Source organism: Siniperca chuatsi, linkage group LG12 (genome assembly GCF_020085105.1).
Source record: "Siniperca chuatsi isolate FFG_IHB_CAS linkage group LG12, ASM2008510v1, whole genome shotgun sequence".
In the NCBI taxonomy this organism is placed as follows: domain Eukaryota; kingdom Metazoa; phylum Chordata; class Actinopteri; order Centrarchiformes; family Sinipercidae; genus Siniperca; species Siniperca chuatsi.
The window spans coordinates 27,734,048-27,878,226 of NC_058053.1; the positions used below are offsets into that span (position 1 = coordinate 27,734,048).

Here is a 144,179-nt window from a genome sequence, read left to right on the forward strand (position 1 = left end):
TATTACTAATGATTTCTAATTATTATTCCCTAATTACCAGATAAAGGTAAGTCCGATTCTCGCTCTGGTTCGGTTTCTGTCAACTCCTGAGAAAAATATCTGGCTCAACTTTCTTCACCAGCTGGTTGATGACTTTGTCTGCGACTTGGTGCTGAAGGTAGTGTGCAGAGGGAGATTGATTGCTTGAAACGGAGTTGATAAGAGCGCAGACACTGAACCATCCAGTAAAGCTGCAGGCTTTATAAAGCCAAAACACTCAGCTGAAAGACACTACAAGGCTCATATAGAGCTGATGTGACCTGCAGAGATCTCTCTTTCACTTCAAACATAGTCATCTGATCCTTAAGCCCTACTCACATGTATATAAACAGTAGAAATATAAACAGTAAAACAAGTAGAGACTAATGCACAAGAAAAATAGAAATGATAAAAGTAAAACAAGAAAAGCAATGAAACAGATAAAAGCAATGATGTTAGAAAGTGAAAGAAAGAGAGATCAAAAACAGAAAGGTGGAGAAAAGATCCAGGTGTGGCCACACACAACTCTGTCCCCTAAAAATGATGTTTATATGCTGCTAAATGGTTTTGTCCAAATACATTTTGTGGGCCACAGACCTGGATCAGGTTCACCTGAGACATTTCTTTCCAGTCCACGAAGTGTAACGTTCTTGCACCGCCCAGAAGGTGAGCGTACGCTGGACTACGACACCAGAGACCAGGGTTCATTTACTTGCATCTTACATGTGGTTTGGTTTGGGGGGGGGGAGCACAATGCAAATTCCACATAGAATTTTAAAATAATGATAATGTAATGGTAGTGGTAATATCAATATTAATACAATAATAATAATAGGACAGATCGGGATCAGAGACAATATCATTTGGACCTTCTTCCAAACATCATGATATGCAGGGGTGTAGTAACAGTAGATGTTATTTGTTCCTGTAAGAAAAGGGAGATGTTGAAGAATCAGATAGCAGATCGGTTTAATTAACGTTTTAATGAGTCAGAGGCAAAAATAACTTAGAATTGAAGAAAAGAGAAACAACACACTGAGCTGAAGTCTTAATTAGTGCTGAACAATGGTGATGCGTTCACTTACTGTGGTATACTAAAGTGCTGTTAAACGGTGATTGCGATGAAGTCTAAGGAGCTGGTTGTGGATCTACGGAGGGCCAAGGCACCAGTGACCCCGGTTTCCATCCAGGGGGTCAGTGTGGACATTGTAGAGGACTACAAGTACCTGGGAGTACACATGGACAATAAACTGGACTGGGCTAAGAACACTCAAGCTGTTTACAGGAAGGGCCAGCGCCGCCTCTATTTCCTGAGGAGGCTGAGGTCCTTCAACATCTGCCGGACAATGCTGAGGATGTTTTATGAGTCTGTGGTGGCCGGTGCTATCCTGTATGCTGTTGCATGCTGGGGCAGCAGGCTGAGGGTAGCGGACTGAGGGCAGCAGGCTGAGGGCAGCAGGCTGAGGGCAGCAGGCTGAGGGTAGCGGACGCCAACAGACTCAACAAACTGATCCGTAAGGCCGGTGGCATTGTGGGGGTGGAGCTGGACTCTCTGGCGTGCAATATACTTAAATTCCCTATTTATTGATATTGATATTTATTCATACCTCTACTACTGCTGTGCAATATCCTCTGTCTCATTATAAATAAGCTGCACTTAACTTGGCAGTTCATGCACTATTACTTTATACCGTATTATTATCATCAACCAGTAAACCCACTTTGTACTTCACACTTATTATATTTTATACTTATACCCACTTGGTTTTTATTTATTTTCTGACCTGTATTATAGTGTATTATATTTTTTTGCTTAGTGCTTCTATTCCTGTGTGCATTGACGTGATAGTGAGCTGCTGTAACAAAAGAGTTTCCCCTCGGAGATCAATAAAGTATTTCTGCTTCTGATTCGGATTGTGGTTAGAAAAAAATGATAAACTAGATAGTCTGCTGATTTGAATCGTTCAGTTCAAAGATTCGTACTTTCAAAGTGATCCGTACTTTCCACTTCTAGCTGTAGGAGTCTAGAGTTGGCTGTGAGAGGGTTTTTAAATACTGTGCATTAACAATTTAACAATATGTACATTCAATTATTTACATTAAACGATAGACTTTGGTTGACATGAGGCATCCATGTTTGTTTGGTTTTCAGGTACTTCCATATTATTAAGCCCCAAGTCGAATATACGAAATTGCCGCTTTCAGTCGTAATTACGACCTCGAAGTTTACGTGAACTCTATTTACAAGTCGGAAATTCGCAATAACGATAACTCTGGTATGACGTGAACACGGCACAGAGCCATTTAATAGGACAAACTACACAACTTAAATAAACCTTGTGTTCTGTTATGTATGTAACCTGATTACATTAACATGAACTGAAACACTGCACTGAAGTTAATGACTTGAAACACAATGAAAACCCTCAGGTATTATTGGGAAACACGGCTCAGTGAAAAGGGAGGGAAGTAGCCTTTTTACAAGGTAAACTAGTGAAAGTGAAAAAGACAGTAAAGGATGGATGAAGAGATACAGTACCTGCTGCAATACAAATGAAGGTAAAGAAGCAGAGGAGTGTGACAGCAGAAAAAAGAGAGAAGGTGATTCAGTAGAGCTGCTGCAAGTCTGCCAGAAAGTAATTCTGCTTAATCTGCCTCACCTACTGCTGAGGGAAACAAACTGCCTGAAGAGCTTAGAAAGCAAAGACAGAGTGTGCGGAGAAAAGTGGGAGAGAGGAATAAATGAAACAGCTGAGGATGGAGATCAAAGAGGAAGCAGAGAGGTACAGACTTAGAGGGATGAAGAGGTGAGACAGAGAGGACAGGAGAGGTGACTGAGAAAGGGGGAGAATGAGGACAAAGTAGGGATGGATGGAGAGAGGAAACAGGAGAGAAAGGTAGATGAAGAGACGGGGAGTGGGAGGTTTAAAGCACATTTTCTGTTCAGTTTTCATGACAAGCATGAAAGTCTTAAAGCTCGCGCAGCTTTCTCTCCTTGCTTACTCTGCCTTAGACAGAGTGGGCTAGAAATAATAAATAAAATGTGTATTACTTTTAACTTTTGTATTAGATTAACAAAGATCAAATGACTGCATGTAAGTACAGGGGGCAGCACCGCTGCACACTACCTGACCAGCTGGTGAACATAGTGGAGCATTTAGCAGCTAAAACAGTTGTATTTCTCCGCAGTTGTTGAAGACTAAAACAAAGTTAGAAGGTTTATTCTTCAGTTGGTGAGGATGTCACCAAGTTTGGACGAATGAACGGTGACAGATCTCAGATCCTTTAGTACACAGAACATACCTGTCAACCTGCCATGAGCATGTGTGAGCAGCGATGTCCATCTGTCGGTGGCCAGAGAGAGTCTTACCCTCCAGTGTGGTCTCTATATGGTGTCATACAGCTGCACCATGTGTCTTGAGATTGTGGTGCAACGTGGAATTTTCTATCATGGCTCCAGTTCTGTCATTACCCTGAAAAGCTTCTCCCGAAACACCGCCGATGGGCCGCATACCCTTGTATAGGAATCTGCCATCTTATGGCACGTTTACGAGCCTCTGGTGAAAAGCAGGCAGTGAAGTTGTACAGTCGATGTCGCTCCGCTGGTTTCTGGGGCCTCTGCTGCCTCACGTGGGCTGCAGCGAGAAGCTGAGTCCTCAGATTTGTTGTCGTTGCAGAGTAAGGCAGCTGCTAACTTTGTACAGACATTCATGGTCTTCAGAGGATGACTAAATACCTGCAAAACTACGTTCCCATCAGTCCCAGCTGCATTTTAGCATGTCAGCATGTTAACACACTAAAGTAAGATGGTGAACATGGTAAACATTATACCTGCTTAACATTAGTATGTTAGCATTGTCATTGTGAGCATGTGAGCATGTTAGCATGTTAGCGTGGCTGCAGATGCTTTCCTTGTTTAACAACATCTTGGTAGAATTCCTAGACTTATGTAACTTTGGGAATTTGGGAGATGCACAAAATACTTCTTTCTTTTCTCTACAGTGAAATTGCCCCAGTCGTGACTTCTGCCTCCTCTCATTGCTGAGCTGTTATTGAACGCTTAATGTAAAAGTCGGGGTATTTAGTGAAAAAGCTTAATTTAGTTGAATTTTTGCCACAAAACTTGGCATGTTCCACTAAGGCTCACGCAGCTGCACTCTCCAATGAAAATAATGGCATGCGCAGAATGAGCTCTGTGGTTCTCTATGAGCACAAGCTCACCTCTGTCTCTTTTCTCCCCCCTCTCCACCCCTGACTCACCCAGCCAGCAGGTATGAGTCAGCCGGCCACATGTGGAAGCACCTCGCTGATGGCAACAACATCCCCGTACAGCCTTTGGCCGCGCAGGTCCGTGTAGAGCTGCTTCCTCTGAGTGCAGACGTGACAGATATAGAGAAAACCGTGAGTTCTCACTTCAGCATTCAACAGAAAAAAATCTCCTCTGGCTCAGAATTGTGTGTTTTTGTGCAATTCAAACTCCTTAATAGCGCTGCGCAAAAAACTTTTTCATCATTGTTGCTTCCTCACCTTCTTCCACTTACCCGTCTTCTCCTGTACCAAACAAGGTGCACTGCTCGTGATCACAATGGAAACTAACCACACAAATTACTGTAACTATTGTTCAGTACTATTGATTTTGTACTGGAAAATCCACTTCAACTCACATGCTGCTGATACCAAATATTGCAGATGACACTTGTTTCATTTCAGCGCTTTGTTACCAACTCAGGATGGACTCACGTTGGAGATGTGTCTCTTCACGTAAACTCTGAGCTGTTCTTCAGTGAGTGTGGATAAGAGAAGGTCTGTGTGCTGTTTCCTTCCTGTTTCTCTTAACTCTTGCCATTTTTCAGTAAATGCTGATAACTAGTGGGGGATATTTCAGCAGGCTGATAGTCATGAGATTTATTGTCAGTGCACTATCTGTGCGTTCACACTGTGAGCAGCACAGCCAACACAAATCACGAATGAACACTCACTTCCTGCAGAGCAGAACAGCCAGGGGAATTAGTCTGTGTGAGCATTTTCAACAAGCGTAGAGGGCGAGAAGCCACGAGTTATCTGCATTAATGAAGTGACAGTCTAATCTGCTCCATCATATCCAAACTGATGTGACTGTCAGCAGCAGTTCTGCACAAAATAAGCAAGTAAAGAGCAACCGTGACACGCCTCGTAGTTTTGGGGGTAGGTGTCATTCTGTCCTCTAGACCCCAAATGTTTATGTTGTAATGGACGCTATAAAATGGGACCAGGATCAATAGATCTAAGTCTGGTCCTAAGAAGATTAAGCCGACATCCAGACTGTTTCACAAAGATACAGCATCTGTATCACTGGAGCGACCAACCGCTGTCGGACTGAAGATTTCGCCTTTGCCTGTTGCTCTTTTGTACGTGCAGCTGTTTTATTAAAAAGGGGGCACTGGTGACCATGAAGACGAACCGAACCGTTAAAGTGCAGCTGTTTTATTCCCCTTCTCGTTGTGAGTGTTGAGTTTAATGAGAAACTCAAGAAAATATGAGTTTTACATTAATAAGATAATACTTAGGTAGTTCCACTGAGACCTTTTTTAAATGAACATACTGTACAAAAGTCTGCTTTCCCAGGATTGGGGTGTGCATGGTACAGAAAGGTAGGTATAAGTTACATTTTTCGGAACCAGAAGTGCTTAAGTTGGATTTGTAAGCTTTCACAATGAATCACTGTTAAAATCTTCAAAGCTCAATTGTGTAATTAAATTGTGTATTAAAAAGCAAAAGAAGCCAACAGATGGACTTTGAACTAATCCATTATGTAATCTTATTTATCCCGAGGGATTCGCTACACTGATACTAGCTTCTTCCAGTGTAGTGGATTAGTTACCATGTGTCGGGAAACTATTGTACTTTCCCACGCTGATGCTGCAGGGACAGGGGTCAGGTTCAGCCGTGGGGTCAGAGGTCAGGTTCAGCCGTGGGGTCAGGTTCAGCCGTGAGGTCAGGTTCAGCCGTGGGGTCAGGGGTCAGGTTCAGCCGTGAGGTCAGGTTCAGCCGTGGGGACAGGGGTCAGGTTCAGCCGTGGGGTCAGGTTCAGCCGTGGGGACAGGGGTCAGGTTCAGCCGTGGGGTCAGGTTCAGCCGTGGGGACAGGGGTCAGGTTCAGCCGTGGGGTCAGGTTCAGCCGTGGGGACAGGGGTCAGGTTCAGCCGTGGGGACAGGGGTCAGGTTCAGCCGTGGGGTCAGGTTCAGCCGTGGGGACAGGGGTCAGGTTCAGCCGTGGGGTCAGGGGTCAGGTTCAGCCGTGGGGTCAGGTTCAGCTGTGGGGACAGGGGTCAGGTTCAGCCGTGAGGTCAGGTTCAGCCGTGAGGTCAGGTTCAGCCGTGGGGTCAGGTGTCAGGTTCAGTCGTGGGGTCAGGTTCAGCCGTGGGGACAGGGGTCAGGTTCAGCCGTGGGGTCAGGTTCAGCCGTGGGGACAGGGGTCAGGTCCAGTCGTGGGGTCAGGTTCAGCCGTAGGGACAGGGGTCAGGTTCAGCCGTGGGGTCAGGTTCAGCTGTGCCAGTCTACGGTCACTGATGTCTGTCACTCCGACACTTGTACAGAGTGAAATCTCTTCACAACTATTGGATGCATTTCCGTGACATTTGTTTACCGACGTTCGTGGTCCACAGAGAATAAATGAAACCTAATGACTGACTGCTTTACAGCTTCTGTGTTCAGCGGGATAGAAATTAGACTCTTTGAAGTGCTGAAGTGGTTTGAACTGCAGGGAATCTCTACATCATTTTAATCAACATCTGAGTCTCAAATGTTTTTCAGCGAGGCAGAAAATGAGTCGTGAGTGTTTCCCCGAGATCCTAAAGTCGTTAATACACACCAGAGCTCTTGCCAGAAGTGGAACGAGGAAGAAGGAACTGAACCCCTTTTTGGCCCGCTGACTGATTTACTGGCCACATCCTGACACACGGGATAGTCCCTGTGGGACCAATAACAGCTCACAGCTGACACACATCTGTCCATGTCTGCCTTGCAACACATGTACTGTATTTCCGTGTGCTCGCCAACCTGATTTAAATGCATATGTTCTTTGTCCACAGACTAAAGCTCAGATCTGTCATCCGTTCTGCATCACAGACTCAAACACGATGCGGTGACTTATCCTTCAGGCTCTTCGGACTTTTTGTTTGTTTGCTGCGACAGTGACAAAGTTACTGTCCTGCTGTGCTCGAGATGAGCAGATTCATACAAAACTGGATGGAAATATTGCTAAACAAGTCCACAGCCAGTGGCTCTGGTGGCGCTACTGTGAGCTAAATGCTAACATCAGCATGCTAACATATTGATGTTCAGCAGGTATAATGTTTACCATCTTCACCATCTTAGTTTAGCATGTTAGCAACATTTGCTAATTAGTAGTAAACAAAGTACAGCTGAGGCCGATATTTGGTCATAAACCAAAGAATTAGACAAATTCTAATCTGGACCTGATGATGGCGCTAGAGGAAAAGTTAATCACCAGTTATTACAGTTCATCCTGAGGGGAACATTAATGTCTGAACCAAATTTTACAGCAATTCATTCAATAAAAACATTTCAGTGGTCAAACTTGCACAAGTAACACAAGATGAAAACTTACTCGGTGATCAGTCTGAACGAACCTTTGGAGTAGAGCTGTTATGTAACTGCAGCATCTTTCAAATTCTTTTTCATGGCAGAAGCTTTTGTTGCAAACATAATGAGGCAGAAGTGACGCCGTCTGTTTCAGCCAGCTCATTCTGCAGCGTACACATCCTGACTTTCACCACAGTCAGTATAAACGTTGATGCCATTCCTTAAACCTCTTTAAACCTTTTTAAAGAGTCCCATTCCCAAGAGTCTGTTTCTAGAACAGAAATCGTTGATATACAGTGTGACCTTTGTTTGGAGACTCGGCTAATTTCCATTTTTATCTCTGAGACTTTCATTTGGTGCTCATTGATTTTTTTTAATTTGTCTCATTTAGTATTCATTGTGGTTTAACTTGCTCACGCAGACACCTTATCAATATGCCGACCTAATTACAACACCCAATATAACCACCCAGGCACAAATCTAATTATGAAATATGTGTAGCTTAAAGGAGGAAGACAGAGGAACGGGAGTGAACTAAAGTCCAGCTTCTCTCTCGACCACAAAGAAACAATAAGAGTTCAAGTGTTCCTCCATCGCACTAAATTTCCTCTGTGGCTTCATTTCATTTCTGCTTAAATTAAATTATCTGCACACAAAGTAATAGAGAGATGATTACTGATAAGAAACATGATGGTCAATGAGGGGGATGTGATGAGGAGTAATGTACTGATATACTGCTACATTTTGGCTCCAAATAACAGGAGGTCAAAAGACAGATGACTTTCTCAACAATGAAGTTGGGATAAATAAACAAAACTGCTCCAGCTCAGACCACGAGGCGTTTCGACCACAGAAAGCATTCAATACAATTTATGAGGTCGAAGACCAACAAGCTGCTGTGTAAACTTAAAGAAACAAAGACGTATTTTAAGGATTCCCAAAAGGAAGAAGAGGTATTTCTCCTGCACCGGGTTTTCTGCACAGCGCTTCAATACTTCAATAATGCAAGTAATAAATCAAAGCATCTGTATGTGACAACACTCAAAACGAAGGTGCAGCTGTACAAAAAGCCCCATAACACCTCTCTGATTGGTCGCATTAAAACCAGCGTCTGATCCTGAACGTGACGAACATTTCAGCAAAAGCTATAACACTCGAAACTGCTTTACTAGTAAAAAATAAATACAAATTTGCATTGAAGTCAAGCTGAACGAGCAGCTCTTGTCAGAACTGAATTTAATTATAAGTTTGGGGTTTTTTTTGTAGTTTAGTTTAAAATTTCAAGGCGCTCAAATTTCAAGGTAAGACAACTTTATATTTTTTATAGTGCATGAGTATTTTACAGTGTACTGTAGAGCGCTGTCTCAGCAGAGGAAACTGCATTTCTCTTATGAGTCTCAGTGTTTGTCTCAGTGTGTCCAAATCAGTTCTTTGACCCCGGTGTACCAGGGGCTCAGGAAAAACGGTCTCTTTCTTTGATCCATGCCTTCGTCGGGTTCCCTTCCTGTGGACCTGCTCAGGTGCGTTTTGTGACCGTGAGTCTGAGCCGAGTGGATAACTGTCATATAAAGGCCGTGTCAGGGACGCTGGCAGTGACGTGCGGCAGCATTACCAAGGACTTACGTGGTGTCAGCTCGGTATTAACAGTTCCTGCTGCAAGACTGTTGACTCATCTCCTCGCTGCGACTGAGTGTGTTTGCACATTTGTGTCTGCGTGTGTGAGGAAATAAGTTTGTTCTTCTGGGTATTTCCTCTGCCTACATTAGGTTTACATCTGCACTCAGGAGTTTATCAGGAGTGTGTTACTGAAGCCTCACACACACACACACACGTGTATCAGCGGAGACAAACAGTGTAGAAATACCCACATTTTTTCAAAATACTAATTAACTACATCTCTTAAAAGACAACAGTGTCAAATATTTAATTTCATCTCATTTCATGTTCTGTTGCTTTTCGTGCGACTGGGCTCCAAGCTCCAAGACGTTGTTTCCCTTCATTATGTCACACAGTACAACTGCTGACAGTTTGCGCGTGAGGAAGGGCGTCTGCGTGAAACGCGTGGACACACCAGGATTTCATCTTTTTAAAATGGGAAATCAACCCATTCCAATGACAGCAGCGCGATCAGAGGGTTCAGCTTTGACAGCCGAATGTTCCCTCTTCATTAACTTTATCGGACAAAATGCCAAAGTAAACGGAACAGTAGAGAGAGAAACAGTGACTGAGCTGTCTCACGTGAACGAGCGAATATCATTTAATCGAAGAACTGTCGTCCTGATGAATTTGGGGTTTTGGTTTTGAGGATTCAGGCCCCATGTGTACTCGCTGCAGCTGAGCACTGCATCATTTCTGTTCTCACCTTTACTAAAAGTCAATAGTAGACGCAAACATTCATCAAAGGACACTTGTCAGAATCGAACCGAGGCCCGGTGGCTGCGTTTTTAACTATCAAGCATAAAAGTTATTTATATGCATTTCAGCCAGGACTCCAGGAAACCTGCAGAGCTAAATGATCTTGTAAACAAGGTTTAGTGCAGGACACAGTGTCACTGTTGGTATTTTGGACCGTTTTTTCGAGTGACTCATGACTTGGCACTTATGCCACATTTTTACTGCAGTTTAGTTTTAACTGGAGAATTACACCACCATTCAAATATCGAAGTATCTTTGGGTGTATTTGTAATGTGAGGCAGCTTATTGATACTGCTAAATTATGTTAATGTTTTCGTCCGTCTCTCTCTGCCTCACACACACACACACACACACACACTTCATTAAGTTGTCTTGAGCTGATGTGTTCAGATGATGTAAAGCTTGGATGGGTTTCTATCAAGCGTTCATTCTCCAGCATTTATGAGAACTCATTAAACGAACTTTAAAAGGTGTTTAAAAGAGGCAGATACACTGCAACCATTCAGCAGCAGAGGAAACTTCATGAAAAAAAGCGCAAATAGAATAAAAATGTTAGGTAAATATTCCCAAACTGTTTTTCTGCCGCTGTGCTCAAACCTCAATCAGATCGCGGCGGACGACGCTAACTGGCCAAATACAGAGCAACACATACATAATGTACACACTGCCCAGGTATAAACGAGTGTGTCGTGTGTCTGTGTGGGTTCAGACGAATGTGTTCCCGTCACTGAGGTAAGTGTGCCGTCAGCATTCAGCTGACTGACAGCTTTAATTGGCTGAGACTTCAGGCAGCACTGAAGGAAATAACGTGAACGCACACTTTGCACATATATGCATATCAAAAAAAAAAAGAATGCGTCGGCTGATGAAAATGCAGCCGAGAAGCCAAAGATGAGAAATGGAGTTACACTGAGGAACTCAACTCATGTCAAGGTCAAGGTAAGACTGACTGAGTCTTAAATCATCACGTTAGAACTTCTTTAACCTCCACTGATCGATATGTTTGATAGAACCAGAATCAGAAATACTTTATTGATCCCCGAGGGGAAACTCTTTCATTACAGCTGCTCGCCTTTACGTCAGTGCACACAGGAAGAGAAGCACTGAGCAAAAAATATAATACACTATAATACAGGTCAGATAAATTAAGTACAAGTGGGTATAAGTGTAAATTAAAATAAGTGTAAAGTACAGAGTGGGTTTACCGGTTGATGATAAGTATGTACGGTATAATAATACAATGTAATAATACAAGTAGTAAATAACAGTGCATGATATTAAGATCATAATGAGACGGAGGATGTTGCACAGGAGTAGTAGAAGTATGAATAAATATCAATAAATAGGGAATTTTAAACTGAAAAGAGTACATTGCACAGCAGTATTAACACAGAATATTGCACAATTATGTCAAGTATTGCAGAGATGTTAATGATCAATGTCCAGTTTAACGACTTAGAGATGTCCCAATCACGTTTTTGAGTCCAATCTGATAATTAAAATTGACCTAAACGTTGATTGAATATGTATCTGGCAAGCTGCTGAATCTGACACACCTTATTTTCCACGAGCTACTTGATCCAAATACTGAAGGTCCAGATTCAAAACTATTATGCCGATCAGCTGAAATTATTGATCCGATATAAACGACAGTGTAACTGAGAGAATGTGACTTTGATCCACTGGAGAGCAGACGTCTCACTCTGCTGCTGTTGGTGGAGCTACAGAAACACTCAGTATACTCACTCGTGATTGTACGGCGGAGCTTCTTCTGTCAAACGCAGTAAAGAAGCACAGTAGGGTAAAGAGAGTGAATACTGGACTTGACACAAACCCTCCAATGGGTGATAAATGTTGCTCTGTGTCAGCTGGATGTGTCAGTAGCTAACTGTTTGCTAACATGTCAGCCGAAACAGAAGTAGCGTATTAAATTTGCTTCCATATGAATAATCAATGAATACAACCATAAACAGTCACATAACAAAATATTCTCTTCTACTCCACTATTCAGGGCGGCTGTGACTTGGAGGTAGAGCGGGTCGTCCACTAATCTGAAGGTCGGCGGTTCGATCCCGGCTTCCCCCAGCCCGCATGTCGAAGTGTCCTCGGGCAAGACACTGAACCCCAAACTGCTCCCGAGGGCTGTGTGTGTGTGTGTGTGTGTGTGTGTGTGAATGACATGTGGTGTGAAGTGCTGTGATGGTCAGAAACGCGCTATATACAAATACAGTCCATTTACCATCTCTTTGAGAAATCAATAACTAAAATATCCACAACACTAGAGAAGATTACATAATGGATTAGTTAAAATTACATCTGTTAGCTCCTTTTGTTTTTAAATACACAATTGAGCTTTGAAGATTTCAACAGTGATTCAGTGTGAAAGGTTACAAATCCAACTTAAGCCTTTCTGGTTCCAAAATATGCAACTTAAGCCTTTCGAAGTTTTTAGCCACGCTAGCGGTTAGTTCACCACTTTGGTCCAGACTGAAATCTCTTCCAACTGCTGGATGGATTGCTATGCAGTTTTACCCAGACATACACGTTCCCCTCGGGATGAATCCTAATGACTTTGGTGATCCTCTGACTTCTCCTCTGGTGTCACCATGAGGTTGACATTTTGGATTTTCAGTCAAATGTCTCGACAATTACTGGATGTTTCGCTATTAAATGTTGTACCTGCAAAACTAATGACATCCCCATCAGCCTCTGCTGTACTTTGTGTTTCAGAATCAGAAATACTTTATTGATCCCCGAGGGGAAACTCTTTGTTACAGCAGCTCACTGTCACGTCAGTGCACACAGGAAGAGAAGTACTAAGCAAAAAAATATATATATATATAAATAAAGAAATATTTTAATCCTTATATTTACACGTTATTTTCCACTCATTCACCCCTTCACACGCAGGGTGCTGATGAGAGAAATTTAGGGTTCACTTCCACATGTGGACAGGAGGAAGTGGGGATCGAACCGCCAACCCACGGACGACCCACTTTACCTCCTGAGCCACAGCCGCCCTGCCCGGTACACACACACACACACAAATCATGTTTTTCCATCCCCGTATGTCTCCGAGGAAGTCACAATATAAAAGCCTCGTCATACAGCATTGATTGGTGATGCATTTTATGCTGCAAAAATAATTTAGATTCAGATTGTGTCATAAAATCCAGAAACATTTACGCTGCAAAAGCAATTTCCCACTGCAGGTTGTCGGTGTGATGTTGAGGAAATGAACAGCTCCTAATGGAAAAAGTCTCCCGCCCGGTGTGTTACCGACTTCAATGTATCTTTAGGCATGCTGCTGGTTAACAACAGCACGCACAGACACAATATGGTGTCGCGGTGTGGGGACTGAAGTGACTGTTGGTCTGTGTAATCTGTGTACAGAAATGATTCATCACCAAACAGAGCTAAACCTTTCAGATGGTGGAAGGAGTGAAGAAGAAAGAATTCCCAGTTCATTGAAAAATACTTTTGTTCCCACTGTAGCTGACGGATGCCTCCTTTATCAGGCCGCGTTGTGCCTCAGTTACATAACGTTACCAGTTTATCAGGTGCACCTAAGTAATGCAGTCTAATACAACAGTCCTGCGATAAATCCTCCTTCATGGAGGTTATAATGTTCAGTTTTAGATTGAACTGTATTAGAGACGTGTTGATTCAACTGTATGATCATTCTGGAGGATGTGTTTGTGCTTACATTTTATTGCGTTATGCAGAGAGGTGTTTCTGTTATTTAGTCTGTCCTGATATTGATGTATGAATATAAACATTGCCAGTAAATGGTGATGAATGCCGTGTGATTGGTTGCAACATGCATATTTAGGTTCTAAAGTTTTGTTTGTGTTTGTTTACTTGTCGTTTTGAGGACTTTATATTTGTATTTAACAACATCCTTTGAACACATTTCAATACAACACAATACTCCCAACTGTTTATGGTAAATATCCTAAAGTATCACAATTAATTTGTCTGATTTTATGTTGATAGTTAGAAATACTTTCAGACACAAAAGCTGAGATACTGTAATATTCTGCGCCTAATAATGAAAACACATCACTGAAATACATACTGTATATCTGGTGAAAAACCCCCCTGATATCTGCACAATGTCAGCTTCTCAGGAACCAAGAAAAACACAGCTTTCAGTTTACATTTCTCACTTTATCCGTTGAGGCTTTGAAAGAACGTTATGAGCCAGAGGGCTGAAGGATTCCTCCAACGATGAAAGCATGTAATCCTTCAGATGAAGTCAAAACATGAAAATCAACAAAATTAGAGTCATGAGTTTTTCACTCCGGGGCATGAACTATTTAAAAAAGATCCTACCTGCTATCTGCTTGTCCTTTTTCTTGTCTTACCTGACTATCCTCTCTCTCTCTCTCTCATGTAAACACACCTCTCTCATCCAGCTCGCAAAACTACAGAATATTTAAGAAACACTAAACTAAAAAGTGCATCTACTGTGTGTTTCATTGTGTGCACATATAGTGTGTGTGTGTGTCTATTTGTGGAGCATTTTGTTGTTTGTGTGTGAAGGATAACAGACAAACAGCTGCTGTCTCTTCTTCATCGCTCTTGTCCCCTTTATCTCCTCTCCCTCCTGCTGACTCTAGATATTTATCTCTGCTGTCCATCTACTGCTAAATTATTTCCATCCCCTTTCACTCCTGCTTATCTCTGTTTCCTTCTTCACTTAATGTTACAAAGGCAGGTCAGCGTGCGTGCTGGCTATTCTCAATGCTTATCTTTTACAATCTCTTGGATGAGACATTCTTCCCATCCATACATAATATTGCCAGACTACACAATCATTTTTATTTAAAGTTACAATCCTTTTCTTTAATTAAAACCCGTTACTTAAGGTTTCAGCATATCAGATGACTGAATGGTCAATGAGTCCTCCTCCTGCCAGAAAGTTTGAATCTAAGTTTTCAATGTTAGCCTAATAAGCTCACAAGCTGGTAAAATATGCCAGTGTCAGCTGTCGTTTCAGCCGACAAAAGTTAAGGTCACTGACCAGAAATGAGAATCTGCTTTTATCTACGTTTGTCTGAAATCAGACCCTCTGTTTTAAAAATTACAAAGAATTTTAAAAGGTCCAGTGTGCAGGATTTAGTGGCATCCAGCGGTGAAATTGCAGTTTGCAACCATTTGAATACCGCTCGCCTCGCCCTCCCCTTCCAAGCGTGAAGGAGAAACTACGGTGGCCGCGAAACTCGCGAACAGCCCTATCTAGAGCCGGTGTTTGGTTTGTCCGTTCTGGGCTACTGTAGAAACATGGCGGTGCAACATGGCGGCCTCCGTGGAAGGGGACCCGCTCCCTCTGGAGATATAAACGGCTTATTCTAAGGTAACGAAAACACAGCGGTTCTTATTTTCAGGTGATTAAACACTAATGAAAACACACTTATATTCCATATCTGCCAACAACTACTTCTAAATGTTAAATATCGGAACTTTAAGTAGTAAATCTGCCACTTATCATTAGCCAAGTTTAGCATGTAATGCAAATTATAGCCAAATTTCCAGAAAATCTGCAAAGGAAAAAAATTAATGAATGCTTGTTTCCATCCACTGCTGCTGTGTGAACACGAGCTCATTGGCTGATGGAGATAAACAGCTGGTGGAGCTTATTCTCCAGTTGCTGCCATTAAAGCATCGCAGAAGAAGAGGACACAGCGAGATGACGTCATTAAAAGAGCTCCACTTGAAGCTCAGACGATGGGAAACCATGTGGGAAACATCAGAAATACTTCATTGATCCCCGAGGGGAAACTCTTTCGTTACAGCTGCTCACTATCATGTCAGTGCACACAGGAATAGAAGCACTAAGCAAATCTAAATATAATACAGGTCAGGAAATAAATTAAGTACAAAGTGGATATAAGTATAAAAGCTAAAATAAGTGTAAAGTACAAAGTGGATTTACCGGTTGATGATAAGTATGTACGGTATAATAATACAATGTAATAATATAAGTAATAAGTAATAGTGCAGTAATGAGTTCTGTCAAGTTAAGTGTAACTTATTAAGATGATTATGAGACGGAGGATATTGCACAGCAGTAACTGAAACGAGTATATTGCAATATCGGAGTATTAAACACAGAATATTGCACAATTATTCAAGTATTGCAGAGATGTTAATGATCAATGTCCAGTTTAGTGACTTCGGGTCATACAGACTGACACTTAGAGGGAGGAGTTAAAGAGTCTGATGGCCACAGGCAGGAGTGACTTCCTGTGGCGCTCTGTGGTGCATTGTGGGGGGATGAGTCTTCCGCTGAAGGCGCTCCTTTGTTTGACCAGCACGTCGTGGAGCGGGTGGGAGACGCTGTCCAAGATGGCGTGTAGTTTACCCAGCATCCTCCTCTCTGACACCACCGCCAGAGAGTCCAGCTCCACCCCCACAATGTCACCGGCCTTACGGATCAGTTTGTTGAGTCTGTTGGCGTCCGCTGCCCTCAGCCTGCCCTCAGCCTGCTGCCCTCAGCCTGCTGCCCCAGCATGCAACAGCATACAGGACAGCACTGGCCACCACAGACTCATAAAACATCTTCAGCATTGTCCGGCAGATGTTGAAGGACCTCAGCCTCCTCAGGAAACAGAGGCGGCTCTGGCCCTTCCTGTAAACAGCCTGAGTGTTCTTGGCCCAGTCCAGTTTATTGTCCATGTGTACTCCCAGGTATTTGTAGTCCTCTACCATGTCCACACTGACCCCCTGGATGGAAACCGGGGTCACTGGTGCCTCGGCCCTTCGTAGGTCTACAACCAGCTCCTTAGACTTTGTGGCATTGAGCTGCAGATGGTTCTGCTCACACCATGAAACAAAGTTCCCCACCACAGCCCGGTACTCCGTCTCATCACCACCGCTGATACATCCCACCACAGCAGAGTCATCAGAAAACTTCTGAAGGCACACAGTGCTGTGGTCTGCCAGTCAGGTAGTCCACAATCCAGGATGATGGAAACATGACGTTTCAGTTACTTTCATGTGTTAATGTGAGGAAGGTTACAGCCTCCTCATTGCTCCACACACATCTGATGTTTTCAGCTCTTCATGTACATAATTTATTCACTAAGTCTGTTTCCGTTGCAATTTCTTCTTCTTCTATTTCAACTTTTTTCCAAATTTCACACATTTCCACTTTGATCTGTTTGTTTTTGCAAAAATTCAAAGTGCACGTAAAACAGGTGGATGGGAACACACCAAACTCCATATGTGCCGTGTGAGAATGGAAAGCATTGGAACAGTCACTAAGGGCGGGGCTTATCGAACAGTCAATTCATGATCGCAAAGAGACACTGAACATGCAAAACAGAGACAGGCAGAAAACAAATAAGAAAATGGAAAAAGACGGAGTTAGAGAGAGGCTGACAGACAGTCAGCTAGAACGAGAACAAGATTCAGTAAATGATGGAGAGTGTGAGAGACAATGGAGACTCAGCGAGTGAACGAGGGAGACGATAATTACCCTCCTGACTGAGAGGGAGCATCAGGCAGAGACAGAGAGAGGATGAGTCAAAGAGAGTCAGACCATTTGGTTCATTCAGTCTGAGTCACACTGGACACTTAATGCCCCTCATGTAGATTTAAACTGAAAAATCTTAATTCTTCAGCAGAATATGAAGCAGTTTCGGGATTAATGTCAAGATTTGTATTCATAAAGACAAAAAAAATATATAAATGTTACCGTAATGTTCAAATTATCATGGTAACTAAAGAAACTGCTGTGATTTCTCAGTATACGGTAAATTGGGCTTCGTATCAAATGAAAAACTCATTCAGCTCCAGGTCCTTCCTATAAAACACAGTCAACTAATCACTAGTCGTCATGTAACCAGCAGTTGCGTATCGTCAAGCAGGTAACACAAGAACACAGGGGATTGGACCCAAACGCAGACACATTGGCAGATCAGGAGCAGTTCAATGATTTATTGGGAAAACAAAAAGCTTACAGACTTACTGAGGCAGACAGAGATCAAATTCAAAAGGCAGTCCAAACAGGTAAACATAAATCAATAAGGGAGCAGGCAGAAAATCTAAGGGACACAGTAAATATTGGCGAAGAGCTGGAACACTTGACACACAACTGACGAAGACGAACTGACACTAAACAAAGTAAAATACCTGGACTAAATACACTGAGGTAGGGGAGACAACGAGACACAGGTGCAATTAATCAAGGCGGGGCCAACAATCTAAACTGAAGGCAAAGCAAACAAAGACAGGAAGTAAAACCACACAAGGAGAGGAGAACACTACAAAATGAAACAGGAAACAGGACAAAACTCCAAACTATGACATGAACTGATATGGATTACTGGCATGTTACATTTTTACCCACATGAGTACACCGACAAAATGAATACAATGTGATACAAAATAAAGAATGTAGTTTATTTCAAACATGAACAGTATGACAAACTATAATAACTAGAAACTATTTCTAAATGTCTACTTTGTCATTATTTCCAGTGTTATTTTCTTTAACAACACAGAAATGCATAAGTATAAGTAAAAAAACAAAAAGCAAAAAGAAATGGCAAATTGAACAGTACGTCAGAGAACACACATAACACCCATTAAGTGTGAGTGAGTCAGAGAGGGAAAGAAAATGAGCCAGACAAAGCGAGAGAGAGAGGGGAAATGTTTTATTATCTTCTTCATTATGATTTTCCTTGATCTGTTTGTGCTTCATTGAAGAGCTGTCTGATGACGGCCTTTTATTTCAGCAGTTGTTCTGGAGCGTAAAACTGCTTTACCTTCACCTGAGGGGAAATGAAAGGAAAATGTCAGCAGAGCCAAGAAATTACATGATTTAAACATCAGACAGTTTGTAGCTGAAACAACAGCAGTTGTCACTGGCTAATGTGGTCAAATACAAAGCAGACGCAGCACACTGGCACTGATTCTCCAGTCACCATTAGATGGAGCAGTAACGCCTTCATTACAGTCAGTTACACAAAGAAATAAAGGCCAGTTGCTAATAACGCTGTGGTAGGGGTCATATGGTAAATTCAGAATAACTTTTCCACAGCACTAATTCTATCAGAGCAACAACAGAGTCATGTCATACTCAGCTGCTCTTTTTAACATTTACATTCACAGAGATATATAATGCTCTGACACAGGACACCCAGGAACTCTGGAAAGTTTTGATAAATGGTGGCAATCATTATTTTTTGATGCAAAGATCACCAGGTAAACAGTAGAAATACAGAATTCACATTACAAATTAATCTACCAGGAATGTGCGCTTGCATGTATTTGATTGGCCACCACAGCGCCTTGTTAGCGCCAAAGTTAGCCCCGGTAACTGCACGTGGCCATCCTGAGGTCCCGTCCTCACAGTGAAGCTGCAGGGTTCACACACTCTGCAACTCTGAACAAAACCAGCTGATTCTTAAGCAACAGTGGCTAACGTTAGCAAGCCAGCTACGAACACAGAGCATATACTGCAGGCAGAGGTAGAGGCTAGCTGAAAGTTAATATCTGCACTACTTGTTACTGAAAAAGTAATCAAAATACTGCAATGCAGTGGCCCGTGGGCCAAATCCGGCCCTCCAACAAAAATATTTAGCCCCTGACCAAAGATGAAGTTTTCCCTTTCATAGTTTACATAAAAGCTTTTTCATCATTTTTTTTCATAAATCACAAAACTGGAGATAACAATGTTAATAAGAGGCTCATTTAAATCCCAATACATATTTCGTCATATATCTAATACTGCCCCAACGTGAAGAGACGCATGCAAACAACATAAACTGGGTCTCGTTCTGCGCCAGGCTATTTGAGCAGTGCATGGCGCTGAATTAATTACGCAGATTAATAATGAAATCCACTTCATTTAAATGAAATGGATTATTTTGTTGCTGCCTCACACGTCGTTTGTTAAAGCGCTGTGTAATTATGTTCAGAAAAGTGCCATACAAATAAAGTTATTCGTTTATACGTCCTGGTAGTCACATGTAGCGACAATAGACCTACGTGCAACTACCAGGACGAAGATACCCTCTTGATCTGGCTAACGCAGAGTGCTGAAGCCTCATCTTGGCTTCTTTGGAAAGCATAAATCACCCCATTGTGTGGCTTATTCCAAGTGTCTTGAGTACGGCCAGAATGGTCCCATAGCGTCCCCTTGTGGCAGATGGCGAACAAAAACACCCACTACAGCTGCGGCTCGTATCAACTGTAGTTCAGTCAGAGACACGTCAAGGAATTGACCATTTATAGGCGGAAAAGGCTCTGCTGTTTGTTTCTCAAAGAATCTGAGCAGCGACAAGGATTCTGCAGAGAGAGCTAATCCCACAACAATTACATCAACTATAAAATACCATGTAAGGAGGAGGTCGGGGGCGGGGAAGGCAGCTGCAGCAGCAAACGGCACTGTGGTCAAGTGAGTCAGAGTAGCAGAGATGAAGTGACTGTCTGCTATACACCTGCACCAATATGATTGGACGTTACTAACCACACAGCAGTGAATGAGCCAATGATTGTGAAGCATATTGCAAATACCTGGTGCCGATCAGCTGTGCCTTCAGTCTTGTGCCTGAACTAATGCTGTGCTTCATTTGCAGAGGGTGTTTCCCTGCTGTTGGCCACAGGGAGCAGTGATGAGGCTTTGAGTTGCTGCACTCAAAAACTTACTTTGAAAAGACACACGAAATGTGAGATTAGTGTTTTCAAACAGCATGTTTCAGTTTTACAGGGGAAAAAGCTTCAAGGAGGGGGACTAAGTGATTGTTGTACACCACCAGGGTAACTCCCCCATCTCTGATAAAGAGCAGCACACATCACTTCCCAAAGCCTTTCAATTGGAAGCCTCTGGGACTGTACCCCATGCCCCAAACAGGGCTAATATGACATGTGAGTATTGTATTAAAGCTGCATTAACTGATTTTTTGGCCACTTGGGGGCATCAGAAACAAGCTGTAAACAAAACACTAACATATTGTCAGTGATTTGTTGAACTCGTGATCAAACAGCTGCTTATTTCCGCCTCCAGCAGCTACAGAGCGACATGACGCCTCATCAGGAGGCGTGTCAGAGTCACATGACGCTTCGTCAGGAGGCGTGTCAGAGCGACATGATGCCTCATCAGGAGGCGTGTCAGAGTCACATGACGCTTCATCAGGAGGCGTGTCAGAGTCACATGACGCTTCGTCAGGAGGCGTGTCAGAGCGACATGACGCCTCGTCAGGAGGCGTGTCAGAGTCACATGACGCTTCGTCAGGAGGCGTGTCAGAGCGACATGACGCCTCGTCAGGAGGCGTGTCAGAGTCACATGACGCCGTCAGGAGGCGTGTCAGAGTCACATGACGCCGTCAGGAGGCGTGTCAGAGCGACATGACGCCTCATCAGGAGGCGTGTCAGAGTCACATGACGCCGTCAGGAGGCGTGTCAGAGTCACATGGCATGCCGTCAGGAGGCGTGTCAGAGCGACATGACGCCTCATCAGGAGGCGTGTCAGAGTCACATGACGCTTCGTCAGGAGGCGTGTCAGAGTCACGTGACGCTTCGTCAGGAGGCGTGTCTGTGTCTCCTGATGGACGTCAGTCCGGTCTTCTCTCCGTCAGCTCTGTGTTTGGTCTCCAGCAGCTGCTGAGGGAAACATCTGGCTCTTTAGCTGCTAGATGCTCCGCTATGTTCAGCAGCTGCTCTCTGACTGACTGGCTGCTGTTTGCTGCTCAGCAGCTCGTGTTCAGCGGCTTTTTCTGAAAACGACGCCATGAGAGCGCTGAGAGGGAACCAGAACAGTAAAGCTGCAGGGAAACCGAAACAATGAGCTGAAAGATGCAATAAGCCTCTGTTGAGCTGAGGGAACTGCAGAGTCAGTGATCATTCTCTGAATCACTGCGAGCCCTTTCACATTACACAGAGTCATTTGATCCATTGTTAATATGAAATCTGAACCTAACCTTTCATAAGCGGAAGACTCATTAGAGGATTTGGTAGAAGAGACGGAGAGAACAGTTGGCTCAGGTACTGGAAAGAGAAGGAGAGTGAGAGATATCAGGAGTAGCACATATGCATAAAGTATGTTTCCATCCATCTGTTTTAATGCACGTTTGCAGCTTGTGCTTTACTGGAAATTTGAAAAACACCTGAAATATCATAAAAACGTTTTTACACTTGGCAGACGTGGAAAAGTTGGTGTATCGTTAAAAACTAAATGCGAAACTTTAAATGAAAACTTAGTGATGAATTAAAGATGACGTACATGAAGCACGTGACTGAAACGTCACTCAAGCTTCCACTGAAGAGGCAAAAACATGAGATCTGCGTGGAGCGATGAGGAGTGTGTAACCTTCCTCACATTAAGTCGCAACCTTCCCGTCTGCAGCTGGCCTCATCAACAAGGCCCAGGACCAACACTGACAGGACTCTTATTCCCTCCCGTAGACACGACGTGTTACATTAACGTAGAGTCTCCACACCTGACTCGATGCGTCACGTTAACGAATGTCTTTTCTCACATTGCACATATTCTTTATACTTCATACTGTGAACTTTTGCACATTCCTGCACAAACTGTACAGCTCTTTTTCATATTTTCTTTTTATTGTAAACGTTTCTACAGGTTCCTTGTATGTGAAAGCTTACTTGGCAATAAACCTGATTCTGATTAACACATGAAACTAACAGAAACGCCATGTTTCCCACATGTTTCCCATCGTCTGAGCTTCCACTGGAGCTCTTTTAATGACGTCATCTCGCTGTGTCCTCTTCTTCTGCGACGCTTTAATGGCAGCGACCACCAGCTGTTTATCTCCATCAACCATTGAACTCATATTCACACAGCAGCAGTGGAACGTGCAGTAATTAGCATTTTCTTTTGCAGATTTTATGGAAACTCACAGAGAGAAAGAGAGAGAGAGAGAGAGGTTGTAAGTCTCCAATTATTATTATTATTACTATTATCTTACTTATCTGTGTATATTTTAATAGCACATTTCTTTTGTTTCTGAATATGTTTTTATTCCACACTTGCTTTGGCAATGTTGATGTCTGTTTCCCATGCCAATAAAGCCCATTGAATTGAGAGAGAGAGAGAGAGAGAGAGAGAGAGAGAGAGAGAGAGAGAGAGAGAGAGAGCAGTTGACTTAAGGAGTGAGGAAAACCAGAGAGAACAGGACTTACAGATTTAGCAAAAGAGAGAAAAGGATGCAATAAATGGGAAAGAGAATGAGAGACACTTAAGATAGAGAGAGAGCCAATACGGTACGAGGGAGAGAGACCCTGGGAAGAGAGAGAGAGGACAGGAGATCAAAGTGAGAGAGCTGCAGAGAGAGAGAGAGGCTCAATGTGAGAAGCAGCGTGAGGAGAGTGAAAGCAGAAAATCATTCAGCTCCTGATCGTCACTGAAGACGACTCAACAACTTACAGACACTCTGGAAACCTGAAATCCACATGAGACCTCGATCTTCTGTCTGCTGATGGTTCACAGAGGAACTGCACATCTCTTCTTCTATTTGTTTGCTTTTAGGAAAGTGGCATAAGAGACGTGAAAATCTTCCAAGGGGAAAAATGGTTTTAAAAAAACTGAAGATTTATGAAGCTGAAGGAATACTGAACCAGGTCTGCGTTGGTTTGTGGAGGATTTGGAGAGGGACTGACATTTTCCACTGAGGGCTTATGCAAGGAGGAGGAGGAGGAGGAGGAGGAAAAATTGAAGGAATATTTAAGATCTCTGGAGGGCTGACACTGTTTTTGGAGAACACAGAGGGATGTTTTTACTCTGAGTCAGGACTTTCTTATCGCCAAACTGACGTGAGTGTGTGTGTGTGTGTTTGAGGAGAAAGTTAGTGAGGTGTCTTTGGTTAACACACACACACACACACGTTAAACATCATCATGTTCATCATCACTCTCTGTCGGCTGCCGACACACTCTCACAGGTGCGGGGATGAGTCGAGACAAGAGGGCAAGGATTTCACACACACACACACACACACACACAGTAATTACATCTGTGCAGGTATGTAGTTTAGAACAAACCCACCTGTCCACAGGATACCTCTTAACTCTGCAAATTCACAACTAATGTCAAGAAAATCTGCATCAAACTGATGTAAGGTTTGTGTTAATACAGTCCTTTAAGGATGAAAATGCAAAGATTTGTGTTTTTTCCTTCTATTCTTGGCTGTTTGCATCATGACAATCAAAGACAAAGGTCAGACTTCATCTGTCTGAAAACAAAGACTTGGAGGAGATGAAATTCTGATTTGTAAGATCCAAGACTTCAGAGGGATCTAATATTTTTACCATGAGTGCAGCTTTGACAAGCCCAGACTTCAAGGATGAGAAACCTGCAAGTGTGTCCTCCATCGCAGCTTCAAATGGATTCTATAATCAGAAGATGAGAAGATTTTTTTTTTAATGACTGAAAGCATGTGAGTCGAAATCATTCCGATCTTTCGAGTAGAGTTGAACTGGAACACTTCTTTTTGTCTGTTTTTCCAGTGAGAGGGGCTGCACACAGTGACGGTATCAACCAAGCGATTTAATTTTTATCCATTCAGCATTGTCCTTTGAGGTTGAACAGCTGCTCTTTTTGTTGCGCTGAATGCAGCAGTCTGCTATTTTTGTTTCCCCGTGTGGAGAAGATCATCATCTGTTGATGCTTTGACAGACAATTCGAGGCTTGACAGTTTCCTCTGAGATGATGGAGTAAATAACTGACGCCGCATATTGAATTACAATTCATTACTCAAGTGATAAATGGTGTTAGATCTGTGGTATTCACCTGGGGACGGAAATGGAAAGCGAGTAAATGATGAGTAGACTTCCCTCTTTCTTACTCTGCTCTGACCCATTTTCCAGGCAGCAGTCCTGAGGCGTCTCTGTCTCTGGCTGTGACGGCGTTACCGAGCTGACACCATGAACCTGCGTAGTAGAAACGTGTCACAGTTGATCTCCAACACTGTCAGAGCCATTACCACTCTGGAGTCCAACACCTGGCCTCCACGTGGATTTGAGGAGATCACCCTCCCGATCGGTAACGTGACGAACCCGGGGTGTCACAGGAATGACGCGGTCCGTAACGGCATTGATGCACAGTTAGGGAACTGGTCTTACCGTAACATCGGAGGAGTGCACGGCGAGGAGGGCGGCAGGATTTACGGGTCTCAGTGTCCTCCCCAAGAGATGGCGGTGGAGAAGAACTGGGCGGCGCTGCTGATTTTAGTCGTCATCGCCGTCACGGTCATGGGCAACATCCTGGTGATCCTGGCGGTCTCCCTGGAGAAGAAGCTGCAGAACGCCACTAACTATTTCTTGATGTCACTGGCAGTCGCCGACATGCTCCTGGGCATCTTGGTCATGCCGGTTTCCATGGTGACCATTCTCTACGGTAAGCATTGAGTGACACTGATATTGGGCTTCAAGTTGACATTTGGTGTGTTGCTGACTCGAGTCCAGCAGGCACACAGTTTTTTTTCCCATGTGTGTGAGTTGTTACTGCAACCTGCCTGTTTAAGGCTTCAGTCCCTCTGCAGAAGGAAGTGGCCCACATCTAGTTTCACTGACAGCATGAAGAAAAGAAGTCCCGTTAAATCTGACACTGTGGGTCACTCTCAGGGCTGGTGTTTGGATCACATGTTTGAACGTGTGCGTGACTGTGTGCCGGCGGTCTGGGGCAGATGGAGAGCAGCAGTGATGGAGTTGTTGGGTGTTGTTGTTGACAGTGATGTGTTTATTTGGAGTGCAGCTACGGAGATGAAAGGGGGCCGCAGGACAGTGTGGCTGCGATATCAAGCATTCAAATTCACTTTAACTCGAAAAAATGTCTGTATGTAAAAGGAAACGAAAGAAGCAGTCATGGCAGGAAAAGAGCTCCAGATTAACCTGTTAGGGAGACCCTGGGCCCGCATTGACCACCCAACCCAGCACCTACCACCCTGCTGGGAGTGTGTGTGCACCCTGTCGCCTCCTAGTTCCCTTTACATACAGTGCACACAGCAGACTACACATGGCAGCTTCGTTAGTTAGACCAACAAGTCCTCCTGTGCTGGAATAAACACTGCCCGCGTGTCATTTTGTGATCATTTGATCAAACACTGCTTCGTTTAGGATGTGAGCACAATGTAAACCGAAATAACGATCGATGATTTGGTTCAAGTGTCATCGCGTGGAAACTGGTGGTCATATATGAAAAAGTAAGCAAGTCGACCTCAAGGGAGAATTATTTTGTCAGACTACTTTTCCCGAAGTCAGGACTGAACTTTCTCTACAAGACATGACCACAAAATCAGCTAATAATGCAGGACCCCTGTCCCGGCAACCAGGGCCTCAGGGCAACAATGTGCCATGTGGGTAAAACATTTCCTGCACTCTGCCTTTGCATAAGAAATACAAAGTACAATATATATATACACACCCTTTATTTAACCAGGTAATCTCTTTGAGATCAAGATCTCTTTTGCAAAACAGTACTGAGTACAGCAGAGAGGAAGGAAAACAAACAGAACCAGACAAACAGCATCAGAGACAGTCACAGACGTCACGAATTAGATTCAAAGTTAAAAGTTTAAAATCCTCTGTAATTCATTCAGTTTATAAAAGGTGCACAGAAGTGGAAGGCAGTCTGTCCAAGTTCAGTGTTTACCCGAGGGGTAAGTGGAGTTAAACCGGCCTGAGATCTGCTCTTGGGGGGCGGTGGTTTTAGAGAAGTGATATGCTGAAGCACCGACCAACAGGCTGACGTTGGCTTCCCTAAAACAAGGCCGCCAGCACGGCTTCGCTCTGTGACTGAACCTGCTGTCAGGCTCCTGCTGGCTCAGGTGGCTGCTGATTTACACTCCTCTCGGTCGGCTGAGGCAGCTCAGGACGCTGAATGTTTCCTCTGCTCTCCGTCATTTTCTCTGTTTATCAGTCTGCCACTGTCCCACCACACACACACACACACACACACACCTTCCACCGTCCTTCACTGTTGCCCATTTCCAGCTGACGCTCACTTTTTTTGCCTCTCTTCGCTCTGTGTCGCTGTAAATGTCACGAGCCGCTGCTCACATAAGGAGCTTTAAGCCCTAAGTAGCAAATTCATTTGCATGAGAACGAGCGCCGTAAATTAGTCAGAGGGAAGAGTGCTTCCAAAAGAACGACCTCCAGTGATTATTACTCGCCTTCCCCATCTTTAATGAGAAGACAAAAGAAGTCATTAGCCACGCCGACGCCAAACATAAACACACACACTGCAATTATTTTCTCATGTTGTTACATGGCTGCGGTGTTCCACATTCGTTTACTGACTCAGAGAGCAGGAGGGCATAAAGATAACATCACAGCAGCGGAGTGATCTTATAAAGTGAGATGGCAAATTGATGTCAAAAAGAAGATTAGGTTGTGAATGGCTATTAACGAGGTCACAGATTAGTTTGTGGTTGATGCCGTGGCTGAGTTTGTGAATATTAGATTATTAATGGGGTCGTTAATGAGGTCAGGGGCGCTCATACGTGAAATAATAGGTGAGGTCGCAGGTGATCATTTCAGTAATGTGATCATACATTAGACTAGCTGAGACGATGCGCGACAATATAATTTGAATAAGATTAACGAGGTTATATGAGCAGTAAGACAAGTAACTGCAAATTCCATCGATGTAACACTAAAGGACTAGCGCCCTCTAGCAGCAGAAAGTGTAAACTAGCCTCAGCCAGACGAGCTCTGCCGCACTTTCTCTCTGCAAAGGTACGACTGGACTGGACAGGGAAGTTTGATCACCTCATTTTGGATGAAATTCTAGATAAATTAGAGATAATTTTGTCAAATGTTCTTGTCAAGTTAACTAAGACTCCCAAGGTGCATTTCAGCATGAAACATCCAATCACAGAGCTATGTGCGCCGCTAACGGCGCCGCAGAAGCTAAAGATTACGCTGCAGATGATGAATTCACTGTCAGATTCTGGGTCAGTTTTGGATCAGTTCAGCAACTGTGACGCCATGTTTTCCCCTCAACTGCAACGATGAAGAGTTCATTCCCGCTCTGATTCACACAGCAGCTGAGGCTCATGGGTATTGTAGTATGTAGAGCCATCTGCACAAACCTGTAGGATCGCTGAACACTGAGAATATCATTTCAAGAAAGATTTGAAGGTAAACTATTTTTCCTCGCTGTAAATTTAAAATGTTTCTTCTGATGATATCCTCAGCGTTCCTCTACACAGAAACATGGGACTCTCCCGGATCAGGTGACACCTATAGGTGTCGTTCATTTAAGCTGCAGACTGTAAAATCAGTTTTCTTATTTAGCTTCTGCCAGCCATTAGCGGCGCACACAGCTCTGTAATTGGACGTTTTTACCGAAATGCACCTTGGGAGTCGCAGTTAACTTCTCACCATGTGTTTTTATGTAGACAGGCTGGTACCTGTGACTTTTTATTTATTAAAGAACCAGATATCAGAATACACCACTGTTCCACGCATCAACTCTCCAGAAAAGCAACCATTTTATCAAATTTGCTGGATCTGCACCTTGACTGCTGCTTCTGTCTGTAAGACGCGCTCGGTGAGTGCTGTGTTTTACATTTAACGTACGTGAGGAACGTGAGGTGGAGATGTGGTTTTACGGTTACAAATGAGTCAAAGAAATTAGATTCCAGGCTCAGCGGATAGTTGCTGTAAACAATAAATAGATTCACAAGGTTACTCATAAAATAAAGATAACCACAGGATGTTTTCAATACTTTTCTTCTTGTCATTTTCCATGGAAACGACACGCTCTGGTTTAAAAGTCAGTATGTTTTCAGAATCAGAATCAGAAAATCAGAAACTCTTTGTTACAGCAGCTCGCCTTTACGTCAGTGCACACAGGAGAAAGTACTAGCAAAAAATATAATACAATACACTATAAAACAGGTCAGAAAATAAATTAAGTATCAGGTGGGTATAAGTATAAGATAAAATAAGTGTGAAGTACCAAGTGGGTTTACCGAATGTAATAATATAAGTAATAAGCAGTGGTGCATGTACTGTCAAGTTAAGTGTAGCTTATTGAGATGATTAAGATATTGCACAGCAGTAATGGAGGTAAATAATATCAATATCAATAAATAGGAAAAACTAACATGGGAAAACTAAATATTGCACAGCAGTATTAAACAGAATATTGCACAGTTATTCAAGTATTGCAGAGATGTTAATGATCAGTGTCCAGTTTAGTGACTTCGGGTCATACAGACTGACACTTAGAGGGAGGAGTTAAAGAGTCTGATGGCCGCAGGCAGGAATGACTTCCTGTGGCGCTCTGTGGTGCATTGTGGGAGGATGAGTCTTCCGCTGAAGGTGCCGGTAAGGTTTCATCATTGAGCGGTAAGAGTTTATATTTTTGAATACTCACATTAAGAGCTGCACTTTAGATTCTATTCCATAGTGTCACAGAAACAACACGAGTCATGACCAGTCAAGTGTAGCTGTTAAAGGCTGTGAAACAGAAAGAGAGGATACCTGCTGATGGAAGCGGAGGCTAAGGGCCCTGTCATCAACGCTGCGACACAGAGGCCTTTGGAAACTCTTCCTTTTACCTGTGATGCGTCATATTTTTCTTGAGTGCCCAAGAAAACATTTTCTGTTTACCTTTTTTGTATCGCCACGCTAACAACTTCACGGATGGAAACGCTGTCTGTTGGTCGCTTCGCCACTTTGGTCCAGACTGAAATATCTCAACAACTAGGCGACTGTATCTGATGAAATGTCATGAAATGTTGTCCAGACATTCATGCTCTGGTGATCCTCTGACTTTTCCTGTAGCGCCATCATCAGGTCAAAGTTTTTACTTATCCAGTGGAATATCTCAATATCTAATTTAAGATTGTGACAACATTTGGTACAGACATTCACGGCTCTCAGATGATGCGTGTAATGTATCTGAATAACTTCAGTGATCCTCTGACTTTTCATCTGTCGTCAGCGTCAGGTCAGAATCTAAATGGGTCCGATACTTTGGTTTATACCTGCAGAGACATTTCCCATCAGCCTCAGCTGTACTTTGGCTAATTAGCAGCATTAAACACAATGTTAGCATACTAACATGCTAAACTAAGATAGTGATCATGGTAAACATTATACCTGCTCCTTGTCATTGTGAACATGTTGCCATTCTTAGCATTTAGCTCAAAGCACCACTGTGTCTAAGTAAAGCCTCACGGAGCTGCTAGCTTCACTCTTGTTTTTGCTAGAGGCTAATTTACAAATATCCAACATGAAAAAGATTTCTCTTGTCAAACAACGACCCCAGACACCGACGTCTGTCATCACTATAACTCTGACTTTGGAACACATTATGAGCTGTTGTTGTTTTCAGGGTTGTTCTCTGGTGAGTCACTGTTATGGAAGTACAGTCATATATCTGATGTGAGGGGGCTTACTGAGTGTGTCAAATACATATCGGCTCACCAGCTAAATGCGGAGAAGCTTTGTCTGATGCGTTTGTCTTGTCTGGCCTCTTTGGCAGGTGGCCCAGCGATGATTTAGAGATCCAGTTCTATTCTACAAATCTATTTGGCTAAAACAAACATTTCAAGTGCCTTGGAGAATTTGGCATTAACCTAGCATTGTGGCTGTGTGAGGACACTGTGGACAAATAGCTTGTTTCCTGTCTATTACACATGAAAATACAGAAGGCAAATACCTTTCCTACTGTGCAGTGTGGGTTTGCTTCTCCTCGTCCCGGCCTTGTTTTTGTCATGCGTTCCCCGGGGACGAGCTGTCAAAATAAACTTGACAGACTGACGCGCTTTCTCACCTTACACAATCCTCCCGACACTCCTTCCACTGCTTGAAAGAGCTTGAATAACTTTCACTTCACTTGACTATAATTTGCACCCATGATAGTTGAAGATGTACAGTTAAGGGCATCACCTACCATGAAATGATTGCCACTGGCTCCTTGTAACAGATGGTCCCTGCTTATTTTGGAGATTTCTTTGGAGAAAGTCATTTCCCCCAAAGAGATCGACTGCTTTTTGAAATACAACTGTTCAGTTTAAGATGAAGGCAAACTGCAGCATGTTAGACTGTGACCAGGTCAGCGTACAGCAGATTTAGATGCAAGCAGACTTTTGCAGTTTATCACCTTTGTTATTGGCAGAGCTGCATGGAAGCAGAAACAATCTCACTAAATTTACTGCAGTGTGAAACGTTTAGGAACCAAAGAACTGGCAGAATCCTTTACAGAGAAACTTACACTACAGGGGTTTTGGGCCGATTCACCCCTCCTGACAATCAGAGGCGAAATCTGGTCTGGGACCTTGGTTGGTACTGATGTTCAGCCAAGATTATCTGGTAATGTGAGGGATTTACAGATCCAGTCTTAAACCTCCCGACCTGCTCCAGACTACTTCCCACATGAAGCTGCTCACAGCAGATCTGTGGATTATCTTCAGTAACCGGGTCCTGATTTCTGGAAAGAGACGTTGCTGCTGAGTTTTTCAAATGTATTTTTTTGGCGCTTTGAGCTCCACTAGTCCCGTTATATTCAGACGTCTCTACGGCCGATATCTCCAAACCTCTGCAGCTCGCACCGAAACTATCCAGCTGGATAAACGGCTCTACAGGTGAGAGGAGACACGTGTACTTTTGATTCTGGGGTGAACTGTCCCTTTAAAACTGTAGTCTGAGCCCAGCATTAGCTAATTGGCAAACCTGAATTGTTAACAGGGAACTCACAAATAGAAAAGGTGGTGATGTAATTCTTTATTTATTGTGTTGGAAGGTCAGCAGGATTGCTAAAATATAATTGTCCAAAAGCCTCATGTGCGTTGGTTTAAAATCACTGTTTTTTTTCTTCCATTTTGCTCTGTATGTCTATGAAAAACAGTCAAAAACACTGTTGCCAACAGCAACAAATACAGTACAAATGAAAAGAGATAGATATGCCAAGATGCCACACAACTAGCACAGAGGGACAGAGTGACCTAGCTGGGCCTTGTCGTCAAACACTTGGTCTCTTAAAGAACACGTTCACAGTTTTTCAGGTCTGTCCTGAAAGGTCGGGTGCTCATGTGAACATTAAACAGTTATTGCTCGCTGTAATCATTCCTCCTGTTCATACTGGACATTAAAAGATCTCTTCCTAACGCATCCAATGTAAGTGATGGGGGACAAAATGTACAGTCCTCGTTCTGTGCACAAATGTCCTCCATACATCTCCATCTTATGATGCTTCAACAGTCTGATTTAGTCAAATCAAGTGAGTTTCTTCCAGAGTTACAGTCTTTTTAGCACACAGTTCCCTCTGAGTGTTGAGCAGCGGTGGGGGGGTTAGCAACACTATCTGGGAGAAACAGAAAGAGGGAACTGTACTAACAAGATCGGAAGATACCCCCCAGATTTGTCTAGCTCAGATTAACTTCAGATCAGAGCGAGGACTGTAGACCTTTAATCTAAAATCACCTCAATTACAGCAACAAAGAGCAGCTGCAGCAAATTACAAACGCTTTGTAAAGTGACTTCACGGGAGCAGACCACAGAGCCAGTGATGATGTGACATTCGTATTTTTCAAATGAGAAACACGACAGAAGTGTAATTACATTTTCAGGCCATACAGATGTCACATGGTTGCCTCGTACTTGAACTTGTGTTTTTCAGCAGCGTGGGTGAGGAGTATAGCTAGCCTCTTGTTGATGAGTCTGCGCTGCTGCAGGGAGCAGCTACATGTTTCACCAAAAGGTCTCGCCTCGGCAGTCCTTACAGCTTTGGGGAAGCTCTCGAGACGGTCTGTCTTTCAGCCGTGGTAGCAGCGTGTCGGCCTGTCTGTCCACCACTTTGGTCCAGACTGAAATGTCTCCACGACCATGGGATGGACTGCCATGAAATTTTGTACAGTAATTTGATTTCTCCAGCAGTAATCTAGATGTGTCGATCAGGTTATTCCTAATCCTTTAAAAAGGATTACAACATTCTTAATTATTCTTAGTCTTAATTCTTAAATCCCATTTGCTGTTTACTGTTTCTGCCATCAGATTACTGCCGAAGGTGTGAAATAAACAGGTGGCCACATCTAAAACACTACATGTATAATTGCAGAGTAAGTTTTTTTTGTCTTCCGAGACCTTCAGTCTGACGTCACTTTACATCACACAGCTCCAGTCAGCCTGCGTTGGTTTATATCTTGAGATGTCGGCTGCAGGAGAATACAAACACCTTAAGTGGTCTGAGTGACCTGACGCGAGTGTATCTGTTTGATGCGCACTTGCCAAACCTCTTCACACACTCAACCTCCCAAATGGAAGCAGAGTTTGCTTTTAGCATAAAGTAAATTGTGCTCTTTCCACTCAGGACGGGGCTTTTGTAATTCAGTTGCTCAGTAATCTCGATCCTTTGGTCACTACAGGCAACGGTGAAAAACAGAGGACCTGTGGGAACAGAGTATTCCAGTCTGAGCTCAGTGGACGCTTGCCGAGTCCCCCGGTTTGCCAGCTCTGATCTCTGTTCCTGTTTGGGTTCCACCTCTGCTCTTTGAAGGCACAGAAATAACTTAATGTCTTATTGATTTTCCTGAATATTGGGTTGAAATACTCATTTTCTCCTTCCTCTCCACGGTATTGATGTGTGCAGCCGGTTGATTCTCTTTCCTCTCTTTTACTTTGAAGACTTTAACCCCACCACATATCCACCACTCCGGCCTTCTTTTCCCTTTCTCCCTTGTTGTTAGCTTTCCTCTCAGAGGGCGTATGACAGAAAGAAAACAAACACTTCTGTTTCAGAGCCCTTGGGTTTTGTCCTCTTTCTGTGGACGGGCAGCTGTGCAGGATGAGATTTACTTAAAAGATTAGGCTCTGTTTCTTCTTTAGATTCCTCTGCGATTCGCTCTCAAACCAAATCCACATCTCTTCAGTTTTATGAGCTGGCTTTAAATCCTGTGCTTGTCAAGTTATTCAGAAACAAATAATCTCATGTGAAGCCCAAAAACAGGAAATCTGTTTTTATTTACTCTCTAGATCTGTTTGTAGGAGCTCATTGTCACCTGAGATCACCTGTCAGTCAAATGCTGTCACATCTTTGGGTTTTCCATTGTGGCCTTTGCTGCTCATACTAGGAGTGTAATAATACACGATTCTGATAGATACATTGATTATCAGGGGCAGAGTGGGTCTCCTACGGAAGCCCTGAGAGGCAAGTGAGAAAACTAAAGTTCGACGGGGTAGTAGTCTTCAGCCTCTTGTGGCCGAAATTAGTATTACAACAACAAACACCTTTTTTCTCCACCTGTTTCACAGATGAAAACGAACATTTAAGGAACTTAGAACGATTATCCTGGTAAAAACCTTTTTTTTTCACCTGTTCTTAAGTCATAAACACAGCTGCTTCCTCCTGCCTCATCATCATCATCATCATCAGGGCTCACTCTGCTGTGGCTGCATTAAAAAAACATTAAAAATACACACAAATAAAATGAAACCCTGTGTGCTGAGCGGGGATTTTGAGTTTGATATGACATGTTATGGGCAGACTGAGGGAAAGTCATCACCTGGGTAATTGTCACCCCAGGAAATACACTCAGTTGCCATGGAAATCTGGCCAGCAGTTGTTGAGATATTTGTACTTTACTTTCGGTGTTGATTCAGCTTTATGATCATTCTGGAGGATGCAGTTTCTGTTATTTAGCCTACCCTCGCTGATATAAACGGGGTGGACAAAATAATAGAAACACCTGACAGTCTAATGAACGGTACCGACCGGGATTTTTCCACTGCGCCACTGTTCAATGTAATCGTGTTGATCCGCGGTACATACAGTATTTTTTTCCAATGCAGAGCTTACCTGTGTTTCAGTCATGTGTTGGAAGGTACAAAATATGTGGACACCGCTGTATACTTTAGCTCTCGGTTTGGACAAGGCCTCTTAGTCCCTTTCTGGTTTCAACATGTCCCCGTGCACAAAGCGGCTCCGTAATGAAAGGGTTTTTCCCAGTTTGTTGTGGAAGACTGGCCTGCACAGAGGCCTGACCTCAACCCCATCCAGCACCTTTGGGACGAACCGGAACACCGACTGAGAGCCGGACCTGATCGCCCACATCAGTGTCGGACCTCTCTGATGCTCTTGTTACGTTATATTTATTTGGCAGATGCTTTCAAGTGCATTCAAAATTAAAAAAGGAACAAGAGCTGAATGTAATCAAGGATGGGAAGCGCAAGCCTCCCAAAAAAAAAACAGCTACGTTTGTTGGAGAACTGCATCGCAAGTTCTTTTTCTTTCTGCTTTTGTTGTTGCTGTGTGGAGGTGCAGTCTGAGGAGGTGGGTTTTCAGCCTACAGTGAAAGATGTGCAGTGACTCTGCTGTCCTAGGACAGAGAGGAGCCTTGACCGAGATGAGGACCAGCGGGTCCTCAGAGTGACAGGACAACCGATCGTCCCGAGGCAGAGGAGTGCGTTGGCGGCAATGGCCGGAGTGTAGGATCTGACCATGGAGGAAGGAACAAGCAGTTCCTTTCACTGAACCGTAGGCCAGCAAACAGAGTCTTGAACTGAATGTGAGCTGCAACAGGGAGCCAGTGTTGTGGTCTGAATGGGAGCAAATCCCTGCAGCCAGGTTCCAAAATCTGGTGGAAAGAAAGAAACCAGAAGAGTAAAGGCTGTTAGAGCAGCACATTGACGCCCATTATTTATTTATATTATTATTTATAATATTCACTTTCAGTGTAGTGCACCAAAACGATGTGAAAGTAGTAGTGACATGTCTTTATCTCAACCACCTGATAAATGAGGATCATGACTGTTGTATATTACTGGGTCAAATAATACCATATATGAAATTGTGACGAATCCAAACTTTACTGCACAAAGTTTACAGCCCAAAATACTCTGCAGCTGTTCTGCTTCTAATGCAACAGGAGCTTTCTCCTAGGTGCAGTCGACTGGGTCAGGGTTTTACTAGGCAGTTGGTTGTAGGTGCAGCTTCTGACGTGAAAGTTGCTAGTTTGGGAAAAAATGTGGGTGAAAAGAACTTAAGATCTGTTAAGATCTGCTGTTAAGTTGCAACACAATCAGTAAACTTTATTTGTTGAGCCAAGAGAAAATCAAAGCAGCTTGTAATATAATCTGGTGTCATTTCACACAGCAGCTAACTGTTCCCTGTTTTCCCTCCTGACTGTGTGATATTATCGGTTGTACTATGTCTGTAGTCTAATGTTTTTGCTAACTCCAGTGTTTTACCCTTCAATAAAGTCATTAATTCAAGCAGTGAACTGCCTCATCAGGAAACGTATAAAAATAGAGCAGAAGTCATTACGCCAGAGCTGTTTGGTACAGAACCTGACGAGATGAAAGTACAGCGACTGAAATAGCAGCTGTACACCCTGTAAGAACAGCTGGGCTCCGCACAGCGCCGACACCCACATTCACACATAAACAGTCCCCGAGACTAAAAATGTCTCACTCCTAAACAAACCAGTCCAAAGTCCCGTTAGAGCCCTCTAGATGCTGCGATGCTCATTACACGCCACAATAGTGACAAAGCGTAGTTTAGCCTTCAGGTGGCGCTACAGAACAGGACATGGGGTCGTTAAAAGCACAAGAGTTCATCCTGTGAAAAGCAGTAATATGCTCAGTAGATTATATTTTACAGAGTTGTATGTAAAGTTTCCACTTTGGCCTGACGCTGGAAAGAGTTCGTCTTCTGGGGAGCATGAATGGGTTCAGTGAACCTCCCGACTCTCTGACTGCTGGATTTTGATATTTCTTGTGTACCAGTGGACATTTTGGCCTGATGATGGTGTAAGAGACATTTCAGCAAAGAGATATTTGTACTTTATTTGTTTAATATTCCTTTCAGTGTAATCCACCCCTTCAAATAACAAAATCATACAATTTCTATTTTTTGCACGTTTTATTTTCATGGTTTTGTGCTTGTAATCTGAGCTAATTTATAACTAATGATTTCTTTTCATTATGGGTTAATCAGCTGATTATTTTCTCCGTTAATTTACTGATTGTTCGGTTGGTAGAAAAGTAGAAATTTTATCACATGCATCGGCACATCCCGGCTGCTGATACTGCTTCTGCCTGAATACTGCGCTGTGGCCGGCATTCTGGATAGAGGGGGTTATGTGTGTTTGTTGTTCAGATTGCTTGGCTGCCTGTGACTAACTTGTGATTCTGGCTTGTATAAGTGAAACCGACTCGAGCTGACTCTGGATGCTGTTGGACCGACAGACTGCAGGGCAGCTATAGATGATCACATGATGAAGTGATTGTGGAACAGGTGAAGTCACGACAGAGACAAAATGGCAGAACAAGGTTAAATAGATCAAACATGGCTGAGTAAATTCTGTTTCACGTTACTCTGGGGTCCATTTCCTTTAGAGCTAAGGCCCTCTAACAGGCTTTTGACACGGTTTAGGCTTTAATAATCTGAGCTTGCATTTTACCCTGAGAAATAGGGCGGGTGTAACACGTCTTATACAACAGTGAAAAACTCCTCAGACGCTGGCTTTGCGGTCGCCTTGATGAGGCAGTCGCCCTAAGCAAAAATAACCTCTAATTCCTCTCTTGATAGAAGAAGGGATGAGGAAGGGATGTGGGCAGAAAGTGAGTGAAAGAGGCGAGATAGAGAGTACCAAGTGGAAAATAGCCAGTGTTGTGCTCATCCATTTGTGCTCAACTGCATGAGATAGAGGAGATTTTCCTTTTTGTGTGCCTCTGAGCTGCAGAGCGACGCACCAAACAGCCTGAACAAAAACAGAGATGCAGCAGCAGCAGCAGGCGTTCAAGTCTTCCTCCTCTCTCGCATGACCAGACGGAACAAACTGAAACAGATGCAAACAAAAGGGCAGAGCCATTATCGGGCTCTGCTGGCCAGATGTGAGACAGCAGGGCAAAAGGTCAAGAAGTGAACAGAAAATGCCAAAATAGGGGGGGGGGCAACAGGCAGGTTAGCAGATGAACACCAGAGAGAAGAGAGAGATGAGATGAGTGCAGCTCTGAAGTCACTACATATAAAATACAACAGCTAACATGTTATATAGGCCTAATGAACTGTATTTAAATATGTTGGAAGAAGAAAAGCAGATTCACAAGTACATTTACTCAAGTACAGTTTGAGGTACTTGTACTTCACTTGAGTATTTCCATTTTATGCTACTTCATACTTCAGAGGGAAGTATTGTTCTTTTTACTCCACTAAATTTATTTAACAGATTTGTGTATCAGAACTTTTTCTTCTCCCATCAATCATCTCACGATCCCTCAGATTTATTTGGTGACCCTTTGGAGGGGCCCGACCCCTAGGTTGGGAACCGCTGGACTGAACTAGCTAACTGTATATAAAGCAGTTAAAACTAGCTAACCGCTGAAGGGGCTCCTTTGTTTGACCAGCACGTCATGGAGCGGGTGGGAGACGCTGTCCAAGATGGCGTGTAGTTTACCCAGCGTCCTCCTCTCTGACACCACCGCCAGAGAGTCCAGCTCCACCCCCACAATGTCACCGGCCTTACGGATCAGTTTGTTGAGTCTGTTAGCGTCCGCTACCCTCAGCCTGCTGCCCTCAGCCTGCTGCCCTCAACCTGCTGCCCTCAGCCTGCTGCCCCAGCATACAGGACAGCACTGGCCACCACAGACTCATAAAACATCCTCAGCATTGTCCGGCAGATGTTGAAGGACCTCAGCCTCCTCAGGAAACAGAGGCGGCTCTGGCCCTTCCTGTAAACAGCCTGAGTGTTCTTGGTCCAGTCCAGTTTATTGTCCATGTGTACTCCCAGGTACTTGTAGTCCTCTACCATGTCCACACTGACCCCCTGGATGGAAATCGGGGTCAGTGGTGCCTTGGCCCTCCGTAGATCCACAACCATCCCTGTACTCCGACTCATATTGCAAGCTACAGTAATGTAAAAACACAAACTTTCTCATCGATAGAAACTTTTCTACTTAGCCCTGAGAGCAACATATAATTAATGTTGAATAATTAGGGCTTATGATTACACACTGCTTTGGCACGCTGTAATTTGGATCGGGCACATTTGGTTCACTCTCAGCGGAGCAAACTCACTTTTCCAAGTCCGCTGAAGACGGCCCCGAAGCTCATCAGCTACGTCCTCACATGTGCAGCCGTCTAAACGGTGTTTTATCACTTATCTATGAGTGAGTGCGTTTAAATGTGTGCAGACATTTCGAGTGAACTGGGTGTATTTATGTTCCTCCATTTTTCCTTCTCTCAGCTTACTGAACCCTGTGTTGTGTTTAATGCACCCATCCTCACGCTGCCATATTTCTACTTTGCCATTTTACAGATTTCAGTTATATTGCTCTCTGCTGCCCAGTCTGTGCTTCCCTGATGGTTTGGTTTTGGGTTTTTGGCTTTAGTTTCGGCCCCTCAGCTCCTCTTTGGCTTCACTTCTCTTCTGTTCCAATAAATATCTACGTTATTGTTATAATTACCGCCGCTGCTGCTGTTATTCTTCTAATTATGATGAAAAGAAAAGCTGCTGATGAACGATGACATCCTTTCTTTCAGTGTCTTAACGACCTCTGCACCTCTTTGTCTTCTATACCTTCTTGCTTTTCTTTGTGCATAAATGAATACAAGTTTATTTCATTACTGGCGATTAACTGAGCAGTTATGGTTACTTTGCCTGAAAAAAGCTGAGGTCATACTGTTTCCTTTTAATTGGTCCTCATTAATGAGCTAAGTGTATTATGTAATTGTATTCAGTGCGTATATAATATCTCCATGCCCATATACTGCGGGAACTGTTCATTACTGGTTTCATAATGTTGCATTCGATATCTCGGAGCTGATGGTTGCTTAACTTGATGTTGGAGCATGTTGGCACTGTTTACAGTGACAGAAGACAAAGAGCTGAGAGAGGCAGCTGAAGAAACAGCTTCTTTACAAAGCTGCCTTCAAAACAGCAACCAGCGACTCATTAAGACTGAAACATGCAGCAAACAGTTCCTACTTTTCCCATAAACACACATTTCGTCTAATTGAGCTACAGTGTCTGTACGCGTCTCCGTCTCGGAGGGGAAGTGCTTTTGTCTCACTGGAAAAAAAAATCTCTTTTTTTAAACAAACAAATTAATCAACCAGAAGGAAGCAAACAAAATCTAATCAAATGAAAAGCACGGGACTGTGTGCTCGTGCAGTCATGAGGAGCAGAATAGTTTTTGAGCGTGGCTGGCACGTTTGCTTAAAGCATTAAGGAAGGAAACATCGTACAGGTGTGAATCCTAAAACCACTTTATTCTCATCTCTTCTTTCTTTTCCCATCACTTGTTTTGTCCAAAAACATCGTCAGCGTTGGGGCTAAAATAAATCTTTATATACTTATATTGCTGGTGATGTATAATTGTACATTTATCTGCTTTACACCTAATTTAAATTACTCATTTCAAGGAGTAAAATGCAAATGCTGAGATGTAATTCCTGTGATTTTGGACAGTTTAATCTGACACTTTCTGATCCTCATCAAATCCCCCTTTTCATGAATCTTCTAAGCTTGTTAAACTCACCAAAAGGCTTTGAAGGACCACTAAGAAGCCAAATATCAGAATTAATATGTTGAACTATTTAGTGTTTTTTTTGTGGAATTTGTTTTAAATGATGCTCCCCCACAGCAGATCAAGACTGGACGGGTTTTCAGGTTCACAATAAGCTCTTTTATTGAGTTAAGATGTGTTTATGACCAGACATGTTTTAAACCCCTCTGCCCTCTGTAACCAGTAACTAGAGGAATCAGATGAAAGACTCATCCACAACATAAATCTGCGTTGGCCCGAGCAAATCCGCAGACTACCAGTGATATAGTGGCGGGTTATAATGTCTGCGCTGTACACCAGCATGAAGGGGATTGGACATCACCAGCCGCGCAGCTGTGAATGAGCCAATGATTGTGACGTATATTAGAAACAGCTGATGCCAATCAGCCAATACAAGCACGGCTTCAGTGCTCTGCCTGAAGTAACGCTACGCTTCATTCATGAAACGACTAAAATGTGACTAAAACTAATTTACATTTTTGTCAAAAGACACGTTCGGCCGGACAGAGGCCCCGGGGCAGAACCAGAACCTGCTGCAGGGATTATAGATCCCATCTGGCCTCGGGATCCCGCAGAGGGAGCAGCTTATCCTGCCGCCACTGTGAGCTGGATTTGAAACTATTCAGTGTCAGAGAAGGGAAACAACCGGGATCCTATGGGAACTTTATCGTCAGGTTTCGCTGGGCAGCTCCACGAGTGTAAATCAGAGCGCTGCTTCAATGCATGATCAGCTCTGTAGCGCTGTAGCTGGAGTTCAGCCTTGAGAGTTCTCTCCAAACAGGTTTCAGTGTAATGAAACAGGATGATCACTCAGCGTGTTTGGTTTGAAGGTTTGAACCTTTGTTTTCTGCGTGTGTGCTCTGTCTGATCTCACGGTGCGTTCACTGCCGAACCTTTTCATGTGCTAAACAGATTCCCTCCCGGCTTACTGAACGTCTGTTTACATCTCTTCTGTTTTGCTCCGCACTGTTCTAGAGCAAAGACAATTACGTCGGCCATGATGAGAGTTCCCTGCAGCTCTGCACACACTCAAACAGAAACACACACGGTCTGATACACACTGGAAGGCAGACGAGGAGGAAGAAGGAGAGTAAAGGGCGGGGTCCTGCCGGTTCAGTTACATGTTCTATCGGGAGCATATCTATGTTAACCCTGACCCTAGAGCTGGGGAGCATAGACCCTGGGAACATAAGAATGACCCCATTTTATTTTATCTGGTTAGCTTGCAAGCTAGTTAGCTAGTGGACTGGATTTTGTTGACAGCAAAGCAAGGCAAGTTTGTTTTTATAGCACAGTTCATGAACCAAGGCAGTTTAACTCAAAATAAACAGCACTTCACAGAAAACAAAGTATCAAAAAATGTAATTGTAATTAATATTAATTGCAATTAATCATATGTAAAAAAAAAAAAAATGAAAATACTAATATTCTAAATATACTAATTTAAAACAAATTGTATGATATAGCAAAGGGGGTTCAATATTTGCAGAAGCTAAGGTTATGTTAACATTGCACTGGCTATTCAGTCATTTGCACGCCTGTAATTTCCCCGCTCTCCCCAGGTGTTACTTCTAACCCCAAACACCTGTTTGGTTGGTGCAACAGTAACTAAGTGGACCTGTTATATATTTGTGCATCGCTGGTCCTGAAGTTTGTCAGCTCTGGCACAACTGAAAAGTGTTTTGGTTAACCTGACAGATGCAAAAATGGCAACCTCATGGTGGCACTAGAGGAAAAGTCAGAAGATCACCAAAGAAATTACAATTCATCCTGAGTGGAACATGAATGAACCAAATTTCATCCAATAAAAACACTCTCAAACCTCTCCATCTCCTTGTCAAACTGTTCTTCACAAAAATCAGTTTGTAAATGAGGTGACGGGCGCCCACAGACGGCAAAAACACCACAGAAAAGGAAGAGTCCAGCAGCGGTGGAGGAATTACGCAGATCTTTTACTTAAGTAAAAAGCAGCAATACGACAGGGTAAAAGTCCTGCATTCAAAATCTTAAAGTGTTAGCATCAAAATATACTTTAAGTTCCAAAAGTACTCATTATGCAGAATGGCCTATTTCAGAATTATATATACAATATAGATCACTGGATTATAGTTAGTGATGATTGGCTGAGTAGCATCGCGTGAGATGATTTACAACGCATGCAATTGGTCTGTGAGTTTCAGCTGCTGTAAAGGCTGGAAAAGCTGCGCCGGTTAAAACAGAAACGCTCCGTCAAAATGTTTTTCTATTTTACTGTTCACACTTATTATTTTTTCACATAACAAGGGAGGGGTGCTCCCATTGGGCCACCTTTTTAAAAATGAATAAATCGCCTACTGGATGCATTAATGTGTTGATCACTTTAATGTTGCAGCTGGTAAAGATGGATCTAATTTTAACTACCTTTATATACTGCCGGTTAGATAAATATATATTAATACATCATCATTTATTAGTTGATTAATATTTTGTGTTAATAATCTGAATTTGCAAAGTAACTATTAACTTATGTTGTCAGATAAATGTAGCGGAGTAAAAAGTACAACATTCCCCTCTAACATGTAGCGGAGTAGAAATATAAAGTAACACAAAATGGAAATACTCAAGTAAAGTACAAGTACCTCAAAATTGTACTTGAGTACATGTACTTAGTTACATTCCACCTCTGCAGTCCAGCATTTCCCAAAATGTGCCTTTAAGGGAAATAAAGAGATCAAAGAATAGAGATTATTTTATGCAAACACAACAGATGTCGTTGGTCTTCATCAGTCTTTATTTCTGATTACATCACTGCTGTCTCCACTTCTAACATGGTGGCTCACAGGGCTGCATGCTAAACACACACACACACTACAGGAAAGATGTGTGAGCTTATTTTAAATGCAGGTGAATCAGTTTTTTTGAGAAGTGGGGAGAAGAAGTCACATGGTCACTGCATCCGTGTGACTCACGGACTGCCATTGGTCACACAGCGGGGGCCCGGTATCCACAGAGACGAAGGTTGTGAGAGCATGTCTGAAGTGAATGGCGTTACCACCGTAGACTGTGGTTACCACGGGTGATTTTGAAGCCCGTCATGTCGCAGGCTGGAAACGCATTCTTCAGCTTACATATGAGAGAAGAGAGAACAAAGAGAGAATGGAAGAAACTGACATATTCACCTGGTTTCTCCTTCTGTAGTGAAAAACCAATTGCCACCTGCACAACAGGCCAGTCTTTATGAAACTGCAGGATTAGACTCGTAGACACTGTGTGGAGCTGCAGTTCTTTTTTTTTCAACTCTGGATATCGCCACGATTAAATATCTGTGAACACTCAGCTGCATTAGTCAATGTTTGTGTCACAAAAAGCTGACAGACCACATTATCACTAGCCAGTAGTGCTAACACGTTAGCATACAGTTTTCTTTGCACTGTACGCTTCCAGCAGTTACGGAGCAACACTGTCATCACATTGGAGTGGTGGAATATTTATCATTTAATCTCTCTGCCTACACGATGCACTTAACGTTATCTGAAGGCGAATTTGTTGTTGCACCGCTGCAGGTCACAGAATCTGATGGGTCACAGAATACGGTGTAACACCGGCAGTAGGCTGAGGCCGAGTCAAGTCATCAAAAAGAAAAAGTTTTTACATTAACATGATGGACACCAGATAAATATTTAAGCAAGTATTCTTTGTTGTGAGTACCACCCCACAAATACTGCATTTGGCAGTTGTTTCGTTGGCGGCGGTGTTGACAGATTGTGAATGAAAGACTTAATAAGCGATTTGTTGTCTGCAGAGCTTAACAAATCTGAGTATTTTACCAACTTCTAACCGGACCCTGATTATCTGACTCCACCCGTAAGTTAAGTGCAAAACTTTCAAAACTTTCTGAAGCACCTAAGATGTTTGAACCTTTGGACGTCATCAGTCACGTGTTATGGTATCATTTGACACAAGCTCCGACACAACGTATTGAAACAAGCTACGAAGCTTCGGTATCGTTCGCACATCACAAGTGAAAGTATGACTCAGCTCCACCTCTGAAGAAGATGGTGGTGAGTGGTAAACTTAAAGTCCAGGCTTCAAGATTTCCCTTTAAAGACCAGTTGGGTCCATGTTCTGAGGTCAGAGGAAGTGAGGAAGCATCTATTAACCCAAGTATTCCTGCTCTGTCAGTCTTCCCAAGACAAAGAAATTATAAAAAATACCTGGTGAAGCAACTTTGCCTTGAATGACTTTGAAATCATCTCGTCTTCTTTGTCTCTGCTCCAGCAAAGCCAGAGGAAACCGATGTCATTAGATGAGACAGCTACTTGACAGGAAAATGACTCAGCCTTTTATCAAGACACTGTAATGTAATGAAAGGAACAGACTGTGCTGTCAGAACATCACAGAGACAGAAACAAAGGTGTGGAAGCATGACAGAAATGTAGGTTAGGGGTTCACAACCCAAGGTTCACTAAAGGATTAGTGTGAATATTTAACTTAGTTGGCATCTCATCTTTATATCTCTCGTCCACCTGGTTTCCTTTGGTGTTGAGCTTCACAGCGTCCAGGCGCCATAAAAAAGAAAGAGTTGTTTGCAGTTTATTGGTGACACATTGTTATGAGTTTAACAGTAACTCTGAGAGATTGCACCTTAAAAGCTGTAATCCATAACTTTCCGCACCAGTTTTCATATTCAAAATGGCCCATATATCTGTTTTTCGGATTTTTTATTTTCTGATTTGTCGCCTTTATGGTGAAAGTCTGGTTAAACCTGCAATAACTGATTTTTTGGCCACTTGAGCGTAAACAAGTGGAGAGCACAACATTGTCATATCATCACCTTTAAAGCTGATTTGATGAACTTGTGATCAAACAGCTGCTTATTTCCGCCTCCAGCAGCTACAGAGTCACATGACGCTTCATCAGGAGGCGTGTCAGAGTCACGTGACGCTTCGTCAGGAGGCGTGTCTGTGTCTCCTGATGGACGTCAGTCCGGTCTTCTCTCTGTCAGCTCTGTGTTTGGTCTCCAGCAGCTGCTGAGGGAAACATCTGGCTCTTTAGCTGCTAGATGCTCCGCTATGTTCAGCAGCTGCTCTCTGACTGCTGTTTGCTGCTCAGCGGCTTTTTACAGCTTTTTCTCTGAAAACGAGAGCGTTGAGAGTGAACCACACAGTAAAATCGTGGCCGGACAGATAAACAATGAGCTGAAAGTCTCTGTAAAGCTCTGTAAAGCCGAGGGGAGACGCATATTCAGCTGATAATGCTCTAGAGGTTCATCACTACAAGTGATGCCTTTCACATGGCTCATAGTCATTTCATTGTTATCATAAAAATATTGATTGTAGCCGCTTTGAAGAGGTCAGTCATTATATACGCAGTCACAAGAGGTTGCGTTTCGGGAAAAAGTCCACGTGGGTTGTTTTATGTTTGAACAAACAACCGATGCTGTCGTTTCTCAGGTGAGGACAGTCTCATCTGCATGTTGTCACACTCAAAACTACCAAAAAGATTACAGAGCACCAAGAAGCACACTTGTGACCTCGTCCCACCTTGTAGTTGTCTACAATAAACATCTAGCTGAATAAAAATGTCCTTGACCCTCTTGGGATACGTCTTTTTAACCATGTGCAAGGATGACTCTAGGGACTCTCTAAAATCTATTGAATTATTGGATGGACTGCCATGAAATTTGGTTCAGACATTCATGTTCCCCTCAGGATGAATTGTAATCATCAGCTTAAAATTTTAATTTGTCCAACACTTTGGTTCATAATCAAATACCAGCAAAACTAATAACATTCCCATCAGCCTCTGCTGTACTTTGTGTTTGTGCTAATTAAGAAATGTTAGCATGCTAACACGCTAAACTAAGATGGTGAACATGGTAAACATAATACCTGCCAAACATCAGCATGCTAGCATTAGATCCAAGCACCGCTGTGCAGCCAAGTACAGCCTTACAGAAATGCTAGCATGGCTGTAAACTCTTAAAATAAAAATATGCTCTTTGGTAACATATGTTTATGACACTTTGTGAGTGATGGCTCTGGTCTGAATAAACTTTAATGCAATTATCAGCCATTTCGTGGTGAGACTGAGACAACAGCAGTAAATGTGCCAATCTGAGTAGCTAACAGCCCTCCACCGACATTTGTATATGTTTGTAAAGTTACAGATTGCAGCTTGCACTTAATTTGCATAATGTTTCTCAGTAATTGATAAAGTGCACGCTGTAAAAAAACAACTAAGTGGAAGAGCTGAGGAGAAAGCCGGAGCGTTTTTGTTTTCCTGCTGAATGTGTACATGGAGTGGTCAGTGTGGGTGCAACATGCATCACCCTCTCAGTGTTGTCACCACGTCCAGCTCAGCGTACTGATTACAGTCACAGAGCTGTTATTTGTGCAGTTACATTAACACTTGGAGAGTGAACTTTTTCCACAGGCTCGTTTTAACTTCACATAAAGAAAGAAACGATGAGGAAAAGAAAAATGAGGTAGAAACGAGGCTTCTGGCACGAGACCATGTGAGAGTAGTAACAGGTTTTTGGTGACATTTGGGTCAAAATACATCTAGATGTGTAGAATTACACTGAGCTAAATTTGGTTGAAATATATCTAACCCCTCATGTCCACCGGATGCAGCTCCGTCACGTCTCTGTCGTGGGTCAGATGTCCACTTACTAATAAAATACTTTCAAATAAAAGCTGAGGCGAGCACTTTTGGAATCAAATCCCTGAACACAGAGTTAAAACTTGTTTTTCCCCACATTTCGTTCACAAAGGGATGAGCAGCGGTGCAGCAGCAGACCAGCAAACAGTCGAACTGTGTGTCCTGAAGAAGACATTTTACCCTTAACTCAATTCTTTTGGGCTCATGAATCGATTCGGTACTGGTTCATTTCATTAACTTCTAATTTGGTTAATTAAAGCTATGATTATTAGCTTTTGTGACTGCTCTTTTTAAAATGATGAATTGGGAACAAAGCTTTGAAGGTTACATTTTTGAGATGCTGACGTAGTGCGGACTGCAGCATCCGGTGAATGAAGGTTTTCCTTAATGACATAATGATGTTTTTATGAACGTATGTTTCAATGCCTTACTATAACTTTGTTCATTAAAGTCTTATGAAGTCATTACACACTTTCCCCCTCAGTCTGTCCTTCATCTATGAAAATCTTGCCCTTTTCTCAATGAGTGCGAGCCCATTATTTAGTATTCAGGACGTTGTTGGATCACTGGCTGTAATTTGGAGAGGACCGGCCCAGCCGACCTCCTCAGTGTCCTCTGACTTTATGTTCTCATTGACCTCCTGTCTTCACGCTGAAACACAGGCAGCTGGTGCGACCCGGTAATGTCAGCTGCTGCAACGCAAGTTTCTGAAGTCAGTAAAAACAACTGGAGTGAAGTCGGAATACATGTACTTAGGAAGTCGGAGCCCTGCAGGTGTGAAGTGAGCCCATGAAGACTTCAGGGATCGTTGTCAGCCTCAGCTGCATTACCGCCGCCCTCTGGACTGAAGAAGAAGCCCTGATGTTAAAGAACTTCCTCCACCACTGGATAAGTGCTAAAAACACCAACAAAACTCTGTTCTGGACCATGTATTTTTATTCTTTTTAGCATTTTCTGCAAGTGGAGGAGTGAACAACACGTTTTGCGTGTGTTTCATTGTCTTGACAAACAATAAATATCAATTCATTTCAAGCTGGGCGAGAACTGAGCCGTCATTCTCAGGTCAAAATGGCGGATCTTTGTCTCGTTGTTGTGATCTGTGTCGATGCTCTTTAGAGTTCTGTGACCCGGCGTCACAAAAGCTGACACTCAAACACATTTTAAAAGATTTATCTGAGGAAAAACCTTGTTTGTATTATAGCAATTTTCATCTTCTTGACAAAGCAGTAAAATAAATAAGCCACAGCAAACAATCAGCCGCGATTAAAGAGGATTTGCACTACCGGCTCCATTAATGTCTTAGCTCGTAAAAGCCAACTTGGCAAATTTAAGAAGCCACACAAGACGTCCAACAAACAAGCGTTTCACAGGTTGTTTCAGGGACTCATGTTGCAGAGGTACAGTCCTCCATTTGCTTGTAGTTTCCATACTGGAATTTGTTGGCAATCTGCAACAACACATCCCATCAGTCTTAGCCTTTGGTACACTGTCAAAGCTGCTGCCACAAAATACAAACTGCTTCTGATACAAAGAGATTCCCGGCAGCTCCACACAGAAAGAAGTCGAGCTGACAAGCGGAGACGCTGGGTCGCAGAAATCAGAAGGGCATCAACACCCATCACTGAGGAGAGCGGTTCAAAACGCACAATGAACAACTGAGCCCGACAGGCTCATCGGGATGAACTGAGGGATTAATGTTGTCAACGCGACGAAGAAGTGTGACCAGCTCGGGCTGCTTTTCTGTCAAATATCAATCCTTGACTGTCACGGGGGAGTCGAACAGAGCTGTGAACATGAGCAAGAGTGACGAGAAAATAATGTCGCATTTTCTGCAGTCCACTTCTGCACTCGGATTTCTTAACGTTGTCCTGTTTCTGAAACCTTTCAACTTTTAAAAAGAAGAGAGGACATTTAAAAGACGGCTAGCTGTGTCTCTGTTGGCACTGGATAGTTTTACAGCGGAGATGCAGGTTCCAGGCCGAAATCGAACCAGGGATGTTGCAGTTATTTGATACCCATCTTAAAACACTGAGCCACGATTGTGCCCTTAAACTTCACTCTTATGAGATTTTCCTACATTTATTGAATTGTCGGGATGGAAAAAGCATCTGAAACGTTTAGATCCTCATGTGTTTCGTCAAGTTTTATTTTGTTGAATAGATTCTGTTACGGCGTTGACAAGCAGGGAAAAGAGAAAGGACCCAAACGCAGACAAAGGAAGCAGAACGATGCCTTGAGTGGTTTATTAGGAGCTAGCTAGCTTGCTGGATGGCTGGCTGGCTGGCTGGCTAGAACCAACAGAACCACGGGGAGGAACTGATAAAGAACAAAGGAAGGACACAGACTTAAATACACTCAGGTGAGGGAGACAACGAGACACAGGTGAAAACACTGGAAGCCGTCAACGACAGGAAGCAAAACTAACAGACACAGGAGGGAGGGAGAGTATTACAAAATAAAACAGGAAATAACAAAACCATGACGAGATTCTATGATTTCTACTGAGTTGATGGACGTAATTGAAAGAGTAGTAACTATACTGCACGACTTCAAAACGTCCTTATTTTGGCGTTTGGATGAGAAACTCTGCAGACAGCGTGCCTCATGCAAGAGCACCTTCATGTTTATCCTAAATCTCTCCTCCTTTTTACTTTCGTACGAGTTTCGCGATGGATTCGTCAAACTTGTCTTAAATTGCTCGACTCAACCTGATGAATGCCAGCTGCGTGTTTGTGAGATTTTATCATCAGCTTAATCAACATCCTCAAATTGCTATATAAGGCCGTCTGTTCTGCTTTGTTTGATGACGAGTTTTAATCGTTAAAATGTTTTTAAAAATCACGCAGGAGTTAAAAGAAAAAAAGGTCTGTTGTCGAAAATCTAATTTTGCGTTGGCAGCGTCAGTAGTGATGTTAGGCGAGACGATTTCAGTGACTAAATATTAATACAGCTGCCAACATCAAGAGACGAGACATGTTGGAAATAAAACAGTGTGCTAGCATTAATATAACGCCTCTTTAAAAAGATCTGAGAAGTGATTTTAAATATGTTTAGAAGAGCCAAGTTGCACTGAAGAAGCTTTAAACGTAACGCCTAATAATATTACTCCAGGTTTATTTCTGCATAAGCATCCCTTGCATTAGACCGGTACTGACTGCACTGCTTTGTAGTTTAACAGGAAATCTTTCTATATTTTTCATATTGTCTCCCACCAAGAGCCTGGTGGGCGGAGTCGGGTCGTCAGGGAGATTCAGCTCACCGTTTAAGCCGGTGGCAGTCAGACAGTCGTCCTCTCTGTCCGGCTTCTGTGGGAGTTAGTTTGTCTCTGCGTTAAGTTTTGTTGTGTAAAATAATCGTATATTCAGTTCCAGCTCCTTTCTCCGGCCTGAGCCGGGCTGACGCAGCTTCCTCCTCTGTGACGTACAGCTCCATTGTTGTCCAAAAACACATCAGTGAGCCGCACTGTAGTTTATTCTGACTCCGCCCCACACACACACACACACACACCGTCCTGCTGCCCCAAACACTCACTACAGCCCCACATGTGGATTCATCCGCCGCTGGAAGTAGTCCCCAACAAACGCACTGTTTCCTGCTGTTGGTTTGATCAAAACTACAGCGAGCAGCTGTTTGAGGAAACTACTGAGCCTTTTCAAACAGGAAACTATATATTTAAAGCTTTACGTCTTCAGCAGGAACCAATGGGCTCGCAGCTGAGCGCCGCAGACAGGAAGTCAGACGGTGCTGAGAGACGGAGCGACACGTTGCTGGTTTTGGTGTTTTCGTGGGATTTGTTGACAATAAGAAAAATATAGAAAAACACCAAACTTATCCTTTAACAAGAGGCCAAACTCTTCCCATTGCATCAGTCACCCTGGTGCTCACTGTGTAGCACCAGGGTGAGGAAATGGTTTTTGCATTTCTTTCACTGTTACTTTTTCGTTCTCTCTGTCGATGCCTTCATCCCTCACTCTTCGCGCCAGCTCTTACATGTTTTAGTTTTGATCATCTGCATTGTTTCTACCTTTTGTGGCTGCCGTCCTCATTTTGTTATTTTGATTGTGACTTCAGCTTGCTGCCTGGATGTGAACTCAGAGAAGATAGCACTTTGGCAATTTGCCTGCCTCCTCTTCACACCCGGCTCTCTGCTGTCTATTGTTCGGCTGCCGGCTTCCCTCCCGTCTCGTCTCCAGTGCTGTCATCCTGCCGTCTCGGGAGACAGCGCTCTTGAAAACTAACACAATCAACTTATTTTATCACCACAAACATACTTTGGATGGAACGGTGGCAATAATTACCGGCACTTCCCACCCAGCTGAGACTGTCTTTCAGCTCTGCTAGGTGCTGTGGCTCTCTGGGAGGGAACGATTATAAAATACATTTCAGCTGAGCTTCTTCCAACTGATTTCTGGGGGAAAGCACCTGAATGTAAAGCTGTTTAGCAGCTGAGTCAGCTGCCTGCAACACTAAATATCCACCTGATCCAGTGATCAGGCCAAAACCCTCTGTCCGTTCAATTCAATCCACGAGTGGGTTACATTTCCAGATATATCGCTAGCAAACAGACACGTATGTGAGAGGAACCCCTTTGTTGATGGAGATAAAGTTCATTCACAGCAATACAAACAAACTGAAACAAAACTTCTTATTTTGGACAAAAAATTAAAAAAGACACAAGCTTCCCACATCAAACTTAAGTTTCAGCTAAACCTGAAAACTAAAGCTATCGTTGTTTTTTGCTAAAAGGCAGTAACCAACAGGAAGCTACACCATTAAATGCAACTTTTAATGAGAATAAGAAGTTATAAATGCTGGTTGACGAGGCCCTTACTTACTTCACATTCAGTAATTCCAGTTTTGGCGAAGAAAAGAAAAAGGTATCAGTTCCTTTTAAAGAGGGAAAACTTTAGGTAAAGATTTAAGCTTCAAAGATCATTTCTCATACACACTGTAAAAGAGCCTTGCTGAGCTACGGGCTAGTCGGAGTCTTGATGCTAATGTGCTAGCAAAGCTAAGGTGCAGGACGAGACGTGTTCATGTTTGTAAGTCAGATAAGAAGGAGACTTTAGCATGAAGCTAATGTGTGTTGTTGTTCAGAGTCTGTGGCTCTTGTGTTGCGTAGCAGAACCAAACCACGTCTCTTCACTGGCTCCCAGTAACACAAAGAATTGATTTTAAAATCCTTCTTATTGTTTCTAAATCGATGAATGGCTTAGCTCCTTCCTACGTCGCTGACACGCTCACTGAATACACCCCGGTCAGATCCCTCACATCATCAAGGCTCTGGACCCAGAATCAATTCTAAATCAGCCTGTGGTGCTTCAGTCGTTATGGCCCTGCTCTCTGAAGTCTCTTCCACATGAACTAAGGTCGGCTACAGCTTCTTCTTCTCAAAGCTGACTAAAAACATCTTTTTTCACAAGCTTGGATTTAAAGTGTGTGGTTAATCATAGAATCAGTAATGATAATACCAACTTATTCCATTTTCATTGTGTTCCATACATGTGATGCCTCCTTATCTTGTATGTTTTTGTCATGCATGAGGTTTGCCTATTTTTTCTCGCTTGCTTGCTTTTATTTTGAAGCACACTGAGTCTACGCCTGTCGTATGAAATGTGCATATATATATATATATATATATATAAAAATAAATAAACTTGACAGGCTGCTGTCAGTGTGACCGTCTGCTCTGCCTGTGATAGAAAGCTAACTACTGCTTGATGCAAAGATTTGATTGACTGTATTGAAATGATATATGAAATGAACTAACGGTATTCTGACAAACTAAAAAACAACAGAATATAAATTTCTCCCTTTGGGTTTCTGCCTTTTCTCTCCGAGGAGAACACCGGGACGAGGGATTCACAGAGCAGGTGTTCATATCGTCGCAGACAAACAAACAGGTCATTTAATTGCAGTTGGACTTTAAATGTGTAATAAAGTGCACAGTTTCACAATCGCCAACAAAACATGGAGAGAAAGTTTAAATCTGCCATTCAAAAACTTCGATGTTTGGTACAAAACAATTCCAGTTTCACAGTAAAAGGTCTTCCACTGTCTTTAGATTAAAATGCTTTTATTGTGAAGCACATGCAGGTAGTGGCAAAGTACCAGCGGCAGCTTTAAGAACATTATCTTACTGCTGCGACTGAACGGTGCAGATCTGGATCTGGATCTGGATCCTGATATGAAGCTGTTCTCTACCCCAAAATGACAGGCCTGTCTCCAAGCTGCCTTTTATAGCCAAAACCTTAGAAAAAGCGGTTGCTAAGTAACTCACAATGAGACGAGTTTCAGTCTGGTGTCCGCAGGTTGCACTCAACAGAAACCGTTCTTCTCAGTCTCCCGTGACGTCTTGATGCATGGTGATGCAGGAGACTGCTGGATCTCAGAGCCGCTCCGGACACCGTGGACCACCGGATCTGGGTCAGCCCTGCAGCGGTTCAGTTGCTGCTGACAACTCTGCCTCCTCGTCTGAAACTGTTGGTGTTGGGCCCCAGGCTCCGGTCCTTGGTCCCGTTTCTGTTTGCTTTGTGTTTCCCACTGGGCAGATAATAAGACATTTAAAAGGTATGTCCTATCACTGCTCCACCCGGTCTCGCCCCTAAGCTAACGGATGGTCTTGGTTCTCCTTCCTCTTCTGTTAAATCCTCCATAAGAAAGTTAGGAACGAATCAGACCAGGTCCAGAGTCAGAGCCTGGTCCATAGTGACACCTGTCTTTTCCAGCTGGAACAAAGCTCAGGCCCGTCGTGTCTCAAGCAGAGATGGAAATAATAATTCACGCTTTCATGTCGTCCCGTCTTGAGTATTGTAACTCCCTCTTCATCCCTGGATCACGTACATGAGGACCAGAATGCTGCCGCAGAGCTTTTGACCAGGTCCTCCAAAAGGTCCCACGTGACGGAGCTCTGCAGGGTCCGACAGCTGCCTGCATTAGAGATCCACTGCAGGTCTCTGAGGTCTAGACTTAAAACTAAAGGCTCCTAAACTCTGGAACTCTCTCCCTTTGGACTTAAGATCTGTGGACCCCTTTTTAAAAAGCAGCTAGAGACCACCTGTTCAGACTTGCCTGTGTGTTTTCAGTCTGTTCGTGTGTCGGAGGCGTTATTTCTTTTGTGAAGCACTTTGCGATGCATCTCTAAAGTTACTTACTTATTCATGAGGTCGGTTTCAGATCGATCCATCCCTGTTTTTTATTATAAACAAAGACAATAAATGTTTTAGTCAACCTTATTACATCGGAAATAGGCTTTTTTTTCCCAAGGACACAGATTAATAAGGGAGTGTAAGGAACGCTTTGATCTTGTTGGTGTGGAAACACGTTTGGAGAGGTGCGTGTGTGTGCGTGTGTGTGTGCGCGTGTGTGCGTGTGTGTGTGTGTGTGTGTGTGTGTGTGTGTGTGTGTGTGTTGGCCTCTTCTGACATCTGGCAGAGTTTCTGACGCAGAAGTCAGATTTGGGGAGACAGGAGCGTCAAGCTGAGCCAAGTCTGGTTTGAGAGTTTGGGAATCTAATCTGTTGTGATTCAGGTGTGTGTCAACACGAGTCAGACTACATGCTGTGTGTGTGTGTGTGTGTGTGTGTGTGTGTGTGTGTGTGAGATTGTCTGTCTTCACTTCTTGCTCCTCTCCTCCTCCTTTTCTCTGCCTCCCTTTCATCCAATCAGCCCGTCTGGTTGCGACTCTGCCCTCTTGGGAACTCATTTTCCCGCTCTCCATTTCGACTCGCTCTTCTTCTATCAATTATTTTCTCTTCTTTTGAAAGCACGCACACTTGGCCACGAACAAGGCCGTCTCTGAGCCTTCGCACTTCCTCTGCTGTTGAAATGCCGCCAAAACAATATTCTGAGTTCTCTTTTCTTAATCAGGACTCGTGATCCTTTACAACATTACCCCCCGCCTCTCCAGTCTAAACTTCTTAGAGAAAAGCAGGAACAGCTTCACTTTATGGCAGAAAACTGAATCTGTTTGCACATTTTGGCTCCAGATAGAAAACGTTTGTTTGTTTTTTGTGTTCTGATTTTCTGTTTCGACAGATTTTTACATCACAAACCTGGTGTCTGTAGATCCACTCAGTCAGCAGCGGTGGAAAGTCACTAAGTACATTTAGTACAAGTACATGTGCTTAAATACATTTCTGAGGTACTTGTACTTTACTACTGCACCACATCTCAGAGGGAAATGTTGAACTTTTTACCGCACTACGTATATTTAACAGCTTTAGTTACTTTGCAGATTCAGATGAATAAGTATATTAATAAGTATTTTAGCGGAGCTTGTTCCAGATCAGCCTTCCACAGGGATGCAGCAGACCGGTCTCAGAGGGCGCTCGTGTTAACAGACCCAGTCCCAGTGGGGTCCCCGAGGTCTGCAAAGAGCAACTGCAGAGCAATTTATTGTATTTTACATTTAACTTTCAGCAAGCAGTGCCCAAGTGCAACGTCATAAACACAAGACAGTTTTGAGGAATCAGAATCAGAAATACTTTATTGATCTAGGGGAAACAAAAAAGGCGGACAGCTTTCGTGGAGTTTAATGTGACTGTTTCCTGTCACTGACAGGAGAAGGCTGCCTACCTTACATGAGCCTTTTTTCACTTTCATTTGACATGTCAAAGTAGGAAAAGCTCAGCTGTAAATAATAAAATGAATAATGGCTGAATTCCATTTAGCTGCTTCAGTTTCAGGGTCCCGGAGCCCGACTCACAAAAATGATTTGCGAGTGACTGCGAACACGCAGATTGCAAATTGTGCCGGTGTCTTGTTTCACAGATGGTTGTCACTCGCACATAAAAATGCGACCGACCTGCAGCCTCGTTGCTCCTGCATGGCTTGCAAGTGTGCTGTTTCTTTTGATCAGTTCGATGTGTTGAAATTAAAACAAGAGGAAATGATCTCGTGTTGCACATTTGGTGAAATGCATGTGGCTCGTGGTTTATTGGGACAGTAGAATAAAACAGCGCCCTTGCTAATGTTATTAGCAACACCTGTGCTCTTCCTACTACGACAAATCAAAATGTCTGCTGGGGAAATGACAGGAAATAGTACTCGGACATTTAAATTAGTACTTTTCCATTTTCCATGTCGGATTATCACTTGTATGAGAGCAAAAACTAAAATGTTGCAACAACTACCTTTTGTGATTTTTTTTTTTACCCTCTCTCAGGTTACTCTGTGGGCTTAGAGTCAGACTCCCTTGTCTTTGTGTTGTTTCGGTTGAGAGTGTAACATAAGTTCAGTGAGTTTAAAAATGCGTGAGTGCGGTTTCGTTTCACGCGGTTTTGGCTGTGTATGAAAGAGTCGTGTGTTAACCAACAGCTGGCAACCGTTCCAGGTCAAATTAACTGCAACTCAGTTCAGTTCAGCTGACAGATCGAACTGCAAACCCAGCAGAGAGAGCTGAAAGCATAAAGGTCTTCCAGTTTAGTTTGCTGTTGTTCCTGCAGCATGACAGAGAAAGTGCAGGTTATGTCACACGAAAGCCTCCGCTGTGGTTAACAGCCGGTGCAGTCACCCAGACTTAACCTCTCTGAGAGACCAGCGAAGGGATCGAATCCCTTCATGTCTCTGCGTCCGTCAGCCAATCGATGCTCTGCACTCTGTCCTGCTGCAGTTCCCCTCTCCGGACACACCGCTTCACAGACTGAAGACGCCGTGAAAGCCCGACCCGCTGTTCACCTCAACACTTACACAATGAAAACACCAAAACCATCCTGCTGTCCTCGCTGGATCTCTGGCTCCACTGCTCCGTCCTTTAACTGCAGGACAAAAGTCTGACCGTAGTCAACACAAGCTTTCATCAAAGTCCAGAAGGAGGACGACTGATATTTCAGTAATAAAGCAGTGATTGTGTTTGGTAAAAGATTTCATTCACAATACAAAATGCAGTGCTTTGTTACAGCAAGGTTTCTGTTTTCAGATTCCAATATAATGCTGAAAATTAGTAGATTCATAATAATTCTTTCTTGATACATGATTTTTTTTCTGTCAAACACTCACTGGTTCATGTGAAGATCGGCTGCCTTCGTCAGTTTCTACTGACATACTTTGTAAATTGAATATCTTTGGTGTTTTAAACTGGTTGTTGGACAACATGAGCCATCTGAAGACCCGTGACAGGTACTTTATACTGTCGTAGCGGATTAATTGCATTTGACGGGGCGAGGAGCTCGGAGTGGAGCCGCTGCTCCTTGTGCCAAAAGCAGCCAGGTGAGGTGGTTCGGACATCTGATCAGGATCCAGCCGGTCGCCTCCCTTTGGAGGTTTTCTGGACACGAGACCCAGAACACGCTGGAGAGATTATACATCTCCAAGCTAAAGATATTCAATTTACTGTCACATTAAAGAAGTCAGCCTTCAGACAGGCTGGAGCCGGCTGGCTTGAAAAATGATGTGTTGCTGTTTAATTTAGTGTCAGCCGATTAACTGGCTGAATGTGACCGAAGGTCTTATATTTGAATGTAAATGATAGTGTGGGCATGGAAGCAAAGAAAGCAGGCCCCTGAAAACAGTCAATAGTTGAGTTTATGAAATACTGTTAGTTTCATTAATCAAACATGGCAGCTGTGACTGTTTTCTTTCAATCACACCACAAACGCTGATAGAGTCACTGATCGTCGTGATGGCCGACATTTTCCACCTGATTTCCACCAGAACTGAAAGTTACGTGACCTCAGTGTCCCGAGCGTATAATCTGCTGGGGTTATGATCGCCTAAATAAAAGCGCTCCAGCATCTGAACAGGAAGAACGGGATCGCCTCGCAGGTTGAACTCAGGTGCACGGCTGGCTCGGTCTAATTGGCGTCAGGTACTGAGGAACAGTCACAGCGGCAGCCTCTCCTGTGGTCCGACTCCTCTGAAGCTGTTTTACAAGCAGAAGCATCGGCCCCCGGCTCTCTGAGAGGAACCAGCGTTCTCGAAGCGGCGTTCGGTCACACCCCTCGGCGTTGTGCCCTTTAGCGTTTGTATGGGACGCACAGGGCTGCCAGAAAGCCTTAAGGAAGTCAGGTGACGTAGTGTAATGACCGACAGCGAGAAAGTCCGCCTGTGGAGCTGCTGGGTCAAACAAACCCAGGGGGGTCGCGTCCCGTGTGAAACCAAAAGTTCATGTTGAGTTATTAAAAGCTTTAATTTACATTATGTTACAAGTCACGTGACTTACATCACTTGAGTCACCTGACTTCCACGTGCGTCGGTGTATGGTTGGAGGAACATGTTGAGAATAAAACTACAGGCGTGGGAGCAACAAGGCACATCTCAGCAGGTCCTGTGGGGTTTTATCAGTGGTGTGTGTGTGTGTGTGTGTGTGTGTGTGTGTCGGGGGTAATTTCTTTGCGAGGGATAATTCACTCCGGTTCCAGGTCATCACCATCGGAGGTTGTGGAGCCGGTAATAACGTGATGCTTTATCAGTCCCTGAGGGAGACTTCTCTGAGAATAGAGGATCAGCTGCAGAGCAACGTCCCTGCTGGAGTTCTGTAAAGAGGGAACAACATGAGGACTGAACGCCAGTCAGCCAGTTTAAAGGGCCGAACCTGTGCGAATGCATGTTTCAGCCCACTAGCTTAGAACTGCCGTCCTCCCGTCCATGCAGCCAGTCACTCATCTCGTGAAACTCTACGCGCGGACGCTTCAAACCGGCTCGACGTGAGTAATCCGTCGTAGTGGACACACTCGAGGTTTCAAGTGGAGAGGAAATTTGAGTTTTTGTGTAAGGAAATATAATTCTACGTGTAAAATTTTCCATTTTTGAAAAGAGGATGAAACATTTTCAGACAGAAACTGTGAGTGAGTTTGATTAAAAAAAAAACTTTTAACGACAAGTTAAATTTTTTAAACTACAGTTCTGACACTCCGGTGCTGTGGGGAATGTAAACAGGAAGTATGATGTTGCCATGGATTCAATAAGTTAGCTGTTGGCTTCAGCTTGAGCCCCATTTTTATAGCCCATGTTTATTTCCATGCAGTCAGACTGTCCCACTAACAGCAGCCGAACCAGCAGTCAGCAGCTCCTGTCTGCAGTGGACACGTGGACGGACAGACAGCCGTCTCTGGATCACTGTGAGACTGAAGGAAACTTAGAAACATGAAGTGGATTTATGGAGGTTTCCTCACGTTGGATCAGAGATAATGACGTCCCTGTGAAGTGAACGTCACGCCGAATCTAAAAATCAGAATCAGAAATACTTTATTGATCCCCGAGGGGAAACTCTTTGTTACAGCAGCTCGTCTTTACGTCAGTGCACACAGGAGAAAGTACTAGCAAAAATATATACACTATAAAACACTATAAAACAGGTCAGAAAATAAATTAAGTACCAGGTGTGAAATATGTGTGTCGTGTCTGTGTGTTCAGATGTGACTGCGACGGGCAATGTAGCTCACCTGGTGGAGCGCGTGCCGCGTGTCAGGGCTGAGTTTCTAGCGCCAATAGGATCGATACCGAAAAAGGAATCGGATTCTCTCTTCTGCGTTGCACCCATTCGCGTTTCGTCAAAGAGCAGAACTGTCCGCTGTGTGCACTCAAACAACATACAGCAGCGATTTCACAGATGTGAATCAAACCTCACAGCTGGCGGGTAGAAGTTCTCACTCAGCTGACCTTCGGCAAATCATTTAGTGGTCACGAACTTGTATTCGGATTTAGCCTATTGACGATGCTGCTCTCCCCTACTTGAAAGCACATGAGCCGCTTTTAATAATAAAAAGCATCGATATTGGCGATTCTGGCCCTTATTACTTGGTGTCGGATCAAAACCAGATATTGCGGTATCGCCCATCGCTACTGCAGAGTGAAACATCTCAACATTTACTTTAAACAACCAGAATCTCTCCAGCTGAAGCACAGCACGACGGAGAGGAGTCCAAAAAACTAAACACAGACTGCAGCTGATGATGCTTTTCATTCTGGATCCATCTGCCGATTCTTTTCTCCGTCGATCCATCGATCGGTTTGGAAAACTGGTGAAAACGGTGAGAAACGGCGTCACGATGACCCACAGCCCAAAGTGACGCCTTCGCCGTGTCGTCGTGTCCGACCGACAGTCCAAAGCTCGACGTTATTAACAAACATCACAGTTATTACAGTCGTTCAGAGGAAAAGCAGCAGATCTGAGCAGCTGCAGCCAGGAAGGGATTTACAGGAGAAACGACTTCAAACATCAAAACAGCTGCAGATTAATCTTCTGTCAGTCGACTCATCGACTCAGCTGCACTCGAATAAACTGCTGAGTAGTTTCATTTATAACGAAACATCAGATTTAATAAACTCTTTGTGTGTTTTGTGTGTAGGAATCTTAACATGTAAAGTAACTAGTAGCCTAGCAAGCAGTAGGCTACTAGTAATGTTAGTTACTGACTGGGGTTAATCAATACAGACACCGCCGTCACTGAGGAAACTGTGAAAGCGTTCAGTATGGAGGTTTTATAAACGTTAAATTAGCCACAACGTGTCGAATAATGTCAAACTACCGCGCAGACGGTGGTATTTTTATCTTATCGACCGGGAACTGTCTGTATTGATTAACCCCAACACAGAATTTTGTGACTGACTGGGTCTGAACAGGATAGAAACCAAAAGAGAGTCACAATGAAAACCAGGTGAGTCATCCGATGGCCTCAGAGGAGGACGATGAAATGAAAAGAGAAACTGAGAGAAGAGGAAAGCAAGCAGGAGAGATGGTGACCATGGTGACGTCGAGCCACATGGATGAGTCATCTCCTCCCAGATACTAAAAGCCTTGATCAGGCCGTCCCTCACCTGTCGCATGGAGGGAATGACAAGGACCCTCACCCTGATGATGTGGCTCTAATCCCCTCAGCTCAGTGTCTATTTTTGTCGACACCGGTGGGGGGGGGATCCTGGGGAAGCGGCGACACCTCGGCTGCGAAGAAATCCCCAAATTCAGACGGGTGTTTTTTCCGCCTGCCGGAACCGAGTTTGAATTTGCTAATATGAGCCGATTCGCTGCCATGTCTGTGTGTTTACACTCTGCTGTGTTAGCGCTCTGATTTAAAGCTGCTTCACTGAGCGAACCCGGGTGTTTGTTATTCCTCATCCGTGCGGTCTCAGAGGGCACAGCTGGCGTCCGGTCAGCGCAGCTGCAATGGAGCTTTAATAGTAGATCTAAAATATCAACAAACACCCAGGTTGTCTTTCTTGACTCCGCCATTTTGTAGCTACATTCAAAAACTCGTTTTCACAGCAGCAGGTGTGGACGAGGCTTGTTGTCGAGGACGTAGCCCATCGGGACGATCGAAACCAACGTGGTACCGAATGCCATCTGAACCAACAGGTGTGTTCACTGTTGCTTTACCTGCTCCGTGCTTGTAAAATATCCACTGCGTCTTCTAACGTAATACCAGCTAACGTTCCTCGCTCTCTTCTCCGCAAACACTCGCTCGCCGGCCATTAATAAACCTGGGTGGCATCGCGTCATCCGATCGGCTGATTCTCTTCTGATTTATAGAGACGAATATTGGCCGATTATGATCAGCGCCCGATCGATCGAAGCACCAAAAACCAGAAAGGGAGACAAGTCACTGACTGGAGATGCACTTGGCAATGTGATGACGCAGTTGGTCCGGGGGGGTTATGGAGGGACAAGGGGCGGAGACAGATGGACGCATCAGCGTCATCTTTTAGCTAGCATGGCGAGCGATGACTCTCAGAGGGCCACCTGTCTCCACCGGAGCAGAGACTCTAATGTCTGCGGCCATCCTCTGACTCTGGCACCGGCAACAGCCAAAATCTGTTACCATGGGAACAGCTTAGACTGGTGAAAACTAGTCAGCCAAGTGTAGAGCTGAGCCTGACAAGCTGAGACTAATATGTCCTAAAATGGCCACCGTACGGAGGACAAACCCTTTTTGCTCTTTCCTCTGCCAACACCTCCAGGACAAACTTCACATGTTTGCTCCTCTGGTGATAAAGATCTGAGAATAGTAAAGTTGTCATTTTCAGTCTATCCATCATTCCAACATTTATGTTGCTGTGTAGTGAGTTTTATATCCTCGTGGGGCTGCTAGTGTCAGTAAACTTGTTGAATCTGATTTTAAAGAAATGCTACTTTTTTAGTTTGCTGTCTCTTGAGTTTATCCTTTGAACTGCCTGGTGTAAGAAATGGCCTCTATAAATACACCTGCCTCACCTTCACGTGCAGAACAGAAGAAGCTTCTGTTTCCGTTCACGTTCATTTTCAAAATATTGTATAATGTAATTTTTCTCTCTCTGCATTTGCGTGACCAATTCACAGGACTATATTTAGAGATGGCTGCTGAAGGAGCAGCTCGACGGCCATGCGGGAGGTGTGTGTGTGTGTGTGTGGTTGCAGCCTGTGCACCTGCAGCTCAGACAGCGTGGACGTATCTGGAGCGTGTTCTCAGTCCGAGGCGGGTTTGAAAGCCTTCGGCCATGTTCCATCTGGATGACTCATTCCATTCATCACTGTGTGGTCACTGTGTAATTAGCTTTTTACAGGCTACGAACAGGCAACCGGTCCATGAAAACCATCACTATGGCCCAGCTAATGCTTTTTATTACAGTCGGCAGCGAGGGACGAAAACAAACGTCGTTCCAGCGTATCATTAGCGTCCATTCATGTGAAAGAGACCGGCTGTAAAGCTAAAAACACAGGAAATAATTAATAATAGTTCTGGTCTGTTTTGTGTTCGGCAAACAAAAAGGCATAGCCGACGTATACAAAGACAAAATGCAGCTGAAATACAGCATTTAATTAAAGGTCAAACGAACGCCGATTCCGGTTTTGCGTGGCGTCGGAACACAACGTTAAAAGAAAAGAGCCGTGGAAACTCACCGCTGAGTGAGAAATGTGGATCGGTTTCTACGTAACTGGATTTATAATTGCAGTCGCTGACAGAAAGGGGAAATCTGGTGTGTGACCGTGACGGGACAGACGGGATACTCCGCTCTGATGCACGGCAGGAAGGCCTGTCAGGAGGGGAAGTCCAGCAGCTAGCACTGCACGGAGCGCCGTCTTCTGGAGGAGCTGGACCCCTCTGGCTGAATGGAACAGTATTTCAGCTTTTGAATTCTTGTTAAAATCACTTACAGTTGTATGCAAAAGTTTAGGAACCCCTGACAATTTCCATGATTTTCATTTATAAATATTTGGGTGTTTGGATCAGCAATTTCATTTTGATCTATCAAATAACTGAAGGACACAGTAATATTTCAGTAGTGAAATGAGGTTTATTGGATTAACAGAAAATGTGCAATATGCATCAAAACGAAATTAGACGGGTGCATAAATTTGGGCACCCCAACAGAAAAATCCCATCAATATTTAGTAGAAATAACAGCCTCTAGACGCTTCCTATAGCCTGTAATGAGTGTCTGGATTCTGGATGAATGTATTTTGGACCATTCCTCCTTACAAAACATCTCCAGTTCAGTTAGGTTTGATGGTTGCCGAGCATGGACAGCCCGCTTCAAATCACCCCACAGATGTTCAATGATATTCAGGTCTGGGGACTGGGATGGCCATTCCAGAACATTGTACTTGTTCCTCTGCATAAAGGCCAGAGTAGATTTTGAGCAGTGTTTTGGGTCGTTGTCTTGTTGAAATATCCAGCCCCGGCGTAACTTCAACTTTGTGACTGATTCCTCAACATTATTCTCAAGAATCTGCTGATATTGAGTGGAATCCATGCGACCCTCAACTTTAACCAGATTCCCAGTACCGGCACTGGCCACACAACCCCACAGCATGATGGAACCTCCACCAAATTTTACTGTGGGTAGCAAGTGTTTTTCATGCATAACGCCCCTTGTTATGACCAAATAACTCGATCTTTGTTTCATCAGTCCACAGCACCTTATTCCAAAACGAAGCTGGCTCGTCCAAATGTGTGTTTGCGTACCTCAAGTGACTCCGTTTGTGGCGTGTGTGCAGAAAAGGCTTCTTTCGCATCACTCTCCCATACAGCTTCTCCTTGTGCAAAGTGCGCTGAATTGTTGAACGATGCACAGTGACACCATCTGCAGCAAGTTGATGTTGTAGGTCTTTGGAGGTGGTCTGTGGGCTGTTTTTGACCGTTCTCACCATCCTTCGCCTTTGCCTCTCCAATATTTTATGTGGCCTGCCACTTCTGGCCTTAACAAGAACTGTGCCTGTGGTCCTCCATTTCCTCGCTATGTTCCTCACAGTGGACGCTGACAGCTTATATTTCTGCGATAACTTTTTGTAGCCTCCCCCTAAACCATGTTGCCACTCTTCAGAGGAGAGTCAAAGAGAACAACAACTTTCAATTGGCCACCTTAAATACCTTTTCTCATGATTGGATGCACCTGTCTATGAAGTTCAAGGCTTAATGAGCTCACCAAACCAACTGTATCTGCTCTCACACAGTCCTGCGGTTGGTCTGCTTTGCTTTCGCACCAGAGTCCACTTGGAAGTGGACTGAGACCCTTCAGGCGGTCTCGGCCCGGTTGTTCAGTCCTCACCAGAGTTTGTTTCAACTGAACCAAACGGGGTCTAAACAGACCAGACCAGATCAAACCAATACAGTCTGAGAAGGAGGGTCAGTTTGTGGTGTGAAAGCAAAGCAGACCGACCGCAGGACTGTGTGAGAGCAGAATCCACCTGCTGATAATGTTCAGGTTCATGTGTTCACATCACGTTCGGTAAAGAGCCGGATGACATGAGCTACCTGTCATTACACGCGACGTCATGTTTACAGCTCTCGCTTCATTTGTAATAAATCAGTGTGAACATGAACTGTACCACAGCGAGAAGGCAACCGCGGATCATTTCCTCCTCAGTCCGGACCTAAGAAACTACAGATGTGAAAGCGACGTTTTACTCCTTTCCGTCAGAAGACCAGTCACGTTTCCATCCACTTGTTTGTATGCTCATTTTAAATTTGAGCAGAAAAAACAAAGCTGAAATATCACAAACAAATGAGTAAATGTGAAGAATGTGATGAAGGCTGAAGGAAACAAACTTTTCAAACACACCTTGAAGCTGCGGTACCTGCTGCTGCAGACGGAACCTGTATGTCCTGCTGTCACTTGTTGTTGCAGGCCTCCGCTCCACCAGAGAGACCGAGAAGGACACACACACACACACACACACACACACATACCAGTAACACTGGCCTTGTTGCATGTCACCCGTCTCCTCATCACCATAGCAACTCGTAAAAACAGCAAAGGGTCCAAAAGAGACAAATTCATTCATTAAAATAATTAAAATGCCATCTCAGGTGGGAAGCAGCAGCAACATACACTGACGTTAAAGGAATATTCTGAATATTTACCTGAATGGAGGCAGAAATGCTGTTTCTGCATCAAGCTTTTTGTATAGAGCTCATGTCCAGAGTTAATGATGTCGTCCTTTTGAATAAATTTGCATTAAAGTTGTCGACGCATGCATTTTATTTCGCTGTAATTTAAACGTGCGAAGCGTTTTAATGGAAATATAACTTGTGACAAAAGACAAACCTGCATTTTCTCTCCGTTTGACTGGACGAACTCAACAGGTCGGACGCTGCTCGGCCTTACTGTGAAGGTGTCAACGTACAATAACTATAAGACGACTCTTCACTTGAAACACACAGAATTATTATGGGATTACGTTATGCTGTGTGGTGTTCAGGACTTCATTATGTAACTCCACCAGCTTATTATCTGTACATCATGTAACACAACATATTATCCCCCCCCCCCGGAGGATTTCTTCTCACTAGTTTCCATCCCAATGTAGTGCAAATTTTAACTGAATTTTAAGATAATCTTCAAAGGGAAATGCTAATTATTTCCATCCACTGCTGCTGCGAGAACACGAGCTGATTGGCTGACGGAGGTGAACAGCTGGTGGAGCTGATCCTGCAGCCGCTGCCGTTAAAGCGCCGCAGAAGAAGAGGACGCAGCGAGACGACGTCATTAAAAGCTCAGACGATGGAAACGTGACGTTTCTGTTGGCTTCATGTGTTCATGTGAGGAAGGCTCCAGCCTCCTCATCGCTCCACACACAGCTGATGCTTTCAGCTCTTCATGCTTCATGACGTCAGCAGTTATTCACTCAGTTTGTCTCTGTTGGATCAAAAAGGCAACGGTGACAAACTACGTCAACATTTCCGCCTTAGTTAAGCATAAAAACCTTTCTTTTAATATTTCAACTTGTTGTTTTTTTGGAAGTTTTGGCGTTTTCAGTCAGGTGTTTCATGAGAAAATTGGGTGGATGTTAACATATTTAATATATGGGCAGGTGGAACTATGTGAACGGGCTGCAGAGAGGTAAAACATGAGCATTTAGTAGGAATGAAAATAATGAAAACTCAAGTCTCAAGCCTGTTTTTCTCTGCTCATCTGCTCATGGACTGTACCAGAGTTCCCCTGAGCTCATCTCAGATCAGCTGTTCAGATGGACACAGGAACAGTTCCTTGGTCAGTACCCGAGTTAAGAAGCGTTCGCTTTGGATTAAAGCGTTTTTAGCGTCCGTCGTAACATAACGTTTGTCAAAATACTGAAAGGCGACTGTGATAGATTATCTATGTGCAGCAGCTTCCAGGTCTGTGTAAATTGGAGGATAAATAACTGCTGTAGTGGTATTTACTGTGTTGTTGTACTGTGTCAACACGTTATTATTTCCTCATGTATTTTTTTAAGAGAGACGGTGTTACGACATAAAATACAGTATATACAGTGGTGTGCAAAAGTGTTTGTCCCCTTCCTGATTTCAGAAGAAGAGGACGCAGCGAGACGACGTCATTAAAAGCTCAGACGATGGAAACGTGACGTTTCTGTTGGCTTCATGTGTTCATGTGAGGAAGGCTCCAGCCTCCTCATCGCTCCACACAGCTGATGCTCTCAGCTCTTCATGACGCCAGCAGTTATTCACTCAGTCGGCTTCTATTGAACTTTGTTGCATCGACACATCAGCTTTTCCACCTCAGCCAAGCGTAAAAACTTTCCACTCAGGTTTTTATGTGCAAATTGAAAACGGATGGAAATGCACGTACTACCTCTCCTAAATCTCTAAGTAACACACACACACTCACACACTCACACACCACACCCGTCGGATGGTGTTGGACCTTGTGGGCAAGAAAGATTTCTGTGTCAGCTTTCTTTCACCCTCTTGAAAGGTTTTGTGGGAAATGTCAGTAAACGTATACTACAATAGAGGTGTAAAATACAAACAGTATTTTACTTGTTTCTCTCTTCCTCTTTACCTTTCCATCCATCCACCTGTGCAGATTATGGGTGGCCGCTGCCCTCCGACCTTTGTCCCATCTGGATCTACCTGGACGTCCTGTTCTCCACGGCGTCCATCATGCACCTCTGCGCCATCTCTCTGGATCGATACATCGGCATTCGAAACCCGATCCACCACAGCCGCTTCAACTCCCACACCAAGGCCCGCATCAAGATCATGGCGGTGTGGACGATTTCAGTGGGTAAGAACACACACACACACACACACACACACACACACACACAGAAACACCAGCTGGTTACATGTTGAATTGAAAGACGTGTTCGAGTGTGTCAGAGGTTTGTTTCTGTTTGTGTCATGTTAGGATATTTATCTACTCAAACACGGTGCAACGAAACAGGAGAAACCACCACAGCGACTCATTCAGTGGACACGCGTTCATGTAACTACTGTTTGAAAATAGGCAACCCCTCCTTTAACCTCGCTGTTTGTTCTGCGCGGTCCGGTTCCAGCCTGAGTATCAGAACATCGAGCAAACAAAACGGAAACCTCTGAGCCTCAGGAAACCTGTTCGTGTGTGGAAGGTTTCTGTTGGAAAACAGGACAACTAGCAGGAACGAGAGAGAAAACAATACGTATATAAATAAATATATGGGAGACATAATCCATGTTCTGGTTAAAATGCACGCCACGGTTCAGCTGACGCTGATGTGAGGCTTCAGCAATCTGGGTCAGCACAAAAGTTCAGTATGGGGTCCTGACAACGCTGCAAATGATCCCACCATATGATGTTGTGTCAGCCAAACAATATCACAGCATTAAAACCACGTAGCAAATCTACTTCACGAGTTTCCACTCTGCTGCTGTTGGTTAAAAACTGCATCGGAGCTTTACGAGCTGAATCCGGTCCAAACCGTCCTGAAGGACACTATACAGAACATTATAGGAAGCCATAACAATACAATACAAATACAGCTCACCTACAGGTACTTTCCACAGCTATGTGACCAAAAGCTGTGTCAGTGTCCATATGAGCATGTGAGACAGATAAGTCAGAGGTACTTTAAAGTGTACTCCTGTCTCAGAACTGAGTCTGTAAGAACCAGGAAATGATATACGAGCAATAGCGGTGCAGATAGTCGGGCGGATTGACTGGACTGTTGATTTTCCAGAGAAAATTTCCTTGAAAGAAACTGCAAAAATATTCATAACTGGAAAAACCGACAAAGTAAATGTTTTTAGCTGTAGAGCTAACCAGCTAACGTCACGGTCTTGATCTGATTTGCATTGTGAATTAAATATTCATTTAGTAAATATTAAATCAATATTGAACATTGTTTCTCCATATCTGTTGATTTGTATGCTCTGCTCAGTAAACACCTCTCTCTGCTGTTAGAAATGTATTAGAATTAATTAATTAGTCATGTGCCAGCTCATTATTACCAAATTACCATTTCAAAGAAAATTATATTAATGTAACAAATCAGTTATTTTCTAGGAAATCATGAGAAATGATGGCACATACTAATACTAATTTGCAACAGCAAATACGTTTTGTTAGAAACATAATGAGGAAACACTGTTTCTGAACTGAAAATGTTATTTGTTTTCCTACAATATCCACGTGTTGCAATAAAAAGCATGATTAATTTTTTATAGTTATGTTTAGACACTCACAGCTGTTGGTTAAGGTCAGTGAAACATTGTGGTTGTGGTTAAATACTGAAAAAAGTGTTTTATTTCATTAATATTTAACCAAAACATCAAGCTTTCACTAACCTCATTTTGTTGCCCTAAGCTAACGACACACAGGACTCAGCAGTGGTGCGAGAAGGACTCAGATGTTTTACTTATGTAAAGTTATGTAAAAGTACTCATTATGCAGAATGGAGCCATTTTGGAAATAATATATTACATTACTGGATTATAATTATTGTGCACTTTAATGTTGGTGGAGCTCATTTTAATGACTTTATATACTGCTGGGTAGCTTAACCTATAATGATATATCATTATTTATTAGATGTGGTGGAGTGGAGGTATAAAGTAGCATAAAATGCAAATACTCAGGGACAGTTCTGAGGTATTTTAAGTACATGTGCTTAGTTACACCCCCCACTGGGACTCTCAAAGTCCTGCACTGTGTACGCCCACATTTTCTGTCTTCTTGCCGTGGTGTGGTGCAGGTTCAGATGATGTGTGTCGACTGATGAGATGTGGCGCTGCCGGTGTGTTTTTCTTCCTGTTTTGTGACTTCAGACCGGTGCTCCGCTGACCGACTTGTTGTTTCGCCCATTTCTTTAGTTTCCTTGCATTTGTGTCGTATTTGTGCTTGTGTGTATGTTTGTAGGCCTATTTGTCTAGTTGTTTTTGTGTTTCTTAAATCAGCTTCAGACTACATCTATGCTAGCAGCTCTGAGAGGTTGTTAGCTTAATGCTAACATGCTCACAAAGCTAAAATGCTTGTTTAGCATGTATAACGCTTACCATGTGCACTATCTCAGTGTTAGTGTGTTAGCTAATTTGTTGCTAATTGATACAAAACACAATGGACAGCTGAGCCTGATTGGAATGCAATTAGTTTTGCAGGTATTTGGTATTTTGACCTGAGGAACTGATTACAATTCATCATTCTGTACAGACATTCGTGTTTAAAGGGAACATGAATGTCTGTACAGAATTTCATGACTTTCCATCAAATAGTTGTTGAGATATTTCAGTCTGGACCAAAGTGTTAATCCGACGGACGTCACTGTTGTGGCTTCAGGAGGAAAGCGGTGAGCCGAGAGGAAATTTGGAGGTTGAATTTGATTTGAAGGTTGAGGTGGTTTCATCACAATAAAATGTTCTACACAACTCTGAGGACATACAAGACAGAACTGAGCACACAATGTGGATTCACCGGTCCCCGGCTCTGAAAGTAAGAGTTTTGTGGTCAAGGAGGAAGCACACACAGTCCATCTATGACAGGACGTCCTTGTCCATCTGCAAGGTGCTCCACTTATATAGAGGAGAGTGTTTATTCAGCAGTGCTTTGGTGAAATTAAATAACACAAATTCCAGTCCTTTGAGTTTCTAAATACATAAACTGCATCCTTTCCGTGTAGAGGCCACAGTTAAAAGCACAAAACTGTGAAGGAACACAGAGCGGAGAGAGAGCGAACACTGTGCGAGTAGGAGGGCAGTCAGCTGCTCATGAGATGCAATTTTCCCGTGTTCAAGACACAAGTGACGTTTATGACTCCATATAATTTTTATGGAGGCGAGGGAACAATCAAGTCCTGATAATTGGCTTCTGCCTCCCTGGCTGGTATCCAGCTGCTCAGGTCAATGGACCTAGATGAGCAGGAAATGTAATGATGGGGCAGCAGACGAAGGCCTGCAGCCACACAGTGACGGAGGTGGTGGGAGGGACGGGCAGAGTGCAGATTAGCTCTGCACGGCCGTTATTTACACTGGCTGGGTGCAAATTGGGTGGAAAATGAAGAACAGTATGACAATCATGTCTTTCTTATTCGGCTGATAACATTTCAGTTAGCAATCTGCAGAAACAAGCATCAGTTATTGTTTGATTGAACTTGAATTATCCAAAAACTTTTCCACTTTCCTGTCCTAATTGGCTTGTTTTTCTCATTATTAATCGACATGCTTTCACACTAAGCTAATTAAGATGAGAAATGGTGGAAAAGTTAACTTTTCTCCAGGTGGCAGAGTGCCCAGACCTTAGTTTTTATCAAATTAATGGATGGCAGGAACATTATAGCTGTTTGGTTTCCTTAATGACAGCAGACATAACTCAGTTATCCTGATTTTGGAAGATAAGAATAAAGACAAGCAGCTGTTTGTTCTGGAGAGTGACGCAAATGTCAAACCTACAGGACGAAAAAGTGATATATGAAGAAATGAAAAATGTATTGTCACTTTTGCGTGGTTGTATTACTGAACGAGGGGCCCGAGGGGTCAGGAGGCCCCTGGACCAGAGCCTGTGTTTGAAGTGACGGTTTAACATTTCTTATTGGAAAGCCACAGAGCGCAGTTAAAAGTAAGGATTCCTCATCATGATTTTGAGTTTGTTTGAGTCTTTTAATAATAAAAATCCAATCCTGCATACTGAGGTAACATTTCATTTCATAATTTAAACAGAATAGCTCTGCGTTAAGAAACTAGAACCTGCATCTGAGGCTTTCTTTGATGGTTTCCTCTAAGGTTTTGTATAATGTGCTGCAGTATTTAGTATAAAGTCTGTGCAGAGGAGAGTCAGGGTGGAGCTGCTGTGGCAGGAAGCTTTGGACAGGCGTCAGGCGGCCTCTACAAAACAAAGCAGAACGACCACAAAGAAACACAAAACGATCGACCTGGTCCCAGCCAAGGAATGGTCGGGCACATAACCTCCGGTAAAACCACGTCTGTACACATCGGTTCAGTACGGATGAAACAAACCAGATATAAAGTGTTGATTTCGTACAGACCCAGGCTAGCTGTTTCCAGTGTTTGTCCTCCATATTTACTGTACAGACGTGAGAGTGGTGTCAATCTTCTCATCTAATGCTCTCTAAGAAAGCCAATAAGAGCATTTTCCAAAATTTACTGAAATTCTGTGTGAAAAGGAGTCATAAAGTCCTTTTTACATTTTTTGTGACATCACGAAAAGTTTCCCATTGGCTGACTGTAGTGTGGTCCTGTAGGCAAGTCAGTCAAATCAAATCCTCCCCTTACAAAAAATTACTAACAAGAAAGATTAGTCAGATTCAGTCTGACAATACAATCTTACAGTTAGCCGTACAAAAGTGTAAAAATGACAAGTTGTGGTTTGATTGGGGGGTTATTTGCTGGACTGTTTCTTGGCTGGGACCAGGAACTTCCTGGAGTCTCCGCTGGTTGCAGGAAGTTGCCGGGACGTAACGCTAGGTTAGGTTACTAATGTAGGTTTGTGTGTCTTTGTGGTTGTTTTGTAGTTGCTTTGAATTTCAGAGTAGAACAAGACGGGATACACAGTGATGAAAACAGGACCAGGCAGGACGGAGCAGGGCGAAGATTTGACCCCTGACTCACCCGCGAGTGCTTTTGTGGTGATTAGAAATGGGGGGGTGAGGCGTGCGGGATACCAGAAAGTGTGTGGACTGAGATAAAAGATAAAAGGAGGTTTATGTCGTCACGAACTAGAGAAACTGTCAGCATCAAACACAAAAAGTGTCTTTTTAGTTTGTGAGAGCGGCCTGTTCTTATTGTCTGCCACATAAAGAGAATATTTCCCGACCTTCAGGCCACAGCCGCTGGAAATGCAGCAACAAATGTGACAAGAGAAATAAACGATTGATTCGTTTTTGAACAGGGAATAAAATGTCACATAACTCTTTTGCGAATAACAAGGCATCTGTCAACACCAACAGTAAAAGGAAGATATAGCTAAAGTTTACACACAAACTCCTCCAAAAGAGAGAACTCACGAAAGAAGGACAAAGTCTTGATGACATTTTAATGAAACATCCCAACCAGAAACGAGCAGAACAAAAGCAGCAGCATGAAAGACATTTTCCTTAACGCAGCTGAATAGTCTTCTAATGGCAGAAGGAAAGGACGCTGGAGAAAGCCTCTCTGCACCATTCATTCTGTTGGTATTGTCCTTCTCCTCTAATTTCTAGTAAAAGTCAGCGTCCTCCTCTTAAAAAATGACACCCATTTTATTTTATTATGACCTGCCATCCAAGAGTCTGTACAGAGCTGCAGCAGAACAGACGAAGAGTCCTATATAGACGAAAAAGCATTAACATGGCTTTATATAAGCAAATTAGCCTTATAATGGAGCAAAGAATGCAAAACCTGAGTGTGCTGCTACACTCACAATGATGCATAGTGCAAAAAGTGGGGGTCTTCTTATAGGTCGTCCTATATTCAAGGACTACGTGTTCACGTTCACAAGAGCAGATTGAGTGGAGAGAGCACTGGAGAGACCACAGCTCCTACAGAGAGTGTTGCATTATGGGTTGTTTGTAGCCTTAATGTTGTCAGGCCACCGAGTTTCTTCAAGTCGGTTTATACTTTGTCTTTTGGAATTAGTCAGCCTTATAAGTGTTTAACCTGCGGGAGTTTCTGAAGGTCATGTCACGTGTTTTGCTGCCACAGAGAAAATAAATTCATGACGAGTGAAAACGAGTCCAAAGCGTCTCCCGACAACTTTACCGAACACTGAAATTAGCCCCGTTCGGGACAGTCCCGGAGGGCCCCCCCAGTAAAGCAGCTGTGCCCTGCTCATTAACGGAAGTTAACCAGACGTTCATTTGCCAAAACAACCAGTTAGTCTTCATCCTTGAAGTCTTTTCTCTTTCTAAAACAAAAAAAATCTCTGCTTGAAAACACTTCTGATAAAACAGAAATCTCACCTTTGTCCAAGTAGGTTTCCAGTGTGGAATTGGCTCGTTGTTGCCCCTTGTGGCCACTGGGGGGAAAACCACCCACTACAACGCCCTCCGGCCTCATGGGGCAGTAATGAGCCCATTCTGGTTTGGCGTACCACAATGAAGCGAAGATGACGGCGCACTAGAAAATACTTGGATGAGGACTAACTGGTTGGTTTGGCAAACATACCGCTGTCACAGATGGTGAGGAGCTCAACAAGACAAAAAGAGTGAGAAAATCATTTTGACCGCTTCCGTCTCGTGTTTTTTTCTGTTTAAAACCCGCCTCCTGACGGAAAGTTGGATCAACCAATCAGCTTGTTTGACACGTCGGGCCCCACAATGCCTTGTTAAGACTTGAAAAGTTTCCTTGGTTAACCATAATACACACGTTTGTATGCATCTTTACAGAACTACAAGTTTGTTTTCAAGTCCTAACTCTGCTTGTAATTGGAGGAACCTAATTTAAAGAACAAGCAATTTATTAGGTGGAAGAAACTAGTCAGGCTTATTTGTATAGCCAAATATCTACATGTCTAAATGGGCCCACAACAGAAATGGTTCCTGACCTTCTAAGGTCTTTGTATCAAAACAAGAAAAAACTCAGAAAAAGTGAGAAACTTTGGGACAGTTTAAAGAGAGATCCTTCCTCCTCTGATAGCTGGGGACAGAGACGCTCCGCTACAGGCGCAGCCGCTTCGAAATGCCAAAACAGCTGGTGCGCTAGCTAGCTAGTTAGCCTATTTATCGGCATAGCAAACGGCATTATACTCACCAGAGAGATTCACCTGGCTGCTCAAGCAACAGGAAGAAAGTGGAAAAAAGCCCGCCCATAGTAAAGACCGCCTCTTGCTTTATTTGATTGGCTGCCGAGTTTGACATTGACGAGCGGTGCGACTCCGTGCGGAAAAGAGAATATTTCAACTTTTATGCTCGTCTAAAAACTGCGAGAAAAACGTGAAGAGCAGCGCAAGAGAGGAGCGCACGGCAGGTGGGGAAAAGTCAGATTACAACAAATGAATAATGTAACAATGGACATTAACACACAGTCCAGCAGTGGGATTAAGATGAATCCACTGAAGTCTGTCGATATGACAGGACCATTATAATGAGTCCAATTAAACAAGTTCAAAGAAATAATTCATATCAGTTCTTCACACACAGAGGGGCAGGTGGAGAGGGCCAGGTGGGAGGGGCAGGTGGAGAGGGGCAGGTGGAGAAGGCCAGGTGGAGAGGGCCAGGTGGGAGGGGCAGGTGGAGAGGGCCAGGTGGGCGGATGCGTGGAGGAGGAGGTCAGTGAGGTGGGGGAAGGGATCGCTTGAAAAAGTAGAAAAGAACCAGAGAATGAAAGAAAATAAAAGACTTTTGACCAAACTGAAACCAGAAACAACTCCCCTGCAACTCCTATTTTTCATTAAACCAAATAACTAACCTTCGTACACTCATTGTGTTTTCTCCAAACTTTATTGACGAAAAGCAAAGGCACTAATTCATCTGGAGCGAGTTGTCAGCCTTGCTTAATGCCTCTGAGCTCCTCCGCGGCCCCGAGGTCTGTTTGCTTCCTGTTGCCTGCGCTTCATTAGCTCTGTTATTCCGCACTGTGGCTGCTAATGGCCGAGTCATGCCGGAGCTGCAGATAGCTAATTTAGCCTTCCTTCCTAGTCCAGATCCCAAGCATGATAGCTGGGAGTCGCTCATCATTCACATTCTCTTCCCAAGAAATTAATGCAGTTATGTAATTTATCTGAGATCTGGTTGTTTCTGGAGATAAGTTTGACTGTTTCACCGTGTTGTCCGGCTCTTCTGCAGCCAGTTATACATTTAGCTGTTGGGGAAGGGATCGAATGGGGAGGCAGTGTAGATATAAATGATCTACTGGGTATTAAACAAGCATGGGGTCAAAATAATGCAAAAACAAGACATAATAATGAGATGGATGAATAGTATTTATCTTAACTATACAGGTTACTCTCAGGTCCAGACTGAAACATCTCAGCAGCTGTTGGATTGTGATGAGATGTGCTTCATCGTTCATGCTCCCCTCAGGATGAACTGTAATAACTCTGCTGATCCTCTGACTTTCCATCTAGCGCCACCATCAGGTCGACATGTTAACGTGTCCGACACTTTGGTTTCTGACCAAACACCTGCAGAGCTGATGACGCTCCCATCAGCCTCAGCTGTGTTTACTGCTGATTAGCTAATGTTAGCATGCTAACACACTAAACTAAGATGGTGAACATTATACCTGCTAAAAACAGACTAACTAAACGCACCAAAGTTCCTTTTAACCAAACTAAAGAGGTTAAATGTGACAACACCTTTAGTTTTGTTTTAATGTGTTTGTTAAAATTGATGTGAGGCAGGAAACCACTGCAGCCTTTCATCCCTTGTTATGATTTCATGCTTCTGTATTTTGTCATGTATCCAGGAAGAGTTGATTCTTCTTGTTGATGGCAACAACTTGATCTTGATTATTTCTCCCCCGTCCTGGACCGCTTACTTTTATTTCCACGCTGTCGCTTTGCAGTGTGTCATTACCCGGCTCCTAGGTCATGACGAATACGGGAATGGACACGAAGGGTGATGGTAAATTAAAGGTATTTATTGAGATAAAGTGCTCAACTAAAGAACTACAAATATGGAGAGTGTCAGTCAGTGGCATCAGTGATGTGGAAGGTGTTGGGAAGCGAAAGCAAAACGAAGCCAAACAAAGGAAGAGTGTGCAGCTGCTGGCTGGGATGAGAGAGCAGCGCTGGTTGGACTTTGGGAGGCACAGGTGCTTGAATTGTGCTGTTTGCCGCAACTGCGTTGCTGTGGTACCTTCAAGGACACATAAGAAAACAGGAACTGGCAAAACACTCCACCATCTCAATAGTTAGGTGACAGTGTCACCACTTCTGCTTCGGTTCTGACAGGAAACAAGTTTCATGTTCTTTTCGGCCCTCAAGAGGCTACAAGAAATGACTCCGAGACATTACAGTTTGTTTTGGTGATGCAACATCAGACTGTTTAGCATTCAGCCGGGAGCTGTACCTCTTGCCATATCAGCGTATAAACAGAATCAGCAGAGAAAACTGTAATTAAAATTGGGATTAGTTTTAGTTGGAGCACTGTGTACATGTTAACTCGCTTATCTTTCCTTAAAAACACACCTCCCAAAACATTGGGTTTTGTTTTTCCTTATTTTGTATACAGCGGTGTGAAAAAGTGTTCACCCCCTTCCTGATTTCTTATTTTTTTGCATGTTTGTCACTTAAATGTTTCAGATCATCAAACTAATTTAAATATTAGTCAAAGATAACACAAGTAAACACAAAATGCAGTTTTTGAATGAAGGTTGTTATTATTAAGGGAAAACAAAATCCAAACCTACATGGCCCTGTGTGAAAAAGTGATTCCCCCCTAAACCTAATAACTGTTTGCTCCACCCTTAGCAGCAACAACTGCAATCAAGCATTTGCAATAACTTGCAATGAGTCTTTTACAGCGCTGTGGAGGAATTTTGGCCCACTCATCTTTGCAGAATTGTTGTAATTCAGCCACATTGGACAGTACTTGTGTTATCTTTGACTAATATTTAAATTTGTTTGATGATCTGAAACATTTAAGTGTGACAAACATGCAAAAAAATAAGAAATCAGGAAGGGGACAAACACTTTTGCACACCACTGTATATACTGTATTTTATGTCGTAACACCGTCTCTCTTAAAAAATACATGAGGAAATAATGTGTTGACACAGTACAACACAGAAAATACCACTACAGCAGTTATTTATCCTCCAATTTTCCAGTTTTCATTATTTTCATTCCTACTAAATGCTCATGTTTTACCTCTCTGCAGCCCGTTCACATAGTTCCACCTGCCCATATATTAAATATGTTAACATCCACCTAATTTCAATTTTCTCATGAAACACCTGACTGAAAACGCCAAAACTTCCAAAAAACAATAAGTTGAAATATTAAAAGAAAGGTTTTTATGCTTAACTAAGGCGGAAATGTTGATGTAGTTTGTCACCGTTGCCTTTATTGATCCAACAGAGACAAACTGAGTGAATAACTGCTGACGTCATGAAGCATGAAGAGCTGAAAGCATCGGCTGTGTGTGGAGCGATGAGGAGGCTGGAGCCTTCCTCACATGAACACATGAAGCCAACAGAAACGTCATGTTTCCATCATGTTTCCATCGTCTGAGCTTTTAATGACGTCGTCTCGCTGCGTCCTCTTCTTCTGCGATGCTTTAACGGCAGCGGCTGGAGGATCAGCTCCACCAGCTGAACTGTTTATATTTCAGTGCTAATTTTAATGTGTGATATCAGTGGACTGTATAACGACACGATAATATAAATGAAGAAAAACTGTGATTTGTGTGCTGAAATGAACTAAAAGTAGTGGCTGCCTGGAAGCTAAGCCATTAATCTAAGAACTGAAGGTATTCTTTGTAAAACGCTCAGCAGTGAAGTGGACAGTTAGTTGATAATGGGCAAAAACAGCTTCGTGTTCCTTAGATAGCTCTGCTTGTTGCAGAGTAATGTTCTCTCTGTTTGTGGCTTCAGTAGACAGTATGTAATTAGTTGAGTTTTGTTGTTTTTTTGGTTCCTTTCAGCACAGTAACTCAGGTCACTCTGACATGTTCATTTCATTCTCTTCTCTCTTTCAAGAGCTGAAATGTAACTTTCCCTGCGAGCGTTTTGTTCGACTCTCCCACACACTTTCTGGACTGATTCAGTTTTTTAACATGTATATGGAAAAAAAACTCAAGGCTAAAGCTCTAACGTGATGTAACGGAGCTCTAGCTCCACAGATTCGACAGAGACAAGAGTTTAATGGTGTGACGTCAGCGTGGCGGGCAGCAGGTCCCGCCCCCGGGCAGCGTCACAGCGGGCCAAACTCGCCTCGGTGCTACGCTGTGCCGCCCACGAGCCCAATGAGATTATTTCAGGGTTTACCTATCAGGGTTCGTTTTTTATTTTTATTCACACGCTTGGTTTTGTCCTCGGGTTAGTCGAGAGGAGGAGGAGGAGGAATAAGGAGCGCTGATGTTTCCTTGTGGGAGCGTGCTGGCATTGTCAAGCCCGCTAATGCAGTGTGAGCTCCGGTTACGCTCTGATCTGATTGGACGTACCATCAGGACTTACACATTGCTGCACAGAGGAGGAGAGGGGGTGTACATGCACACACCGGCACGCATGAATGCACGCTATTTATGTGTGTGTGTGTGTGTGTGAGAACTTCTCCAAAATTACATAATCCAGACTGAAACATTCATGCGTTTCTTCACAACTGTGTTTCACAACACCAAACACGCTGAAACACACACACACACACACACACACACACACACTTCCCTGCTGCACTTTATTAACTTTTCACATAGTTTAAGGCGATAGCAGCAACTGCAGAAACCCGTGCAGAAAAAATATGGCAAATTTAGCGTTTTATCTATTCAATAAAACAAATTATCCATTTTCGATTGAAATGCAGTTACGGTAACTGGTAAAAATGTTATTGATATTATAACATGAATTCTTGATTGTCTTTCATGTAATATTGAAGAATGTGTGTGTAGTCAGTGCCGGGAGCTGCCGTGATGGCGGCATTGCTGCAGAGCATAACACATAAATCATCATCAGGTTATTTCACATCATACAGCGTAGTGATAAATACATTGTATAATGAGTTTATTTACTCCAGCACAAAAAGGCTCCTTTGAGGCAGCTGCCTGCCGAGCTAGGTCATGCTAGGTAGATAGCACGTTGAGCTAATTTTGGTTGTTGTTGGTGGGGCAGCATGATGCTCAGGAGTCACACTGTTGCCTCACACAAAGAAGGTCCTTGCGTTGCTTTGAGCTAAATGCTAACATCGCATGCTAACATGCTGATGTTTAGCAGGTATAATGTTCACCATCTTAGTGCAGCATGTTAGCATGCTAACATTAGCTAATTAGCAGTAAGCACAGAGTGCAGCTGAGGCTGATGGGAGCGTCATCAGCTCTGCAGGTGTTTGGTCAGAAACCAAAGTGTCGGACACGTTAACATGTCGACCTGATGGTGGCGCTAGATGGAAAGTCAGAGGATCAGCAGAGTTATTACAGTTCATCCTGAGGGGAGCATGAATGTCTGACTAAATTTCATGGCAGTCCATCCAGTAGTTGTTAAGATCAACATTGCCGTTCATTTTGCCGTGCTGCTAGCGTGGCAAAATAAAAAAGACTGGGATGCATGAAGACGGGAAATTAAATCAAAGAGGAAAAAGTGGAAGCGGATGAGAGAGAGGAGGAAAACAGGAAAGATGAAGCTCCCAGTGCCCAGCAGTAATAAACTGAGTCTGTAACTCTGTGTTCATGTGTGAAACTGTGTGAATGAGAGGCTCCGTCTGTTTCTGCAGGATCAGTGTAAACACTGTTGTGAATTTCCAGCGTTGCCTGTTGAACGTGAACACGACAAATATTGATTCACTGGAGTGGAAACGTCTTTTGACACAAACCGCGTTCATTACAAACCATTTCCTGCAAGGCTTGTTTTCACTTTTCCGCTGGGTGAAGTCTGAAGGAAGACATCTGCGTCACTCAGCAATGAAGTATTATTTTGTATTTTGACTTCCTGCTGACGATTTAACACGAGTTTATTTGAACAAGTGAGAAAACAGAAGAAACATACAAACTGTGCTGTGGAACAAACACAAGAAACTAAAGACATAAACATGTTGAAGCCATGTTTCCTTCTTACATATATAAGTACATTTATTCAGCTTTTCAATGTTCAACATTTACATAATTTAATTTAGCATAAAGACTTTGATTACTACCAATCAGCTGAAACAACAGTCTTCTATAGCTGTAATTTGTAGTTGTTTTTGCAACAATAAATGCGTTTCCATCCACTTGTTTTTATGCATATTTGTTAATTTGTTAATATTAATTTGGCAATAAAAACCTGAGTGGAAATGCTGGGAGTTTTTACACTTGGCTGAGGTGGAAAAGTTAGTGATTTGATGAAAACAAAACGCAGCAAAGTACCGTGGAAACAGACTGAGTGAATAACTGCTGACGTCATGAAGCCTGAAGAGCTGAGAGCATCAGCTGTGTGTGGAGCGATGAGGAGGCTGGAGTCTTCCTCACATGAACACATGAAACCAACAGAAACGTCATGTTTCCATCATGTTTCCCACATGGTTTCCCATCGTCTGAGCTTTTAATGACGTCATCTCGCTGCGCCCCACAGCATCCCAGTTGCTGCTTTGTTCAGACCAAATGAAGCAAACCACAGGTGTGAAATCGACCTTGGATTGACACCTGGCAAGTTTGTATTTTCAACAGTCTTCCAATGACAAATTGTACGAAAGCCTGAATGACTGAAGTGTTAATTGAGGACCGTGATACGATGGTCCTGGATCAGGTGGAACAGAGTAAAGAGCTCAAACTCTGCATGTAGCAGCTCAGAGGTGTTTCAGATCAATAAAAACACACACTGTAGTTGTGTGTGTGCGTGTGTAGCTGGTGTGTCCGTTAGTCTCCCTCCAGTTTCTAGATGATGAGCCACTGTAACACTCCCACTGGGAAACACTGAGCCGTCCGTCCGCCTACACACACACACACACACACACACACACACACAAGTATAATGCTGCTTTGACAAAAACACACACACAAGCTCAATCTGTCTACCTGTTCTGACTCACACAGATATTTTAACTAATATAAATCAAATGTGTTTCCAATCATTTTAATTAATTTGTCATTTAAATCTGTATAAAGCAGTTAAAACTAGCTGACTGTATATGAAGCAGTTAAAACTAGCTAACTGTGTATAAAGCAGTTAAAACTAGCTAACTGTGTATAAAGTAGTTAAAACAAGCTAACTGTGTATAAAGTAGGTAAAACTAGCTAACTGTATATAAAGCAGTTAAAACTAGCTAACTGTGTATAAAGCAGTTAAAACTAGCTAACTGTATATAAAGCAGTTAAAACTAGCTAACTGTATATAAAGTAGTTAAAACAAGCTAACTGTGTATAAAGTAGTTAAAACAAGCTAACTGTGTATAAAGTAGGTAAAACTAGCTAACTGTATATAAAGCAGTTAAAACTAGCTAACTGTGTATAAAGTAGTTAAAACTAGCTAACTGTGTATAAAGTAGTTAAAACAAGCTAACTGTGTATAAAGTAGTTAAAACTAGCTAACTGTGTATAAAGCAGTTAAAACTAGCTAACTGTATATAAAGCAGTTAAAACTAGCTAACTGTGTATAAAGCAGTTAAAACTAGCTAACTGTGTATAAAGTAGTTAAAACTAGCTAACTGTGTATAAAGCAGTTAAAACTAGCTAACTGTGTATAAAGCAGTTAAAACTAGCTAACTGTATATAAAGTAGTTAAAACTAGCTAACTGTATATCTCCCGGTGTTCCACCGTTTTGTTGTTTCTCCCATAATTTGTATGTCCCTCAAACTTTATTATGAATACACGGATCCAAGTTTTGGATGTTTGTCTGACCAAGTTGCCAGATCGTCTATGAAACACAATCCACACACATACAAATTCAACCCATCTGTCACCGCAACCTGGCAATCCACACCCCGATCTAAGGGCCGTGTGCACAGCTGCTCTCTGCTAAGGCCGGCTAAGTTAACATCAGCTAACTTAACTTTCGCTATTGTCAAAATGTCAGGGCAGGACAGTGTTCCACCTAAAAAATCTAAATACACCTGCAAACTGGGTAGGACACGCAACGGAGAAATATGCTCATGCGCTTTCTAGCCGAAAGTCAGATATTTAGATTGATACCATGTCTGTACGGTCAATATGAAGCTACAGCCAGAAGCCACTTAGCTTAGCTTCGCTTAGCTTAGCCAAGACTGGAAACAAGGGGGGAAACATCTAGCCTGGCTCTGTCCAAAAGTAACAAAATCAGCACCTAAAGCTCACTGATTAACACGTTATGTAAAAACAACAATTTGTAGTTTTGCGGTGGGATATGTGACTATTTACACTTGTGTGCTAAGCTAAGCTAAGCTAAGCTGACTGTAGCTTCATATTGACCGTACAGACATGAGAGTGGTATCAATCTTCTCATCTAACTCTTGGCAAGACAGCGAATGAGCATCTTTTCCTTTAACCACAGTTTATTTGCGATAACTACAATCTTTCCACACCGTAGTTGCCAGATACAGATATTGTCGAAAGCAAGAATTTAAAAAAGATTGGCATGGATCATAAAAACAAACGCTATCTTACATAATCCAGGGCTTTTACAGATTTGTCCAATATCGACATCCATGTCTGGCAATACAGCTGGTACATTTACAGTCCTGCATACGAGGACAGTAAACAAGCAGAGTCTTTGTCACATTAAAATGGATTTTGCAGTAAAAAGATTAACTGGCTGCCAGATTTTTACTCACACTGACACAATAACAGCAAAGACCAGCGCTGGCTCTCTGTCACCAAAGCAACTAATCCAGAGCTGCTGTTGTGATCTGAACACAACAATCACAGTCTAATAATCACACAGATACAACACGGAGCTGAGGGTTGGCGTGGGGTTTTTATGTCCATGTGGATTTTAAATGCTCCTTTCCTGTTCTCTTCTTTCCTCCTTTTTATAACCCAGAAACTGATCTTTCCCTCATCGGGACGGAAAGACGAGCAACATTCTTCAAACCGGGCTGAATCAGGGTTTGGATCTGGGTTTAGTTCGGAATCAGGGCCTGTATTTATCAAACCGCTAAAAGTGAAATTTTGGACTTTATCAAAGTTCTTTAGACTTAAAACTGCCGTTAAATTTAACAGAGCTAAGGAGGAGGTTGAACCTGCAGTTCAGAAACAGGTGAGCGCACACCTTGTGACGCATGCATTTAATCAGTTTTAGCCTTTTATGTGCATTTGATTTGAACGTTACACATTTATCAGGGGTGCAAACAGCTCAACTAAAGCTGACGTTCATTTTTGTTTGCATTCACTTGCTCCATGCATCTTCTTTGTGTTACAATGTGTAACAAATTACGATAACATTGGTCATTGTGCTTTTCCACAATATCCATAATAACGGGAGAATAAAATAAAATAGAAATGTTATGTAACTCTTTGTATTGACAATAAGCCTACTCAAAATCTGTTTATTTATCTTATAGATACCTGATACTTAGATAATGTCGTATTTGCATCTGTACTACAAAGAGCACCGGGCTTTAATATCTTCAGCAAGGCTCAACAATAAGGATTGCTCTGGCAAGTAAAATGCCATATCGGGCAAGTAAGTCTAGCAGCTCGTGCGAGTGGTACAAAAGAATAAAACGTGTTTTTCCGGCGCTGATGATGGAACCGGGCTGAGGACCTCCGACAGACGCAGCGCAGTCAGCATCAGGTGGAGATTACTCCAGCTGACGACAACTACGCTCGTTACTGTAAGAAAGTGCAATAAAACCTCCGCAGTAAAAAGCCAATACTTTATCAATACTCCTGTTCAACAAGCAGAACCGTGAACATGTAGAAAGCGATATTTTAGTCTGCTCTGTCTGCAGTCTGTCATATGTTTTACACAACCACAGCGCGCTAGCTCGGCTAATGGCGAAATGTTACAAACAAGCTAAAACGAAGCTGTCTGTGCGTGGTCTAACTGTTTCTAAGTTTGCCACGAATCTTAAAATTTGGCACATTCTTGTAAACTTCCTGCTGGATGAGACACACCAGCCCCTCCTCCCTCCGCCAGGTAACTCACCTGCAGTGAGTCACAGCAGCAGCAGAGGGAGGAGGACAGAGGACAGGAGGACGGACTGATGCTGGCTGATGATCAGAAAGAACGAAGACTTCACTCCGTGTTTCGATGTCAGCAATGCGATTTAGATTTGTTTCCAGTGAAATATTATTGAGTTTATATATTAGTGACTTTGCTGCTCTAGAAACAACATTTAGTTATATTTAAAATATACAATTCCAAACCTGTTCTGAATATATTCTTTTTTTTTTTTAAAAAGCAATTATTTAGTAATGAAAAAGAACCGATAAGAGTATTGCTAAGAATAGTTGTATCAATAAAATCCTAACGATGCCCAGCTCTACTCACGAGAAAATGGCGGCGGGTAAAGACAGTTTATGTAGATAAGAATGTTTGTTGCTTTGCATCTATGACACACTGTGTCCTTGTCCTTGTTGTTTACTTTATTTATAAAGATTAAACATGACAATTAACTTGAGTTTTTGTTGTTATTTTGATAACCGCTAATAAATAAAACAGTTTGTATAAGGGCAAGCAAAAATTGACTTCGGGCAAGTAGATTTCTGACCCACAAAAAAACCTTAACGTTGCTTCAGTCTTTCACTAATGCTCGACAAAAATTAACTGTAAATAAAAAATATTACTGCAAAAACAAAGCTGGCAATACCTTTATTTTCAGCCCTGAGTCTGCAGGTATTGCTTTCAGGCTGCATCCAGCCAAAGAGGTAAGGCAGCCTGTAGGTGAAACCCAGGGCAAAAAAAGTCCTAATGCACTCGCTGCACCACTTGCTGCTAGTAACTGATGACAACTCAGATGAGTGAATCAATATTATTATCAACTCAGCTTTCTCTTAAGTGAGAGAATCAACCTGAAACAATAAAAGTGAGTGGAGAGTGCGTCTTTGGGTGAATGCAGTCTATAAAGGTCCTCGCAGTTATAGTAATACAAACATCTGCGCTGCAGCGCTGCACAGACTGAATCACGGCAGGTATGAGCCGTCAGAGCCGTCAGAGCTGTGCAGTAGTTTTGGGGTTCAACAGTTTTTCACCTCAGATCTGGATCTTCATCGTCACTCATCACTTCATCCACAAATCACTGCAACTTTAGCAGAGCAGAACGTCGGATTTCCCCCGTCTGAATCGTTTCACTGCGGCCCTTCAGGCCTCAGCAGCCAGAGACAACAAGCTCGAAAGGGATGACACGCTCCCAAACCCCTCCCCGACGAGATGTGAAATCCCGGGTTCCAGCTGAAACACGGCGGCAGTGAGCAGGTGGCCTCCACCGACCCTGTCTCCCAGGCGACGTGATGCTGAATTACCATTTTAAATCATAATGTGGAAACGTTTTTAGTCGCAAAATGCACCCGTCTCCTAGAAATTATGTGTATATACTGATCCCCCGTTACAGAGCTTCATAGTGAGTTTCAGCTCGTTGTTTATCTGTCCGCAGCAGGCAAAGGCTCACTGTACACTACACTCCTATTATATTATTATATATCTTTGTCTTCCTTCTATTTGGTAGATAATCATGCTCTAAGTTTAGGAACTACAGTTCCCATAATGCTCCTGTCTGCAGTGGACCCGTGGACGGACAGACAGCCGTCTCTGGATCACTGTGAGACTGAAGGAAACTTAAAAACAGCAGGATTCTCAGGCAGGTTCTGCAGTGATAAGCGTCTTTTCTTCAAATTAATAACCGTATTTATGGAGCTTTATTCGTGACGGAGATAATATCCTCGGACACCTGAAAGAAATCATCGCTTTTACGACCTGATTGCAGTGTAATAAAAATCACTTTAAAGCTGCGAGTCATTTCGGGCTTTTAAAATGACGAGTTTTGCATAAAGATTGATCGTCTGAAACATTGTGCGATCAGTTTTCAGGCTGCGGCGTTTCTTTTAAGTTCCTCTGTTGCATTTTGAAATCAAACCCCGAAAGTCTCCCTCTCTCTTCCCCTTCATCTCTTTTGTGTCTAAAGTGTCTCCCTCCCCTCTGTTTTCTCTCACTCGATCCCCTTTCATCTTCTTTCCCACTTCTGTCAAGGTCTTTCTTTTCCGTCTTGTGTCTCTGACTTCATGTATTTAGAGCAGAGCGTTGCCATCAGGGAGAAAGGGGAGAAGACCAAAAACTAGCTTTCAAATTCTAGATTCTGTGTAAGTGTGGGGTGATGGATGCTCGCGGGGCTTATATAAAGAACACAGTGGATTTCTGTACATGGTTTTTATTTCACACTTGCTTTTGCAACGTCCGTTTCCCATGCCAATAAAGCCCCTTTGAACTGAACTGAATTGAATCCAGGCGCTCGTATCAACGATGTCACCTCGACAAATAACATTTGATCAGCTGGAAACGAGGCAGACGGCAGTTTAAGGCTAATAATGATATTTTCTCTTTGTACATAACTCTCATACAAAGTGTGATTCTCTCTGTTTCTTCCTGTCTCGCGCCTTCAGTCTGTATGATGAATAATAATTTGAGTTTCTGCTTGTTGTGTAGGTTTGCCACTGCTGCTATTGCTGGTTATTTAAAAAAAATATTTTGGGAAATTAACTTCTTTCCTTTCTTGCCGAGAGTTAGATGAGATGATTGATACCACTCTCATTCTCTGTACGCGAAATATGAAGCTACGACCAGGAGACAGTTAGCTTAGCTTAGCATAAAGACTGGAAACAAAGGGAAACAGCTAGCCTGGCTTCTTCCAAAGGTAACAAAATCCACCTGCCAGCACTGCAGCTCACTAATTAAAGAGTTATCTGGTTCGTTTAAGTTGCAACAAACCACACAGCCCGCCGTAAAACCACAAACTGAAGATTTACAAGATATAACATGCTAACTTTAGCTCTTTAGCTCGATGCTGCACCAGCTAGTCACTAACTGATAGACAATTCTGAATAAACCACCTGAAAGTCAATCAGAAATGAATATTGTTCCATGGCTGTGGTACAAGTGTGAATAATTGATCTCATTCATTTATTTGTCTTTAGGGTCCATGTAAAGTGCTGTACATCTTTGTTGTTTGCTATCAGCTGTTTAGTGTTTCTGCTAGTTGAGAGCGGAACCAACAGAAAGTCATTTGACATCACATCAGCATTTTGATTGGTTGATTCCTGCATGAACCAGTTACAAAGCTCAGATGGTTTCAGCTTCGTGCACCTTTTCTCTCAACTACAGTTTTGAGCAACGACGCAAGAAAAAGTTGAATGCGCGGCTTCCTTATGTTGAGTAGTTGTAATAAACTAATAAAGTACTTGTTTAATCATTTAGTCTATAAAAGTGTCCAGAACTCACTGTGACGTCTTCAAATGTCTCGTTTTGTCCGACCAACAGTCCAAAGCTCAAAGACATTTCATTTAAACTGATATAAAACGCTACAGAAGCTGCTTTATAAATGGCTTGCGTGATTAATCGATCGTCGTTTCTTTATGTAGAGAATGAAACGGGCCTGAGGTCGACTGGGATGGAAAGCAAATGAAGTGAAAAACCCCTCAGACTGAATCACTCCAGCTGCTTTTCTGTCAAACCGTAATGAGAATTATCCGTCTTTGACTCTTCTGCAGCAACAATGTCTTTCCACCCTCACTGTGTCTGTCAGTCTCCAACCTTCTCGCCCTCTTCCTCCTCCTCTTCCTCTCCCCTGCTCCATCTCTTTCTCTCACTTCCCTCCTATTTGTTACGAGCAGGTAATGAGAACACGGCGTGAGGAAGATTGCTCAGTTTATCTCCTCCTACCCGGTTCCTGTTGATGTGGAGCGCATCAGCTATCCAAAACTTTTTTTTTTGGCCAGTTTTTTATTAGACTTATCGTAAGGTGTGACTGCAGACGCTGCGGAAGGAAAATGCCAATTTAGCAACAACAAAAATAGGAATTTGGGAAGGAAACCAAATTATAGACAGCACATTTCATCACCAGGGAGATCACGACTCAAGGCGACCCTATTTCCTGGACTTCGCCGCTGAGAAAACAATATGGATTTTTAGGTACACAAAAGACAATGATACAAGTTGAACTGCTGTAGTGGCCGCAGGCAACGCAGTCAGACCTCAGACTCAACCCACGGAGGAGAGGCTGTTCATGAGGAGTGGAGGCAAAACCGCACTTTCCTCCCACACCGTGACAGACAAATGGAAAAATAAAGTTTTAGCCCCGGACTTAATGGAAAAGTTGACACATTTAAAAGTGAACAGGTAGTGTCAAACAGCAGCGCCTGTCTGGTGAAATACCTGACAGACTGTACCTGCGCTGCCTGCTGTGAGCTGCTGGAAACCACTGGGAGAAATACAGACCAAGGGAACAAGAATTTGAATGTTTGGTAGATTTTATGTTGATAAAAGCTTTTCTTCATAGCAAAAATGTAATTGTGTACCTCCAGGACTGATAACAGCTGAACCATAATGAGACAGCTGTTAATAAAGTCGGGGGGGAACCTTTTTAGATTTCAGAATCCAAATTGTTATTGAAAACTCATCTATATTCAGTCTTGACATGTCTGTCTCTCGGCCGGTCCAACACTTTGGTCCAGACTGAAATATCTCAACAACTATGGGATGGACTGTTCGAACATTCGTGTTCCCCAGAGGTTGTATCCTCATGATCTCGGCAATCCTCTAACTTTTCCATGAGGTTCACATTTGTGGTTTTCAGTGAAATATCTCAACAACTGTTACATGGACTGTGATGAGACGTGCTTCATCGTTCATGCTCCCCTCAGGATGAACTGTAATAACGCTGCTGATCCTCTGACTTTCCATCTAGCGCCACCATCAGGTCGACATGTCAACGTGTCCGACACTTTGGTTTCTGACCTGCAGAGCTGCTGACGCTCCCGTCAACCTCAGCTGCGCTCTGTGTTCACTGCTAAACATCAGTATGTTAGCATGCTGATGTTAGCATTTAGCTCACAGCACTGCTGTGTCTAAGTAGCCTCACAGTGCTGCTAGCATGGCTGTAGACTACTAGTGTTGTTTGACATATATTTGGCATATACCAAGAGATGAATGAACAATTAACACAGGGACACAAGAGTAAAACTTATCAAATGCAGAGATACATATGTATGTATATATATATACATACATGTGTGTATATATATGTACATGTGTATATACTGTATATACTGAGATACAGAACATCAGCACAGTATTACTCTTACTGTTAAATTATTCAAATCAGTTTACATTGTTGTATGAAATTAATTTAGCTGCATTATTTAGTTGTGTGATTACAGTTTTTTTCTGCTGCTGCTTGGAAATTAACAGGATTTATACTGAGACACTTTTTACTGTTTTAACGAGAAGAGTAGTTCACAGAAACAGGGAAGGAGGTTTTTAAGCCCTCTCCCCCTTCACACAGTTTGGCTCCATATTTGCAGCAAATTAATGTTGTTTGCTGCCTTTCTTGTCTAATGGTCATACTCTCAGCAATCTGTGTCCTGTACCTCTGCTGGATCAGGTTATTCTGGGTTTGTAATTTTCTTCTCATCTCTGTGCGGTGTCCTTCCTCTCTGCAGGGATCTCCATGCCCATTCCTGTGCTGGGACTCAGAGACCACTCCAAGGTCTTCAAAGATGGCAGCTGCCTGCTGACAGATAACAACTTCGTGCTGGTCGGCTCCTTCGTGGCCTTCTTCGTGCCCCTCACCATCATGGTTGTCACCTACTTCCTGACCATCAAGGCCCTGCAGAACGAAGCCACCCTCTGCTTAGACCAGCTGGTCCCGCGGCCCAAATGGAGCACGACGTTCACTTTGAGCTTCTTACCGCAAACCTCGCTGTCCTCTGAGAAGCTCTTCAGGCGCTCGATAAGCCGTGAGGCGGGTGGCAGAGGAAGCAGCGGTGGACTGGGAGGCGCCCGCGGGAGTGTCTCTGGCTCGCTGTTTGGACGCCGCACCATGCAGTCAATCAGCAACGAGCAGAAGGCGTCTAAGGTCCTCGGGGTGGTGTTTTTTCTCTTTGTGGTCATGTGGTGCCCGTTTTTCATCACCAACGTGCTGGTGGTGGTGTGTGACCCGGCGACGTGCGACGCAGGACTCATGGGAGGCCTGCTGAACGTTTTCGTCTGGGTGGGATACTTGTCCTCTGCGGTCAATCCGTTGGTCTACACACTGTTTAATAAAACATACCGGGCGGCATTCCTGCGCTACGTTCGCTGCCAGTACCAGCCGGAGAAGAAGCGTCTTCAGCTCATACTGGTGAACACCATCCCGCCGCTGGCTTACAGCTCCACCCAGCTGCCCCTGAGCGACGTAGGGAAGTTACAGAACGGAGCGACGCACTCTAGTGGCGAAGTGAAGGACTTCTCTTTACCTGGACAGGAAACGGAGAAGGGTAGGCCGGACAAAAGTCACGGAGACAAGGACGAGAGCTGCGTGTGAGCGTGACTGAAACTGAAATTAAAAAACCTGCTTCGAGGTCTGTCCTGTGCAATTCACGGATTAGATAAAACTTTGAACTTCTGTGGTCACATCGCACTTGGGAGTGAAGGGTTCGAGGTTTAAAGACAAAGTGCCAAAGACAAAGTGCCTCCCAGTCAGGATTTTAGAAATACTGAGTTCCCCAACCTCTCGAGAAAATAGAAAATATAGTGCAAAACTTTGCATTTCAGTGCATTCAGAGCAACTTGCATTGCAATTCCAGTGCTCAGATTCATTCTGCTTCTGATCGATGCCTCACCAACAGGGTCTGGATCAGCTGAGTCAAGTTTGTGAGTTCCTTCTTACAACAAAAACACCTTTTGATAACCATTTACCCCAAAAATAAAGTCAATCAGTGCTTGTTTCATGGATTCAAACCCTTAAAGTCTTTGGTCTCAGTGCTGCTTCACAGCCTTCTGCCACAAAATAAACATATTATTATTATTATTATTGAGTCCATCAATATGTTCCAGTCTGAGAGCAAATGAGACAGATGAAAAGGAGGGACAGTCCATGTAAACGATGTGAGACACTCTTGGGCATATGGGCGCTACAAAAAGTGACATAATTGACCCATTTTTTAAAGAAACTCTTAACAAAAGGGTAAACAAATTCATAGATTCTTCACATTATTTCATTTTTCACGGATGCCCAGCTGCAGTGACCTCAGCTGCCCCTTCATTTCAGTCAGGTGGCCTCTACCTCCCATCATACCTTTGGGTGGATCAGCGGGGATTAGACTGGATTTCCTGCCACTTTATCAGATGTTAGTGTCGGGGGAGGGAGATCCAGGATGAGCCTGACACACCGGACTGCAGACTCTTGCAGAGGTCAGATAAAGCTGCCAAAAAGGGAAGGAAAGCTGCCGCTTCTGTGTTTTCTGTTGGAAATAACACGGAGAATAAATGTCCGAAAGCAGATGCTCGTAAGATAATTGTTACAGAGAGACAACATGAATAAATCTATATTTGTATTTTGTGCAGATATATGTGAATAAATGTACATGATTGTTGAGGTTAAAAAGTTTTGTTATTTACAAGCGAGAGGACGATTATTGTTACTGATAAGATGCAGTATGAAGATTGTAAAATGAGAATTCATTGGCAGGAAATGAGGATTTATCTGCAGATGTGTTCATTGTAAAAGTCACACTTTTCATTGTGTTCTTGGCAGACTATGAGTGCACAAATTGGCATTTGTTTTCCAGAGGGATTTTCCAGAAACATCAAGGTTTTTCTTAAGTCCTTACACGTTGTAACAAGTGGTCTGGTATTTGGTCGCAACATGTTTAAATATCGTTTTAAAATGTGCTAATATGGATCTGCTGTGTAAGACTGAAGAGAGACTCACCTGGATGAAGGACAGAAGCTGGACAAATGCATGACGGTAGGCTTGTACCCTGGATGTATTATCAAGGTGCATTCGGACAAGAGCTGTAGACTCGGACCTGCCCTCTAAAACTCGAGGCTTGACACGGACTTAAAGACTTAAAAACAGCGGTGGTTCAGACTGAACGCAAACAAAGTCAAAGCAAAACTTGAGTGGAGGCAGCTTGACACAAATTCGCTCTAGACGAAGCAAAGAGAGGCAAAGACATATCTGTGTGGTGTGAAAATATTAGCTAACACACAGCCCAGTTAGCTAACACACAGCCCAGTTAGCTAACACACAGAGCCCAGTTAGCTAACACACAGGCCAGTTAGCTAACACACAGCCCAGTTAGCTAACACACAGCCCAGTTAGCTAACACACAGCCCAGTTAGCTAACACACAGGCCAGTTAGCTAACACACAGCCCAGTTAGCTAACACACAGCCCAGTTAGCTAATACATAGCCCAGTTAGCTAACACACAGCCTAGTTAGCTAACAGACAGCCCAGTTAGCTAACAAACAGCCCAGTTAGCTAACGACGTCTGTACTGTCTGGCTGTTTGTGGCGAATAAACACCAACTGTGAAACAAACAAATCAGGGACCCACTCTTAAAGCTAAAATACTGCACCATAGCGCTACTAGTGGTGAAGAGCTCCACAGGGTACCTTTAAGCGAGGTGAAAATTAGCTCTGCATTCAGTCTGAACTCACCTTAAAACCTGGATACCGAGACAGCCAATGAATGTTGCTGCATATACATCAAGAAAGTTACTTTTCCTCATGATTTCTTTCACGTTGTGGCGCTTTGCATGTTCAGTGGGCCATGTTGAGGCCGACGTTAGCCTGAGACGATGTCAAGCACATAAAAACAGCTTTTCTGAGCCCTGACAAAGTGTAAAGGATCCTAATATAAATAGTAATAACTGACCGTGGTTGCAGTTTGAGGCGTCATCTCAACGGTTTTATTTTTGTTGCAGTACCGCATTCGGTAAATGCAAGTTTGCAGCTTGGCCGACTCCGTCTCCAGCTCTGTTAATACATCCATGGCTCGTACTATAACTACCACATTGATAAAAAGCCTTAAAAACCAAAGGCAACGAGAAGTCGGATAGAGGTGGAAATGAATGTGGAGTAAAAGTGGAACGTAGAGAACAAGAACTTCATGCGAGTGATTTACATTTGCTGCAGATTTGTGCGCTGATGCTGGCGGCTTGTCGCGGCTTTGACGAGTGGGATGAGGAGTTCACGTCCGAGATGCTAAATAGATATTTACAGGATCCAGCTTGTGAAGGGTTTATAACTTTACTAGGTAATAACCTTTTTAAAAATAATGACGTTTGTTAAAATTTTATACTACAAAGTGAGTCGCTTTTTGCAGTAGAGGGTATTTCATTTTGGAGCAGATCTCTTCACGCGGAACGAGAAGGCTACAGCTAGCTCAGGGTGTATTAAGAGTTAAAGAAAGACACGATGCTCGTTGCGCTGCATGTCGCACGGAGCGACTGTTAACGTCTGTTATTTGAAGAAAACAAGGTTTTTCAGCCAAAGCGTGCAGCTGTTATTTACAACAGCGGGTGAGGAAAAGGGTTAAAGCAACAGAACGGTGAGGCTGCTCGCAAACAACAGCAATGAAGTCAGAGAAATATTAGCTCCGCAGGTGGCTGCTTTTAGCTTTACAGCAACATTTAGCAGCGGGGCATTTTCTTCTACCTGCTGAGGCCCGACCTGCGTTTACATCGAAACAGAAAAGTCTGGTTCTTCAGCTTCTGTCTGTCCACGTGAACGGGCAGCTGATCTGCTGTCAGACTGGATCTGGATTTAGATTTCTGTGAGTAGGTAAATTATTCTGTCTGTTCAATGAGGGAACAGCTAAGTGGCTCATAAATCTTGCAATGAAACAGCGTTTTCGGACAGTTTATTTTGCAATCTGGGTCTTATTTATATGGTTTTGGGCTATATCCCTGATCGTTTAGGTAGCGTTATTTAAAGTTTAAAGGAATCTGCAAACAAATTATTATTGTCCTGTGCCAGACTCAGAAAAACGGCAGCAAGTGTGGATCAGCTGTTCGCAGCTGTACGGGTTGTCGAAACTGACTTAAATCAACATATTTCTTTTTTCGTTGTGAAAAACATTAAAGCAGTAGTTCAGCATTTTGGGAGATACGCTTATTGGCTTTCTTGTCGAGAGTTAGATGAGATGATCGATACCTTTTTACCTTTGAGCCAGCTGCTCCCAGCTGTGGCGGCGGCGGCGGCGTCTTGTGTCGACCAAGAATGACGTCGATGCATCGCTAGCTAGTGATTTGTTTGAGGAAGTAACAGCCGAACGTGAACACAATGTCAGACTGAAGGATGAAGTGACAAAAGGTCAATTCAGTCTGATTGTCGGGCTGAGAAAGTTAGATCACGTTCACGAGATCAGTGTTTAATTTAGATTTCGGACCAGTTTTTCAACTTTTCTTACATTTGAACCTGTGAATTAGAAAATGTGAAACCGAGCAGTTTCCACGTCTAACCACGCCGACGTCTGACGGCTCGTGTTCCTGCTCCTTTGGCCTATATTGTAATGAAACAAAAACGTTATTAATACTGACTGGAATTATTATTATTATTATTATTATTATTGTTATCGACAAAAACCACTGAAATAAAACCCAGGATGTAAAACAAAACGAAACTGAATTTGCGTTTGATGCCCCGGGCTCCAGAAGCAGCCCTCTCTGCCTCTGTGTGGCGGCTGAAGCGCCATCTTGTGTTGCTCATCCTGGTGGCGAACAGCTCCAGTCTGGTGTTTTAAACGGATCTGGACCCGCTCAGATGATTTTAGCCGCTCTGTGTGTGTAGTTCTGTTGCTGTTGCAGTGATGTGAAGACCATCGACCCCTTTCTGCTAACTCTGGATCCACAACGTAACTCTGGTTTGGAGCTGTTTTTTAAACTAGTGTCTATTTTGGAATTTGATGTTTGATGGTGACGGTCACATTGCTTTTGTATGTCAGCTGTAACAGGAACAGGTTGTTGTTTTTTTTCGCCTCCTTGTTTTCAAATCAAAAGTAAAAAGAAAAACTGGAGATGAAGCGTTTTCCGCGTGTGTAAGAGTTTTATTTATTCAAGTCTTCAGTGGATGAATACATGTACAGTATGAACGAGTCAACAGGCTTAATTTCTGTCTGAAGGTTTTATTTTTTCATATTTCACCGGGGGGTTCCAGCAAGTCCTCCAAATTACACGTCGTTGGTCCACGCTCTCCGGCACGACAAGGGTTTTCTGATCTGACTCCACAATCGACAGGACGACGTCGCCGTTTCAAAATTAAAACCGTTTTCTGATCTTACGCTGCTGTGGTTAAGGTGCGCTTTAGGGAAAGATCGTGGCGTGGGTTCAAATCACAACTTCGTTAAGCGAAGGGGACCTTTGTTGCCGTGGTTACAATAACAACTACGTGGTTAAAGTTAGGGAACAACCGTGGTCACGGTGAAAAGAAACCAACGTTGACTGAAGCGGGAAACGAACAGCGGTCTCCCTTTGCTTTGTTGACTCATCCATCCTCTATAACACCTGACCTGAGTCATACTCCAACGCAGTGTTGCCAACTATTTTCAAAGTACAGCCCGCTCGAAAAGTCGCTAGATACGTCACATGCTAATTTACATCTTCCACGACGTCTCTAACCACCTTTATCATTGGCTTTTAATATGTTTCAATCAAGGCATCAAAACCTACGTCTAATGTCGCGTTGTATCGACTGTGGGACCGAAGCGTCCCGAGAGGACGCAGACACCGGAATAAACTCTGTGAGGAAAAAATAAAACTTAAATAGTCAAGTTAAATCCTTTAGGACAAACAGTGAGTGCATTTTCACATGGATGAACTGTCTTAAATCGTCTTCACGGCTCTAACTCACACCCTCGCCGACGCAGATCGTTCAGTGGTCGCACTGATCAGGGATCAGATTCTTTGCCAGTTCAGACCGTAGTGACCTGCGGGTGGACGATCAGAAACCTGAATACTGTCGTGATCACGTATCGGGGAGATGAATAACCAGGTTTTTCATGTTCCACGTGAACGCTGCATCCTGAATATGAACAAAATCCAGGATACCCGTGTGCATGTAAGCACACTCAAGCTACGCCAAAAATAAACTTTACTTTATCTGGTCTATGTTTCATCACTTACTAAACTAAATCACAACCTCTAGCGGCACATGGTCCTCACACAGATTTCATGTCGTGCTGAATGCTGAAAGGTGGTGATAACAGACCGGTTACCTCGTGTACTAATGACCTGCTTTAATTAAGATAATTAAGAGTCAGTATATTGGTGTTAGGGGGCTTGATGAGGAAAACTGCAGCACAAAAACACCAAGCTCAAGGTAATTACTGCGGAAATAGTGTATAAAAAGCCTATGAAGTTATATAATTATTATTCAGCCTTTTTATTTTGCTGAATCGTATCGCTTCCTCGCAGCCCGGCAGCAGATGTCCCGAGGCCCTGGTACTGGTCTGCGGCCCGGGTTTGGGAACCTCTGCTGTACACAACACAGTTCTTCTGTTTAGCCCAAAGTCTTTGAAGTCCCCGAACCCAAATAACTTTGAGCACCGATCCCCTGAGACAGCAGCTTGTTGTGTTTAGATGCAGCATCGCGTACCTGTAGCTGGCAGCCAAACACACAGCATTTACATTCACCAGATGAACTGGGTTACTGGGAGAAACCCGGCTGAGGCAGCATAACAACACTGCAGCAACACGGTTACTGTAAAACCTGAGCTTGGGTAGGAATTTCTAGTTAATAGTGTATTAATAATGTACGAGGCTTCAGCCTTAAGAATGTTTTTCCTTCAGGTGTGACTGTGTCTGAAATCTACAAAACTTAGGTGGATCCGGTTGACACGTAAACACATCAGGATACAGTATACATACTCCAGAAAAGCAGCAATTTTATTACATTTGCTCCCAAAATCAGCACATCCCGGCTGCTGTCTGTATGACGGGCCCGCTGTGTGGTACAGCTGAAAACTGATGCATGTTGCAGCCACTGTGTGTTGCACTTTAGTTTTTGTGTTTTGTAACTGCTCACAAGCAAAAGTAAATCAGAATCAGAAATACTTCATTGATCCCCGAGGGGAAACTCTTTCGTTACAGCTGCTCACTGTCACGTCAGTGCGCACAGGAAGAGAAGCACTAAGCAAATCAAATATAATACAGGTCAGATAAATTAAGTACAAAGTGGATTACCAGTTGATGATAAGTATGTACGGTGTAATAATACAAATAATAAGTAATAGTGCATGAACTGTCAAGTTAAGTGTAGCTTATTAAGGTGATTATGAGACGGAGGATATTGCACAGCAGTATTAAACAGAATATTACACAATTATTCAAGTATTGCAGAGATGTTAATGATCAATGTCCAGTTTAGTGACTTCGGGTCATACAGACTGACACTTAGAGGGAGGAGTTAAAGAGTCTGATGGCCACAGGCAGGAATGACTTCCTGTGGCGCTCTGTGGTGCATTGTGGGGGGATGAGTCTTCCGCTGAAGGCGCTCCTTTGCTTGACCGGCACGTGATGGAGCGGGTGGGAGACGCTGTCCAAGATGGCGTGTAGTTTGGCCAGCATCCTCCTCTCTGACACCACCGCCAGAGAGTCCAGCTCCACCCCCACAATGTCACCGGCCTTACGGATCAGTTTGTTGAGTCTGTTGGCGTCCTCTACCCTCAACCTGCTGCCCTCAGCCTGCTGCCCTCAGCCTGCTGCCCCAGCATGCAACAGCATACAGGACAGCACCGGCCACCACAGACTCATAAAACATCCTCAGCATTGTCCGGCAGATGTTGAAGGACCTCAGCCTCCTCAGGAAACAGAGGCGGCTCTGGCCCTCCCTGTACAGAGCAAAGCAGCAGAGGTCCAGATATCCTGACTTTGACCCCATTTACACTCAGTTACGTCATCTGTCTTGGGCGGATCGCATTGCTATATATCAAAAAAAGCTAAGTGTAAATGCAGCCAAGAAGCATCAGAGACGGATTGAAATCTGACTGCAGTCTTGAAAAGTGACACACACTAATCTTTACTCCTCCCAGTCTGCGGAAACGCCGCCTCACAGGTTCTGTCCCTGGTGATAACGGCAGCTGAAGTTACACTGAAATGGTCCGGTTGTTCCCTCTGTCTCAGCTGCGATCATACAACAGGTGCAGTGAGCTGTTGTGGCGTCGATCTGATCCCTGATCAGTTCGACCACTGAATGATGTGTGTCTGCGAGGGAGCCGCGTGAGTTAGAGCCGTGAAGACGATAAAAAAAAATGTTGTGTTATAGTTTATACGATTCAGCCACGTGTTTGTGTTGGATGGTTGTTAGCAAGCTAGCTAAAATGTTATTGTCGTAAACTTTGAAACTAAACTTCAGTACAAGTTATTGTTCTTCACCAAACCCTCTGGACTGATTTACAGCCGGGAAATTCAAGACGGATTGGAGTCAGATTTGTGATCTGACCAATGGAGACGCATGTATGTGGTAAACAAAAGTGTATTAAAAAGCATCTGGATTTCATCCAGAGATGAGACACTTGACACGTTTAAATGGGGCCTTTTAGTCTCTTGTACGGGGCAAGCTCCAAAAATGCTGGATCCTACATTTCCCATAATGCATCCAGTTAGTATCCAAGTTAGCAGAGTGCCCCTTTAAGACGACAGCAAATCCTGATGCATTTGAAAAGTTTCATATATTTTGTTAGACGAACATCTTTATATTCCTCAAAGAAAAACAAAAAGAGTATTTTGGTACTGTTACCAAACAACGCCCAGCTGTGGTCATGGTCCGGACTCAAACCTGTGATAATGTGTGCACTACAGCACATACACAAGACTGCATCCTAACCTCTGGCGTTAAATACTGTGGTTGTGTTGTTGTGCAGCAGCCTACTGTTCCTGAATATTACAGTTCTGGATTAACTTTGATAGAAACAGTCGCTGTAGAGTTTATTCAGACTCCGAAGGGGCCAAAGTGGCCTCACATAAAAAACTCTGATTACAATTTCTACATTTTGTTTTCAGGTATCTTTTTTCACCTCACAATAACAGAGGGAGCACCGCTCCTCCTACACAACTGCTTTTTACTAAAATAGCCTACTTCTCCTTTGCGTCATTGCTAATGATTCATTTTCAGACTGAAATAAATTTGGAGCTCCACGTGCACAAGCTGGAACTGGTGATGGAAATTTGGGAGGAAAGAGAGAGAGAGAGAGAGAGAGAGTCTCATATTGTACTAATCTGATTCGCCCACAGCAAGTACTGTCCAACCATCCAATTTGTCTTTGTGAAGAAATTATCTTTGCCCCATCTGTCTTCTGCTGTTTAAAATAGCACAAGCCAAAAGCTGTTCACACACACACACACAAGCAGAGTACCAGTAATTACAAAGTAAGCTTTGAGCCTGAATGACACAATATAAATATTTGTTGCTTAAAAAATGTTGATCCATTCATTGTCACTGGTCAACAAGCAACAAGTGTGTATCTGTGCATGCGCCTTTACTTCTATCTTTCTGAGGACCAAAGTCGGTTGAAGACCATCTGAGGACTTTATGGAAAGCGAGGGCGTCTTTGTAAAGTGAGTTTTTCCAGAAAGCGGGGACATTTTCGATATTCTGTGAGGCTACACTGAGCTAAATGCTAACGTTAGCATGCTCACAATGAAAATGCTAACATTCTGATGTTTGGCAGGTATAATGTTCACCATGTTGTATTATTATACTGTATTATCATCATCAACCAGTAAACCCACTTGGTACTTCACACTTTTTATTTTATACTTATACCCACCTGGTACTTATTCATTTATTTTCTGACCTGTTTTATAGTTTTTATAGTGTATTGTATTATATTTTTGCTAGTACTTTCTCCTGTGTGCACTGACGTAAAGGCGAGCTGCTGTAGCAAAGAGTTTCCCCTCGGGGATCAATAAAGTATTTCTGATTCTGATGTTCACCGTCTTAGTTTAGCGTGTTAGCATGCTAGCATTTGCCAATTAGCACTGTTTCACACAAAAAAAAAACTACAAATGTGAACCTCATGGTGGCGCTGGAAGAAAAGTCAGGGGATCGACAAAGTCGGCAGAATTAAATCCTCTGGGAACCATAAATGTCTGTACAAAATGTAATGGCGGTCCATCCATACAGTTGTTTTATTTTTCAGCCTCGACCAAAGTGGTGGGCCGCCAGCCCGAGGGCGTCTGGCACGGCTACAGACGTACTGAGAGAAAGTAACGTGTCCAACAATGTTTACAAATAGAAAAATGAAAATGAGGCACATTCACAGGCAGTCCTTTATGGACTCGTTATGCATTAATTAGGTTGAAATAAATATTTCTGGCATGAACCCCCGTCCCCTTCACCATCTTCACCCCCCACGCTGTGAAGCCTCCCTGGTGTCTAAACTAATGGCAGTGTGTGTTTGTGTTTGAGGAGATCATGAAGCCTGTGAATTTATAATCCCCTGGGTGGGTCATAATCCATCAGCCTGCTTTCTGTGAGTGCAAATCGTGGTCCTGAAATGTCAGTCAGCATGACTGCTCTGATCGGTGCACCTGCCGCTCCACGCACACAACATTTATTTCCTCTTTTTTTTTTTTTTAAGCTTATTCCATTTGAGCGATAAATTATTCAAACAGGCGATCACTTAAATATTCTCTATTCGCCGGCCAAAAAGACACAGATGAGGCAAAATCAGACACGGGGAAGAATTTTTAAGGGCAACGTTTAGCAAAGTTTACTTCCAGGGATACTTTGAAGACTTAAAACATCAGCTAACTAATGCTAACTGAGTAGACGGGAACAAAGTTCATGAATCAAAATGTCCTTCCCGACCTCTGAGATTCGGTCATCTCAGGCGAGGCTGTTATCGAGAGTAAAAAGTTTAGTTTTTAAGTGGTTTTAGTAAGCACGGGGTAATTAAAGGATTCCTCACAAATCCCTCTGGAGATATGCATAGGCAGAGGAGGGGATTAATTACAAATCAGCGAGGGTAGGGAGGGAGACAACAGGAAGAGAGAGAGAGAGATGAAATGAGAGAGGGGTTTGGAAAAAGGCAAAATGTACCGTAGAGACACAACAAATATTAAACGCAGAAAGTTTCGCAAACGTCAGAAGAGGAGGGATGACAGGACGAGAGGAGAGGAAGAGAGACGGTGGCATGAAAGGGAGTCAGAGGAGGGAGAAGAAGAAGAGGAGAGGAACGAAGGGAGGAGGCAGATGAGAGGATACAAAAGGAAACAGAATGGGGAAAGAGGAGAGGCGAGGAGGTTACAAAGGAGGTCAAGCTGGGGAGACGAGGCGATGAAGGAAAAGACAGAGACAGAAAGAGGGAGAGGTGGTGTCGGAAAGGAGAGGAGGAGGGTGGAGGAGACAAACAGTGTCAGTATGCCTTCTCTACTTCCTCCTTCACCACTGCTCTCCTCTCCTCTGTCCTTCGTTCGCCCTCTCGTCCTCCTCATCCCTCTCCCGCAGGATGAACTGAATGTGCTTTCTGACGTTCCCTGCCGTCTGGTACATCTCGCTCACTGTCTGGACATACAATGACAAGAGGATGAAAAAAAAAGGTGAAACTACAGATGGTGTATCGATTAAAAACGAAATGCGAGAGTGCATTGGAAGCAGACTTAGTGAATATATTATGATAAAGTACAGAGAAAGTGGCACAGTGGACTACTCACAGGGCTAGCAGGGCAACTACTGTAGCTAGCGAGCTAACCGCTAACAGACTAGCCAGCCGCGCTAACGCTAGTCAATCACAATAGCTTTCCGACCTTTTTTCTCTGTACTGGGACATTTACTCCACCTGGCATTCTGATGTCAGGATTGTACGCCAACTAGCTTGCTTAACTGACCGTTAGCAAGCTCGGTCTCTAACGCAGTTAATTCAAAAGACGTATTTGTACCATCACTTCCTGTCTCACAGCTATCTAAAATCCATTACCCTGTTGTGGAGCAGTTTGTACTCTGACAGAGGAAGTTAAATAAAGCTGGATGGTGACACGCAGCTAATAAGCTACGATAGCTTCCTCCATTTTGGCTCCCCGTTCCCTCGGAGGTCAGCTCTGTCACGACAGCTTGTTATTGGTCAACGGATTTATGTGCCGAAGTTCACCAAAGTTCATCTCAACACGAAAAACTTCCCAAAAAAAACTGCAAGAAAATTGTCACGAACTAATGAACCTGGGTCTTACGGGGGCCACTGAGGCTCTGGGGCCCAGGGGGCTGTTGGCCACTTCGCTTGGTTGTTAATGCAGCCTTGCAGACTGAGAGACTACAAATGCAAGAAAGTCGTCAATCTGCTGATTGTTTTCTGGTTATTTCTTTTGTGGAAGTCGTCTGCATTTTTTTAAAAACATCAATAACATCACAAGAATTTCCCACCCTGAGGCCTGGACTGGAACAACTTTTGGTGCAAAGGCAAACAAACTCCAGGTTTCCTTTACGCTCACTCTTCAGTTGGTCCGGTCCAATAGGGCCCCCAGTTGCCATAGCAACCTTCTATGCGCTGGAATCATCGGGCCCAGTTCACGTTGCTCGCGACGCGTTCAGCAGCGTGATTAAAAACTCGTAATTTCATCATCGAGCAACCTCGTCAAGAGGTTAACTAGAAACCAGTTAAAATGAGAAAGTAGAGGCAGGTGTCGGGAGAGTCCGAATAACAAATGGAGACCAAATATGACACGTGACATCCTGCCAGTGATGTTAGCCAGTCGGCAGCCAGAGGACGGGCCTCTGCGTCCGCCCACAAAAAGTCCACAACCAGCAAAGAAGCTTCATTCAGAGCCGGTACGGCTAAAGATGACACTTTCCGTAGCCGTTTCCTGTCTTTGTTTGTTGAGATGTGAGCTATTCTGCCATTAACTTTTCAGTCAGTTTTCAGAGTTTTCCAAAGTTGACCTGCCTTCTGGACAGGACTGCTAGGTCCTGTCCAGAGTACTGAACACTTTAACTTCAAACACTGCGATTTTTATTGTTACTGAGTCAGCTAGTACTGTTAAATCATCCGAGGTGTTTGTGTAGTGTAGTGTAGTTGGTATATGATACTTGCAATTGGCTTTTAAATTATAAAATAGCCCTACGGTTTCTTAAAGCAACTATGTGCAAAATTTATACATTTCCAACTTTGGCGTCCCATGTTGTAGTAACAAGAAAGTACGCTGTCGTCCCCCCCCAACCATGGACTGAAATTTTATTCATGGTGCCCAGAGGATGAATCCTAATAACTTAAGTGATCCTCTGACTTCTGATCTGTCGCCATCGTCAGGTCAAGTCCCTGCAAAACGACGCTCCTAACATGTTGTGCTAACATGGTAAACATTATAGCTGGTAATCGGCATGCTAACATGCTCATTGTGAGCATGTTAGCATGCTGATGTTAGCATGTAGCTCGAGGCACCGCTGTGTCTCAGCACATCCTCACAGAGCAGCTGGCATGGCTGTAGACTCTTGTTTTTGGTGACAACTGCATCTTATTACTGTAGCCAGAAGGTTAGAATTAGTGCAAAAGTGTCACATGTTAAAACATTGATAAAGTACTGTGTTAAGAAACCCACAACACAGAAATGATTCCCTTTGTTGTTTATGGCAGAAAAAGAAAGAGGTGATGACACTGAAGTCAGTTGTTTTGCTGTCAGTCTTGCAACATGGTGGCACTTTGCGTCCACTGATCACCCGTCTCCTGACAGTCTGATAGGCCTCCATTACATCCTGAAGTCACACAGTCACTAAACAAATGTAAAAGATTACACTTGTTATTTTCTTCCTCTAGCTTTCAGTCTGTTATGCAGCTTCCTGTCAACCTTTCGTAAAACAAAACAAACAGCTCTTTCGCAGTTTTCACATCGATGACAGGAGATCAGTTTTAGCATCTTGTTCAGCTTTTGTTTCCGTTTTGCTCCTCCTTCAGGAGACAAATGAAACTAATAACACTGAACACAGCAGAGTGAGATAAACTGTTATTGTACCTGGAATCAAAAGCTTTTTAAGGTTAAACGTTGACTTCTCGGCGGGCCTTCAATGAATCCCCTGAGGCCATGGCTTTGAGTAGACAATATATCAGGAGAAGCAGATATCAAAATAAACCAGAGGGCGTGTTGGCAGGAGAAGTTACCACAGAATTGATCCAAAACATTTCACTGGTTTACTGACTCCTGATCCTTTCCTCTGTCTTTTCCCTAAGGAGACCTAACAGGGATTATACTTTATATTTGCCTCGGCGTTCAGGCTCTGCAGGTTTATTGATCATCGTCTGCATGTGTGGTTTTCCATTCTTCGCACAGTGTTTACACTCGGCAGAAAGCACTTTGTGACTTGATTCAAACTATTTTTGCTAAGCGGCTCTCCGTCGTTGTGACGTCGACGTCCCGCCCGTAGAGGATTGATCCGTGACGACAAGGAATTAATTCAGCGCCCGCTGCAAAGTCACTCTGAACGTGTAAGGCTGCTCATCTCTGCTGTATTTGCATTAATTACCAACATCAACCTGGCACTGTCACACCTTCAATCAATGTCAAGTGTAAATTTATACTAAATGAGCAGCTCATCTGTGAGGGATCTGAATCGGTGCAGCACTGAACTATGTCAAATATGTTCAGCAACTAGAAATTCATCAATTTGCGCAAAAACGTCTGCAGCAGCCGACATGTAATGGCTGGAGATTTTATGACTTAGAATAAAGCTGAGTCGCTGTGTCTATCTGAGCTCAGAAAAACCCGAGAAGCATTCAAGACAGACTGAAATCCGAGTGTTAAACCACCTCCGTAGTTTGCAGATTGATGCTGAAGTCGACAAAGTCACAGCTTTCTTTCACTACCCTGGGAAAAGATGCTGCTCGTGTTCCTCCTGCAGCAGCAACAATAACACTTATAGAATAATACCGTCATCCCCACAAACCTACAGAAACCGACATTTGGCACAAAACTGCACAAAATACTCATCAGAATCCTCCTCGTGACCTGATGTTATCACGTACTCCACATCTGTGTGTTTCTGTGACGACTGGTCGTGTGTTAAGACCCAAGTGACCATTCCTCTTTGATCGTTAATGCACAAATCACGTGTCAAAAATGATGATTAGCTATATTGTCCGTCCAGTATATGTAGCCTCTGCAGTTAAAAATTACACGTGTGGTTGTATTTCAGTCATTTTCCTCATGTTTTAGATCATCTTCTGGCGTTACTTTGTGCACATTTGTGCTGCACAGTGAACTTTGTTCGATTGTAAACTTTAATTGCTGAAGTCCTGCTTGAGTCGCTCGTATGACAAATCAAATTTATTTCTCTGATTTAAATATTTTAGATGAGTGTGTGCTGAAATGCTTAATGTTAAAACTGGGAAATGGTCCTCAGTGAAATCAGATTTCTGGAAGAAGCTCAAGGACATTTTTAAGTGTTGATTATCGCAATTTTATTTCAGAACATCTCTTCATGTGAACATGCTTCCCCGGAGAGAACTCCTCTTCACACAGCTCGACTTTTATCATCCGAGGACGAGGAGGAGAGAGAATAGTGAGCGGGACGAGGTGGGAGGAGGAGGAGGAGGAGGACGAAGACAGACTGACATGCTTTAATAAAACAACTCGAAAAGAAAAAAGAAAGAGCTCGCTTCACTAAAGTGAATCTCACACACCCACAGGCAGGCATTCACACACACACACACACACAACCAATAGAGAGTAAAGTTTCAGTGTGTGTGTGCCTACAACATGAGGACATGTTGGTCACTTTCCTCGAGTTAATTATAACTTCAGCTCCGCCCTGCAACACAAGAAAAATGCTGTCTCTTCATTTCCATGTCTTCTGCACGGATCGTCAACTTGACTTTTTTAATAATTGGACGTTTTTGTAAGAGTTTGAACTCACAGAATCAACAGAATTATATTACATTTTATAATGCGTTGTTAGCAGAAACAAAATAAACCCTTGCTTAGCTGATAAACTCTGCCAGTAACTGTTGTCGTTTCAGCTGGTGAAAGCAGGTAAGTACTTCTTTGGTGAATTGGAGGTCAAACATCTTGACGTCCATGTTAAAAAGTGACTTTAGAGAGTTTTTAGACGTCTAGTTTACATAGGACTGTTTCAGCCACATTAGCGGCATCGCTCTACGGATGGTCCACTACTTTGGTCAAGGCTGAAATATCTCAACAAATATTACATGAAATTTTGTACAGGCATTCATGCTCCCCTCAGGATGAAGGGTACTCTTTGGTGATGCTCCAGCTTTTCCTCCAGCGCCACCATCAGGTCGACATGTTAACGCGTCCGACGCTTTGGTTTCTGAGCAAACACCTGCAGAGCTGCTGACGCTCCCATCAGCCTCAGCTGCGCTCTGTGTTTACTGCTAGCATGCTAATACGTTAAAATGGTGAACATGGTAAACTTCAGCATGTTTAGCATTGTTATCGTGAGTATGTTTGCACTCACAGTTAGCATTTAGCTTCACTGTGCGTTACAGAGCAGTTAGCATGACTGCAGACTGTAATGTCAAGCAGGTCCTGTCCTCCCATTTTGGATCCGGATCACGACTTGAAATCCTGCAGGAGCCACATGATTCCTGATCTGCTGTCAGTCACCAGCCTCACTTTGGTAGCCACATACAGCTGACTACTGGCCACTCACACAAAATTTAGACCTCAACACCGAAACCGGTAAGGTGGAAAAACTTATGTTAACGTGTGAAATATTGAAATATTGAGTCATGCGCTTGAAATGTTACTCTGAAGACAGATAGTTGACATAAACAACACAACTGCCTCCTTCAGTATGATCGACAACACACTGAGCCTCCTCCTCCTCCTCTTCCTGCCTGTCAGATCCCACCAGATTACATTAATCCAGCCATCTTTACTCCCTGTTTACCCATAATTCATAGCATTACTGCACGCCTGTGCCTTTCCAGCACTGTCCAGATGAATAACGCTCTGTAAAACCCAGCAAGCCCACATGCTGGCTGACAGATTACAACAACGCTCCATGCTAAACCACAGTGTGCTGAATAAACTGGGTTTGAGAAAGAAAGAAAAGAACACAGGATGGAAGAAATGAAAAGAATTAAGAAATAACGGGGAGGGAAAAAGAAAGAAAGGAGGAAAGACAAAAGGAGACGAAACAGATGGAAAGGAAGAAGCAAACAAAGGAAATGAGCAAAGACAGAAAAACACCAAGAATAAATTAATAAAAAAAGTACGAATGAAAAAGCAGAAAAAAAGATGGATGAAAAGTCATCAATTGAGAAAACAAATCAAGAAGGGGGAAAGAAAGAAAAGCAGAAAAACATGAAAAAGAAATCATCATATTTTTGCTAATTGACAAGAAGAGACTTCTCAAAGGAATAATGAGCCGTCTCCACCGTCCACAGAGAATAAATAACTGTGTGAAACTGAAGGAGCCAGGAGCCAAAACTCATGTCTTAAAAGTTCACCAAAAGTTGAAATCAAAACAACAGCACCACACAGACTCACTTCGCTGCAGAGAGGAAACCCACCGACAGCGGCGCAAAGGTTTGTGGACGTAAACGCTGACGTGAGCGATCCTGCAGAACCAAAAGAGAGCGGTTGTCATGAACATGTCCTCCTGTGCAGCTTGTTTTTACTTTCAGTTTAAATTTAATACTTACAGTAAATAACGAGTGAATCTTTTGGCTGAGAAATGCTGCAATGATTTCCTGTTTTAATATTACGTAGTAACCAAGACCAAGAGTCTGCAGCCACGCTAGCAGCTCTGGGAGGCCGCACTCAGACACAGCGGCGCTGTGAGCCAAATGCTAACGTCAGCATGCTAACTGCTGATTTTAGCAGGTATGTTTACCACATTCACCATCTTAGTTTAGCGTGTTAGCATGCTAACATTAGCTAATCAGCAGTAAACACAGCTGAGGCTGATGGGAGCGTCAGCAGCTCTGCAGGTATTTGGTCAGAAACCAAAGTGTCGGACGCGTTAACATGTCGACCTGATGGTGGCGCTAGATGGAAAGTCAGAGGATCATCAGAGTTATTACAGTTCATCCTGAGGGGAGCATGAACCATGAAGCACGTTTCATCACAGTCCAGCAGCTGCTGAGACATGTCACAAAAAATATACAAATGTCGACCTGATGGTGGCGCTAGAGAGAAGGTCAGAGGTTTACCAAAGTCTGTAGGGTTCATCCTCTGGGAACTGTGAATGTCATGGCAGTCAGTGCAACAGTCATTATATTTTCAGTCTCAACCGAGCTTAAAATAAAACAGAAAGTTTCTTGCCCAACATTGTTTTTAAACAGAAGATATGTCAGAGGATCATTACAGTTCATCCTCTGGCCGCCATGAAGGTCTGAACCACGTTTTGTGCCAATCCATCTTGTAGATGAAGAGATATTTTACTGGATAAGTGAAAACTTGACCTGCAGGTGGCACTAGAGGGAAGGTCAGGGGAATCACTTCCAATCCATCCAACAGCTGAGATATTTCTGTTTGGACCAAAGTGTTGGCCCGACCGACCAGCTGACATCAGAGCCACTGCTGTCTCTAAAAAAGCCCAGATGTGCCGGCTCTGAGGAACCTGTAGCCCTAATTTCTCCCGGGGGTGTGAGGGAAATGTCCTCTTCACTTTTCACAATACTGTTTGATAGAAATGTTGAGACAGATACAGGTCTCCTTTATATTATGTCACCGTGAGTTCGTAGGCTCACGTTTCACTCACACATAAACACGACCTGAAGCGTATTTTTACTCGTCAGATTTCTTCAGTACTGAATCATATTTGGAAAATGTTTTTGATAAGAAGACGCTGGACTTCGAATAGTAACACAGCAGCTTTGGTTTCTTGTTAAAATAGGCTACAAGAAACATCCAAACAAGATTAGTTAAAAGAAATTGTTTGACCTTGTGGAAAAGGTGTACTTGTTATTTCTTGTGCAATAAAGTCTTATTTTTCATACAAGTTGTTAGCTGAGAAAGAGAACAAAACGAAATACATAATAATTAGTTAGAACCAGCATTTAGAGGGGCTGTTACTGTGTTTAAGGAGTACAGTAATGAGATGATATTACACTGAATGGGCTTCCTGCGTTGCCAATTAATCAGCAAGAGTAAATGTTTCCACTGTCTCTGTTTCTCACCAGTTTGCAGCCTCCCCAGATGATTAGGTACGTCTCAGGAACTCACACATTTTGGGGAAGGAATCATATTAAACAGCACTGATATGCATCTTAGCTGCAGTCTGCAGGTCTGCTCTGGTGAGCCGAGCGTACCATATGCAGGTTATTTGTTAAATACTGAACAGAGAAGAACAAGAATGAAGGAGTTTTATGATTATTAACAGACACAACAGACAGACAGCAACAACAAAAACCCAAAATCCAACCTACGCAAAGATACTGCTGGATGAAAACCCCATCTGGGTGGGTGTTGCTCACTAACGAGGGCACCAGTCGATCTGCCTTCCAACTTGGTAAAATCTGATTTTTATAGATTACACAAAAGCAGAATATTAACACAGTTGATGATATTTGCCGTTGAAAAAACAATAGACTCCCTCTCAATCATCACGTATGACCCACTGGAAGTGTGCGGCGGTGTCTGTATCTGGCCCTCTCCCTGTATATACTTATTAGTTTGCTGTGTTCGGGACGTTTCTGGGCGTCGACCTTTGGGCAGTGCTGTGTAGCCTCCAGCCAATAACAGCGCGCGGGCTGTGAGCGACCAGGTTACATCGCTGTCTCCGTCTCTCTCCTCTGCTCTCTGTCTGTCACGGATGTATCTCCAGCGCTGTCGCAGCGCTAAAGCGAAGCGTGGAGACGGTCTGGCTATGCGAGACTGTGGCAGTGTCCGACAGGATGAGGCTGGCTCCGTCCCGCTGGGTTGTGCGTCACCCGGAGGTGTGGGTGATTTTATTTGTGCTTTAGAAAGTAGCATTTTATTTCTCTGATTAACTTCTTTGTTCTGGCTAACGCCGCTCCCTCTCTTCATTCGCTCTCTCTCTCTCTCTGAGAATCGTGTGTTTACCAACAGCAACCGACTAATCCTACTTATTCTGCCTGTAACAGCACGATGGTTCCTCCCAAATGTTTCACTTTGTGAAGGGACAGCCGGCGCTAACAGCACATAACCAATGCTATCAAAGCTGCAGTATCAGTACAAGTGAGTCCCGCACATCCTCACTTCATCCTCGGCCTCCTTCATTGCTGGTCTGCTGTTATTATTAAAATCCCAAAAACTTCTTATTAAAGCATTTTCTAACTAAGGGAATTTTCTCCAGATTCTTGCTCTCCAAACGTTTCAACCCGTGCCTCCACCTGCCCGGACCGAAGGGACTGAACTCAATCATGTTTTCGTTATTTTTTCACCATGAGTTTGGCTCTGCTTGGTCATAAGGCCCTGTGCTTGTCGAGTCCATTTTAAACACCTTTTCAAAAGCAAAATTTGTTGCCTTGAGTTTATTTGTGAATGCATATTCACTGTGGAAATCATGACTCATGTGTTCTCTACTCATCTGAATGAAGCGACTCGGACTCCGATATTAAAGGTCACGGGTTTATGTTGCAAATCACTGGTTTGGAGGAAACGTGTCGGCCTGCAGGGAAACATGTCTGGGAGAGAAACACCAACAAGAAGGTGATGAAGGACTGAGAGAGAAGAGGAACATTCAGTGTGAGAAGGAGGAACTTTATCAACTATGGTCGATCAGGTATTGGACATAATGCTGTATAAAACTTAATGATACAAAATAATGGTGAGAGGAAAAATGTGCTTTGTGTATTGTGACAGACTATTTCCTTTTGGGAATGTCTCATTCACAGCGTGGGAGACAGTCCCGGACTGTGCACTGCTCTTTATCAGAGGCGGGAAGGTTAACCCCAACATGCATTTGCTAAACCAACATCCTTTAAAGGTGGAGAATGCGATTCTGGAGAAATCCAATACCGTGACAAATACCACGATACAGAGCGAACAACGACACAGCAAGTAATCTAACTAACGTTAGCTAGGTTGTGGGTTAGCTTAGCTCGGTTGCGGGTTAGCGTAGCTTGGTTGTGGGTTAGCTTAGCTAGGTTGCGGGTTAGCGTAGCTAGGTTGCGGGTTAGCGTAGCTAGGTTGCGGGTTAGCTTAGCTAGGTTGCGGGTTAGCGTAGCTAGGTTGCGGGTTAGCTTAGCTAGGTTGCGGGTTAGCAGACTGTCCCTACAGCTGCTGCTGCGAAGCTAACAGCCAGAGAGAACCAGATGGTTTCCCAGAGCGAGCACAGCAGCTCCAGACAGCGACGCTCACAACTCTCCTGCTGCTGCAGCTAACATCACAACAGCATAACTTAAACTAGAGAGTCAGCTGAATGTCTGCGGGCAAGTCGTTTAACGTCACCTGACACACAAATCATGGCTGGAATAGTGTTTTTGTGTGTTTCCCGTTCAGAGAGCCGGGGCTGAGTACAAACACCGGAGTTATTTTCAGCGCTCACACTGAACGCACAGCTAGCGGACCGAGAGGAGATATTCGCTGAATCTGACAAAAAGACGTGTGTTGGATTAGAATCGCTGACCCCGCCTTTAAATCTTCTCTCTTGTGAAACCAAAATATACGGTATGAAAACACTTAAACACAACATAAATCAATTTCTTTCAATGATATCGTGTTGTAAATCCGCACAAAGATTCAACTCCAGTGAAATTTGACACAAGAATTTGCACCATTGACCAATAGCAAGCCGTCTTGGCAGTGGTGGCCTATGAGTGAACAGAGAGCCGGAGAGTCCAAAATGGAGGAAGCTAACGTAGCTTATTAGCTGTGTTGGATCATCCACATTTATTGAAGCTCCTCTCCACAACAGAGAGATGTTTAGGAGACAGGAGACGATGTTACATATCCATCTTTTAAACTTGAGCTAGTCAGATAGCAAATTGCTTGCTAAATTTGATATCTTGAGGATAATTAATTTGTAAGTCTTGATTTGAAATGATGTACAATCCTGAGAACACGTGTGTGTGTGTGTGTGTGTGTGTGTGTCGCTGATCTCCTACTGTGTATTCTGTTTCTTGCTCATGTTTTGAACCTTGGGGCTGTTTCTGTTTCCTGTAATTAGTCAGACCAGGTGACACTCGCTCAGTCTGACACAGCACACAGGCTCAGCCGTAAAGGTAATATGTTGAATATATGATGTGCTAATGAGACAGCCACATGCCTGCTGCCTCCACTGAGCCTCCCTCCTCTGTAGACCACCTGACCCAGTCACCTGCTCACGCAGCTGCTGCTCATCAGAATCACTTGCACAGCTACTGTTTGTCAGACTGTCTCCGTTGGTACAGCTGTTGTAGCATTCGAGCCATTACTGTCGGCCTGTTAGCTGTTCCCGCCTGAGACGTGTTTACCTTTAGCCGACCTGACTCTCTGTCAGAGCCTGGTTTAGGTTCTTTTCCTCAGCCTGAGTTCTGAAATCTGTACCACAAATTTTAGGCCCATTGCTTTTTTTTTTGTTATATATTAATGATATGAAATCTGCCTGCTCAGGACCTTTTTCTATATGCAGATGATTCTGCATTATTAGTATCTCACAAAGATAAATCGGAGGTCGAAATACTCCTGAGCTCAGACTTACTTCATATCAGTCTGAACCACAGAGGTGGGATCACAGACTGAAATTGCCGTCCCCAGAGCCCCATAGCTAGCATGGCTAAAAAAAATTAAAAAAGCCAAAAAACAAAGCTGTTTTTCTCAGCTGCTGAGACTTTAACATTTTGGAGATCCAACAAAAGTGAAACTTCTCTTGTAACCAAATACTGCAGCAGTCAAATCCTCCTAACTCATACAGTTTTTGCATAATGTAAAGCAGACTTGGCTTTCTTTTCGAGTACATGTAAATAAAGATGGAGTAGAATTTACAATCTGAGGAGAGACAGATAAGATTGTGGCGTTTCGACAGCAGAAGATTAAGATACAGATAAGATTGCAGCATAAGAGAACAAGTAGAACATGTGGGATGTTTTAAACTGAAGATAAAATCAAAGCCAATAGAGCATGTAGAGGACACCAGGAGATAAAACAGTCATGACAGGATGAAGTGTCTTTATTACATTCAACTCTTCTTCTGTTCGCATACAACTTCCTGCTGCGTCACCCTCTGACAGATTTGTTCACAATTTTGGTTTTCAGATGTATGAAATCACCAAATACTGTGCATGGATGTTGTTTCTATGTGCATCATTGTTGATATACAATATGAAATAAGCAGATCCTTGTACAGGCACAGACAAATGTCAGGATTTGTAACAAACTGCAGCGATGACAGATGAAGTGGGTTCTCGACATAGTAGGATTTGAACACATTATGTAACATTGTGAAAGGGTTGTGCACGGCAGCTCTGTGATACAAGCCAATTAGTCTTTTTTCTGTCATGTACAGAACGACATCCACTGTGCTTTGACATGACACGTCACAGAGTCCAACAGGACTTGGATCTCAGAGCGAAACTGTCAAAACCTGCATTATGTAAACGATGCAAAGGAACATGTTCCTTAATCTGTGACATTCAGTTAGGCTTCATTTACTGACATGATGACACTATCAGAGGCATACTGGCATTACTTTGGGGCAGACACGAGGCCCTTTCCCTTTGAGGCGCTGTGTATGAAGGTTTTCTAAAATCAACAGGAAGTTATAGTAGTTTGGCCCTCTGATTTGGCCGCTCACACAGCTCATGGAGGCAATTAAGTTACTTTAAAAACCCTTAGCGCCCGATTGTTGTGGCAAAACTCATACTCTGGACACACAGACATGATGCACTTATTCACAAGCAATGCGACGATGTGCCTTCATGTGTTGTTGAAACTTTTTAGCCATGCTAGCAGCATGTCTGATCGTTGGTCAGTCTGTCCACCACTTTGGTTCAGACTGAAATATCTCAACAACTATTGGACGGATCGCCATGAAATTCAGTAAATATATCCATGTTTCCCAGAGGATGCAGCCTAATGACTTCGGTGATTCTCTGACTTTTCATCTGGCGCCACCATGAGGTTCACATTTGTGGTTTTGAGTGAAATATCTCAAGAACTATTGGATGGACTGTGATGAAATGTGCTTCATCGTTCATGTCCCCCCCCAACAGCAGGTCGACATGTTAATGTATCCAACACTTTGGTTTAAGACCAAATACCTGCAGAGCTGCTGACGTTCCCATCAGCCTCAGCTTGTACGTGTTTGGTGCTAATTAGCAAATATTAGCTTGCTAACATGCTAAACTAAGATGGTGAATGTGGTAAACATTATACCTGCTAAAATCAGCAGTTAGCATGCTGACATTAGCATTTAGCTCAAAGCACCACAGTACCTAAGTATAGCCACAGAGCTGCTAGCATGTCTGCAGACTCTTGGTCTTGTTGTTCAGATGTCAGGGCTTGAAAAAGGAAAAAAACTACAAAAATGTATATTATCTTTTTGATATCCATGTTTTATATAATGTTTATATATTTATATTGTATGTTTCTTATGTTCAAGTCTGCATTTTATGTTCTGCCTGACTACAAGACAAATCTGAAAACACAACTCTGTTTGTTAGCTAGCAGTCAAGTTTCACATGTGAAGAGCTTCAGACTTGTGACCCCCGATGTCGTACCAGCTGCAGGTCACTGAAGACGTCCTCCTTTTCTTGAACACAGTGGGAACTCTGTCCTCTCCAGGTGCCTCCTAAGACACGTTGTTCAGCCAAAATATGAAAAGAAAAGTGTGCCACCTTCCTGGTTAATAGACAGTACTGTCACACTTCATTTCCCCCCAGTGTTATTTTCCACAGCGCTCCACCTCAGCTCCGGTGTCTGTGCACGCTATTAAAGTAAGACCCTCTGGCATCCAGACTTCTCTTTGAGTCATCAGAGAAAAGCAGCGCCACGCTCTGAAAGATAAATTAACACCAAGGTAAAACTTCCACAAGCTGCAAGATAAAGGAAACAACAATGCACCCACAGAGTTTAATGGCCTGTTCAGTTGTTGTTACAGACTCACATTGTTTTTGACAAGCAGCGGAAACGCTGAATGGAAAATAATGATAAGCAAATTACTTTGGTGCAATGACGTCTTCACCTTAAGACAATAGAGGGAATCACAATTACACTGTCAGTTAACCTTTATTAACGTCACACCTTCAACGACAGAGGTCATAAGTGTTTCAGCCCACAGCCCAAAAATTAAAATGATTAGCCCTCAGACACAGGTTATTGGAAAATGGTTTAATTATTATTAAATGGACTCTGGCAGGTGGATTCGTGTTGGGAAACATACTTGAGGTGTATAAGAACCAGATGGAAAGTAAAACTGAAAGTATATGTAACATGGTCATTCAGTGTGAATAATAGAAATAAAACAATACTACAGAACTAGTCACTGTTGTATCGGTTTATTTCAGTATATCCTGATTCAGTGATACAGCTGTTTATCTGTCTTACTGTCTTAGATACATTCAAATTAAGAAATATTGAAAATTGACATCAGGAACAAGACACCAACAACAAGACTTTAAGAGTCTACAGTCATGTGACTCTGTGAGGCTGGACTTCAAAGTACTGCTGTGCCTAACGTCAGCATGCTAACATGCTCACAATGACAATGCAGATATTTAGCAGGTATAATGTTTACCATGTTCACTATCTTAGTTTAGTGTGTTAGCATGCTAACATTAGCTAATCAGCAGTAAACACAGCTGAGGCTGATGGGAACGCCATCAGCTCTGCAGGTGTTTGGTCAGAAACCAAAGTGTCGGACGCGTTAACATGTCGACCTGATGGTGGCGCTAGATAGAAAGTCAGAGGATCAGCAGAGTTATTACAGTTCATCCTGAGGGGAGCATGAACCATGAAGCACGTTTCATCACAATCCATCTAATAAATATTGAGAAATGACACTAAAAACCACATATGTAAACTTCATGGTGGCGCGAGAGGAAAAGTCAGAGGATCACTAAAGTCAGTAGGGTTCATCCTCTGGGGACCACGAATGTCTGTACAAACGTTCAAGGCAATCCGTCTAATAGTTTTTGACATATTTCAATCTGGAATAAAGTGGTGGACGGACCGACCGACTAGAGACACACTGCGAATAGAAAGGAGCGACATCCACGTCATGACAAACGCCAACTGGCGGCAACTTTAATCTTTATTGACAGTGAAATCCATCCATCACGTGTCACTCTGCTTCTGTTTGAACTCTCCATATTCACACCAACATCACCAACAAAGACTCCATAATAAAGAGATTCATATTGTGACATAGTGAGTGTTTGTGTTGCAAACTTTAACCCCTGAGTATCAGTCAGAGCTGTGAGGATGTGAATGGATGCTCGGTGTTGATGTTCTGCTCCGATGACGGGTCGGGGCTCCCTCCGTGTGCGCCGCCACAGTTTGATGGATGTGTTTACCAGCGCGGCGGCGCGGTGACCTCATGGAAAGCCTGGGTCCTCCACAGCCAATACGAGACCGTCTTCTCAGCCCCAACATACAAACAGCTGAAAAAGGGTTTAGACAGAGCGACACAAGATTGTTGGATCATTTCTCTGAAATTCAACCAAATAAAGTCAATCGAGAATTTGCTCCAAAATGGAGGGATTCTGGGCAATGTTCTTTTTATATTATCATTTTATTCATCTTTGTTTTTAGAGGAAAGCTGACACAGTGTGCACGGCCCTTTTCAGCCTTGTTACTGTTGTACACTCAGACAGTTTAACGCCTGGGAGCTGCGAGCTACAGACCAGAGCAGCTAGAGGATACATTCAGCTCAGTCTGGGATTTGTCAGGCCTCAGGGTTACTACTGCATATAAGAGCTGGAGACAGGAAAAACATAACAATACTGAATATATTGTCACAGTCACATGGTTGTCACTGTCCTATTGATTGGTTGCCAAACATTAAGAAGGCGGGTCTTGAGCCTGTTAGAGGGCAGACGCTGAACAGGAAGGAGCCTGTGATGGACACTGAATAATAACCCTCATCCCTGAAGTGTTGTGGTTTAGTTTCTGTCTGTGTTTATATGTTAACCTAAATGACCTGAAACCAACACACCCGTGTTCTCTCAGTTTGGCGGTGGACCAAAGGACGCAAGGCCCGGTCGTACTACCAAACTAACCGGGGATCAGGTAAAGCCCAGATCCAGCTGCGTGCCGGCTCCATCACGGCTCTTCGAGGTTTAAATATCCACTGGAGATATTTAAGAAGCAGAGTGCCTGTTCACATTTCTAATATAGATGAGAGTTGTTTTGCTTTTACAAGCATAAATACATGTTTGCAGCTCATTTAGATGGTAACAGATGTTTTGTGACTTCTAGCCTTAGTCACATTATTTAAATCAGCCTAAATTAGCTTCTGTAGCGGTTTATTACCAAGTGAAACCAGATACAAAACAGTGTAGGCCTCTAGCTCATATTATTACTATTAGCTGTATTTAGCATATTAGTGCTAATATTGGATTTTATTTAGACTGTTGGTTTGTTGAAACTATGGTAGTTGTTCTCACCAAGAGGGAGATATCATCGCTGTTAGAAATTCCTGATATCTCTGAGTTGGAATTTAAACTGGGTGGCTGACGTGAACCGTTAACGCTGCATAAGTCACTCAGTATTTAGTGGGAAGTTAGTAGCCGTTATAGCCTCAAGGCTTTGTGTTAATTCATTCCCCTACATGTAACAACAAACCATTTCTCCAGTATTACCCGAGCCATGACAACATACAAAATACATACTTTAGTAGTGCAATTACAGCACCAGTTTAGCAGGAACACCAGTACAGTCTAATGAATTCCAATACAACAGCTCTGCAGTGAACCCAACCGTTATGAAGCGGATAGTATTTGTTTAATGTTGACAGTGTCAAAGTGTGTTCAGACACAGGCCGAGGAATACTTTTGTCTCTCACATTATTTGCACGACTGTTTGTGCAGTTTGTGTCAACTCATACGAAACATCTTTAAATATAAAGATAAAGGACCAAACTTTCATTCAAGCAGAGTTTCACTTTGTCCGTCTGTATTAGCAGCCAGTTCACAGTCAGAGACCGAGACGGTGTGACATTCAACAAAAGGTCAAGAGACAGACTCAGCACACAGTATGAGGACTGTTGCAAAGCGTGCAGTGTCGCTCACTAATGCTGTAGTACTCTCACTCTGTGTGTCAGGGGTATTTCACGTTAGGGCTGTTTCATAATGTACTCTGTGTTTCACACATGCATACCTGCCAACAAATAAAAAATATGGGGCAGCGGGGGAGGGGGGAGTTGTTATTTCAAAGGTGTATTTAGACTTTTTAGGTGGAACGACATTTTGAGCCCGAGAGCAGCTGCGCACACGGCCCTTGGATCGGGTTGCCAGGTTGCGGTGACAGATGGGTTGAAATTGTATGTAGTGTGTGGATTGTGTTTGTAGACTGTGTTTCATAGACAATCTGGCAACTTGGGTGATGTCTGACAAACACATGAGGGCCATGCAAATTACGGGAGTTTCAACAAAATTGGGAGAGTGCCGAGAGATGCAAGCGATGGGAAAAACCGGAGTGACGGCAGGTATGATTTGTTGGGTGACAAATGAAAGGAAAAAGCAACATGAAGTGTGTTGTTATCTCGCTGAGATCAAGACAGACCTGAGTACATACAGAATCAGAGACAGTCACAGACGTCACTGCACAGATCTGAAGATGAAAGTTTATTATATTTGGTCTGATGGAGATGGTGGTGGAGAGCGTTGTCTTACACGTTGGTCCAAAACCTTCCACAGGTGTGAAACTGGGTTGATCAGGTTGTAGCCGATTTGTATCTTAACTACTAAGAGAATCTTAAGTTCTGCGAGTAGTGTCTGCAGGTCTTCCCTTCAGGCTACATAGGCTATATACTAATTAAATGAATAACTATAACCCGAATTATCACCAATAGCTAGTAGGTTTTGAAGGATTTGGAGTTCAACATAGAAGAGGTTGGCAAATTACTCACTCTTGTGCAACATTAAAAAGAAACCATAATAATTATACGCAAGCATTTATTTAAAAGATAAACAAAGCAAAAACAAACAATGTGAAGTCTAACTCTAAATACACTAAACTACAGAACGAGTGTGTGAATGTGTGTGTGTTTCTTTGTTCTGCCTACATATGTCACGCGTGCACGAGCATGAACCCACGTGGTCAGAAACAAAGGAACATGTGAAGCGGGAGCTTTAAGGTTTCTCTCCACCGGGTGTGGTTGTCTTTAAAGAGCCAAATAGAGGTGCATGTGTGTGATTTAGGATAACGGTGCCAAGTTAAAAGGAGTTAGTTAGCAAGCAAAGACTGTCTGTGCGGAGCATAACATAAACTAACATCAACTTAGCGCTGGCTGAGAACTACGGTTACAATAATAACCTCACGTTAACCACGGAAAAGATCACAACATTAAAACCAATGAAAACACATCAGTAACGTCACATGTACACAAGGTAGCTGTATGCACTGTTACTCTGTGCTATGCCCAGTTGTTACGTTACCCGTCCGTCGGGAGGGAAAGAGAGGAGGCTTTGGTGCTGCTGTTAGCTGCCGGTCAGTCTGTTGTAGACGAGCCAAGCTGGGAAGAATTGTGGTTCCGCTGTGGAAGCGTCTTTCGCTGTGCAGCGTCCGCTTGTAGAGGTCGGAGGAAGCCGGTCGCTCCGTCTGCGGTTGTCCTTACAGAGTTAACAGCTCGGCGTTAACTTGTTTCGTGCTCCTTAAAGTTAGCTAGCAGGCTTTGTGCAATAGCCGTTGGCACAAAACGTTGTTGCAGAGATCTAAGAGGCCTTCGCAGCACTTTGGTAGATCAGGAGACTTGGGTTCTGCTGCATGTTGCAGTTCCAACATTAGTCTTTAACTGTGTCTGTCTGCTGTTTGCTGCTGAGCAGGTAGTGTTCAGTGGCTTTACAATATTTATTAGGTTAGAGTTATGTTATTAAGTTAGGAGTTGCACATTCTTCCACAGAAACGCACACCTTTTAGGTCTACCTGTTCAGCAGTAAAGTCCCTCCAGCTTGGCTGACTCATTCTGGGTGTCAGCTGTCTGTTTGAGTTGTTTGTAGAGGAGCAGCATACGCTCGGAATAAAATGTCAGACAACCTTTAAACGGTCACATTAATTAGATGACTCAGTGACAATTTAGACAAAGCTAACCAGCTTTCATGGCTTGTCCTTTGCAAGTCAATTAAATGAGCTGACAGGTCTGCTGAGTCCACGTACAGGAGTTTTATTCCTGCTGTGTGCTGGTATGTTGTTCTGTTTATTTCTTCCATCATGTGCACCCCTGAAGCTCTTTTAAAAGTGTCGTCTTTAACAAAAGATTTTCAAAGTTTGAGCCGAGAACAATATTCTGCATTTACTGCATGAAGGAAAGTTTACACTTCAAGTCTATTTTCTTCTGTTTTACGCGCATAACTACAGTGATTGTGTGCTGTGCTCTGAGTGCTGCCAAAACATGGGTGACCTACACTCAAAACTGTTCCTGAACGCATCCTGTGAAGCACTGACGAGGACTGAAGCTGCTGCCTTTCTTCTAACATGCTGCGAGCCGCAATAGTTGCGTAATTATGCATCTGGGCCCCACCAAATTTGCAACATGCAAGCTGCAATTTGCAACAAGAGATCATTTAAACAAGTTTCCACCACTACATGTAAGCAGTGCTCGTGAATAATTTTATATGAAACGGGCCCCAGGTATGCAGAGGGAGCACAAACGCCTAGCAGACTTATTGTTATTGCCCCCTTTTGCCTCGGACGTTGTTTAAAGAGTGTTTTGGTGGATATTCATACTGAAAATTTAGATTTACAGATGATTTTGTGATTTTTCTCTATTTTGCCGTGCACCACACCTGAGAGGAGAAAAATAAACTAGACTGATCTGATGTGTGAACATCTGTGTGTGATACATTCAATACAGTGCTCCTAAAAAGGTGGAGCAAGACACATTTAATGTCTGTGTGTGTGTGTGTTTAACCTTGTGCTGCTGTAGCCTTTCTGTTAATGTGATGACATTCAGTTCAGACTTGTGCTGCGTTGGAAGTTTTACATAAATGTCACGAGGTCATCTTAGTCAGTTTGCCGTTTTACAGAAAGGTGACTGAGGGTCTTTTCAAACATAAAGCCAACAAACAAAAATGATCAGCACATTGACAAAGTGTCAGCAGGCAGACACGGGACACGGAGGTAAGTGCAATCACGAGGGAGTTTATTGTAACGCACGACAGAATAATGGGTAAAGCAAGTACAGTGGATACGATGGGCTGGAGCTAGGAAAGTCTATGAGTCTTATCTGATTATGAGTAGTTCGTTCAGTCCACTGGAGGAGACGGGGAACAGGAGGACCAGGAGTCGAAGACAGACACACACACATAGGCTGAGTGGAGTCCAAAGTCCTCGGGGAATCTTCAGGAGATACTGCGGTCGGGTTGAATCTCAGGTTTGAGACCAGACAGTGTGTGAACCGGGGGAGTGTAGCTTTATAGTGTGGGGTTGGTGATTGGTGGCAGGTGAGTGAGATCTGTTGATTGCGGTGGGTGGAGCTGGCGGTGTCTGCGTTGGCTCCCTGACACAAAGTGAGGTACATTTCTGAAAGTGCTCATCACTGTGTCCCCTCTCGGTACTCTGCTCATGTTCAGTTGTGGGGTGTAAAACTCGGTGAATGTCCCTGTAAAGCATGAAAGGCAGAATTGTCCTCATTCTGACATTTACTGCTGAAAGTGTGTGAGCGACATCACTCGTGATTCTTACTGTAACATTTAACATAAACCGACAGCAGAGACTCGTCTGATGAACAGGATGTAGGTAGAGCTCTGATGGGTTTGTCACGATCTCTTGTAACAACAGAGCCGCTCTTCATCAAGTTTAATCATCTCAAGTGTTGACATCGCTCCACAGCAGAGGCGTCGCTTTGGGATCAAGTGCCGCACATGTTAGATTTATCATCACTATGACATAATCTGATGTTGTTTTACCTCGTTTTTTACCTCGCTCTCGCAGTCATTTTGTCAGCGAATCAAAGATGCATTTTATTCTGTGTATCAACCGACAAATTAGTCATTACTACTTCCTTCTAAATTAGTTTTTTACTCTATAATACTTAACAGATGTGTTTTTCATTAGGCAATTAAAGCATTTTAAATGTTTTTAGGAAATAATGCCAAAGGTGTGGGTTTGATTTCAGACGACCCAAATAAATTCATAAATATACGGTGAAACTATGTGCATGCTCTTTCTTTTGCATAATTCTTATCAGCCCAGCGAATAAAATAAAATGATGAAACTGGTTATCCACAATAATGGTAATCTAAGAAAATAATTAGAAATACTGTATGAATTTCCTCACTGTTGAAGCACTAACCCAACTTAAAATAATGATAAGTTTGATTGACAGTGACATGATAAAGCATCTTTACTGCAAAAAGCACTGTCCTTTATATCTAGAATATTATAAATACACATTGTTAGCTGCAAATCATATAGATTATGACTAAAGATTCAATTATTTATTTTCCTGAAAAACATGCAGAGGAAGTACTGGAAGTCTTTCCAGCCCTAAGCAGTGTCTTCAGATCTTTGTTAGGTTGCCCTCGGCCCCAGCAGACCTCTCAGTGGAGCCCAGAAAACACTATGAGCAGAAAATCGAAAAGCCGAAGCTGTACTGAAAATTTAACATACCAGTTTTGTGGATAGCTTGTAATCGAGTTTAAGTCAGAATGTCACCTTTTTAAAATTTGAATTGAACTATCTATCAAACGAGTGCTTTCAGGATTTTGAGGTTTTTCCTTCCAGCGCTGTCTAGGTAGAGTAGCTAGTCTCCTAGGCCTGTTTTCAGTCAAATTGAACTAGGTTCGGGGGGGGGGGGTTGGCTCAGGCGAGCATGCGGTTTGTGGTCTCGGTCAGGTGTGTTGCCACTTAGTAACACTCTTCCTTTGGATCATGGTCTATTCAGGACTATGAGGACAGAGATTCATGGGCCGCGTGTAGCTAGTTAATTTGTTGTTGTTGTTGTGTTGATCGTAGATCAAAAAGGGGGGAACTGTGGGAGAAAAACCTGGGGTGACATAAAGGTTATGGGTGCATTTCTGAGGAGTGCAACAGAATAATGGCTTGTTGTAAAGGAGGCCTCAGGACCTCCTCCTGCCCTGTGATTATGTTGTTTTGGGTCAACAGGAGCCAGATGTGTGAGGCTGTAGATGAGGTGGGCCTCTGTTGGACTCCTCCTGTCCCTGATTTATGATCTGTATGTGCCTCTCTCTTTCGCTATAAGACTCGTTCTGTGCAGGCTGTGCCCATGTGTACATGATCGACAGATTTGTTTGTAATAAACATATATTCATGTAACGACAACTGGGGCCCATCAAGTTATTCAGTTGAGGACATCTCTTCAGCACCGGCTTTTCTTCCACACTTTGCATACTTTTGAGTGTTGTGGTTTTAAATAGTGCGCATGCGCCAGCCCGCATGCTGCCTGTTGCCGTAGCTCCGTCTCGTCGTTATCCCCCCACAATGCACCACAGAGCGCCACAGGAAGTCATTCCTGCCTGTGGCCATCAGACTCTTTAACTCCTCCCTCTAAGGGTCAGTCTGTATGACCCGAAGTCACTAAACTGGACATTGATCATTAACATCTCTGCAATACTTGAATAATTGTGCAATATTCTGTGTACTCCCGTGCAATATTAGTTTCCCCATGTTAGTTTTTCTTATTTATTGTTATTAATATTATATACCTCTATTACTCTCGACAGTACATGCACCTCCGCTTATTACTATTACTTATTACATATTTGGTTACATTGTATTATTATACTGTACTTTCATCATCAACCGGTAAACCCACTTGGTACTCGACACTTAGTTTATCTTATACTTATACCCACCTGATACTTAATTTATTTTCTGACCTGTTTTATAGTGTTTATAGTGTATCATATTGTTTGCTAGTACTTTCTCCTGTGTGCACTGCCGTAAAGGCGAGCTGCTGTAACAAAGAGTTTCCCTACGGGGATCAATAAAGTATTTCTGATTCTGATTCTGATTTAGAAGAAGTTATGCGGTGGAACAGCAGTGAATGTATCCACCCAGACCAGAACATTTCTGAACGTCCTGTATCGTTATAATAATAGGACTTTGCAGCCTTGGCAATGGCACACCTTGAGAGCTGTCTTTCTTTCTTTTTTTTGGAACACATTTACACATTACCTGAAAATTTGTTTCCACTTCACCTTAATGTAAATTCATCTTGCCATCTGTGCAACGGCGTTATTTCCACTAAACCCTACTTTTGGCCTCCTCACTTTTACAGTTTCAGTTTGATTAAGTCACTGAAAGACCAACTGTGTCCTCTTTACTGTCCGACCGCCACAATTCATAGAAGATCCGAGTTGATCGAAATGTCTCCTTCAGTTATTACCGTGCACTCACAGCATTTAAGCTTTACAAGCAGTAGCGAGTGATTTATGGACTTTTTCTGCCCCAGATTTCCCCTCTTCTTGGTGGAGGTTGTTGGGGCTGTACGCAGCCTGAGAGGAAGCCTGCAGACACTACTCAGGGCCCCCAACTCTGTATTTTCAGGTAAAAACGTAATTTGGCATTTTTTATTTACAGATAAATCACTTGAAAGGGCCCTCAAACTGATCATGAGTCAAAGATAACGCAGTGAAAGACAGACGACAGAGCTAAAACTTTATTTATTGAGTTTAAAGATTCATTGTTGACATTGGAAATGGTAGGTTGAATTAAAAAGTATCAGGTCTCTATCAAGGAAATGATAGATCAATTATTGTGTTAGTGCTTTATAACGCAGAAATGTATGTTTTTTATTAAAAGCATGATAACCAATTTAATTATATTTTTTTATTTGGGGGGGAGGGCTTGAAGAATCTCTGACTTCATTGTCTTGCATCTATTTATATAGAAAATATATATATATATATATATATATATATATATATATATATATATATATATATATATATATAATATATAATATCCCCCAGCACTGCTCCTTCCTCCATGCTCTTCTTCTCTTGATTCTTTTTTTTGGTCCTCGACATGAAAACCCATTATCTTCCTCATGATGTCACAGCCGCCGAGGTCTCCACGGTAACGGGATGAAGGAGCTGCTGTGTCCTGGGGGCTCCGGTGAATACCTTGGAAATAATTACAGCTGTAACAGGCGCTAATGTCATTACACGGAAGGAAACAGCTCCCACGCACAATCTGATAAAACAAAACATTTAAGAGTCCGTGCTGAGGACTGTACACGGGCTCAACACGTCGGTGTCCGCAGGGGACGCCAAACTCAGTGAGTTAATTTCCACATAAAATAAAATCATTCAGCTCAGGGGATATATGAAGATATGAAGACTTTTATTGACTGGACTTGCTGTTTCATAATAATAAAATGATAATAACCTGTATTTATTTAAGAACCTTTCTTAACAGGATTACAAATGCTCTGGTGACTCACGTGTGACTCCTGTTCGCCGATCACCTCCATGACTTCACGTCTTCGTGTGAACGGCTCGCGGTCGGACGGTTAAAAGCCTGGAAGAGAAACGTCAGTTAAAAAAAAAAAAAGTTTAGCTTATTCGTTCACCTTACAAGAGTTCAATGAGAAGATCAATACCACCCGTGTGTCTGTGTGTTAGATAAGGAACAGCAGCAGGGAGGCGGTTAGCCTAGCTTAGCATAAAGACTGGAAACAGGGGGAAACAGCTAGCTCTGTCCAAAATTTAAAAATCACTAATTAACATGTTCTATCTCAAATATAATCCAATAATATATATATATATATATATATATATATATATATATATGTGTGTGTATATAAATAATTCTGAAAATGTGTACTTCTACTTGTAACAGAGTATTTCTACATGGTGGTTTTGCTACATTTACTTAAGTACAATATCTGAGTACTTCTTCCACCACTGATGTTATTTTTAATTTGAAATACATTTCCTCACTGAACAAAGTGAATAGTTATATTTCTGTGCGTGTTGGACTGTCAGAGTTTTCCCGAAGCTGAACTCTTGCCGTCGACACCTCAGAGTAAAGACTTTTTTTAGTATTTTACTGGGAAATGCTACTGAAAGACCATTTGGAGGCCAGTATAGACGCCTGGAGTTTGTCCCGTAGTCCCATGGGAACCTGCACAGCACGTCATGAACGCAGCTCACACCTGCAGCTCTGACGGCTGCTGGCTGACGCAGAGACCAGACCAGCACATGATGATACTCTAACAGAAAAACCCCCTGCGGCCAAATGTCAGAAAAATGACTCGTGTTACGGTAAAATGAATCTGGATCTGATGGATCACGTTCACACCTCTCATTCTAATGTTTCTCAGGTACAGCCACGATTCATTCAGATTTCCCTTTTCTCTCCAAAATGCAGACAGTCACACACGCCACTTCGTAGATCAGTGCAGGTAAGTTGTCATGGTGACACCTGCACGGTCTCCTAGTGTCACTCTGTATGAGGTCATCATAACAGCTCTGGGAGGGTATAAATAACGAGGTAAACTGCGAGCAGTGGTGGAAGAAGTATTCAGATCCTTTAAATACCACACTGAAAATACTCCACTACAAACAAAAGTCCTGCATTCACTTACTTAAAGGAACACTTCACCCCAAAAATGAAAAACTACAGGTGTCTCCTCTCACCTGTAGAGCTGTTTATCCAGCTGGATAGTTTCGGTGCGAGCTGCAGAGGTTTGGAGATATCAGCCGCAGAGACGTCTGATTATAACGGGACTAGTGGAGCTCAAAGCGCCAAAAATACATTTGAAAGGGGAAGCGTGCGTCTACTCACGGACGAGAGGCTCGTGCTCGTGACAGCGCAGGATGTAAACGTTAATGGCGGGGTCCTCGACTGAGCTGTAACGTTAGCTAGCTCAGTGGTGCTAGGTGAGCTAGCAGTATCTATTATCTATCTATTAGTTTGAATATTATTGTCGCACGCTTCCCTCTGCGCGGCGACACAGTTGGCGGTTGTCGTTCGGTAGAAAGAAAATAGTTCCTACGCGAAACTGCTCACAGCAAGGTCAAGTTTAACGCCCAATAATTTGACTTCTGTAACCTCTTTAATTTGAACGCTTCCATATGTTAAGTACAATGGCTCCAGTTTCTTCCTCTCTAGTAAAAGTAGTAAAAACACTCCGTGTCCTGCATTCAAAATGTTGCTTAAGTAAAACTAGTACTAGTAAAAGTATTAGCATCAAAACATACTTAAAGTACCAAAAGTAAAGTAAAAGTACTCATTATGCAGAACGACCCATTTCAGAATAATGTAGTATATTATTGGATTATAATTATTATGTGTAAGCATCACTTTAATGTCGCAGCTGGCAAAGGTTTCAACTACTTTCCATCCTGCTGGGTAGTTTACAGTAACCGCTAATAATACATCATCATTTATTAGTTGATTTATATTTTGTATTAATAATCTGAATCTTCAAAGTAACTAAAGTTATACAAATAAAATGCAGTGCAGTAAAAAGTACAATATTTGGAAGTATAAAGTCCCTCCTGTACTTCAGTACTTGAGTAAATGTACTTAGTTGCAGGCCACCGCTGCCCGTCTGTTTGGCATCCAGCCGTGATGAGGCGACCTCTCAGAGGGTGAGGGGCTGAGACTGAGCTCCCGTCTCTCGCTGTATTTGTAATGGAGCAGGTTGTCCTCACTGTGTTCCTGACCCATCACCTGATCAGCCACCTGCCTGCACACCTGCTCTCTCTTAGTCATTAGCCCTCTGCGTGTACATTTAGTCCCAGTTTTCTCGGTTCAGTTGCCACAGTCTATATTTCTATATTTCTGCCTATATAGTGCACCATGGCAGTTTAGTCCATTCCTGTCTATGTGTGTTTCTTGATTGGCTGTTACCTGCCTCACACCTGCTACCTGTGTTTTTCTTCTGCCGTCCAGCGTCTCCAAGTAACCTGCCTAGCAAGCAGTCTGCGTGCCGGCTTTTTGGTCCACATCTTGCTCACCAGGACTGTTCCTGCTGCTCCTGCATGAAATCATCTTTACTGTATTTATGTGCAACCTTCAGGCTGCGTGATGCTGAAAATTAAAAATCAATTAAGTGTACTTGGAAGGTTCATCCAGTCATACAAACCCACGCAGATCCAAGGAGAACACGCGAACAGAAAGAACCCCGCTGGCCCGGGTTGGGCTCACATCCAGGACCTGGTTTTGACACTGAGCCACTGTGTCACTCAGTTTGAGGAGGATAAGCATGTTTGAAAAACTCTTAATTTGGGAAAAATGCTGCACTGCTTTTCGTAAGATATCTAACGATATAACAGCTGTGTATATTCACTCTGGTGAACAAACACGTTTCATATTCAGCGACCAGCTCTTCAGGTATGAGGCATCGAGGGAACACTGCTCTTCAGGTAAACACAAAGTTCATTCATTTTGTCCTCACAACCTACATGGTTTTGGTAAGCTCACAGACTTTTACTGAAGTAACATTTTCACTGCAGGACTTCTACTGTAACATGAGAGTATTTATACAGAGTGTAGAAAGCTAACGTGGGCGATGATCTACTGGAAGAGATGAAAAGCGCATTCAGAGCTCAGCGACGAGACGAAAGAAATCAGACAGAAAACAGATCTTTTTAGGCCGCTCTCACAGTTGTTTACTCCTTCACTGCTTATTGTTGAGAAACGTTCGCTTCAGTGAAACGCTCCATTCAGAAGTCATTCACTGCAACAAGCTGCACTGTCCTGCCTCCATCCTGCTGCTGAGAAATGATCAAAGTGTCCGCCGAGCAGTTAAATATCTTGCTGCTGTTAAAACACACGTCGCCTTTACTGAAGTTTATTAAAATTGTGTCTGAAATGTTGTTTCAGAAAGATTGTGAAGGCAACGGGCCTCATGCAAGAACCTTTTCATTCTTATCTCAACTTTCTCTTACTTTTTGTTCGTACGGTGGCTCGTACGAGTGTCCGAGTCAGATTCAGCAAACGCTCCGAACGTAAACATGATAAATGCGAGAATTGTACATTAGCTTAATTAACGGCCCAATAACACCACATAAGGGCTACGCGTCCGGCCTCATATGTCAGGAAGTGTTCCTTCATGAAGATGAAAAGAAGAACTTTAGGCTTTCGGAGAGCCATTAAGGAAAGTCTGAACAGCGTCGGCCGGGGAATCGCGGGATGAATGGTGTTGGAGCGCTGCGTCCGTCTGCGCAGCTGCGGCTCTAACAAGTTACACGTTTGTAGAAGCGCAGTCGGTGGTGATCTAAACCGCGACAACGACCATTTATCTGTCTCTGCCAACATATCAGCACGCTGTCTAAAGACTGACGCGCCGAGGCAACCGACAGATTCTACTTCCAGCCGACCTTATTATTATGTACAGGTCAAAATGGCTTCACAGTGATGAAATATACACCGGATCAGAGGAAAACAGTTTGGATAGCAGCAGACTGACTGCGACAGGTCCGGACCGCTCGCACACTGTGTTCGTGCCGAAGAGGAAATCCAAAGCAGGAGAGAAACTGGTGGCTGCGGTGAGTTCTCCTGAATCCCTCTACAAGCCGCTTACCAACGAACGTGTTCGACCGAGTGCTTCTTGCATGAGGCCCATTGTTTGGATATCGGAGTAAAAAGATCCATTTCAGAAATTCAGCCAATCAGATGTCAAATGAGAACGCACTCAGGTAGCGTAGACCCTCTAAATTTGAGTTTAGACCTGCATTAAAATAGACGCTACAGTGATAGTATATCAGCATTCCTGCAGAATCCTGTATGTTGTAGCTGTGTACACAGATGAATTGTGCAAAAGCTCAGGTGAGTCAGACTCTCGTCCACTGAGATGCATTTATGTCATTATTTAGTTAGCATTCAACAGCTCCACCTCCAGCCGCTGCAAGACGAGAGACGATGAGCGCTGATCAAAACGTTGACACAGCAGGAACAGCGCTAGGCTTAAGGTGGCTGTAATCAATACTGTTATATTAACAATGGATCACATGACCATGTGTATGTGAAATGTGTTGCTCGTAGAGAATTATTGCCAACTCTGCAGCTCTCTGGAACATTTCAGCTCGTTGTTCATCTGTCTGGACCACAGCTTCACTGCTCTGGTTCGCTCTCAGCGCCCAGAGCGTCGCTTCCAGAGAAGAAGAAGCTGTAAAAAGCAGCTGAACTCGAGCCGCTCAGCAGCAAACAGCAGCCAGTCAGTCAGAGAGCAGCTGCTGGACGTAGCGGAGCATCTAGCAGCTAAAGAGCCAGATGTTTCCCTCAGCAGCTGCTGGAGACCAAACACAGAGCTGACGGAGAGAAGACCGGACTGACGTCCATCAGGAGACACAGACACGCCTCCTGATGAAGCGTCATGTGACTCTGACACGCCTCCTGATGAAGCGTCGTGTGACTCTGACACGCCTCCTGATGAAGCGTCACGTGACTCTGACACGCCTCCTGACGAAGCGTCACGTGACTCTGACACGCCTCCTGATGAAGCGTCATGTGACTCTGACACGCCTCCTGACGAAGCGTCACGTGACTCTGACACGCCTCCTGACGAAGCGTCATGTGACTCTGTAGCTGCTGGAGGCGGAAACCAGCCGCTGTCATATCAACTCAAAAGGTGAAATTGGTAATGTCAGATGTTGTTTCTGCTGCAAACAAGCCAAAAGAGTCCGTGACGGCAGGTGTGACGTGCAGCAGGCAGTCTGCCTTGTCTCGTAGCTGGAGGTTGTTGCAGGCAAATCTCAGGGCTGAAAAAGTACTTTAGCCTTCTCTGCATGTTTTTCAGTTAAAAAAATAAAAATCACTGAATCTGCATTTTTTAGAAGCTAACATCAGTCGAACAGCCAGTGCTCTTTGTAGTAAAGATCTGTCAAAGCATCAGGTCTGTCAGTGAAGTCAGTGAAGTACGGTTGGTGCATTAAGACAAACACATTCATACTGCTGCATCACGTCCATAATCACATTAAAGAACATCTTTTTTTGCCTTTGATCACATGCGGAGACTATATAATTAGATGAATCTCTGTGGACCAAATGTCACCTAAATTATGTCTAATTATGCTGACGATATCCATAAAACGATATGCACATATCCTCATTACTCAGGATCATATATCCACAGAGAGGATGTGATTTAAATGGCTTTGCCGTGTGGGGAAGTGAGAGAATCCAGCAGGGAAAACAAGTAAAGGTCAACACAGAGGAAAGTGAGCTTAATGTCACCTAACAAGCGCTCCAGGGGATTCTGGGAGTGTGAGTTTTGTTTGGAAGGCTTGCTGGTATCTGCGAATATTTTTAATATTACTGCAGGTCTAATATTATCGGCCTTCCATAAAAGGGAGGGGATATGAATATTTAATGTTCATTTCTGACCTTTTAGTTGAGTTTTTTTATAATATAGACAATCTTGTAGCCATGGTTTTTTTATTTTTTTAAAAGAGACTAAATCCAATGTTTGCAAGAGACAAAGTAACATGAGAGGTTTGTGGAGAAATAAGATTTCACAACAGGGGAAACTTTATTGGACTGCTCGGAAAACTTTCAACACAGAGGTGACCGGCACAAACACAACAATGTGAATAAACAACAACAAAAAAAGCGAAAAGCAATTGGAAATAAAATAACCACGAGGCGGGGAAAGTGTGGCAGCATGATGCCCTCCAATAAACGTCGATAACTGGATGTCAGAAATAGCTCGCCTCTGTTTTGTCTGGGAAGCAATGCGGAAACAAAAAGACACGGGGGGTCGACCATGTTTCATTTTCAAAATAACAACAAAGTGTTTAGGTTCCTCTCACAGGAAATATAGCCAGTGATTACAGCTTCTGAACACCTTTCAGACACCAAGGCTTTTGACCCAATAAACAGCATCAGACCGTCAATCTGCTGAGAGGAGCAGGAAGCCGAAACACCAAATCAAACAAAGACGGACAGAGCGCCGTAGGTTATTATACTCCAATATGTCATGTCCGAGGGACGGACGCTGAGAATAGGCACAGCACCATTACACTTGTGATGTGTCTCATTCGGTGGAGATGGAGGAGAGGAGGGAGATGAGAGCCTCAGAGCGGAGAGTCCAGAGACAGCAAGAAGGAGAAAACAGTGTCAGGAAGCTAAATGATTTCTGGGATGAACAGCTCCGGGTTTCTCATCTTTCTCTCGGTCTGTGACGCCACGTTTAGCTTCTGAAACTCTCATGACCCCCAGTACTTTACTGCTGCCAGATGTTTTGTTTCATCACTTGGTAGAAACGTTTGAAACAGTTGCTCGTTTTCCGCAGAGTCGATACTATCAGATGCAGTATCCTGTCTGTGACTGGGGGGCTCTCGAGGGGCCGCTAATACCTGCGAGGCGACGGTCATGTGACAGATGGAAACAGAAGTCATCAGCAGGCTGATTTTCAGCCAGTTTACTTGTAAAAAGCTGTAAAAAGGGAACCAGTGAATATGTTTGTAGTGAATACTACAAAGATCTGGGGTCTCTTTACTGATTCTATCAGAACGCAAATGGACTCCTATTAGCGTGCCTTTGTTTGCTCTGAGCATGGCAGCAGTGGAAGAAGTATTCAAGTCATTTACTTAAAGGTCCAGTGTGCAGGATTTAGTGGCGTCCAGCGGTGAAACTGCAGTTTGCATCTATTTGAACACCGCTCGCCTCGCCCTCCCCTTCCAAGCGTGGAGGAGAAACAATGATGGCCGCGAAACTCACGAAAACGCAAATGGCCCAATCTGGAGTCAGTGTTCGGTTTGTCCGTTCTGGGCTACTGTAGAAACATGGCGGTGCAACATGGCGGCCTCCGTGGAAGGGGACCCGCTCCCTCTGTAGATATAAACGGCTTATTCTAAGGTAACGAAAACACGATTCTTATTTTCAGGTGATTAAACACTAATGAAAACATACTCATAAATATTCCATTTCTGCCGACAGCTCCTCCTAAATGTTAAATATCGGACCCTTATGTAAAAACAGCAACACCACAGTATAAAAATACTCCATTAAAAGTAAAAGTACTGCCTTCAAAATTTCATATAAGTAAAAGTACAGAAGTAACTGAATGTAGTTAAAGTATCAAAAGTAAAAGTACTCATAATGCAGAGTGGCTACTGTCAGTGTTACTATAATATTATTGAATCTTATATTGATGTATTAATATGTAAGCGGTACTTTAATGTTGTCGTTGGTCACAGTGGATCGAATTTGAACTACTTCATATACTTTTGGTAGTTTCATCTATAACAATGGATCATATTTCATAACCTGATCATGTTTTTTTGTAATATCTTAATTTGAAAAGCAACTAGTAACTATAGCACTTAAATAAATGCACAATATTTCTCTCTGAAATGTAGTGAATTATAAGTATAAAGTAGCTTGAGCGCAGCTGTTCTGTTTATTCAAACCGCTCAAAGTTATAATCCTGAAGATTTTAGTCCTGGTTGATTTGGCAACGCCTGTGGTTACCGTGGTAACAGCGGTTGTGGTTTAATACTACAGTGAACGGCAGCTGGTGTATCTGGTTACAGTTCTGGTTGATGAAGCACTGAATGTCATGAGGCGTCCAGACCTCTCGGACGGTCTGGGGTCAGGTCTGCTTCCTGTCCCCTGAGTCCAAACTAAACCTGGAGAAGCAGCGTTCAGACTTCCGTCTGCCGCTGCTTTTTATTAAGCTAAACTTGGGACTACTGATTCATACAGTATCTTGCACTGTACTGCACTGTAATTTGTATTCTCCTGTTTTCTCTGTTTCATTGTATTCATTGATGCATTGAGTGCATTGAGACTGTGGTGGCCAGTGCTATCCTGTATGCTGTTGCATGCTGGGGCAGCAGGCTGAGGGTAGCAGGTTGAGGGCAGCAGGTTGAGGGCAGCAGGCCGAGGGTAGCGGACGCCAACAGGCTCAACAAACTGATCCGTAAGGCCGGTGGCATTGTGGGGGTGGAGCTGGACTCTCTGGCAGTGGTGTCCGAGAGGAGGATGCTGGGTAAACTACACGCCATCTTGGACAGCGTCTCCCACCCGCTCCATGACGTGCTGGTCAAGCAAAGGAGCACCTTCAGCGGAAGACTCATCCCCCCACAATGCACCACAGAGCGCCACAGGAAGTCATTCCTGCCTGTGGCCATCAAACTTTTTAACTCCTCCCTCTAAGTGTCAGTCTGTTTGACCCGAAGTCACTAAACTGGACATTGATCATAACATCTCTGCAATACTTGAAATAATTGTGCAATATTCTGTGTACTCCCAAGCAATATTAGTTTTCCCATGTTAGTTTTTCTTATTTATTGTTATTGATATTATATACCTCCATTACTCTCGACAGTACATGCACCTCCGCTTATTACTATTACTTATTACATATTTGGTTACATTGTATTATTACACTGTACTATCATCATCAACCGGTAAACCCACTTGGTACTCGACACTTTCATCGCTGTGTGCTTCTCTTCTTAATGTCTTTTATGTCTGTGAAGCACTTTGAATTGTCTTGTCATTGAAAGGTGCTATACAGCTGAACTTGCTGCTGCCAGTATACCTCTTTTCTCCACTCAGCCTGTTTCTAAACTGCAGGAGTTGTGCTAATCATCTGACCACACAAGCCGCAATAACTCATCTGTTAGTTCAGTGAAACCGACTGAGGTACCAAGTCACGCTTAACGAAGCAAGACATCCATCCACAAGCTTTCCTCTGGCTCCTGTGTCAAACCCCCTGGTGGGACCATCTATCCTCTCAGAGGCTGTGTGTGACCAGGTGAGACGACGCAGCCCCCTCTGGACAGGTAGGTGACCGAGCCACGCACCGAGCAGAACGCGTTCACATCGCCAAATTTAGCCGACAAACGCTGCTGCCGCGAGTGTGTTTATATTGCGACTCCATAACTGCAACAATCAGTAACTAACAAGAGTGTGTTTGACAAAACACACACATCCACTTCTGTCACTTCATATGCGGCTTAAACGGTTTATGAATCAGGTTTTTATGACGTTTTTATTCCAATTAGGTCTGTGACAAATCGCCTGTGCCCCCATCGCTCCCCGACTTCCCTGTCTGTCGGCTCGATGAACTGAGCTGCTTCAGGTTGTAATAACGTCTGATTGAAGAGCCGCTGGCTGCCGGTGAGCTAATTTTAAACTCTCCCCAAAATGGCAAGAATTTAAAATGAAGGTCTGCTGCAGAGGAGCTGTGACAGAGACACAGCGTGGAGGAGGGAAGTAACCGCGACCACTAACTCACAAAGTTCACAGCCACGTGAGTGATGGATACTGATATAGAAAGACTATTTCTGCAGGCTGAGTCATACCTTGAAAAGATGATTTTTCTTTCTGTTCTTTTTTTTTTCCTCCTAAAAGTCACCTGTGGGACTAAAAGAGTGAGATCTAAAAGTCCACAGCTACAGAAGAAGCCATGTGAGAATCAGAATCAGAAATACTTTATTGATCCCAGAAGGGAAACTCTTTGTTACAGCAGCTCGCCTTTACGTCAGTGCACACAGGAGAAAGTACTAGCAAACAATATGATACAATACACTATAAAACAGGTCAGAAAATAAATGAAGTACCAGGTGGGTATAAGTATAAAATAAAATAAGTGTGAAGTACAAAGTGGGTTTACCGGTTGATAATGATAATACAGTATAATAATGCAATGTAATAATATAAGTAATAAGTAGTATTGCAACAGCAGTAATGGAGGTATGAATAATAAATAGGAAAACTAAATATTGCACAGCAGTATTAAACACAGGATATTGCACAATTATTCAAGTATTGCAGAGATGTTAATGATCAATGTCCAGTTTAGTGACTTCGGGTCATACAGACTGACACTTAGAGGGAGGAGTTAAAGAGTCTGATGGCCACAGGCAGGAATGACTTCCTGTGGCGCTCTGTGGTGCATTGTGGGGGGATGAGTCTTCCGCTGAAGGCGCTCCTTTGTTTGACCAGCACGTCATGGAGCGGGTGGGAGACGCTGTCCAAGATGGCGTGTAGTTTACCCAGCATCCTCCTCTCTGACACCACCGCCAGAGAGTCCAGCTCCACCCCCACAATGCCACCGGCCTTACGGATCAGTTTGTTGAGTCTGTTGGCGTCCGCTACCCTCAACCTGCTGCCCTCAGCCTGCTGCCCTCAGCCTGCTGCCCTCAACCTGCTGCCCTCAGCCTGCTGCCCTCAGCCTGCTGCCCCAGCATGCAACAGCATACAGGACAGCACCGGCCACCACAGACTCAATGCACTCAATGCATCAATGAATACAATGAAACAGAGAAAACAGGAGAATACAAATTACAGTGCAGTGCAAGATACTGTATGAATCAGTAGTCCCAAGTTTAGCTTACAGCGGCTCCGTCGCTGTTGTTTTTACGACGCTTTTTGTGTTTTACGGCATAAATGCACGTTTGCAGCTCATTCAGATGGTGTCAGATGCTTTCTGGCTAAACTTGAACATATGACAGCCTTTTGTTGCTTCTAACTTTCTCTGTCATCACTCTTTCTAAATGTCACCATAGCCGATCTCAAATCACAGCTGCTGTCATTAACCTGTGTTCATGTTTACTGTGTCTGACGGATCATAAAAGAATTATTTTATCAGCAGCTCGGTGACGGCTGCTGGTCGACACAGTGTTCATGACCCGCGATCAAATATCGTCTTGTTCAGTTATCTGACAACAGAAAAATACATAAACGAGAACAACTTTATTGTGAATTTAGCTGCTTTAAAACGCAGCGACGTCGATCACAGAGAGCCGGAGGAGACTGAACGCAGGATTATCAGCCGTCTGCTTCCTCCTTCTCTCTCTCACCAACTACCAACATGAAGTTTTTCTGTGTAGGCGTGAACGCAGCCCGAGTGTCTGTTTTACCATCTGTCATCTTCACATGAATGTGTGTGTGTGTTCACCCCAGGCTGCTGGTTGTTCACACGCCAAACACAGGTGAGAACATCTGTCTGCCCAGCTGTTTTCAGGTGTCATTCTGCTTCTCCGGTCCCACCCGCCTCCTCACTGTCGGCTGAGATCAAAGTGTGTCAGAGAACTGAACATACTGTCACTTTCAGCACGTCAGGGCATTCACTTAAAGGAATAGTTCGACATTTTGGAAAATATTTGCTTGCTTGCAAAGTGGCTGCCATTAGCTGGTTAGCTTAGCTTAGCATAAAGACTGGAAACAGGGGGAAACCGCTAGCCTGGCTCTGTCCAAAGGTAACCAAACTCCACCTACCAGCTCCTCTAAAGCTCACTGATTAACATGCCGTATGTCGTTTGTTCAATCTTTATAAAAACAGAAGTGTAAAAACAACAATTCACCATTTTACAGCAGGTTATGTGGCTATATAACTATTTCTTGGCCGGGATGAGTAACTTCCTGGATGCCTGACAACTGGTCCAGGCCAAGAAACGGACACATGTTCCCATATTTGTCAGAGGTTTTACTCAATCGAGACACCAGCCATCATCAAAATTAAGTCAATCAAATCTGAATTTGCAAGGTGCGGACTCTGTCCAAAGGTAAGAAAATCCACTGACCAGCATCTCTAAAGCTCACTGATTAACACGATACATCTCGTTTGTTTAATCAGTACAAAAACCCAAATGTAAAAATGACTTTCCATCTAGCGCCACCACCAGGTCGATATGTTAACGTGTCCAACACCTGCAGAGCTGCTGACGCTCCCATCGGCCTCAGCTGGACTTGTTGTTGCTGTGTTTGTGCTAATTAGCAATTGCTAGCGTGCTAATACGCTAAACTAAGATGGTGAACATGGTGAACATCATACCTGCTTTGTCGCTGTGAGCATGTTAGCATGATGACGTTAGCATTTAGCTCAAAGCTCTACAGGTAGGGTATCGCTGCAGACTGGAGACTTTTGAATGGGAGGGGTAACTGTCAATCATTTTTTAATTTGGCCAATCAGAGGCTTACAATCCACTGTCATTTAAAAACTAATTTCACCAATAAGCAGCCTGAACCAGTTGTCAATCACCTTTTAATTCGGCTAATCATTTTTCTCATAGGGAGACGGGGGGAGGTTCGAACAAGGAGGCAAACATTCGTTGTTCCTCAAAGTTTAGATCCGAAGTTTCCAGCTCTAGTCAAACGATCAGAGTATCAACAGACAGCAACGCTTTTAACCAACATTTTAAAGTGGAAGTAGAATAACAGAATATAGTAACTTTCACCACTGCTCATCTTAGAAATCACACGCCGCACGTTTTGTTGTCTCGATGCTAAGCTAAGCTAACTGGCTGCTGGCTGTAGCTTCGTATTTATCGTGCGGACATGAGACTCTCAGCGAGAAAGCAAATGAGCGTATTTCAACATGTTGAACTATTCTTTTATTTACTATTAGTTAGCAAATTCTGCTGCCTACGTTATAAAGTCCAAAAGCACTGAATGGCCGGACGTTCTCGTTTAATTCCTGTTTGCTCACAAGCTCATTCATCCGGACGGCATGAATGAAACCTTTAAATGTAGAGTTGGTCTGATTATTACTGTGACTGTGCAAGTTTGGGAGTAACGTGGACGACAAACGGTAAAAACTTCATAGCTCACATTTACAATAAATCCACTATGACTTGAATGTGGCGTTCATTTTGGTTTGAAAGTCAACATGGTACCTGTAGAAGGACGTGTGTGTGTGTGTGTGTGTGTGTGTGTGTGAGTAAGTGAGTGACAGCTCCATCAGCAGGCAGCCTCATTTATCTATATTTATAAAGACAGGGTCCAGCCACCCCTTTCCTCTCAGCGGCATGAGTCATCACACACCTGTGGAGAGCGAGAGGACGAGCGAGCCTCCCTGATGACGGGGGGGGGGGGGTTAATGTCCTTTCACTGAAGGAAACTGGCTGCTGACGCTGAAGTAGACAATATGATCAAACACTAGAACCTGTAGTGAACAGAAGCACACAGAATTATAATAATAATAACGTCTCCTGTTGTTGTTTGAAAGGTGCGTTCTGGTGGTTTTGCATGTTTCGAACGAATCGTGTTCTCGACCTTGAACATCTCCAAGTCTGGCGACTCCTGGTGCAAACGGCAGCAATGTCTTACTGGTATGTCTCATTTTTAGTCAGTCTGTCGGTCGGCCCACCATTTTGGTCCAGACTGAAATATCTCAACGTCTATCAGATGGCTTGGCACAAAATGTTGTACGGACGTTCACTGTTGCCAGATGATGAATCCTACTGACTTTGGTGAGCCCCTGACTTTTCCTGTAGCGCCACCATGAGGTTCACATTTGTGGTTTTGAGTGAAATATCTTAACAACTGCTGGACGGACTGTGATGAAACGTGCTTCATCGTTCATGTTCCCCTCAGGATGAACTGTAATAACTGCTGATCCTCTGACTTTCCATCTAGCGCCACCATCAGGTCGACATGTTAACGCGTCCGACACTTTGGTTTCTAAAAAGCTCAGGATCATATGTTTCGTGCCAAAATGCACTTTGGAAGTTATAGTTGACTTCTCTCCATCAGTTTTTATGTCCGCAGGCTTCTCGCACCTTCGATTATCAAAGAGCCAGATGTTTTTTTAACACGTCTTTGTACTGATGACTCAACCAGCAGAGTTTCCTAACGATCCAAGCCACGAAGTGCTCCGACTGTGAGCCGCACAACGTGCACGGACCTCTGGGAACCAGCCGTTACCTCTTTAGTGCTCTGTCCTGATACATTCACCAGTAAACAATCTGCCGGAGGTCAGTTTGTTGTAAAGAGACGCGTCTCAGACTGCAGAGTGCATGTACGCCTAAAACAATATATAAGATGTGTAGTTTTCATTTTGCTCAGAAAACCCAGAGGAAGAAGTCAAAGCGTTGATCCGTGTTTATTTTATTTATTTATCATTTGGACGTCTTTCCTCTGCAGACAGAGTTAGTGTTAAAACACATGGAGCATGTAAAGCTGTGGCTCCGCCGTGGCACGGCAGGTGGAACGGGCTTGCTCTCATCCTGCAGGTGATTGGTGGGCGGGGCTGTCTCATCAGCGGGAGCACCTGGGCCCGACGCTCCTCAGACACTATAAGAGCTCTCCACTGGCACAGCGTTCGGTTTCTCTGTTTCTCAGCCACGCACTGCATTCCTCACACATCCGATCCCCGATATCGGAAATAAAATAGTTAGTTTGAACATAACGACAGCAGGTTCTGTGTTTTGTGACGGTTTAACTGAAACGTATTTTCATTTAAAACGTGAGCAGCACAATCACTTGCCACAGACTGATTGAAATCTCTTTGTCTGCCTTCAATGAATTCAAATCAGTGCTGTTGACTCTAATTTAATCAGACGATCTGAAGATGCGATGTTAGACGGACGGTTGCGTCTTGCTTCTCTTCCCGCCGATCACCGTCTGGACCAGTGTTGCCAACTTTTTTCCACTGAAAGCAGCTAGCACTAGCTCCGAAAGTCGCTAAAAGTCGCCAGATGACGTCATGCGCTCGTTTGCATGTTGATGACATCATCATTTGCACACAGCTTAGTGCAGTGAGGGAGAGATCTGATTCATTCAAGACGTATAAAACATAGACAGAGAAGTCTTTGGCCAAACAATCGCAAACTCGCTACGGGGACGTCGTGTATTTATAGTAAAAAAGGTTAAAAATCTGCAAAGGGAGGGAGGTCAAACGAACAATTTAAATATTTACAAGCTCTAACATCCTGATCCTGAAAAGTCGCTGAATCTACTGACAAAGTCGCCAAGTTGGCAGCGCTGGTCTGAACGCTTGCAGAGAGACGGCGAGAAGACGAGACGGCTCGATATCTCTGCAGCTAACATCACAACAGCAGCTTATCTTAGCAGTGTTACCCAGCTGTCCAGCAGAACCAGAGCAACCTCCGCACCCGTCTCCACGCCGCTCAGCTCTCGGAGGAAAGCCTCGCGCTAACGCGGCTCTTCGCCTCATCGTACACTTCTTTTTCCAGTTTGGTAATTCCGCCTCTTCTCCTCTTCGGCTGTTTCTCGGCCGTCTCTCCTTCTCGACACGTTAGCGTGGGCCAGGGTCGCCGTCCCTCTCGCTCCCACGGCCTCTTTGCGCCACCTGCTGCCGACCGGCCGGATCGTGCTGCGCGGCTCGGCCCGAGCCTCTGGGTGTTTCCCTTCACAGAGCCGGGGCTGAGTTTTTCAGCGCTCGCACCGAACGGACGGCCAGCGGGCCGAGAAGAGATATTCGCTGAATCTGTACTGGATTAGAATCACTTACACCACCTTTAAGGAGGAGGCTGTCTTTATTTGTTGTTTGTTTGTTTGTTTGTTTGTTTGTTTAGCCTTCCAAGAACAAAAGTATAAGAAATGGATAGACCGTTTATCGGCTGACATAAGCTGATGGCTGCTGCTTCGCTGATGTAACGCATGAGAAGACCAACACTGTCTGGTTGATTCATCTGTTGATAAATTGATGGCACGGTATTCATCTTCCATCTTCACAAGCACCAAGAACAGTGAATCTGCCATGTTGGAGCGTAACTTCACATCACCTTCATCAAATATTTCTGCAAAATCCGTAAATTCCTTCAAATATCCTCCGTTAATAAAAATCCAAGCGCCGGCGGGGCTCAGTAACTGACATCAGCAGCGTTCGCTCCTCCGTCGTGATACTAAACGTCCTGAAAGACGTCAGCCGGGAGGGATCACATGGAGTGGAAGAGCAGCGAGAGGAGGAAGAGCAGCAGCGAGAGGAGGAAGAGCAGCAGCGAGAGGAGGAAGAGCAGCTCATACTCTGCTGAACGCTCACAACTTAGTAAATGTAAAGAAACAGCGATCGTGTGGAAACGCTTCAGGGCGTTTTGGTAAAGATGTCCGTCCACCCCGAAACACTGAAGAGGAGCGACTTTCCTTCAAAACAAAGTCACAGCAAAGGACTCCATCCTTCCTCATCCTCCTCCTCCTCCTCCATCATCCTCCCATCATCCTCCTCCTCCTCCATCATCCTCCCATCATCCTCCTCCTCCTCCATCATCCTCCTCCTCCTCCATCATCCTCCCATCATCCTCCTCCATCATCCTCCTCCTCCTCCTCCTCCTCCATCATCCTCCCATCATCCTCCTCCTCCTCCATCATCCTCCTCCTCCTCCTCCATCCTCCATCCTCCTCCTCCTCCTCCTCCTCCTCCTCCATCATCCGCTCCCATCATCCTCCTCCTCCTCCATCATCCTCCTCATCCTCCTCCTCCTCCTCCATCATCCTCCTCCTCCTCCATCATCCTCCCATCATCCTCCTCCTCCTCCATCATCCTCCCATCATCCTCCTCCTCCTCCCATCATCCTCCTCCTCCTCCATCATCCTCCCATCATCCTCCTCCTCCTCCATCATCCTCCCTCCTCCTCCTCCATCATCCTCCTCATCCTCCTCCTCCTCATCATCCTCCCATCATCCTCCTCCTCCTCCATCATCCTCCCATCATCCTCCTCCTCCTCCATCATCCTCCTCCTCCTCCTCCTCCATCATCCTCCCTCCTCCTCCTCCTCCTCCATCATCCTCCCTCCTCCTCCTCTTCCTCGTCCTCCTCCTCAGGTTTTTAAAACTAGAAAACATCCACAAAACTTTTTTTTTAACTCCACTGGAAACTTTGAGAAATATTATTATTCTCATTTCCAACACAGAATGCCAGTTAACTTTTTGTGAATGGACTAAATTGACCGCCCTCCTCCTCCTCCTCCTCCTCCTCCTCCTCGCCCCCCCTGCTCACTGAGGCTGACCGGCCTTATCACCACGTAAGTAAATGAACTGGCAGCTGCGGCGGCCCTGAACCGTATCAGTCCGAGGCAGCAGAGAGCAAACAGCCGGCCCGTGTTCACGCTGCGGGACCTCCATCACTGTCGCTCAGGAGCAGATACGCGGAGCAGCGGAGAGAGTCTGCCGACAGAGATGAAGAGGAGATGGAAACAAAGTTCACACAAGGCTCGTCTCCAGCTGAGTCACTGAAACATACCGAGCCGTTATAATGAGTTTCCAGTTACAAAAGGTGCTGCTTGCTGCTGCAGCCAGAGGTCAGGGTTCAGTTTACTGAAAACTCCTCCTCCTCCTCCTCCTCCTCCTCCTCCTCCTCCTCCTCCTCCGATGATGATGATGATGATGATGATGATGACAGTTCTGAATATACATCAGAAGCTGATGGCTCAATTACTGTCTTATATGGCAGATTTCAGTGTGTTTCTCTGCGTGCTTGTATCAGGTTCTCCCAGTAAATTAAATAATTACGAGAGAATCTAATTTACTTGGCAATACTGTCGTTGTTACACTTGTGCCAATAAAGCATATTGAATTGAATCTAGAAAACTAAAACACAACACAAGCAAAGAGTAATGCAGGACATAAAATCAAATATTTAAAAGTAGTTTTAAAAAGGGGAGTTTTCAGTAACCTGAGTATCCGGGTCCTGAAGTCTGGAAAGAGACGTTGCTGTTGAGTTTTTCAAATGTAGTTGTTTTGTTTTTTTTGCCGCTTTGACCATGTAGTCCCAATATATTAAAAACATGCAGACGTCTCTGCGGCCGATATCTCCAAACCTCTGCAGCTCGCACCGAAACAGTCCAGCTGGATGAACGGCGCTACAGGTGAGAGGAGACACCTGTGTTTGATGAACTGTCCCTTTAACTGTGTTAGTGTCAGAAATTCCTCGTGTGTGTTGAGTCTCCGCTCATTTCCTGTCTTCGCTCTTTCAGCTGATAATAAAGGTGTCGGTGTAAATGCTACACGGTGGTTTATTCACGTGGTTGCTGCTTACGCTGTGTGACAGCGCTGTACAATAATACATACAGAGTAATTCCACTAATTAAGGTTAATATCATTACTCAAAGTTGTTTCAGTATTATTTACAGGACAATAACTATTATTATTATTGCTGATTAGCTAATGCTAGCATGCTAAGATGGTGAACAACAGCATGTTACCGTCGTCATGGTGAGCATGTTAGCAATCTGACGTTAGCATTTAGCTTGGACCACAGCTGTGTCGTAGTCTTGTTAAATATTCAAAATGCACGTCGTTCATTTCTGAA

At 43.4% G+C, this 144,179-nt stretch overlaps 1 protein-coding gene and 1 long non-coding RNA gene across 5 annotated transcripts; one reads left to right on the plus strand and one right to left on the minus strand.

Moving 5' to 3' along the window:
* Positions 1-18,662: 18,662 nt before the first annotated feature.
* Positions 18,663-23,876, minus strand: LOC122885843. Its single transcript, XR_006380204.1, has 2 exons — positions 23,413-23,876; positions 18,663-18,796 (listed from the first exon to the last, which is right to left on the minus strand). It is a non-coding gene; the product is annotated as an uncharacterized LOC122885843 (long non-coding RNA).
* A 154-nt stretch (positions 23,877-24,030) lies between these two features.
* htr2aa (5-hydroxytryptamine (serotonin) receptor 2A, genome duplicate a) lies at positions 24,031-91,289 on the plus strand. 4 transcript variants are annotated; one of them, XM_044217540.1, is made up of 3 exons: positions 24,031-25,380; positions 67,364-67,564; positions 89,941-91,289. In XM_044217540.1, exons 1-3 carry the CDS (start codon positions 24,909-24,911, stop codon positions 90,801-90,803), a joined length of 1,536 nt encoding a protein of 511 aa, XP_044073475.1. In that variant the 5' UTR covers positions 24,031-24,908; the 3' UTR covers positions 90,804-91,289. The 4 variants fall into 4 exon arrangements, with proteins under 4 accessions (XP_044073475.1, XP_044073478.1, XP_044073476.1 ...); XM_044217543.1 differs by lacking the exon at positions 24,031-25,380 and adding an exon at positions 54,457-54,477; XM_044217541.1 differs by lacking the exon at positions 24,031-25,380 and adding an exon at positions 61,335-61,436.
* The last annotated feature ends 52,890 nt before the right edge of the window (positions 91,290-144,179 follow it).

Coding starts and splice junctions, on each gene's coding strand:
- htr2aa (XM_044217540.1), top strand. CDS start 24,909: ATGAACCTGCGTAGTAGAAACGTGTCACAGTTGATCTCCAACACTGTC. Junction 25,381..67,363: donor CATGGTGACCATTCTCTACG/GTAAGCATTGAG, acceptor CCACCTGTGCAG/ATTATGGGTGGCCGCTGCCC. Junction 67,565..89,940: donor GGTGTGGACGATTTCAGTGG/GTAAGAACACAC, acceptor TCCTCTCTGCAG/GGATCTCCATGCCCATTCCT.